Genomic DNA, 110,909 nt, shown 5'->3' on the forward strand with positions numbered 1-110,909 from the left:
CCTGCCACCCGGCGGAGGAAACTCATTTCGGCCGCTTGTACCCGTGATCTTGTCCTTTCGGTCATGACCCAAAGCTCATGACCATAGGTGAGGATGGGAATGTAGATCGACCGGTGACCCATCATATCATTTTATGTAGCCCCATACTATCTGTATGTAATTTTGTCTGGCCTTCCGTATTATTTTATGTGGCGTTCTGCCGCCGCCTCATTTAATATGGCCCGTCACTTCATTTTATGTGGCCTGTCGCTTCATTTTATTACTAAGTTTACACTGCAGGCCAAATTGACCCAAATCGGATTTTTTCTAAATCTAATTTTTTTGTAACTGACTGTTTAGACTGCAAGTAAAATGTGATCTTTATCCACCTTCAGTATAAACATGCACAGGCCCCAATGTGGCCCTAATGTGGTCTCAAACATTAATTGCATGCGCAGATCGATGATGTGAACAAAGAGGTCGCTACTACTACTACAAAATAAAAGTCGCTAGACCTTGAAAATTTGTTTTTTACTTGAAAAGAAAGTAATTTAATGTATGAAGGAATATACAGTATATAGTGTACAAACCCCGTTTCCATATGAGTTGGGAAATTCTGTTAGCTTTAAATATAAACAGAATACAATAATTTGCAAATCCTTTTTAGCCCACATTCAATTGAATGCACTACAAAGACAACATATTTGAAGTTCAAACCCATAAACTCTATTTTTTTTGCAAATAATAATTAACTTAGAATTTCATGGCTGCAACATGTGCCAAAGTAGTTGAGAAAGGGCATGTTCACCACTGTGTTACATCACCTTTTCTTTTAACAACACTCAATAAACGTTTCGGAACTGAGGAAACGAATTGTTGAAGCTTTGAAAGTGGAATTCTTTCCTTTTCTTCTTTTATGTAGAGCTTCAGTCGTTAAACAGTCCAGGATCTCCGCTGTCGTATTTTAAGCTTCATAATGTGCCGCACATTTCCCATGGAAGACAGGTCTGGACTGCAGGCGGGCCAGGAAAGTACCCGCACTCTTTTACTACGAAACCACACTGTTGTAACACGTGGCTTGGCATTTTTTTGCTGAAATAAGCAGCGGCGTCCATGATAACATTGCTTAGATGACAACATATGTTGCTCCAAAACCTGTATGGACCATTCAGCATTAATGGTGCCTTCACAGATGTGTAAGTTACCCATGACTTGCGCACTAATACACCCCCATACCATCACACATGCTGGCTTTTGAACTTGGCCTAATTCAATCCGGATGGTTATTTTCCTCTAAATTCCAGAGGACACCACGTCCACAGTTTCCAAATATAATTTCAAATGTGGACTCGTAAGACCACAGAACCCTTTTCCACTTTACATCAGTCCATCTTGGATGAGCTTGGGCCCAGCGAAGCCAGCGGCGTTTCAGGATATTGTTGATAAATGGGTTTGGCTTTGCATGGAAGAGTTTTAACTTGCACTTACAGATGTAGCGACCGACTGTAATTACTGACAGTGGTTTTATGAAGTGTTCCTGAGCCCAATGTGGTGATATCCTTTACACACTGATGTCTGTTTTTGATGCAGTACCGCCTGAGGGATCAAAGGTCCGTAATGTGATCGCTTACGTGCAGTGATTTCTCCAGATTCTCTGAACTGTTTGATGATTTTACAGACCGTAGATGGTAAAATCCCTAAATTCCTTGCAATAGCTCGTTGAGAAATGTTGTTCTAAAACTGTTCGACAATTTGCTTACAAAGTGGTGACCCTCGCCCCATCCTTGTTTGTGAATTACTTTGCATTTCATGGAAGCTGCTTTTATCATGGCACCCACCTGTTCCCAATTAGCCTGCACACCTGTGGGATGTTCCAAATAAGTGTTTGATGAGCATTCCTCAACATTTATTTCCACCTTTCCCAACTTCTTTGTCGCGTGTTGCTGGCATCAAATTTTAGAGTTAATGATTATTTGCAAAAAAAAAAAGTTGATCAGTTTGAACATCAAATATGTTGTCTTTGTAGCATATTCAACTGAATATGGGTTTAAAATGATTTGCAAATCATTGCATTCCGTTTATATTTACATCTAACACAATTTCCCAACTCATATGGAAACGGGGTTTGTACATAAAACGGCATGGCGGACTACATAAATAATGCGGCATATCAAACAGGCCCAGTTTACACTGTATACCAAATCTTTTTGCCCTCACGTAACACAGATCAGATTTTTTTTGTACTTCAAATCTGATCTTGTCGCATCAGATTCAGGCCACATTAGGATCTAATCCTAGTCCGATTGGAATAGGATCTTTAATATTATGTGATCCTGCAACAATTAAAGCAAAGTATCCATCCATCTAGAATAGTTTTCTGTGCAAATTGTGTAACAAGGCTACAATACATTTATTTCAATATATATTCACTCTTGTCTGCGGCCCTCTGACGGCAGTCATAATTGCAATGTGGCCCACAAAAAAACGAGTTTGACACACCTGAACAAAACCATTACTTTTATGTTTAATCTCCTGTTGGCATTTGTGGTACTTTTTTTTTTTTAAATACACGCTTTGGACTCCCAGTCACATAAGTCAGTTTATTTATTGCACTCTTGTTTACATTACAGTAACAATTAAAGCACATCATTATGGGTGACAGGACATTCATTGGATTATTTTGTTATATGTTTGTGCAATGAAAAAAATGTAATACATAGAGTATAAATGTGCACACTGAAAACAGTAAAAATACTTCACTAGGAAACTGGGGTATTGGAATGAATAATACACTCCATTATGGGGAAAGTATTTCAAATCTATACTTGGTTGGAAGAATTTCTGGTTGCATTCATAAAAAAGGAAGCCAAACGTGATAAAACCTTTAACACTAAATGTTCCATACTGCTCCCATAAGGCACCCAAATCTGCTCTGTGAATATTGGTGTAGAATATTTTACGAAGAAAATCTTGACTTAAAAAAAAAAAATTATACGGTTTGTGTTCTTTTCCAAAATCACTAATTCACAGAGAAAATTCAGTGTTTTTTATGATTTTTTTTTTTTTCACTTTTACCAATGACATCAAGGTGCAAGCAAAGAGCCAGGGAAGAAATATAGTTCAAATATTTACAGAAAAACACATTTCTAGAATTCAGTTGATTTCCTATGATAACATTGAATCAACCCAATAAAGCTATACCATTCGTATGTTGTTCATATTTAATGTCTTTTAACCAGCATTTATTTATTTGCGTATTGCATTTGTCTTATTCAAATATGACAACAAAACATCCATCTATCCATTTTCGGACAGTTATAAGATATTTTCGGAAGAACAAAAATCCCTTAAATGAGGCTTAAAAATCAATATTTGATAACTTACTTTGGACTGTTTGTACAGCTGTAGATGAGCACAAGACGTATGTTTGATCGTAAACCGACGTTTTTATAGATAAATACAATCTGAAAAAGCTAGCACTGTAGTGTCCCATCTACGGTAGGTAAGGTAGTATTTTTGCCCCATTCCTATGAGAATCCTGCGTGTGACCGAAGCATTAAGGCAGGGGTGTCAAACTCAAATACAGATTGGGCCAAAATTTAAAACTGAACAAAGCCACGGGCCAAGGTTGAAAAAATTAACCTTTTAATAGGGACCCAAACAAGTTTTGCATTGAATATTGAACAAGCAAGGCTTATATAACTTTGTAGTGACATGTAAAATCCAGTTTTAGATGATAATAATAATAATTAAAAAATATCAATGGCATATCAAATAAAAGTTAAATCAAATTTGAATGTCTCTTTTCTATTTGCAGCCCTCTGAGGTAAATATCAAAATAAACTTTTTCCACCGGCTAATAATAAATTTGCAAATAAAATAACAATAATGAATGAATCAAACATTCAAGCCTTTAAGTAGCAAGAGAAAGTGCATGAGTAAAATGTTAATTATTGCTTGGGGAGGGCGGGTATGTTGTAGTGTCCCGAAAGAGTTAGAGCTGCAAGGGGTTCTGGGTATTTGTTCTGTCGTGTTTATGTCGTGTCACGGTGCGGATGTTCTCCCGAAAAGTGTTTGTTATTCTTGTTTGGTGTGGGTTCAAAGTGTGGTGCATATTTGTAACAGTGTTTAATTTGTTTATACAACCACCCTCAGTGTGACCTGTATGGCTGTTGACCAAGTATGCTATGCATTCACTTGTGTGCGTATGTGTGTAAAATCCACATATATTATGTTGGCACGCTATTTGTATGTAGGAAAAGCGGATGTGACGACAGGTTGTAAAGGACGTTAAAGGCAGTGCCGTTAAGGCACGCCCCCAATATTGTCATCCGGGTGGAAATCGGGATAAATTCGGAAGAATGGTTGCCCTGGGAGATTTTCGGGAGGGGCACTGAAATTTGGCACCGCTGCTGTATAATACCGGCGGGCCAGCTCTAATGTTAATTTAAATTACACGGCGGGCCAGAGTTTGACACCCATGCTTTAAGGAGTGGGACCATCCAGAAAGGGCTGCAGTGTGCTCAAACAACATCTGTGAGCAGATAAGACCGTATCATCTATTTCTGTTTCGGACTTATCAGGTCTAATTAGGTCGGTAGTGCACGCTTTAAGTTAGGGATGAGGCAAAAAACTAAACCAGACCCACTGTAAACGTCTCTCTAATTTAAGCTTTCTTCAGCTATTTGTCTTCGGGAAAAAGTTAACTCATTTACGACACAGTTATAATCACAATATCATTGTTTTATGCCAACATTGTCATCTCATTTGGAAAATGTTGCTAGAATGATAAAAGCAATAAATGATTGAGTAAAGTGCATTGGGTAAGAAGTAGTAGTGCTGTGCGATATTACGATATATATCGTAGTACGATATAAAAATGTCTACCTTGTGATCTTGTTTATATCGTTATTTTAAAGTCTGGGCTGCAGCTAGTTGCTGCAACACTGCTACTTTGGAGCATTTTTATGTATTTTGAAAGAAATTTAAGCGAGAGCCTGCAGGAGCATGGATGTCAACATTGCAGCAGACACGGAAAACAAAATGGAAGCTAAACCAACAAAACTCAAAGAAGATTTGGTGCCAAAAAGAGGAACTTATTTGTTTGAATTTTTTTAAAAAAGTAAGACCGACCAAACATCCTTCCATCCATCCATTTTCTACCGCTTATTCCCTTTTGGGGTCGCGGGGGGCGCTGGGGATAGGTTGATCGGCAACACTAAATTGGCCGTTGTGTGTGAATGTGAGTGTGAATGTTGTCTATCTGTGTTGGCCCTGCGATGAGGTGGCGACTTGTCCAGGGTGTACCCCGCCTTCCGCCCGATTGTAGCTGAGATAGGCACCGACCAAACAACAGTAGGGTAATCTTTCTACGTTAATAGCGTCTATTATTATCTATCACTTGAAGACCAGTGCTAAGACAGTGTTAAAATGTGACAAAATACAAACATTACTACAAAACACAAAAATATGTTTTGGGGGTTTTTTCTACTGTTTTAATTTGCGTGGGTTTGCTTGATTTTAACTTATTTGTCTTGTAAAGCACTTTGTGAGTGTAAGGTGCTATACAAATAAACCTTGATTGATTGATTGATTGATTAATTGATTGATTGAAAAACACACCAAACGAGCCTGACAGAGTTGATGTTGTTGAAGGCACAGACTATGACAGTGGTTCTCAAATGGGGGTACGCGTAGTACTTGAAGGTATGCCAAGGGGTACGTGACATTTTTTAAAAATAGCAACAATTCTAAAATCATTTATAAGTATATTTATTGATTAATACTTAAACAAACTGTGAAAAGAAATGCAACAATACAATATTCAGTGTTGACAGCTAGATTTTTTGTGGACATGTTCCATAAATATTGTTTATGTTTAAAATATTATTTTTTTGTGAAGAAAATGTTTAAAATTAAGTTCATGAATCCAGATGGATCTCTATTACAATCCCCAAAGAGGGCACTTTAAGTTGATGATTACTTCTATGTGTAGAAATCTTTATTTATAATTGAGTCACTTGCTTATTTTTCATCAAGTTTTTAGTTACTTTTATACCCATCCATTTTCTCCCACTTATTTACTTTGCGGTTGCGGGGGCGGGGGCGCTAGTGCCTATCTAAGCTACAATCGGGCAGAAGGCGGACAAGTCGCCACCTCATCGCAGGGCTACTTTTATATCTTTTTTTCATAATAGTTCAAGAAAGACCACTACAAATGAGTAATATTAGGTGGTGTATATTGTAGCCCGGAAGAGTTAGTGCTGCAGAGGGTTCCGGGTATTTGTTCTGTTGTGTTATGGTGCGCATGTTCTCCCGAAATGTGTTTGTCATTCTTGTTTGGTGTGGATTCACAGTGTGGCGCATATTTGTAACAGTCTTAAAGTTGTTTATACTGCCACCTTCAGTGTGACCTGTATGGCTGTTGACCAAGTATGCATTGCATTCACTTAGGTGTGTCTGCAGAAGCTTCATACAACATGTGGCTGGGCCGGCATGCTGTTTATATGATGTTAAAGCGGGTGCGATGACATGTTGTAGAGGATGATAGAGGCAGTGCTATCATGGCACGCCCTCAATAATGTCGGCCGGGTGAAAATCAGGACAAATTCGGCAGATTGTCAGGAGGTGCACTGAAATTTGGGAGGATTTGCAATTATGTTGCTAGGGTGGGAAAGCCATTCTAAAAAGGTGAAATCATTAAAAAGTGCATGTCAGATTTTTCAAGAAATCTTTTCTTGCGGCCCAGCCTCACCCAGTTTCTGCATCCCCAAGGTAAATTGGGTTTGAGACCCCTGTTCTAGACTATTTGTTACTAGCCAATGAGAATATAATTTTATTTGTAAACAGAGGTCACGACACCAGAAGTATATTATCCGAGGAGGCGTGAATACAGGATAGAGTTACCAAATGGAAAAGGTTTTTCTGAGTTCTCGCATGTTATAGAATTTTACAGTACATTTTCAAGAATAATAATGTTAGTACATTATCTATTAAGAAAACTACAAAAAAAACTGTGGTACATGACATGAGACATGTAAGGGTAAAAAAGACAGACAAAAGAGGTTGGTAGATGAGAATAAATCCAAAGGTAAAATATAGTTTAGAAATGCAACCAATTGCAGGAAATGTAGTCCTGATTTTCAAAGTTTTCTCTCGGGGCTTGCGTGGCCATACTTTGTGCCGATAGAAATGTTCCTATCAAAGGGTACCCTCATGCCTGAAACGGGCAAATATGTTGTTATCGAGCTATACAATTGTTTATATCAGAATACATTGTTGTGCTTATATTGCACAGCACTAGCATTTATTTGTCTATATTTCATTTAAGCATGCCAACTTGTTGTAATTTTTTTGCTGCCCCCTATTGGTATGGAGGATACAGTGCTATCTTTCTCAGACTGGTATTAATGCTGCATCGGAGACTGCTGGGAAGTCAGAAATATCCCACTTGCAGCTTACAAAGTCCAATGTGCCATTCTCACGAAAACAAATAAAACATGGCTGACGCCCAAGATGATCAAGCTACTGTTTGCTTTGTCTTTGAATCAGACAATTAAATTTCCACCAACATTCTGAGGTAGTAACAGAGCCTGTGTAAATTGTGAACGCTGTAATGATGGGACTCACTGCAGACTTCCTGTTGTGTTGACGGCAATTATTGCTATTTGCGTGACACCAATAGTTTGATGTTAATCAAACCATTACTGGTACAACAATATCCCTCTTCATTGGGTTCTGTGTGAAAGGCACAGAAAAATAAATGCTCTCTCTACTGTTATGACTCTGAAGCAGGAAGTTGATGTTGGAAAGAGACTACTACTGTCTTTCAGTAACTTTCCAAATTGCTTTGCAAACATCCCAATGTTCATTTTGAAGTAAAATATCAGACTTCCCAGTTATCTGTGATGCAACATAACTGTACTTTTCAAATAACCGATGGAGCGATGGACACTTAGCGAGATCTTAGCGTCACTCTCTGAACAACTCCAAAATAAACGAGACTGGTTGAGAGTTCATATCCAATAGTCGTGAGCTTTGCAGCAGCTGGACATCATATCCGAGTCAGTTGTTATGTTTTGAAGGAAGCCTCTAAAAAGTAACAAACTCCAGGGATGTCCTCTGGGAAGTTGGCCGGAAGCTCCTGCCTGCTCCTGGGAATAAAGACAAACTCTGGACGGTCCCTCAGCAATCTGGGACAAGGAGTACAAAAATAAAGCATGAATCAAGCGCGCATGCAATGTGGCAAATGATTCCACATCCGAAGATACGCAGCACTCCTTTCAACTTTCAGCTACCCGTCCAGAACATGTTTTTGTTCACTTCCGCAGACTTGGAAACAAAGGCTCGCGGACAGAACATTGAAATGTGACGTTTTAATAATCACCTGTGCGTCGTCGGGCTGATGTTGATTTTCCGAGGTTGGCTGCAGGATTCGAACTTGTTGGCCAATGTGACGTTATTTCCGAAAAGGCAATAACGTGGCATCTTTACCCCGACTACACCGGCCAGTACCGACCCAGTGTGGAGGCCGATACGCATCTGCAAAATAATTCCAAGGTGTTTTTCTGTTACTTAACACTTTTGATGAAAAAGGTCAGTTAGGACAATAAATCACGTTGGTTATAGAGAACATTCAAACATAAACTGTAACCGGCTACCTAAGAATGTACAACAATTCTTCTCAACAACAACAAAATATAACTTTAGACATCTGTATGCCCGTACAACACTTAAAACCATTAGCATATCAGTATTTGGAATTAAAATATGGAATGGATGAGGCAAACCGCCCTGAAATCGGTAGGTTTTGAGTTCAAACCCCGGCCGAGTCATACCAAAGACTATAAAAATGGGACCCATTACCTCCCTGCTTGGCACTCAGTATCAAGGGTTGGAATTGGGGGTTGAAAAAATAAAACATCAATTCAGTATTTGTTTCCCTGTTTTTGTTGAAACCCTGTTGTCAGGCTTGCCCCTGACAATTTGTCTATGTTTTAGTTTTTTCCTCTGCATTTGTCTGTTTCTTGTGTTTAGTATTTCCTGTCTTTTAGTTCCTGTCAAGTGCTCTTAATTTGTCAGCTTCCTGTCTTGTTCCCTGAGTGCTGTGTTCCTCCTCAGTGTGTTTAGTATTTCCTGTCCTTAGTTCCTGTCTAGTGCTCTTATTTTGTCAGCCTCCTGTCTTGTTCCTTGAGTGCTGTGTTCCCCTTTAGCTGCAGCTGATTGGCATCTGGCCACACCTGTTGCCAATCAGCCGGCTCCTATTTGTACCTCTTTTGTCTTGTGTCAGTTGCTGGATCATTGTATTGTCATTTGTATTGTCTTGTCGATGTCACGTCTAGTCACTCTTGTGATGTGTTATCGCTCCTGTCGTGTCGTACCTTGTCTTTGCAGCGTAGCGGTAAGCTATATTCAGTTTGTAGCTTACTATTTTTTGTTCCCTGCTTCCGTTTTATTTTTCATTATACAAGTACGACTTTTGTTTGCCTGTTTGCTACCCGCTAACTTCCACGCTAAGCTCCTGTTCGTTATTTTCTAGCTCCCAGGCTAGCTCCTTTTGTTTGATTATCCGCCTCGTGCGCGCTTTGTGTTTGTTCCCTTTTGGTTTTGTTTTTGTCTTAGTATTTAATTAAATCATGTTTTCACATTCCATGCCTGCCTCCATCTCTGCATCTTGGGGTTCGTCTCCAAAAAACTGTGACACCTGTGCTTTTTGAGGTTGAGGTTACAAGCAAAACTTAAAACATTGATGACAAATTCATAAAATCACAAGTTGACTTCATTTTATTGAAAAAGAATAAGCAACTTTTAAAAAGCTGCCGCAAATTCAGTCATTTTTAGGTCGCATCAATCACAAAAAATGCCTGCAAAATCCTGCAGGGACTGAGTAATACACAACATAGACAACCCTGTACTATGACTGTTAATGATTGAGTATAAACCAGTGATATGGTCATTTTATGGCATTTTGAAACTGTTGTTACAAAGAAATGCAAATATGGAATACTGATAAAAATATAACCAATTAAGTGCCATTCTAGTAAATTGTTTTGTTTATATTTGCAACTATTTTGTGACTCGTCTCTGCAGGCTTTAGTGGATGTTGGAGACAAACAAGCCTCCTTTGTGGGCTCTCGCCAGTGGATCGGTTCCTTTGAGGTCCACGCAGTCCTCAACCAATTACTCGGGGTGACATCCAAGATTATGTTTGTGAGGTAAGGTTTGTAAGGTCTGCAGCATCGCGTGGACATCGGGGGCGGTACCTCTGGATTGGCAGACCGGGGTGGTGGTTCCTCTCTTTAAGAAGGGGGACCAGAGGGTGTGTTCCAATTATCGTGGGATCACACTCCTCAGCCTTCCCGGTAAGGTTTATTCAGGTGTACTGGAGAGGAGGCTACGCCGGATAGTCGAACCTCGGATTCAGGAGGAACAGTGTGGTTTTCGTCCTGGTCGTGGAACTGTGGACCAGCTCTATACTCTCGGCAGGGTTCTTGAGGGTGCATGGGAGTTTGCCCAACCAGTCTACATGTGCTTTGTGGACTTGGAGAAGGCATTCGACCGTGTCCCTCGGGAAGTCCTGTGGGGAGTGCTCAGAGAGTATGGGGTACCGGACTGTCTTATTGTGGCAGTCCACTCCCTGTACGATCAGTGCCAGAGCTTGGTCCGCATTGCCGGCAGTAAGTCGAACACATTTCCAGTGAGGGTTAGACTCCGCCAAGGCTGTCCTTTGTCACCGATTCTGTTCATAACTTTTATGGACAGAATTTCTAGGCACAGTCAAGGCGTTGAGGGGTTCCGGTTTAGTGACCGCAGGATTAGGTCTCTGCTTTTTGCAGATGATGTGGTCCTGATGGCTTCATCTGACCGGGATCTTCAGCTCTCACTGGATCGGTTTGCAGCCGAGTGTGAAGCGACCGGAATGAGAATCAGCACCTCCAAGTCCGAGTCCATGGTTCTCGCCCGGAAAAGGGTGGAGTGCCATCTCAGGGTTGGGGAGGAGACCCTGCCCCAAGTGGAGGAGTTCAAGTACCTAGGAGTCTTGTTCACGAGTGGGGGAAGAGTGGATCGTGATATTGACAGGCGGATCGGTGCGGCGTCTTCAGTAATGCGGACGTTGTACCGATCCGTTGTGGTGAAGAAGGAGCTGAGCCGGAAGGCAAACCTCTCAATTTACCGGTTGATCTACGTTCCCATCCTCACCTATGGTCATGAGCTTTGGGTCATGACCGAAAGGATAAGATCACGGGTACAAGCGGCCGAAATGAGTTTCCTCCGCCGTGTGGCGGGGCTCTCCCTTAGAGATAGGGTGAGAAGCTCCGCCATCCGGGAGGAGCTCAAAGTAAAGCCGCTGCTCCTCCACATCGAGAGGAGCCAGATGAGGTGGTTCGGGCATCTGGTCAGGATGCCACCCAAACGCCTCCCTAGGGAGGTGTTTAGGGCACGTCCAACCGGTAGGAGGCCACGGGGAAGATCCAGGACACGTTGGGAAGACTATGTCTCTCGGCTGGCCTTGGAACGCCTCGGGATCCCCCGGGAAGAGCTAAACGAAGTGGCTGGGGAAAGGGAAGTCTGGGTTTCCCTGCTTAGGCTGTTGCACCCGCGACCCAACCTCGGATAAGCGGAAGAAGATGGATGGATGGTAAGGTTTGTGTGATGGATTCATGGCGACCACACCTGGTGCAGAGCTGCCAACTCTACCCGAAATCGCCCTCGCCTACCAGCACCATCAAAAAAGTTTCTAGAATTTTGATGCTTTTGTGTGTCTATAAACCTACGCAGTGGCCTAGTGGTTAGAGTGTCCGCCCTGAGATCGGTAGGTTGTGAGTTCAAACCCCGGCCGAGTCATACCAAAGACTATAAAAATGGGACTCATTACCTCCCTGCTTGGCACTCAGCATCAAGGTTTGGAATTGGGGGTTAAATCACCAAAAATGATTCCCGGGCACGGCCGCCGCTGCTGCTCACTGCTCCCAACACCTCTCAGGGTGTTTAAGGGTGATGAGTCAAATGCAGGGAATAATTTCACCACACGTAGTGTGTGTGTGAGACAATAATTATTACTTTAACCTAAATAAGTCTAGCAATGTACTAATATGATGTAATTTAAGAAATTGTTCAAACTTGTAGTGTTTACAAAGTACAAGGAAGAAGATTTCTGATTAATATCTTGAACCCTATTGACAAATGAGACATAATATACGATCTACTACAGTGTGGCTTAACCAGAGGGCCGCTAAAAATATCTGTTCCTCAGCGGTACTCAGTTGTAATACACTTTTCCACCACTTGTGGCAGTAATAACAATTTAAAACAAAAGAAGTGTGGAGCTAAAGTCATAGAGAAGTTTAAGTGCAAAAAATATGACTAAAGTGGAGAAGCTGTATCTTCATTTGCACTTAAGTTTTATCGACAGTTTAGTTAACAAACATATTCACTATTAATTTACCAGTAGTTTATATATTTTAGCACATTGTGATCGTATGTAGATGTATTTTTCGTCTGTTGATTATAAGTTCCTTTTTATAAAGTGTATTTTGTTTACTTATTTTTCTAATCAGCCTGACCTAAGCCTAATGTTAAAGTGTTACATAAGTAATAGTATTTGTGATAAACACATGGTTTCATATCATCTGACAAAGTTGTAAACCTGTAAGTAAGTTGGATATAATTTTTGAATATGATTAAACTCAAGAGTAAGATTACTAATTCAGTGTTGATATCTGAGTGGACCCCGGACCCTTGTGTCGTGGAAAAGTTAGGCCCCGAGGTCAAAAATGTTTAGTACCCCTGGTCTATTACATATTCAGTAATATATGTGAATCACGCCATATCATCAATTCATATGAACTTCATTGATATTTATGTATTCATTTAATTGTTTGTGTTACAGATTGAAAATATGTTAAAAATTGCTCCTGAAAGGGAAAAGATCTGGGATTAGATAAGATACTTCCGTCCTATTACGACATGTTGGAATGTGGAACTGTAAATACTGTATGTGACGTACGCACCGTAACTGCATGCATCTTTGGAATAAACAAATAACAATATTTATTAGCATTAGAATGTACAGTTAACAAAGGTGAAGGATTTTTCTCCCATCTCAATATTGCAATTGTGCTTCAATTTGTAATTATTTTTTTAAGGGCTTCTTCTCATGTATTTTTCAACAAACAGAAGCTATAAATCGACTAGAATTATGGGGCGGTATAGTTCAGTTGGTAGAGTGGCCGTACCAGCAACTTGAGGGTTGCAGGTTCGATCCCCGCTTCCGCCATCCAAGTCAATGCCATTGTGTCCTAGGGCAAGACACTTTACCCACCTTCTCCCAGTGCCACCCACACTGGTTTAATTGTAACTTAGACATTGGGTTTCACTATGTAAAGCGCTTCAAGTCACTTGAGAAAAAAGCACTATACAAATATAATTCACAATTATAATACAACAGTATCATATTGTAAACAAATATATATATATATATATTTTTTTTTTCAATTAAATATATATATTTTTTTTCAATTAAATAAATATATATATGTATGTATGTGTGTGTATATATATATATGTGTATGTATGTATGTGTGTGTATGTATATATATATACATATATATATTTAATTTTTTTTTTTTTTTTTAAATAAAACAGTTGTCGCCACACTGCACTTTAAAGTTTGCGACTTCACTCTATTGCAATTTTTTTTTGGTTTTAATTTTTAGCGTTTTTTTTTTGTTTTTATTTATATATTTTTAATCATATTCTACATATTTTTGGCCGAAATTAAGCTTTTTCAAGCATAAAAAAATGACTAAATTGACTACAAATGTCAATACTACAGGAGTTATTTGCCTCTAAAAGAGACCAAAACAATAAGATTTAATTATTTCACAAACTTGTGTCAGCACTTAATGAACTGATTTCATCCGTCATACTATAGCCTATCAAAGTCATTATACATCTAGTCCAAAAATTGCTTCTGCTGAAGCCTGGAACTTGGGAAATATTTTAAAACATGACATACTTTTTCGGGAGTTGGTGGTAGCAAGACCCGCTGCCCCAGAACATGCAGCAGTTAAAGGCGAGGAATTTTTTTTAAGTTGTTGGAGTTATTTCCGCACTTAAGATTGCTTTACTGAGTGTCTACTCTTTAGCTCAGCCAAGAGCAAAATGCAAGGTCAAGGTTATGCTAAAACTGCTCAACCGATTTCTAAGAAACTTGTGCTGAGGAATAAAACCCACAACATTTTTAGTCACAAATAAGTTCAATGATGTGAATACTGCAGACTTTTTTTTTTTTGCATTAAGTGAACAATGATATACAGCAGGGGTCACCAACCATTTTGAAACCAAGAGCTACTTCTTGGGTACTGAGTGATGCGAAGGGCTACCAGTGTGATACACACTTAACAAAATTGCCAGAAATAGCCAATTTGCTCAATTTACCTTTAATAAATAAATCTATATATATATTAAGAAATGTGTATTTCTGTCTGACATTCCGTCGTACATTTTTTTCCTTTTACGGAAGATTTTTTGTCGAGAATAAATGATGAAAAAAACACTTAATTGGACGGTTTAAAAGAACAGAAAACAGGATAAAAAAGGAAAATTTAATTTTGAAACATACTTCATCTTCAATTTCGACTCTTTAAAATTCAACCGAAAAAACCAAGAGAAAAACTAGCTAATTCAAATCTTTTTTTAAAAATTAAAAAAAGAATTTATGGAACATCATTTGTAATTTTTTCTGATTAAGATTAATTTTAGAATTTTGATGACATGTTTTAAATAGGTTGAAATCCAATCTACGCTTTATTAGAATATAAAACAAATTAGACCAAGCTATATTTCTAACAAAGACAAATCATTATTTCTTCTAGATTTTACAGATTTTTTTAAAAACAAATTCAAAAGAATTTGAAATAAGATTTAAATTTGATTCTACAGATTTTCTAGATTTGCCAGAATATTTTTTTGAATTTTAATCATAAATTTGAAGAAATATTTCACAAATATTCTTCGTCGAAAAAACAGACGCTAAAATGAAGAATTAAATAAAATGTATTTATTATTCTTTACAATAAAAAATAAATAAAATACTTGAACATTGATTTAAATTGTCAGGAAAGAAGAGGAAGGAATTTAAAAGGTAAAAAGGTATATGTGTTTAAAAATCCTAAAATCCTTTTTAAGTTGTGTTTTTTTCCTAAAATTGTGTTTCGGAAAGTTTTAAGAAGCAAATTAAAAAAATAAATGAATTTATTTAAACAAGTGAAGACCAAGTCTTTAAAACATTTTCTTGGATTTTCAAATTCTATTTGAGTTTTGTCTCTCTTAGAATAAAAATGTCGAGCAAAGCGAGACCAGCTTGCTAGTAAATAAATACAATTTAAAAAATAGAGGCAGCTCACTGGTAAGTGCTGCTATTTGAGCTATTTTTAGAACAGGCCAGCGGGCGACTCATCTGGTCCTTACGGGCTACCTGGTGCCCCCGGGCACCGCGTTGGTGACCCCTGACGTACACTATGTCAGCTTTGAGGTCTGACTAGTCTAGTTAATGTTTTTCATTAGGAGCAGGATACTTCCAACCTAATTCACAATACCATTTAATAAAATAGAGGACTGTACAAAGTGTATACATCAAGTTGGAAAAAAATAAAGTTTGTTCCCCTACCTGTATCGGTTCTCCAGTTGGTGTCCTAACTTCGTCTGAAAGTTCTACCATCTTTAAGGCCAAGAGTGCAATCTGGACTGCATGAGTCTCACTCTCCTTATGTAAGCCACCAGCTACACAATATGCATCCCCAATGGTCTCCACCTGAAATAAATGAATGACATTTCTGGTAAATTTCTCAAATAAAATTCTGAGTATTGATTTTTTTTAAAAAGAAAAAATATTATAAATTATTATTACTGTTTATCAAATACTATTTTATTTTGTGAAAAGGTTAATCCTCTGAAAAGCAAAAAACAAAACATTTGATAAAATAAAGACATTTTCTTTGGGATATTCAACAAAATGTACAGGTTTAAAATGATAAATATAATACGCTATTGTAAACAAATCTAATTTGAAAAAATACATAAATAAATAAATCTCATTTTTCTTTTTATTGATAGTGCATCTGAGATAGGCTCCATCCAAAACACTGCAACCCAGAGAAGGATAAGCAGTAAAAAAAAAAAAAAAATGTATTAATGGATATATTCTTTAATATGCATTGAACTACCTGGAATTCTGCAATGCTAAAAAAACAGGGATGTCCCAATGAACATTTTTGGCCGCTGATCCCGATCCGATTTTTGTTCTCTGAGTCAAAATCTGATACTTTGACAGTTGATTAGCGCAGTGGTTCTCAACCTTTTTTATGTGATGTACCCCATGTGAACATTTTTTTTAATTCAAGTACCCCCTAATCAGAGCAAAGCATTTTTGAATGAAAAAAAGAGATAAAGAAGTAAAATACAGCACTACGTCATCATTAAATTGTATAACAGTGTAAAATATTGCTCATTTTTGTAGTGGTCTTTCTTGAACTATTTGGAAAAAAAGATATAAAAATAACTAAAAACTTTTTGAAAAATAAACAAGTGATCCAATTATAAATAAAGATTTCTACACATAGAAGTAATCATCAACTTAAAGTGCCCTCTTTGGGGATTGTAATGGAGATCCATCTGGATTCATGAACTTAATTCTAAACATTTATTCACAAAAAAATAAATCTGTAACATCCAATATTTATGGAACATGTCCACAAAAAATCTACCTGTCAACACTGAATATGGCATTATTACATTTTTTTTTCCCAGTTTATGAACTTACATTCATATTTTGTTGAAGTATTATTCAATAAATATATTTATAATGGATTTTTGAATTGTTGCTCCTTTTAGAATCCATCCATCCATCCATTTTCTACCGCTTATTCCCTTTCGGGGTCGCGGGGGGCGCTGGCGCCTATCTCAGCTACAATCGGGCAGAAGGCGGGGTACACCCTGGACAAGTCGCCACCTCATCACAGGGCCAACACAGATAGACAGACAACATTCACACTCACATTCACACACTAGGGCCAATTTAGTGTTGCCAATCAACCTATCCCCAGGTGCATGTCTTTGGAAGTGGGAGGAAGCCGGAGTACCCGGAGGGAACCCACGCATTCACGGGGAGAACATGCAAACTCCACACAGAAAGATCCCGAGCCTGGATTTGATTGATTGATTTGAACCCAGGACTGCAGGAACTTCGTATTGTGAGGCAGACGCACTAACCCCTCTGCCACCGTGAAGCCCTTTTAGAATATTTAAAAAAAATCTCATGTACCCCTTGGCATACCTTCAAGTACCCACAGGGGTACGCGTACCCCCATTTGAGAACCACTGGATTAGAGAACTGAAAATGCTTCACAGCAAGGGACGACAGAAAAGTAAACACAATAGCACAAATTCATAAATAATTATCTAATCAAATTTATACATTGCTTTTATTGTTGCAACTCAGATGATGTATTAAATTTGTGGTATTGAAAGCTACATACATACAATTTTTAAGTGGCTAGTTCACAGTGACTAAACAACAGCAAAAACTGCTATTAGCTCCCATATAAATATTTTGGGTTGTGCACTCAAAGACTCCCAGTATCCAAAGACTTACTCCCTAACTTTGTAAACAATAACAAAAGCAACCTAAAATGATTTTGTTAATACTGTAAGAACAAGGAAAAATATATAATATTCTCATTACATTATCAATCAATCAAACTTTATTTATGAAGAGCTTTTAATACATTAAAAAATGCAACACAAAGTGCCTTACACAGTTAAAAACAATACCCCTATGACCCAGACCCTCCATTATCACATATGCACCTATGAACACATACATATGCAACTATATGAACAAATGAATGCATGGCTGAGTACAGAGGAGAGATGTTAGTAAACGCTATCACAGGAGCCATCTGCACCAGGAGGTCATCAGACCATGGCCACCAGGACGCTGACACACAGCGCCCCCACAGCCCGACTGATAACCCCTGAGGCTGATGGTTCCCTCTGAGGAACGTTGGAAAGTAAAAATAATAAAACATGTAAAAAATAATAAGAACCATGAGTAGAGATAAAGGATAAAATACAAGTAAGACATACAGGGGATGCAAAACAATAACAGTGCAATACGTTTTCATAACATGGTCACTACTGCCTACTATGTCCTGTTATATTCTTATTTTACTGTTATATTTTCATTCCCATTTTTGCTTTTTATTTTTTATTCTTATTGTAATAGTTCTCTATTTTGTTTCCATTTAAACCCCCATTATTTACTTTTTTTTAAATTGATCTCAACTCTGTACACTGCTGCTGGAATTTTAATTTTCCTGAAGGAACTCTCCTGAAGGAATCAATAAAGTACTATCTATCTATCTATCTATAGAGATAAAAAAAATAAAAAAAAATAAATAAATACAAAAGATAAAAATACAATTAATTTTAAATTAATATATAAATAGGACTAAATAAAATATTGCATAACTAATAAGATAAAAGGTCAAATACAAATGACTTCAATCAAATAATAAATGTTAGGTGAAAGCCAACTGAAATACCCAATACCATAAAAACGTTTATAAACCATGAGAAGAACCTAAATATTGATCCTAAATCACACGGGGCAGTCAATGTAGAGATTTTAAAACTGGTGTAGTGTGAGCCCGCCTTCTGGTCTTCGTCAGGACACGTGCACACATTTGCATCGAGAGTAGCCAGATGAGTTGGTTCTAGTCAGAATGTCCCTGCAAGTGTTTAGGGCACGTCCAATGGGTAGGGGACCACGGGGAAGACCCAGGACACATTGGAGAGACTATGTCTTCCAGCTGGCCCATAAACGCCTTGAGATCCCCCGGGAAGAGCTTCTCTGCTTATACTGTTGATCCCGCAACCCGACTTCGGATAAGCGGAAGAAGATGGACGGATGGACATTAGCATCGTTCAGAGTGATACTATACTTAGTATCGACTGTAGTAGTTGAAGTTTTAGCGGTTAGCTTCTTGGGTTGTCCTGCTTGGTGTGTGTGTAGCATGCTTAGCCATTCCATCCATCCATCCATTTTCTACAGTTTATTCCCTTTGGGGTCGCGGGGGGCGCTGGTGCCTATCTCAGCTGCATTCGGGCAGAAGGCGGTGTACACTCTGGACAAGTCCCCACCTCATCGCAGGGCCAACACAGATAGACAGACAACATTCACACTCGCATTCACACACTAGCGCCAATTTAGTGTTGCCAATCAACCTATCCCCAGGTGCATGTCTTTGGAAGTGGGAGGAAGCCGGAGTACCCGGTGGGAACCCACCCAGTCACGGGGAGAACATGCAAACTCCAAACAGAAAGATCCCGAGCCCGGGATTGAACCCCGTATTGTGAGGCAGACGCACTAACCCCTCTGCCACCGTGAAGCCCACTTAGCCATTCTTTTTCCTTTAAACCTACACTGAGGTACTTGGGAAAACCTTAATTTTTTTTTCCGTCATAGTGGTGGACATTATTATCTTAGAAGCGGTGCGTTCATTGCGGTATCCTCTCAAATTTAATCCTTTTTACATTAATCCTGTCCACCTTTCATTCCACTGAACTGAAGTCGATCTTGGATGTTACAATACATGCTTTTCATGTGACGTCATTCATCCGGGTCACGAAGGGTCGTGCGACATTTTGAAAGGCAAACAATCGTCACTCAGGTAGCCAAAAGCACACAATATGGTAGTTTCGTGTTGGGTTAATGGGTGCACTGATCGCCGCCAAAGTTCAGTCAAACGTGGATTCTTTAGTATTCCTAAAATTCGTCGCCACGAAGGCTAACTAACCCAGAAAATAAGCGAAGATCGGCGAAGGGCATGGTTAGCCAGCATAAATAGGAAAGACGAGCCCTCCCAGTCATGGAAGATATGTTCAGATCATTTTGTTACAGGTAAGCAAACGTTTTAGGCAATTTGATTTTTCTCATATTCAAACTAATTCTACGGTATTATTTTTTTACAGGCCCAGAAAACGCAGGTTATGTCTAATATTCTGATTCAAATCCATTTGAGGACCGTTTTAAATATGTACAACAGTAGTCAGTACACGATACAGATTGAGAAAATTGCAACAGTTGCGTGTGCTTTGACAAATATGTGTGGATCTGTTGTGCCATTTAACTGAAAGTAGCAGGCCAATTCATATGTTAAAGCTTCTCAGTCAACACTCAATATAGTCTTCATCATTTGTTTACTTTTTAACAAAGTTGTGTTTAGTCTTTGTTTTAGTAAGTCCCTGTTTAATACTTTTAAATTAACATTTCTGGAAGTTAAACCATTGACTATCATGTGAATACATTTTCAAGAAACTAAATTCCAGACTTCAATTTTTTGTCGTCATGCTGTACACATCTTTCACCCAACCATTCACGAACTGGTTGTAAGTCCCGAGTGATTTGAAAGCCTTTAACTCTTCCATAGTATAAGCACTCTTGGAACAAACCAGATCATTTAGAATGTCTATGCAGTATTTAATAATACAAGTGTAACATTTGACAACCAAATAATTAAACAAGGTGACTCGGTAAAAAATCTGGGCATTATCTTCGACCCAACTCTCTCCTTTGAGTCACGCATTAAAAGCGTTACTAAAACGGCCTTCTTCCATCTCCGTAATATCGCTAAAATTCGCTCCATTTTGTCCACTAAAGACGCTGAGATCATTATCCATGCTTTTGTTACGGCTCGTCTCGATTACTGTAACGTATTATTTTCCGGTCTCCCCATGTCTAGCATTAAAAGATTACAGTTGGTACAAAATGCGGCTGCTAGACTTTTGACAAGAACAAGAAAGTTTGATCAAATTACGCCTATACTGGCTCACCTTCACTGGCTTCCTGTGCACTTAAGATGCGACTTTAAGGTTTTACTACTTACGTATAAAATACTACACGGTCTAGCTCCATCCTATCTTGCCGATTGTATTGTACCATATGTCCCGGCAAGAAATCTGCGATCAAAAGAATCCGGCTTATTAGTGATTCCTAAAGCCCCAAAAAAGTCTGCGGGCTATAGAGTGTTTTCCGTTCGGGCTCCAGTACTCTGGAATGCCCTCCCAGTAACAGTTCGAGATGCTACCTCTCACCTTAAAACTCATTTGTATACTCTAGCCTTTAAATAGACTTCCTTTTTAGACCAGTTGATCTGCCGCTTCTTTTCTTTTTCTCCTATGTCCCCCCCTCCCTTGTGGTCTGATGACCATGGATGAAGTACTGGCTGTCCAGAGTCGAGACCCAGGATAGGACCGCTCGTCGGGACCCAGGATGGACCGCTCGCCTGTGTATCGGTTGGGGACATCTCTACGATACTAATCCGCCTCCGCTTGGGATGGTTTCCTGTGGACGGGACTCTCGCTGCTGTTTTGGGTCCGCTTTGAACTGAACTCTCGCGGCTGTGTTGGAGCCACTATGGATTGATCTTTCACAGTATCATGTTAGACCCGCTCGACATCCATTGCTTTCGGGGGGGGATTTGCCCACATTTGAGGTCCTCTCCAAGGTTTCTCATAGTCATCATTGTCACTGGCGTCCCACTGGGTGTGAACTCTCCCTGCCCACTGGGTGTGAGTTTTTCTTGCCCTTATGCGGGTTCTTCCGAGGATGTCGTAGTCGTAATGGTTTGTACAGTCCTTTGAGACATTTGTGATTTAGGGCTATATAAATAAACATTGATTGATTGATTGATTGATATGTATGTTATAGCAGGAAGGCATTTGTGGTCAGCAGTCATTTTAGTTTTACAAACATCGTACGAATCGATACCGATGCATTCTGTCTTGCTGTCGTATCTTCGTCTCGTTTGTTTATCCAAACCATCTCTGTACCGCTTCTTTGGTGGTTTACTGGCCATTTGCGTTAGTTTTGTAAGATTACTGATACCGGTTTTGTGCAGTGGAATGAAGCGAAGCGAGTAAACAATGAAAGCTTACCTCTAAAAATGGCAGCGCGCAAAGCATCATATATATATATATATATATATATATATATATATATATATATATATATATATATGTTTATATGTATATGTATATACATATATATATATATACATATGCATATATACACATACATATACATATGTATATGTGTATATATATGTATATATAATCGACTGTGAGAACTATGTATACATATGGAAACATTTTACGTCATTAATAAAAGTGACAACAATTCAACAAAAGGACAAACGTGGAAAAGTGGACAGACTTGTCTTTTTTTTTCTTCCCAGCGGGCGCCAGAGAACTAAAAAGCAAGCGCCCATAAAATTTAAATTGTACTCCATCCTTTGCCATTTTTAAAGTCGTCGTCTTCTTTCATGTAACCAAAGAGCACTCTAGAACTATGTGACAGAGACAAAGTGAAACTATTTTTAGACATATACACGTGGAGTGGAACCAGGATCCTGAAGGAGCTTACGTGCAGCGTTTTTACGATGTATTTATCAAACACGCAGCTCTCTCTCTCAGTTAAGTCTTCGCTGACATGTTGTTTATGCCATCCAGCCTTTGGCAGACCTCGCTGATGCCTGATCCACACGTGGTGTCAGTCTGCAAGTATTTGATGCGAATCACTGCGGTGCGTAAATCTGACGTTATTATCTGGTGCGTTAAATTATGAATTTGCGGCTCCGCTTTTGAACGGAGCTGTTTAATTTGGAGCCTGTTAAATATAGGTGTATATTGTCGTGGCCAAGGCGGAGACACTAGGCTTTTCAAGATTTTTTCCTGTCAAAGGGTACCAAAACAATCCATACCCATTTTTCCTACCAGCCTTGAGATGTGTTATATGTATATATACATATCAGGGTTTCCACGGGTCATCAACAATTATTAAAAGTCACTGAATGGAGTTTACAAAAATTAAGGCCTTAAATAGCATTAAAAAGTATTAAATATGATGGCCAGAGGCATTAAAAAATTAATACGATGGCAACTGGTAAGAAAAAAGACAACAAAACACACCACCTAATTGGGAGGGAAAAACTGCACTTCAAGATGTTCAATTTTGCCAACAAATATCGAGAGTACATTTTACTTCTGTTTGTTTACCTAAGTTATTAACCTTCAAATTACAATGGTTATGAATACTATAGTAATGAAAAATATGTTAAGAACCTTTAAAAGCTTTACTTGCATCGTTATATCTTATGACTATGCGTGTGCTTAATTTGGCTACATGCAGTTGATGTAAACTTTTCAACTATTCAACATTACTATTGTCAAATGTTTACTGATGTGTTTATACAAGCAGACATTTGACTATACATAATAATGGTCTGCAGTAAGACTTGGGCATTAAATTTGTTTCGAGTTGCATTAAAGAAGCATTACAAAGCATTAAATTAGATTTGCTCTGCAGAATCCCTGTATATTTTTTGCTTGAACTATATATATATACATATATATATATATATATATATACATATATATATATATATATATATATATATATATATATATATATATATATATATATGTTTATATGTATATGTATGTTTATATGTATATGTGTATACATATATATACATATGTATATATACACATACATATACATATGTATATGTGTATATATGTATATATACATATATATGTATATGTATGTATATATACACATATATATATATGTATATATATATGTATATATGTAGATATATATATACATATATATGTATATACATATATATATATGTATATATGTAGATATATATATATCTACATATATATGTATATACATATATATATACATATACATATACATATATATATATATATATATATATATATATATATATATATGTATATGTGTATTTCAATCTATTTTAGCGGTTACTCCTGCTTGCTCTTTCTCAGTGTGTAACATGTTTATCCTCGTACTCTCGTCCTCCATTATAGGAAATTCAATGTATTTGCTGCAATTGAAGATTGTTGATTTAGGGCTTTGGATCCACATGGTGTATGGCGATAGACAATTAGCTGCTAGCTGTGCCTTTGTGACAGACTGAGCATTGAAAACAGGAATTGATGTTAGAATATTTGAAAAGCAAGCAAGTAAAAAAAAAAGAAAGCAAACACGCTAACCTACCTTGTAAACATCAAGCTCCCCACATTGGTGGTCAAACCTGGTGTACAGCTCGTTGAGCATGGTGATCACTTGCATGGGCGTACAGAGCGAGCAAACGGCGGTGAAGCCCACTAGGTCAGAAAACAACATGGTGACCCGTTCAAACTTCTTGGCTTGTACCGTTTGACCTTGCCACAGCTGCTGCGCCACGGTGCCAGGGAAGATGGAGAATAGAAGGTCCACCGTTTTCTTCTTCTCATCCTCAAGTGCTTGGTGAGCCTGCTCCAAGGCCGATTTGGCCTTCCCGAGACGTTTCTTCAGACCGTCCTGGGCTTTAGCCTGTTCGCCCACCAAGACCACGTCACGTAGCGCATTATGAATAGGGATATCGGACAGGTAGAGGCCACGACCCGTTAGCTCCTCCAGCTTATCCACGCATGGTGATCCCAAGAACAAGATCACGTTTGATTCGGAAACGTAGATCATTTGGCCCTTAAGGTCCATCAGCTGAAACGAGAAACAATCAGTGAGAAGAGTCAATTCTTGGAATTCAGGTTAATGGCAACCCTTCTTACAACCGCGGGAAAAAAATGAACTCACCAGACTTGGAGGATGTTCATTCAGTTGTTTAACTTTATAGAAAATAAATAGTAAACAGACATGACACAAATCTATAGTTGGTTTCAAACTTTCTGGATTAAAAAAACCCTCAAAGAAATCAATAACACAAATTGTCGTGGTCAGTTTCATTTTTAGATCAAGTAGAGCGGGGCTATTCAACTACATAATGAAGAGGGCCGCAGTTTTAAGAGCCCAAGGGTTCAGGGGCCAGACATCGAAATTTGGATGTTTCGTCAGAAAGTGCCTCAGCAGTTTATATTCCTTTGAGACTGTGTCTACTTAATTGCAAAACACAGCGACTTACACACTAAATTTATTATTCTGTGCTCACTACTCATTTCCAACATGCGCCGCGAGACATATAGTTAACAGCAGGAATAAACAGAAGCTCCATCAAAAAGTGCCTCAGCAGGTTATATTCCTTTGAAACTGTCCATCCATCCATCTATTTTCTACCGCTTATTCCCTTTGGGGTAGCGGGGGGCACTGGTGCCTATCTCAGCTACAATCGGGCGGAAGGCGGTGTACACCCTGCACAAGTCGCTCTTGAAACTGTGTCTACTTAATTGCTAAACACATCGACTTTCACACCTAATTAAGTATTTTATCCTCACTACCCTTTTCCAACATGCGCAGCTAGACATATAGTTAACAGCATGAAGAAACAGAAGCTCCAGAACAGGGGTCGGGAACCTTTTTGGCTAAGAGAGCCATACAAGCCAAATATTTTTAAAAGTATTTCTGTGAGAGCCATATATATTCTATAAATATATATTTCTAACACTGAATACAACTAAATGCGTGCATTTTTAAGTAAGACCAACATTTTTAGAGGATAATAAGTCTTTATTGTTTTTAATAACATTGTTATTCTGAAGCTAAGCAACACTACATAAAATACTTCTTACTGTTAATGCACCTTTTTGAACAGGTGCCGTAGAAACCGGAGGGATGAATTAAAATGCATGACAATGTTTTATATTTTGAATGTTATTTTTAACACTGTGATTACCATTGGAGTTACTCATTACTCATCGCGTTAAGCAATGTCAGCTAACATCTATCTGAGAGCCAGGTGCAGTCATCAAAAGAGCCACATCTGGCTCTAGAGCCATAGGTTCCCTACCCCTGCTCCAGAAGTTTTGTTAACGATTTATGTTCCTTCTTTTGGAATTATTTTCTTTCCTCAGTTGTTATTTCTTTACACTTCTTCTTTTATTTTAAACACTACAAAAGTCTAACATCCATTGTGTATTTTACATAAATAAAATAGAAGGTGTAGTATTAATACATTCACACAATAAACTACAGATGTTTACGCTTATAGAAATTAAACAACTACCACAGCAAACATTGCACACAATGAATGTGGCTCAACACAATTAAACATAAGGTGTACCGTTATCGCCCTCTACTGTTCTAATTTAACGCTAGATGTATTAAACTACCTTTGATCGTCAGAGTTACTCAGCCAGAAAAACAACACGACCACGCATACAAACATAATCACTGAGTCATCATTTTTAATGCATCCATACTTGGTTGTCCAGTCTCTGTTAAAAGTCGGATTTTCAAAATTTATTAAAAAAAATGTTTTCAGGGTCGATAGTGCCATTTTTGGTTGGAATGTGTTGTCTTCTTCTAATCACTTCATTGCTGCACTATTATGTTGGATCCACTATGGACTGGACTCTCACAATACTATGCTAGTTTGGTCAGATCTAGTCTAGCGGTTGGTGCCAAAACAAAGTAAATGCACAAGTAAGTGGACACATTTGTTATTCCATCAATCGAAAAGATGTTTGAGGATGATGACATCATTTTCAAGATGATAATGCATTTTGCCAGAGAGCAAAAAACTAAACAAACTATCCTTAATCAAAGATGCATAAGGTCAATGCCATGGCCTGAAAATAGTTCAAATCTCAATCCAAAATGTGGGGCGGAAATGTAAACCATGGTCCATGACAAGACTGTAATCTGCAAAGCTCATCCAACAACAATAAATAAGAGAAAGTTGGAGCAAGAATGATGAAGTACTGTACTGTTGGTCACTCGTTAAGTCAGGGGTAGGAAACCCATGGCTCTAGACCCAGATGTGGCTCTTTTGATGACTACACCTGGCTCTCAGATAAATCTTGGCTGACATTGCTTGACATTGCTTTTATCCTGCACTACCATGAGCTTATGCAACGGAATTTCGTTCTTATCTGTGTTGTAAAGTTCAAATTTGAACGATAATAAAAAGGAAGTCTAAGTCTACGTCTAAGTCTAAGTCCTAACACGGTAAGAAATGAATAATTCCGCTGGTAATCACAGTGTCAAAAATAACGTTCACAGAAATACTTTTTTAAAATATTTGGCTTGTATAGCTCTCTCAGCCAAAAAGGTTCCGGCCCCCTGCGTTAAGTCCATGCCTCAGAGAGACTGCAAGCCAGAGGTGGTGCAACAAAGTTCTAGTGCTGTGTTGCAGTGTTTTTTTGTTTTTGTTTTTATCCATCCATCCATTTTCTACCGCTTATTCCCTTTCGGGGTCGCGGGGGGCGCTGGCGCCTATCTCAGCTACAATCGGGCAGAAGGTGGGGTACACCCTGGACAAGTCGCCACCTCATCACAGGGCCAACACAGATAGACAGACAACATTCACACTCACATTCACACACTAGGGCCAATTTAGTGTTGCCAATCAACCTATCCCCAGGTGCATGTCTTTGGAAGTGGGAGGAAGCCGGAGTACCCGGAGGGAACCCACGCATTCACGGGGAGAACATGCAAACTCCACACAGAAAGATCCTCAGCCTGGAATTGAACCCAGGACTGCAGGACCTTCGTATTGTGAGGTAGACGCACTAACCCCTCTGCCACCGTGAAGCCCGTTTTTGTTTTTAATGATTCCATATTTTTGTCCTTCAGAATTGAGTTGATTCATAATGTTTTTCAATCTGCTTGATCTAAAAATTAAACGGTTGCTGACTACCGCAATTCATTGATTTCTTATAGTTTCTTGAAGTCAACAAGTTGCCATTTGAAATGAATAATGTTTTGTGTCATGTCTGTTATCGGCCTTTTTCTGCTGAATGAAATAATGAACATCCTCCAAAACTGCTGATTCCGTCGTGTTTGCCAGGGGTTGTACTCAGGGTGAGAGACTGTCCACCTGTTGATGGACAGTGATTGTGAATGGAACATTGCGTAGGAAATGACCTCACACCGTCACACAGGTCAGCTACGTGAATCACGACACAAACAAAGACCATAAAAAGAACTACTGTAGAAGACTTGGCCTTTTTTCAGTTAACTTACAGGAAGTAAGATTGGATTTATATGTCCTTGGACAAAACACAAACCAAGTTGCTCAGGACATGTGACTAAGAAACACAAAAGATTTGGCAGCTTTACAATGTGCAACTGCGTCAGCAATGCCACCGCCAGAATATTTATTTATATTCAAGCGGAATGCTTTTTCTAAACATGACATCTAACAAAAGCCCACTTGGATTGATGTTCTTCAGACATATTTCATATGTTTATTGTCTTGGAGTTTAATACAGTTGGTTTCTATTCATATTACTGTGTTGATACAAATATAAGACATTTTTTTCCACATCAGGGGTCAAGAGAATCATACATGCCAACCAACAAGTGGTGCTCCAAAACTTCTCCCCCAGTTCCAGCTTTTCTTCCTGCCGCCCTATCTCAAAGGCTATTAGCAAGTTGGCAAAGATCGAAGGATAAGTTATGATGCTAATTTGATGAGGTAGTCATTAAATATCCATCCATCCATCCATTTTCTACCGCTTATTCCCTTTTGGGGTCGCGGGGGGCGCTGGCGCCTATCTCAGCTACAATCGGGCGGAAGGCGGGTACACCCTGGACAAGTCGCCACCTCATCGCAGGGCCAACACAGATAGACAGAAAACATTCACACTCACATTCACACACTAGGGCCAATTTAGTGTTGCCAATCAACCTATCCCCAGGTGCATGTCTTTGGAAGAGGGGGGAAGCCGGAGTACCCGGAGGGAACCCACGCATTCACGGGGAGAACATGCAAACTCCACACAGAAAGATCCCGAGCCTGGATTAGAACCCAGGACTGCAGGAACTTCGTATTGTGAGGCAGACGCACTAACCCCTCTGCCACCGTGAAGCCAGTCATTAAATAACCGTAAGAAATAAGTAATTTCTGGACTATAAGATTATGCTTTTATCCCATTCTTTGAACCCTGCGGCCTATACAATGCTGCGGCTAATTTATGGATTTTCTGAGTTCACAAGCTTCACACGCCACCCATAAATTTAGCCTCGGTGGACCAATTGAATTGTTCACATTAAATCAAACGCACTCAAATGACACAAGCATTCGGTCAGCCATTTAGCGCGTCATAAATTCACCCTCATCGTGGAGAAGACATGACAAAATTCACACGATGCAGTCCCCCCAGCCATTGACGAAGACCAGGTTCAAGGACTGCCATTGTAATTATTACATTTGTGAATAAACACAGGAGGTTGTGTAAAAAGTTCCTGGAAATACTTTTGTTGTTGTTTGGTTATTTCAGTGATATCGAACAAATAATTTCAGGTCATCTCGTATCTTGGATTAAGGTAATTTGGTAATTCAATATTATCATGTTTAGCCAGGCAAAGTATTACAACGGTCCCCAGGTTCACATGTTTAAAATGACATCCATTTTTGGTCTTTGTCTTTCAGGTATCCATCCATCCATTTTCTACCGCTTATTCCCTTTCGGGGTGGCAGGGGGCGCTGGCGCCTATCTCAGCTACAATCGGGCGGAAGATCCTGAGCCTGGATTTGAACCCAGGACTGCAGGAACTTCGTATTGTCAGCCAGACGCACTAACCCCTCTTCCACCGTGAAGCCCTCTTTCAGGTATCTTATTTTAAAAATAATCCCCAAGAAGGACATATGTCCCACTGATTCTGCATTAGGGTGAGTCTATTTGTGTGATGCACGTAAACTTTAATAGTTTTTCCAACTTTCTACATATTACCTTATTGCAGGGGTCACCAACGTGGTGCCCGCGGGCACCAGGTAAGGACCAGATGAGTAGCCCGCTGGCCTGATCTAAAAATAGCTCAAATAGCAGCACTTACAAGTGAACTGCCTCTATATTTTACATTTTATTTATTTATTAGCAACCTGGTCTCGCTTTGCTTGACATTTTTAATTCTAAGAGGGACAAAACTCAAATAGAATTTGAAAATCCAAGAACATATTTTAAAGACTTGGTCTTCACTTGTAAATAAATGTGTTTATTTTTTTTACTTTGCTTCTTATAACTTACAGAAAGACAATTTTAGAGAAAAAATACAAGCTTAAAAATGATTTTAGGATTTTTAAACACATATATCTTTTTACCTTTTAAATTATTTCCTCTTCTTTCCTGACAATTTAAATCCATGTTCAAGTATTTTCTTTTTTTTTATTGTAAAGAATAATAAATACATTTTTATTTAATTCTTCATTTTAGCTTCTGTTTTTTCGACAAAGAATATTTGTGAAATATTTCTTCAAACTTATTATGATTAAAATAAAATAAAATATTCTGGCAAATCTAGAAAATCTTTAGAATCAAATTTACATCTTATTTCAAAGTCTTTTAAATTTCTTTTTAAATTTTTGTTCAGGAAAATCTAGAAGAAATATTGATTGGTTTTTGTTAGAAATATAGCTTGGTCCAATGTGTTATACATTCTAACAAAGTGCAGATTGGATTTTAACCGATTGAAAGCATGTCATCAAAATTCTAAAATTAATCTTAATCAGGAAAAATTACTAATGATGTTCCATAAATTCTTTTTTTAATTTTTTCAAAAAGATTCGAATTAGCTAGTTTTTCTCTTCTTTTTTTCGGTTGAATTTTAAAGTGTCGAAATTGAAGATAAACTATGTTTCAAAATTAAATTTTCTTCTTTTTTTCCTGTTTTCTCCTCTTTTAAACCGTTCAATTAAGTGTTTTTTTCATCATTTATTCTCTACAAAAAACCTTCCGTAAAAAGAAAAAAAAAATACGACGGAATGACAGACATAAATACCCATTTTATATATATATATATATATATATATATATATATATATATATATATATATATATATATATATATATATATATATATATATATATTCATCAAAGGTAAATTGAGCAAATTGGCCATTTCTGGCAATTTTTTCAAGTGTGTATCAAACTGGTAGCCCTTCGCATTAATCAGTACCCAAGAAGTAGCTCTTGGTTTCAAAAAGGTTGGTGACCCCTGCCTTATTGTGTCACCGTTATCTGACATATTCGAAGTGTGAGTAGTTGCATTTGACTTTCCTTATACAGGGGTGAATAACGGTTTGTAATGTTCATAAATGTTACTTAAAAGCTTCGGTCGTACAGTTACAGTTAGTCAAACAAACGTATTCACTTTGAGCCTTGAACTAGAGATAGTCAAACCAAAAATGTATTCACTTTGAGCCTTGAACTAATGAATTCCCACTACATAATAAATGAAAACAACAACTCGGAAGTCAATCATAGTCAGTACTTGTGCTTGCATTCACGACATTTCCACTATCAGATCGAGTACACCTGCCCTCCCCCCTTTAAGGATGTTTTCAAACATGAGTCGTCTGCTTTCGCAGACAAAGTGAACACATGGGAAAGTATTCAAGCCAAAAGACCATCCTGGCGTTCTGCCATTGCTGAAAGGAAGCCTGAGAGCTGAAAGCATGAAAAAAAGGCCTCAGCGCGGGTACAAGGTGGTAACATCAAAGGTACTGCTTTTGTACACTTGACCTTTTACAGCTGTGGAACATGCCTGCTGTAACTTTTTGTTCCTCGGGAAGGTAGAAAGGATCAAAACCTAAGAGTGTTAATAACGCACTACAGAAGAGCTGTTCAACTAAATTCTTCTGAAGGTTACAGTTAAAAAGGAAAAAAAAAAGCTAAAGACTAGCGGGCCTAATTTATTACTTTAGTATTTTATTTTGTATACGATAGAATCGCAAGGCTGTGTTGTACCTTCGCATTTTACTTCACCATATTAATAATAAATACATGATGAATAAAGTTACACAGTACTGAATCAAAACAGAAAATATACAAAATATACAAATTTAAACCTGCTTAGTGGCCTAGTCGTAGTGGTTAGAGCAGGGGTCACCAACCTTTTTGAAACCAAGAGCTACTTCTTGGGTACTGATTAATGCGAAGGGTTACCAGATTGATACACACTTTAAAAAATTGCCAGAAATAGCCAATTTGCTCAATTTACCTTTAATAAATACATGTACAGTATATATATCTATATTTTAAAAATGTGTATTTCTGTCTGTCATTCCGTCGTACATTTTTTTTCCTTTTACGGAAGGTTTTTTGTAGAGCATAAATGATGAAAAAAACACTTAATTGAACGGTTTAAAAGAAGACAAAACAGGAAAAAAATGAAAACTAAGTTTTGAAACATAGTTCATCTTCAATTTCGACTCTTTGAAATTCAAAATTCAACCGAAAAAAAAAGAGAAAAACTAACTAATCTGAATCTTTTTGAAAAAATAAAAAAAATAATTTATGGAATATCATTAGTAATGTTTTCTGATTAAGATTAATTTTAGAATTTTGATGACAAGTTTTAAATAGGTTAAAATCCAATCTGCACTTTGTTAGAATATATAACAAATTGGACCAAGCTATATTTCTAACAAAGACAAATCATTATTTCTTCTAGATTTTACAGATTTTTTTATAAAACAAATTCAAAATAATTTGAAATAAGATTTAAATTTGATTCTACAGATTTTCTAGATTTGCCAAAATATTTTTTTGAATTTTAATCATAATAAGGTTGAAGAAAGATTTCACAAATATTCTTTGTCGAAAAAACAGACGCTAAAATGAAGAATTAAATTAAAATGTATTTATTATTCTTTACAATAAAAATAAAAAAATTACTTGAACATTGATTTGAATTGTCAGGAAAGAAGAGGAAGGAATTTAAAAGGTAAAAAGGTATATGTGTTTAAAAATCCTAAAATCCTTTTGTATTTTTTTTCTAAAATTGTCTTTCGGAAAGTTATAAGAAGCATAGTGAAAAAAATAAATGAATTTATTTAAACAAGTGAAGACCAAGTCTTTAGAATATTTTCTTGGATTTTCAAATTCTATTTGAGTTTTGTCTCTCTTAGGGCCGCGGGATAAATTATTAAGCATTGACCGGTCCGCGGATACAAAAAGGTTGGGGACCACTGGTCTATATGACATACCGTATTTCCCTGAATTGCCGCCGGGGCGGTAATTCATTTAAAACCTCTTCTCACTCCTGCGCTTACCAAAGGCATGCGGCAAAAGTAAGCATGCGCTAATTATTTTAAAACCTCTTCTCACTCCGGCACTTACCAAAGGTATGCAGTAAAAATGTTAGTGTGATATAAGCTTGGACCTTAAATCCTACTGAATAACTCTTAATCTTCTTCCCTTTATGCGATTTCAAATTACTGGTATAGAAATCAGCCTCCTCCATTTTGAAAATGATGACAGGGGAAGTGTCACTCGTGACGTCACGAGTTTGACCATGCGGTAATACTAAGCATGCGCTAATTATTTTGGGAAGCGAGTTTGACCCGGCAGTAATTCAAGGCAGGCGCATACTATATGCCCTGCGGCAATTCAAGGAAATACGGTATGTGCTCTGCTGTCATGAACTGCAAAAATGTCAATCAAAGATCTATAATGTGAGAGAAACACGCTGCTGTTTTTACGGATGTACTAAAAATACAGCAGTAAAAGCTCCCGTATATTGCAGAGTATCTGCTGTTTTTAAGGTCGTAGTGCAAAAACACTAGTCAAAGATCCACCATGGCACAGTAGTGCTCCGCTGCTTTTTGAGGACCTACTGCAAAAATTCTAGTCAAAGATCCACTATGGGCCAGGAGTGCTCTGCTGCTTTTAGGTATCTACTGCAAAAATTCTGGTCAGAGATCCTCTATACAACAGGAGCACCTGCTGTTTTTTAAGGTTCAATTGCAAAAACTCTATACAAATGGTCTGCTGTTTTTTAGGGACTCCCTGCCAAATGCTAGTTAAAGATCCTCTATACCAGGGGTCACCAAAGCAGTGCCCGCAGGCACCAGGTCGCCCGTAAGGACCAGATGAGTCGCCCGCTGGCCTGTTCTAAAAATAGCTCAAATAGCAGCACTTACCAGTGAGCTGCCTCTATTTTTTTAATTGTATTTATTTACTAGCAAGCTGGTCTCGCTTTGCTGGACATTTTTATTCTAAGAGAGACAAAACTCAAATAGAATTTGAAAATCCAAGAAAATATTTTAAAGACTTGGTCTTCACATGATTAAATATATTCATTTATTTTTTTACTTTGCTTCTTATAACTTTCGGAAAAAAAATGTTTTGAGAAAAAATACAACCTAATAAGGATTTTAGGATTTTTAAACACATATACCTTTTTACCTTTTAAATTCCTTCCTCTTCTTTCCTGACAATTTAAATCAATGTTCAAGTATTTTTTTTTTTTATTATAAAGAATAATGAATACATTTTAATTTAATTCTTCATTTTAGCGTCTGTTTTTTCGACAAAGAATATTTGTGAAATCTTTCTTCACCATTATTATGATTAAAATTCAAAAAAAATATTCTGGCAAATCTAGATAATCTGTAGAATCAAATTTTAATCTTATTTCAAATTCTTTTGAATTTGTTTTTCAAAAAAATCAGGAAAATCTAGAAGAAATAATGATTTGTCTTTGTTAGAAATATAGCTTGGTCCAATTTGTTATATATTCTAACAAAGTGCAGATTGGATTTTAACCTATTTAAAACATGTCATCAAAATTCTAAAATTAATCTGAATCAGGAAAAATGACTAATGATGTTCCATAAATTATTTTTTAAATTTTTTTCAACAAGATTCGAATTAGCTAATTTTTCTCTTGTTTTTTGGGGGGGTTGAATTTTGAATTTCAAAGAGTCGAAATTAAAGATAAACTATGTTTGAAAATTTAATTTTCATTTTTTTTCCTGTTTTGTCTTCTTTTAAACCGTTCAATTAAGTGTTTTTTTCATCATTTATTCTCTACAAAAAACCTTCCGTAAAAAGAAAAAAAAATGTACAACGGAATGACAGACAGAAATACCCATTTTTTAATATATATATAGATTTAATTATTAAAGGTAAATTGAGCAAATTGGCTATTTCTGGCAATTTTTTCAAGTGTGTATCAAACTGGTAGCCCTTCGCATTAATCAGTACCCAAGAAGTAGCTCTTGGTTTCAAAAAGGTTGGTGACCACTGCTGTATACAACAGAAGCAGCTGCTGTTTTTAAAGACATATGTGAGACAGGAATACTAAGGACCTGCAAAAACGTTTGTCGAGGCACTCTGATGTTTTAGGATTGTAGACCATTTTATGGACCAAGTGTAAAAACGCTAGTCAAATATCCTCTACGTCAGGGGTGTCAAACTCATACAGAGTGTGCCAAAATTTTAAACTGAACAAAGCCGCGGGCCAAGGTTGAACAAATAAACTTTTTAATAGGGACCCGAAAAAGTTTTGCATTGAATATTGAACGAGCAAGGCTTGTATAACTTTATAGTGACATGCAAAATCGATTTTCAAATATTGTAGCATCCCGGAAGAGTTAGTGTTGCAAGGGGTTCTGGGTATTTGTTCTGTTGTGTTTATGTTGGGTTACGGTGCGGAAGTTCTCCATAAATGTGGTTGTCATTCTTGTTTGGTGTGGGTTCACAGTGTGGCGCATATTTGTAACAGTGTTAAAGTTGTTCATACAGCCACCCTCAGTGTGACCTGTATGGCAGTTGACCAAGTATGCCTTGCATTCACTTGTTTGTGTGTAAAGTCCGCAAATAGTATGTGACTGGGCCGACACAATGTTTGTATGGAGAAAAAGCGGACGGGACGACAGGTTGTAGAGGATGTTGGATGCAGTGCCTCTAAGGCACGTCTCCAATGATGTTGTTTGGGTGGAAATCGAGAGAAATTCGGGAGAATGGTTGCCCCGGGTGATTTTCGGCAAGGGCACTGAAATTCGGGAGTTTCCCGGGAAAATTGGGAGGGTTGGTAAGTATGAGTATTAGCGGTGAATGCGGCGTTATAATACCGTCGGGCCAGCTCTAATGTTAATTTGATATTGCCTCAAGGGGCAAATTAAATTACACGGTGGGCCAAATTTGGCCCGCGGGCCAGAGTTTGTCACCCATGCTCTATGTGAAAGGATATCAGGGCCAGTGTAGTATCTCCGCCCTGAAGGACACATGAGTACAGTTTGGATTGCTGTTTCTGTCAGTGTGTGGAAATCACCAACTGGAAGTTGGCTCTTTACCTTGCTCTCTTCGAACGCACTGCGATGATTACAGCCTCCCCAGACTTGTAACTATTTTGAAACTAGTTCAACACGACGCTCTTGACATTTCAGTCATGTTTGTGCTCATCAGACGAATAAGCAATCTTTTTGTTTTCCTCCATCGCCGCTTCGCTCAAGTTTTACTAGCAAACTGACAGGCTCCCAGCTGGGAGACTTTTCAAACAAATATGGATCGCCTCTGACAGAAAGTCAGCGGTCGTGTTTACTCACGGAGACGTCTCGGTTCTCACCATGGCGACCGGTCCCCCCAACCACCACCTCCCACCTTACTTTATCAGCACGAGCCCGGCTGTGCCTCTGATGGAGAAAAGGCTTTGACATTTGCTTGTGATTTCGGTCGGTGGTAGAGCGCTGATCTCTCCCGCGGGCCGAGTGGTGCCGCTCAAAAGCTCGCAAAAAGGGAGGCCGATTTCTTTCTTTCAATTGGGTGGCCTTGTTTTGACATACCTTGCTCATGCTGTCTGTTCGGTAAATCCCATGCTTGATCCACATGAGGAACTAGTTGGTGGCAGGGCGCTGATCTAGATCACGGGCCGAATGGTCCAGCTAATAAGCTTGCAAAAATCGGCCCGATTTCTTTCTTTCAGTTGGGTGGCCTTGTTTTGACATACCTTGCCCGTGCGGTCTGCTCGGGAAACCCTGTGCTTGATCTGGACGACAAACTGGTCGGTGGTAGAGCACTGATCTCTTCCACGGGCTGAGTGTTGTTACCGCTAATAGGCTTGCAAAAATCGCCTCAATTTCTTTCTTTCAATTGGGTGGCCTAGTTTTGACATACCTTGCCCGTGCTGTCTATTCAAGAAACCCTTTGCTTGATTTGAATGAAAAACTTGTTGATAGTAAAGCACTGATCTTTACCTTGGGCCAAGTGGTTCTGCTAATAAGCTCGCAAAAAGGTAGCCCGATTTCTTTCTTTCAATTTAGTGGCCTGGTTTTGACATACCTTGCCTGTGCTGTCTATTCAAGAAACCTTTTGCTTGATTTGAATGAAAAACTGGTTTATAGTAAAGCACTGATCTTTACCTTGGGCCAAGTGGTTGTGCTAATAAGCTCGCAAAAAGGTAGCCCGATTTCTTTCTTTCAATTTAGTGGCCTGGTTTTGACATACCTTGCTGGTGCTATCTGCTCGGGAAGCCCTGTGTTCTATCCGGAGGACAAACTGGTTGGTGGTAGAGCACTGATCTCTACCTTGGGCCTAGTGGTTCTGCTAAAAAGCTCACAAAAAGGTAGCCCGATTTCTTTCTTTCAGTTTAGTGGCTTAGTTTTGACATACCTTGCCCATGCGGTCTGCTCTGGAAGACCCGTGTTTGATTCGGATGACAAACTGGTTGGTGGTATAGCAATGATCTCTGCCACCACGGACGAAGGGTTACCACTAATAGGCTCGCAAAAATCGCCCCGATTTCTGTCTTTCAATTGGGTGGCCTAGTTTTGACATACCTTGCCTGTGCTGTCTATTCAAGAAACACTTTGCTTGATTTGAATGAAAAACTAGTTTATAGTAAAGCACTGATCTTTACCTTGGGCCTAGTGGTTCTGCTAATAAGCTCGCAAAAAGGTAGCCCGATTTCTTTCTTTCAATTTAGTGGCCTGGTTTTGACACACCTTGCTGGTGCTGTCTGCTCGGGAAGCCCTGTGTTTGATCCGGAGGACAAACTGGTTGGTGGTAGAGCACTGATCTCTACCTTTGGCCTAGTGGTTCTGCTAAAAAAGCTTGCAAAAAGGTAGCCCGATTTCTTTCTTTCATTTTAGTGGCTTAGTTTTGACATACCTTGCCCATGCGGTCTGCTCGGGAAGACCCGTGTTTGATTCGGATGACAAACTGGTTGGTGGTAGAGCAATGATCTCTGCCACTACGGACGAAGGGTTACCACTAACTGCCTCGCAAAAATCGTCCCGATTTCTTTCCTTTAATTGAGTAGTCCAGTTTTCACATAACTTGCATGTGCTGTCTGGTCAGAAAACCCTGTGTTTAATTCGGATGACAAACTGGTTTGTGGTGGAGCACTGAGCTCTACCTCAGGCCGAGTGGTTCTGCTAATACGCTCTCAAAAAGGTAGCCTGATTTCTTTCTTTTTATTTAGTGGCCGGGTTTTGACATACCTTGCCCGTGCGGTCTGCTCGGGAAACCCTGTGCTTGATCTGGACGACAAACTGGTCGGTGGTAGAGCACTGATCTCTTCCACGGGCTGAGTGTTGTTACCGCTAATAGGCTTGCAAAAATCGCCTCAATTTCTTTCTTTCAATTGGGTGGCCTAGTTTTGACATACCTTGCCCGTGCTGTCTATTCAAGAAACCCTTTGCTTGATTTGAATGAAAAACTTGTTGATAGTAAAGCACTGATCTTTACCTTGGGCCAAGTGGTTCTGCTAATAAGCTCGCAAAAAGGTAGCCCGATTTCTTTCTTTCAATTTAGTGGCCTGGTTTTGACATACCTTGCCTGTGCTGTCTATTCAAGAAACCTTTTGCTTGATTTGAATGAAAAACTGGTTTATAGTAAAGCACTGATCTTTACCTTGGGCCAAGTGGTTGTGCTAATAAGCTCGCAAAAAGGTAGCCCGATTTCTTTCTTTCAATTTAGTGGCCTGGTTTTGACATACCTTGCTGGTGCTATCTGCTCGGGAAGCCCTGTGTTCTATCCGGAGGACAAACTGGTTGGTGGTAGAGCACTGATCTCTACCTTGGGCCTAGTGGTTCTGCTAAAAAGCTCACAAAAAGGTAGCCCGATTTCTTTCTTTCAGTTTAGTGGCTTAGTTTTGACATACCTTGCCCATGCGGTCTGCTCTGGAAGACCCGTGTTTGATTCGGATGACAAACTGGTTGGTGGTATAGCAATGATCTCTGCCACCACGGACGAAGGGTTACCACTAATAGGCTCGCAAAAATCGCCCCGATTTCTGTCTTTCAATTGGGTGGCCTAGTTTTGACATACCTTGCCTGTGCTGTCTATTCAAGAAACACTTTGCTTGATTTGAATGAAAAACTAGTTTATAGTAAAGCACTGATCTTTACCTTGGGCCTAGTGGTTCTGCTAATAAGCTCGCAAAAAGGTAGCCCGATTTCTTTCTTTCAATTTAGTGGCCTGGTTTTGACACACCTTGCTGGTGCTGTCTGCTCGGGAAGCCCTGTGTTTGATCCGGAGGACAAACTGGTTGGTGGTAGAGCACTGATCTCTACCTTTGGCCTAGTGGTTCTGCTAAAAAAGCTTGCAAAAAGGTAGCCCGATTTCTTTCTTTCATTTTAGTGGCTTAGTTTTGACATACCTTGCCCATGCGGTCTGCTCGGGAAGACCCGTGTTTGATTCGGATGACAAACTGGTTGGTGGTAGAGCAATGATCTCTGCCACTACGGACGAAGGGTTACCACTAACTGCCTCGCAAAAATCGTCCCGATTTCTTTCCTTTAATTGAGTAGTCCAGTTTTCACATAACTTGCATGTGCTGTCTGGTCAGAAAACCCTGTGTTTAATTCGGATGACAAACTGGTTTGTGGTGGAGCACTGAGCTCTACCTCAGGCCGAGTGGTTCTGCTAATACGCTCTCAAAAAGGTAGCCTGATTTCTTTCTTTTTATTTAGTGGCCGGGTTTTGACATACTTTGCCCGTGCTATCTGCTTGGGAAGCTTGATCCGGATGTAAAACTGGTTAGAGGTCGAGCCCTGATCTCTACCTGGCGCTGATTGGTACCACTAATAAGCTTGGAGCCAGGTGAGGTAGTTCGGGCATTTGGTCAGGATGCTACCCGAACACCTCCCTAGGGAGGTGTTTCGGGCCCGTCCGACCGGTAGGAGGCCACGTGGAAGACCCAGGACACGTTGGGAAGGCTATCTCTGCCGGCTGGCCTGGGAACGCCTCAGAATCCCCCGGGAGGAGCTGGACGAAGTGGCTGGGGAGAGGGAAGTCTGGGCGTCCCTGCTTAGGCTGCTGCCCCCGCGACCCGATCTCGGATAAGCGGAAAAAGATGGATGGATGGATGGATGGAATTGTATAGCCTAGATGTGACATACCTTGCCCGTGCTGTCTGCTCCAGAAACCCCGTGCTTTATCCGGATGACAAACTGGGTGTTGAGCATAGTCAGGATACATTGAAAGGTGCATTTAATCTGAGGGCAAACGATGGAGAAGTGTTCTTGGAAGACAGAAGGACGCCGAAGGCCATCCTTCCTGGTCAGTCTCTTCCTGAGCCCGTGTCCTATTTGCACCAGAACCAAGTCCTGGTCGAGGATGAGATGGAAGGGGAAGATGGTGGAGAACAGAGAGGTAGGAAGAGTCCCAGCTGAGGTGGCCCTCAGCGGACTGGGGCTTAGGTTCTTATCCCCCTTGACGAGCACTGTGTATAGAAGACTGGGCTGCGGGTTGGACTGCAGGATACTGTCTTTGGCCGTGGGCGGATCCATCAACACTTCCACCGTGATGTGATAGAGCAGGCGGGCCGCTGCCCTGATGACCCCTGGGAAGAAGAGCTCAGTGGTGGGGCGAGGGTTGAAGAAGTAGACAGTAAGCAGACCAGGATCCTTGTCTAAGCACAGCACGGACGCCTCGCTTACGCAATCCCCCCCGCCCGCTTTGGGTGCATTGCTCTGCTTGAGGAGGACGTTGAAACTGTTGAGGAAGTCGTGGAGCGCGCCCCCCACCACTCTCAGAATGTGTCCGTCCTCCTCGTAGCACATGCGGAACAGCTCCTCGCCAAAAGACACTTTCAAGGCTTCCATCGGGATCGCTGCAGGATGAAAGCAACAAACTTAAACTCTTGCGGTTATCACAAAAACGGATGGCAATAATCTTGCATCAATGTAGATTAAAAGCCTACTGTAATGAGATTTTCTTATTTAAACGGGGATAGCAGGTCCATTCTATGTGTCATACTTGATCATTTCGCGATATTGCCATATTTTTGCTGGAAGGATTTAGTAGAGAACATCCACGATAAAGTTCGCAACTTTCGGTGCTAAGAGAAAAGCCCTGCCTCTACCGGAAGTCGCAGACAATGACGTCGCAAGTGTGGGGGCTCCTCATATATTCACATTGTTTATAATGGGAGCCTCGAACAAAAAGGGCTATTCGGACCGAGAAAACGACAATTTCCCCATTAACTTGAGCGAAGATGAAAGATTTGTGTTTGAAGATATTGATAGCGACGGACATAAAAAAGGAAAAAAAATAAATAAATAAAAAACGCGAATGGGACGGATTCCGATGTTTTTAGACACATTTACTAGGATAATTCTGGGAAATCCCTTATCTTTCTATTTTGTTGCCAGTGTTTCAGTGAGTTTAATAGTACCTGATAGTCGGAGGTGTACGTCCACGAGTGTGTTGACGCGCAGTGTCTCAGGGGAGTCGACGGCAGCTGCATGGACGACACAAGCTCAGCTTTTCTCCGGTAAGAAGCGACTTTTTAACCACAATTTTCTAACCGAAACCTGCTGGTTGACATTCCGTCTTGATTCATGTTCTCTTGACCACGCTCTGATCCATAGTAACCTTTCACCTCCAGGAATTTTAAACAAGGAATCACCGTGTGTTTGTGTGGCTAAAGGCTAAAGCTTCCCAACTCCATCTTTCTACTGTGACTTCTCCAATATCAATTGAACAAATTGCAAAAGATTCAGCAACACAGATCTCCAAAATACTGTGTAATTATGCCGTTTAAGCAGAGGACATTTAGCTGTGTGTGTGTGCAGCGCTCATATTTCCTAAGAACCCGTGACGTCTTGCGTACACGTCATCATTACACGACGTTTCCAGGACAAAACTCCCGGGAAATTTAAAATTGTAATTTAGTAAACTAAAAAGGGCGTATTGGCATGTGTTGCAATGTTAATATTTCATCATTGATATATAAACTATCAGACTGCATTGCATGGTGGGTAGTAGTGGGTTTCTGTAGGCCTTTAATGACACACATGCTTGTTACCTAAAAGGTTATTATAGGTCACTGATCGGGTCAATCAATAGGTAAGCACAAAGATGAGTGATTAGACATGGACTGGTGTACTCGCTGGTAAATTTCACTTTAAAGTACCAGTAGGCAGCTTGCTGCTCGGTTCATTCTCCCGGTATGCAAACGGACGACTCTGGACAGGACTTGCAGGTAGGAACATGATTTAATCTTGAAACAAGAATCAAAGAGGTCCAAACCATAAAACAGCCGACGGAACAATGTGCTGATAGCACTTGAAGCTAGACTTTGCATAAGCTAGAAGGCAAGCAAAACTTTCGCAACAGTAGCGTGAAGCAAACAAAGAAGCCAGGACGAGGGACCGGCAAAGGCAGGCTTAAATAATGTATCTTGATTACAAACAGGTGAGCGTCCCGAACAACAGAGGCCGGTGAAAATCATTAGTAGCCATGGTCACAAATTCAGGAGGTGCACAAAAAGGGACTAAAGGAGTCCGAAACTAATTGAAAACACAAAACCTGATCCGGACCACAGATCATGACAGAATGGATAAATAAGTTGCGGCTGTATTCAAGCTGTTATCATATATATCTGATTTATGACACCGAAAGACTTGCAAAGTTTGCGAGTAAATAGATATGATCAAAATAGAATCACTCTCACTCAGTTTTCCCGAGGCGTTTTAAGAGGCAATGAGCAAGCCAGTCCCGTGATCCGAGGTGTGCACCTCGGATCCCTTTTCCTTCAACAACTATGCTAGTCATGCAGACTTTGTGAGAGCCAATGATTACTTAGGGAAAAATTATGATCCGGAACCATATATTTTTAGCCTGCTATAAGAAGGATGAGTTTTAGGAGCTGTGTGCTAAGAAGTACTAAACAAAAAAAAAAAATTACTACAAACATAATAAAATTGTCACTTACTGTACAATGTCTGCTCTCACTGGGATAACGACTTATAGGATTTCATATATACTTGTTTATATGAATAATCAATCATGATCCACACGAAGGGTTAAGAAGTAAAAGTTTCCCTGCAGACAGTATCTTCAGTTGTGTGTGTTTTGTCTCTATCTCCGGGTATAGATTGAAAGTCACAGATGAACAACTTCTAGATGTATTGCTAAATCCTCTTAATATACAAATGGGAGGCATTGTTTATAATCCAGAATAACTTTGACGAGCCGATTCGCCATGAAGCAGCTCACATAACAGCAGCATATGCTAGTTAGCTGACTGTAACCAATGCGCCACCAAAAAATTGTTTGTCTGCATTAGCGCTTATAATGACAATATTGCTAATATTTGGTAAATATTCAGGTATATAGAGTATACTTGTCAGGTTTTGGATGGTTATTTAGAGGGTTTTTTGTTGAAGGAATAGGCCCCCCCTTGACTCACTTATTTCAATCAATCAATCAATGTTTATTTATATAGCCCTAAATCACAAGTGTCTCAAAGGGCTGCACAAACCACAACGACATCCTCGGTAGAGTCCACATAAGGGCAAGGGAAAAACTCACACCCAGTGGGACGTCGGTGACAGTGACAATGATGACTATGAGAAACCTTGGAGAGGACCGCATATGTGGGCAACCCCCCCACCAGGGGACCGAAAGCAATGAATGTCGAGCGGGTCTAACATGATATTGTGAAAGTCCAGTCCATAGTGGATCTAACATAACGGTGAGAGTCCAGTCCATATGTCCATATGTGTTCATGTCTTACATAAGGATTGTGAATAACAGACAGCCCAGCTTCTTCTAGATTTTGCATATTTTCTGTCGTTATGGTCAGAGTGCAGAAGGGTTCCTATCGTGACGTCATCCCTCCCCAAATCTACCGAAATTGCCGAAGACTTTTTTCAGAGCAAAATGTTCATAATGGTCGTCTGAGATTGTGGCATTTTGTGATGTTTAGATGGTGTTTTCAGATACTTTGCAGATTCGGAATACAATTGATATGGTTTAATAGATACAATGAAACCCAATTAAGCATATACAGTGAACATATTTTTCCATTCTATTGGTACTGTCAGGTTTGTACCCTTTTGTTTGGTTTTGCGTTAGTGTTTAAATTAAATCATGTTTACCTGCAAAATGCCTGCCGCCTTCTCTGCATCTTGGGGTTCGTCACAAACTCAACATGACAGGTACTTTACAATACACCCAGACAGTTCATTTATGCAAATATCTAAACAAAAAATCCATATCTTATCTTTTTATAATAGATAACAAAGCAAATTTGAATAATAAACAATTAGATAATAATAATGTATTCAACTTCTTGTAATGTTATGTATCTTTAACACACTTTGAATTGCCTAGTGTACAAATTGTGCTCCAAAATAATTTTGCCTTGCCTAATACGATCCGCTTGATGTAATACATTTGTTATTAAAACTGTTCTTTTATAACTAAAATGTTTTTTATGGCTTGTGCACACTTCAATACACGACATACCTTGGGAGAAATTTGTTCACATGGATGTACGGATATCTCTAAAGACAGGGAAGACTCACAGGTTGTCGGGCATTTTGGTTTCTGGGTCCCATTTTTGCGGGTAATCAGGCCAGTTACATTTTTTTTTATTGTTAAGTGTAATGTTTTTATCCGGAATATGTTGCCGTCTTGTCCAGTGTGTACACCGCCTTCCGCCAAATTGTAGCTGAGATAGGTTCCAGCACCCCGCGCAACCCTGAAAGGAATAAGCAGTAGAAAATGGATGGATGGCAGGATATTTATTTATTCTTTAAAATATGTTGCGGGGTCAATAAAAATGAAGCTGCGGGCTTCAAATCCGAGGACATCGTTGTGGTTTGTGAAGCCCTTTGAGGCATTTGTGATTAAGGGGATGGATAGATAAAATAAAATTGATTGATTGACTTTAGAGACTGCTGCTTTAGGTAATACTCTAGCTCATGGGTGTCAAACTCTGGCCCGCCGTGTAATTTCATTTGGCCCTTGAGGTAATATCAAATTAAGATTAGAGCTTGCCCGCCGGTATTATATAGGGGCGGTGCCGCTGTAACAACGCATTTGCCAACCCTCACGATTTACCCGAGAGACTCCAGAATTTCACTGCCCCTCCCGAAAATCTCCCGGAGCAACAATTCTTCCGAATTTCTCCCAATTTCCACCTGGACAACAATATTGGGGACGTGCCTCGAAGGTACTGCCTTTAGCGTCCTCTACAACCTGTCGTCACAACCGCTTTTCCGCCATACAAACAACGTGCCGGCCCAGTCACATAATATCTGCGGCTTTAACACACATAAATGAATGCAATGAATACTTGGTCAACAGCCATACAGGTCACACTGAGGGTGGCCGTATAAACGACTTTAACACTGTTACAAATATGCGCCACACTGTGAAGCCACACCAAACAAGATTGACAAACACGTTTCGGGAGAACATCTGCACCGTAACACACGTAATACCCAGAACCCCTTGCAGCACTAACTCTTCCTGGACGCCAGAATATACACCCCCGCTACCATCAAACCCGGCCCCCCCAATTTTTATTTAAATTTAATTTGATATGCCATTGATATTTTTCAATTATTATTGATAAGTTGATTAGCAACACTAAATTGGCCCTAGTGTGTGAATGTGAGTGTGAATGTTGTCTGTCTATCTGTGTTGGCCCTGCGATGAGGTGGCGACTTGTCCAGGGTGTACCCTGCCTTCCGCCCGAATGCAGCTGGGGTTGGCTCCAGCAACCCTTGAAGGGACAAGCAGTAGTAAAATGGATGGATGGATAATTTGAAACTCGACTTTCCATGTCACTATAAAGTTATATAAGCCTTGCTTGTTCAATATTCAATGCAAAACTTGTTTGGATCCCTCTTAAAATGTTAATTTGTTCAACCTTGGCTTTGTTCCGTTTAAAATTTTGGACCACTCTGTATTTGAGTTTGACACCCCTGCTCTAGCTTGACATACGATATAAATGACAAGGCTTTTAATACTAATTTCATATGGTGATAATGCATGTTGATGAAACCTTGTAGCCGTGTCCCGCAAATTGGACGGCCCGATTCCTGAACACGATGTACAGCAGCGTTCTCGCCAACGTCTTTCCACAGTGCGAAGGCACTTCTGAGTCACCAAAAATGAGTCACCAATTCTCAAGTTCAAGTATTATTATCACTGGAGGACACGCTACACTATACATTGTAGAAGGACACAAGAATCCATGCTAACTGCTGTGCTGGAATTTAATGTAAACAAAGGTGAGCGGACCGATACATATATCGACAGTAACAATACTTAGTATCACTATATGGTCGATACTACAGTGATTGGATCAATATTTTTGTTCCCACAAAATCACTTTCCTGAAATTTTTGTTATTGTTTGCAAATTTAGGAAATAAGTCATCCATCCATCCATTCATTTTCTACCGCTTGTCCCTTTTGGGGTCGCGGGAGGTCGCTGGAGCCTATCTCAGCTGCATTCGGTCATAAGAGCCAATAGATAAGTTTTTTTGTACTGTTCACTTTATTTTTGATCAAAATATCATACAATGTGTAATAAAAGGGAGGAAGGAAGTAATTTAAATATTTAATTGGGATATGTCACACAGCCTTTGTCACAATCAGAATGTAATCATTTAATCATATTGAACATTTTAAGTATCAGCATTGGTATGCGCCCTGCGATGAAGTGGCGACTTGTCCAGGGTGCCCGAATGCAGCTGAGATAGGCTCCAACACCCTCCGCGACCCCAAAAGGGACAAGCGGTAGCAAATGGATGGATGGAGCATTGGTATGACCAATACTGCCCCCTGTAACTACTTGGTATTATATCGATACCAAAATTTGTAGTATCGGCCATAAGTAATGTAAAGTTTCCAAACAACAGAAGAATAAGTGATTGTCAAATTTTTACAAACGTGTACAAAGAACCATGTAAGTAACTAGATATTAACGGTAAAATAACAAGTAGAGAAACAACAGTTTTGAGAAAATAATACAACTGGAAATGTCAGTACCCAAATTAAGAGCCTTTGTAACCCCTTTTAAAATGGTTCTATTATCACGCAAAGCCCAAATGAAATAATACATGATAAATATCATTATTGCAACAGACCGTGAAATATATCTAAATGTACATGTTATCGGCCTTCCCTATACTGTTAGCAAGTTTTGAGCAAATAAATGGCGTGCTTTCAAGTATTAACATCCTGTACAACATTCTGACAATAAAATATATGTTTCAAAATATTTGGGTCTTTTTTTTAAGTTAGTTTAAATCATGCAACTATGTAATTGACTCTGACGAAGCATTAATGAATCAAAGTTCAAAAGTTTGAATAATCAGCTTTTTAAAAAATGATGTTTGAAAAGAGGTTAGACTTTTGTTGACAACCTATAAAAAGGTTGTTTTGGTTGAATCACTACAGCAGTGGTGTCCAAAGTGCGGCCTGGGGGCCATTCGCGGCCCACGGACTGAGTTTTGCTGGCCTGCAGCATATTGTCGGAAAAAAAACAACAACAGTGAAAATGTTGTATTTGATTTACTTTTGAAGGACAATGTCAATAAAGTCTATTATTCTATTCTACAAAAGGAAAAATAGCAAAAATCAGAATGCTGAAATGTTCTAGCGAATCATGAATAATTATCTACACCAGTGGTTCTCAAATGGGGGTACGCGTACCCCTGGGGGTACTTGAAGGTATGCCAAGGGGTATGTGACATTTTTTTTAAATATTCTAAAAATAGCAACAATTCAAAAATAAATAATTTGTTGAATAATACTTCAACAAAATATTAATGTAAGTTCATAAACTGTGAAAAGAAATGCAACAATGCAATATTAATGTTGACAGCTAGATTTTTTGTGGACATGTTCCATAAATATTGATGTTAAATATTTCTTTTTTGTGAAGAAATGTTTAGAATTAAGTTCATGAATCCAGATGGATCTCTATTACAATCCCCAAAGAGGGCACTTTAAATTGATGATTACTTCTATGAGTAGAAATCTTTATTTATAATTGAATCACTTGTTTGTTTTTCAACAAGTTTTTAGTTGTTTTTATATCTTTTTTTTCCAAATAGTTCAAGAAAGACCACTACAAATGAGCAATATTTTGCACTTTTATACAATTTAATAAATCAGAAACAGTATTTTACTTCTTTATTTCTTTTTTCAACCAAAAATGCTTTGCTCTGATTACGGGGTACTTGAATTAAAAAAATGTTCACAGGGGCTACATCACTGAAAAAAAGTTGAGACCCACTGATCTACACAGTCACCGATAACACAAAGCGGATGCAAAGTTTTGTCTTTGAATATGTATAAAATCTGTTATTAGCAATGTAAAAAAATATATATATATATGTATGTCAAAATGTGCCCGTGCATACTTGGACTTTTCAGTATGTGACCCTATGTGGAAAAGTATAGACACCCTTGCATTGCAGCATTAGTGGAATCTCCCCAGAAACATATTAGCATAATGTATCTGTTCATGCTGAGCCACTGTCAACATGACACATTGTTATAATAAAAACATTCCGAACCTCACCTGTCATCATGAAAGAGAAAAAACTGACAATGGTAAGATAAAGTAAATATTACCAACAGTCACAGTTCAGCACAGTCAAATGACACAGTAGCTCACATGTGTAAAACTCAAGGCCCGGGGGCCAGATCTGACCTGCCACATCATTATCGTGGCCCGCAGAAACCTGGAAATATTACGCGTAAATAAAGTAATTCATCTTTTCTTACACTTTTTTTTTCCATTTAGACAGCAAAACAAACACATTATTATATTTTCAGACATTAAATAAATATTTGTAAATACCTGCTTGACTTTCAATTTTAAAGCAAGTAATCCAACAACTACAATGTAAAAAGGACAATAGGTTTTGCGGTAAAAAACTGGCGACTGAGCTGACAGTTTCTGCAGTAAAATTTATGGTGGTTGTTACTGTCAGGACGTGGACTATGGAGTGGTTGTTTTCCCGTGATGCAAGTGAACTTGGACCGGACATGGCGTGAAGGTAATGACATCTTTATTTTAACACTAATAAAAGGAATAAACAAAAGGCGCGCACAAGGGCGGAAGTACAAAAATTGGCTATAAAAACAAAAACTAGCACAAAGGCAGAACGATGGACAAAAAAACAAAAGACACTAACTGTGGCATTAATAAACACAACTTACTTGCGATGACGTGAACAGGGAGGCATGGACTATGAAACAAGCAGCGTGAACTAAGCATGAAACTGTAAACATGACATGAAGCAGAGTGATGTCGCCAGAAAGACAGCATAACAACTGGAAGCTTGAATAATAGTGACATGATTAGTGACAGGTGCGTGAGTGCAAAACGTGAGACAGGTGCGTGACGTGAGGACAGGTGAAAACTAATGGGTAGTCATGGAAACAAAACAAACAAGGAAGTGCAAAAACAGGAAACAATGGAGTCTTAAGCAAAACAGAACATAACTAAACAAAACATGATCACAAGACATGAGAGTTACAGCATATCACTGTAAAAGAAATCCAATCCACTTTATTTGTGTAGCACATTTAAAAAACATAAATGTTTCCAAAGTGCTGCACAACAATATTAAAACAAATATTCAAATATCCTTAGCTCCACCAATGACTGAATAAAAAATAAAACCAATATAAAAAATATTATAAAAATAAATATGATTAAAAACGATTTTAATGGTTAAAAGCAATTAAAACAATAAATAGAAATCAAAATTAAAAAAAGAATAACAAAAAAAAACACAGAAAACACAGAGGACCACACAACTCACGTAGTGTTAAAAGCCAAAGAATAAAAGTGTGTCTTAAGACAAGACTTAAAACACTCCACTGTGGGAGCAGATCTAACATGGAAAAAACAGTACCGCAGTTTGTTTGTTTTTTTACATCCAGAAACGTTAGTTTGCTGTTAGTGGTTGGCTATTGTATCCTCATGTAGTGAAGCATGTTTAGCTATTCCTTGTCCTGCACGGATGATACTTGTAAGAAACTTACTTTATTTGTCCCCCGCTGCCTTGTGGGTTAGTCTGGGAAGACAAAAGGCTAGGAGAGCACACCCTGAGAGAAAAGCAAGTGCTGGTAGGCGCACCATAGGCGGTCCTCCGACGGACCGGAGTTCCGGCAGCTGTGAGGTGGTGCCGGTCGCCCTGGGTTCCCCTTGCCACTGGATACAGCTCCCCAAAGCGAGGGAGTGACGTTGGAGTCTGCGCCTCTCCCTTGTCGAAAAATACCTCAACGGCGGAGTGGGCGGATGATGGTTGCATGGAAGCTCCACAACGGTCACAAAGGTGGAGGAAGGCTGCAGCAAAGATGGGACACCAATTGTCTTGGTCTCTATGCCATTGGACCCTGGCTTTCTCTTTGCCAAGGACAGTGTGGTGACTGTCTGTGCACCAGTCTCCATCCATCCATCTTCTTCCGCTTATCCGAGGCCGGGTCGCGGGGGCAGCAGGGAAGTCCAGACTTCCCTCTCCCCAGCCACTTTGTCTAGCTCAGGGGCGCTCACACTTTTTCTGCAGGCGAGCTACTTTTCAATTGACCAAGTTGAGGAGATCTACCTCATTCCTATCTATAATTTATATTTATTTATTTATGAAAGAGACATTTTTGTTAACAAGTTAATGGTGTTTAATGATAATACAAGCATGTTTAACACACATAGATTCCTTTCTTTCATGAAGACAAGAATATAAGTTGGTGTATTTGATTCTGATGACTTGCATTGATTGGAATTAGACAGTGGTGCTGATAACGTCCGCATTTTCAAATGGAGGAAAAAAAAAGTCCTCCTTTCTGTCCAATACCACATGAAAGTGGTTGGATTTGGCATCTCATTTGTCCAACTTGCATACTCGTTTTTAAACACTTTGTTATGAGAGTAGCATATATATGTGTGGCCCTTTAATGTCTGGCAGCAGGTGAGTGACGTCAGTGAGTGTGCGGGTGGACAAGCAAGTGAGAAAGCGGTCGCTGAGGGCGGGGCAGAAATACATTGGCATCAAACTCCGTAGCTTGCTAGCTTGTGCACGCTAGCTTTCTGAGACTCTTATTTTGTTAGCACAGGCAGGATGAAACAGGTCTTTTATGGTGAAGACAGGAACTGTGCAGTCGGTCTTTAGAGTTTTGACAGTAGGTACGGAGTCTCTAGAAATAAAATGTGTTTCTCTGCGTCCGCCCTGTTAGTGATTTTTTTCTTAAATATGAGCTTGCAGCAGCCAGCATCATCTCACAAGATCCTCGGGTGCCGAGAATGTCAAACAACTGACGAAAGTGAAGTCTTGGTATGATTGATGATTGCTCATTTTTATGTCTATTTTTTAATGCCTGGCTTGAGATCGACTGACACACCCTCCGAGATCGACCAGTCGATCGCGATCGACGTAATGGGCACCCCTGGTCTAGTTCTTCCCGGGGGATCCCGAGGCATTCCCAGGCCAGCCGGGAGACATAGTCTTCCCAACGTGTCCTGGGTCTTCCCCGTGGCCTCCTACCGGTTGGACGTTCCCTGAAGACCTCCCTAGGGAGGCGTTCGGGTGGCATCCTGACCAGATGCCCGAACCACCTCATCTGGCTCCTCTCGATGTGAAGGAGCAGCGGCTTTACTTTGAGTTCCTCCCAGATGACAGAGCTTCTCACCCTATCTCTAAGGGAGAGCCCCGCCACCCGGCGGAGGAAACTCATTTCGGCCGCTTGCACCCGTGATCTTGTCCTTTCGGTCATGACCCAAAGCTCATGAACGTAGATCGACCGGTAAATTGAGAACTTAGCCTTCCGGCTCAACTCCTTCTTCACCACAACGGATCGATACAGCGTCCGCATTACTGAAGACGCCGCACCGATCCGCCTGTCGATCTCACAATCCACTCTTACCCCACTCGTGAACAAGACTCCTAGGTACTTGAACTCCTCCGCTTGGGGCAGGGTCTCCTCTCCACCCTTTTCCGGAAGGGAACCATGGACTCGGACTTGGAGGCGCTGATTCTCATTCCGGTCACTTCACACTCGGCTGCGAACCGATCCAGTGAGAACTGAAGATCCCGGCCAGATGAAGCCATCTGGACCACATCATCTGCAAAAAGCAGAGACCTAATTCCGCAGCCACCAAACCGGAACCCCTCAACGCCTTGACTGTGTCTAGAAATTCTGTCCATAAAAGTTATGAACAGAATCGGTGACAAAGGCAGCTTTGGCGGAGTCCAACCCTCACTGGAAACGTGTCCGACTTACTGCCAGCAATGCGGACCAAGCTCTGACACTCATCGTACAGGGAGCGGACCGCACTAGTCTCCCCACTTTAAAAAAGATTCCACACACAAGTGTTGTCCTGAAGAAAATCCCATCAATAGGAGGACAATCATACTCGTTTCGATTGATCGCCGACGACGATGATTTTATTTGTCCATATGGGGGCGATGATTAGTGATTTAGAAGTAGCCAAAACAGTGCCGACTGCGGATGGACGTTAGTCGCCAGGTAGCTATCCCTGTTTAAGAAACTTCTTCCAGAGCAGTGAGGCGTTGCCCGGTTGGTAGAGTGGCGTGCCAGCAACTTGAGGGTTCCAGGTTCGATTCCCGCTTGCACCATCCTAGTCACTGCCGTTGTGTCCTTGGGCAAGACACTTTACCCACCTGCTCCCAGTGCCACCCACACTGGTTTAAATGTAACTTAGATATTGGGTTTCACTATGTAAAGCGCTTTGAGTCACTAGAGAAAAGCGCTATGTAAATGTAATTCACTTCAGTGTGAAAAGCTTCACCTTTATTTTTTGTTTTTAAGCCAAAATACATCCATTCTCCCTCTTGTGTCTTCACAGTACACCGTGTGTATGCTTTGTTGAACAGCAATGTCACAACGTCACAACGGCGCACAATTATGTCCGGGGGGAAAAAAAGATACAAGTATTTTTTTTTTAGAAGCAGTATAGTACTGTTTTTAAGTCATTAGTACCGTGATACTTTTTTAGTACATATATACTGTACTACTCTAGTTTGAACAATACGCTACTTTGTATTAGAAAGTAGGGCGGTATAGCTCGGTTGGTAGAGCAGCTGTGCCAGCAACTTGAGGGTTGCAGGTTCGATCCCCGCTTCCGCCATCCTAGTCACTGCCGTTGAGTCCTTGGGCAAGACACTTTACCCACCTGCTCCCAGTGCCACCCACACTGGTTTAAATGTAACTTATATATTGGGTTTTACTATGTAAAGCGCTTTGAGTCACTAGAGAAAAAGCGCTATATAAATATAATTCATCAAAAAATTCAAATGGGAACAGCGGAGGATGCATGTGCATGTAGGATAGAGAAAAAGAAGGAACTTATTGACTACAATGTCGGACTCGCGCAAGGCTCTTCGGGTAAAACTTTACCATATATGGAGATGACCGACATCACACTTGGGAAAAACGTCATAAAATGGGCAAATTCCAAACGGTTTGTTTGGAGGAAGGCGAGATTCCTTATCTCAACTGCATTCGGGTGGAAAGCGTTGTACACCCTGGACAAGTCGCCACCTCATCCCAGGGCCAACACAGATAGACAACATTCACACTCACATTCACACACTATTGTTGCCAATCAGCCTATCCCCAAGTATTGGGGAGGAAGCCGGAGTACCCGGAGGGAACCCACGCAGTCACGGGGAGAACATGCAAACTCCACACAGAAAAATCACGAGCCCGGGATTGAACCCAGGACTACTGAGGACCTTCAGCGGTTTAGCTCGGTTGGTAGAGTGGCCGTGCCAGCAACTTGAGGGTTGCAGGTTCAATTCCCGCTTCTGCCAACCTAGTCACTGTCGTTGTGTCCTTGGGCAAGACACTTTACCCACCTTCTCCCAGTGCCACCCACACTGGTTTGAATGTAACTTAGATATTGGGTTTCACTATGTAAAGTGCTTTGAGTCACTAGAGAAAAAGCGCTATATAAATATAATTCACTTCACTTCGTATTGTGAGGCACATGCACTAACCCCTCTACCACCGTGCTGCCCTAGAAGGCAAGATTGTGTAATAAATATTTCCGCCGAGCCTCCATGTTTTGAATTCACAATTTCTTATACAAATATACAACACAGGTACCCAGAAGTAAGAAAAGTTGGTTTCCCATTTAAAGTTTAACAGCAACAAAAAAACGCCAAAGGAGTCTGAACCTCAGCAGCTATCATGAATCGCAACCATACGCCACTGTTGTCATTAAAGGATTACTTGAATCAAAAATTAAATGTATGTTTTAAGCCACGGGTGTCAAACTCTGGCCCGCGGGCCAAATTTGGCCCGCCGTGTAATTTCATTTGGCCCTTGAGGCAGTATGAAATTAACATTAGAGCTGGCCCGCCGGTATTATACAGCGGCGGTGCCGCTGTAACACCGCAATCACCACTAATACTCATACTTGCCAACCCTCCCGATTTTCCCGGACTCCCAAATTTCAGTGCCCCTCCCGAAAATCTCCCAGGGTAAACATTCTCCTGAATTTCTCCCCATTTCTACCCGGACGACAATATTGGGGGTGTGCATTAACGGCACTGTCTTTAACGTTCCCTACAACCTGTCGTCACGCCCACTTTTCCTACATAGAAATAGTGTGCCAACCCAGTCACATAATATATGCGGCTTTTACACGCACACGCACACAAGTGAATGCAAAGCCAAATGTATTTTAAGCCAAAATACATCCATTCTCCCTCTTGTGTCTTCACAGTACACCGTTTGTATGCTTTGTTGAACAGCAATGTCACAACGTCACAACGGCGCACAATTATGTCCGGGGGTGACCCTCCTGGTTTGTCTGAAGGTCAGGTTTCGTGAAAGAATCACCCTTCTGAGAGGGAACCACGTGAGCCGACAGATCACATACGTGTACAGCTTCTATGACGAGTGCCTGATGAAATACGGAAACGTCAACGTTTGGAAGTACTTTACGGTTCAACAGCCATATAGCCATACAGCCACACTTTTAAAAGGAAAAAAAAAAAAATCAGTCCTATGCAAATTTTAACGTTAAATGAAAAAAGATAACATGTGGGTGTAAAATACCCTAGGTTATACAGATAGAAAAAAAATAACATTTAGACACAGCCATATAGGTCACACTGACGGTGGCCATATAAACAACTTTATCAATCTTACAAATATGCACCACACTGTGAACCCACACCAAAAAAGAATAACAAACACATTTCGGGAGAACATCTGCACCGTAATACAACATAAACACAACAGAACAAATACCCAGAACCCCTTGCAGCACTAACTCTTCCGGGACGCTACAATATTGCCCCCCCCAAGCAATAATTAATGTTTTACTCATGCACTTTCTCTTGCTACTTCAAGGCTTGAATGTTTGATTAATGTGTTATTGTTATTTTATTTGCAAATTAATTATTAGCCTGTGGGAAAATGTTATTTTGATATTTACCTCAGAGGGCTGCAAATAGAAAAGAGGCATTCGATTTTTATTTAAATTTTATTTGATATGCCATTGATATTTTTTTATTATTAATATCATTGTTTAAAACTCGATTTTACATATCACTATAAAGTTATATAAGCCTGGCTTGTTCAATATTCGATGCAAAACTTGTTTGGGTCCTTATTAAAAGGTTAATTTGTTCAACCTTGGCCCGTGGCTTTGTTCAGTTTTAAATTTTGGCCCACTCTGTATTTGAGTTTGACACCCCTTTTTTAAGCAGAGCCGGCCCAAGGCATAAGCGAACTAAGCGCTTGCTTAGAGCCCCGCGGCCCCCAGGAGGCCCCCAAAAGCAATTAACAAAAAATTCTTATTTTTTATTTTTTGCATGTACGAGTCCGACTGATGATTTCTAAATGATCAAAGATATATTATTGTACAAAAACACAATTTACTACAGTAGTAACTTTATATTTGTTTATAAACCGTTATGTTATCTTGTTTCTGGTAACTCTGTTCATTAATATGATTTAAGTATTTGCTTGATATTTAACTTAGATATGTTGGTTTTTGTACAATTGAATTTTTTTTTTATATATATATATAATTAAGTGATTTTAATGTTGCACTTTGTTTTTCTTGCACTTCAAATTATTTTTGCACAATGCTGTTTCAGGTTTTTGTTACCAAAACTAATAAATTGAATCAGAATCAGTTTTATTGTCCAGATATGTTTATCACACATGGAATTTAACTTCAGTAGACTGCGCTCTCTTTGTACAAAGTAAACATTAAATATGAACAATTAACTACGGATATAAACTAGTAATTAAAGACTAACATGTCCAAGACTGATGAGACAAGATGACACTTTTGCTGTAAATGCAAAGCTTTATCACTTGGACTGTTCAACCCCAGGCCACTCTTGTAGCTGAATATTTTCTACATTTTAAGATTAGGAACCATATGCGGCACTCTGGACATCATTGGTTCATTCATTGATATTATTTATGTTCTTAACTGGGCCACCCCCATATCTTTATAAATGACATGTCATTTTTAAAGACATGGATAATGTAGGATAATGTAAACAACACTGCCAGAGCCGCAATGAGTTTATAGTATGTGTGTGAATGATCAACAATCAATATTATCGGCAGAAATAGAGGGGCCCAAAATCAAATTTTGCTCAGAGCCCCATGGAGGCTTGGGCCGGCACTGGTTTTGAGTGTCCAATTACCTGTTTTGGCCGAGTGAGTATTCATCATCTCCGTGAGATGCTCGGCTTCGTCCTTACAGTCCATGCCACAAACTGCGGCGCTGCAGAACACACAAAGTTACACAACGGTTACTCAGCATTTTGACAGTTATTTTTATGGAAGATGTCTATCTTTAAGTTTTTTTAGTTTGAGATTTTTTTAACACAAAAACGGACCATAATATTTTTTCATATAAGAATGCTGTTGCATGACAAATTTTAAATTTTGAATATTTCAATTTGATGAAATTGTAATTAGCCAACTTCCCACATCAACAACACCCACTTGTGTATTGAAATGTATTTAAGATAATACAGAACATTCTGTGTGTGATATATTTCTGTAAATTGTCAATTAATGAATGACAGGGCACTTAATATGATATTTTATTTAAAAAAACCTTCCTAACACCTTCCTGATCCATCACTGATTACAATATAATGGCAAACTTCCCCTGGGATGAAATCAAATTTGTTTTAATTATGTTAATCTAATTCAAGTTAGACTTAAAACAAGTATAAAAATATTTTCACGTAAAATAAAATGTTTTTAAATAAAATTCTGATTATCTACATAGGGCCCCAATGTAGCTACTATACTATATACCAGTGGTCACCAACCTTTTTGAAACCAAGAGCTACTTCTTGGGTACTGATTAATGCGAAGGGCTACCAGTTTGATACACACTTAAATAAATTGCCAGAAATAGCCAATTTGCTCTAATTACCTTTAATAAATAAATGTATTAAATTATTAAGTATTTCTGTCTGTCATTCCGTCGTACATTTTTTTTCTTCTTACGAAAGGTTTTTTGTAGAGAATAAATGATGAAAAAAACACTTAATTGAATGGTTTAAAAGGAGAAAACACGAAAAATTTAAAATTTAATTTTAAAACAAAGTTTATCTTCAATTTCGTATTTAAAATTCAAAATTCAACCGAAAAAAATGAAGAGAAAAACTAGCTTATTCAAATCTTTTTTAAAAAAATTTAAAAAGTAATTTTTCCTGATTAAAATTACTTTTAGAATTTTGATGACATGTTTTAAATAGGTTAAAATCCACTCTGAAATAAGATTTAAATTTTATTCTACAGATTTTCTAGATTTGCCAGAATATTTTTTTTTAATTTTAATCATAATAAGTTTGAAGAAATATTTCACAAATATTTTTCGGTGAAAAAACCGAAGCTAAAATAAAGATTTAAATCAAAATGTATTTATTATTCTTTACAATAAATAAAACAAAAAAAGTACTTGAACATTGGTTTAAATTGTCAGGAAAGAAGAGGAAGGAATTTAAAAAATAAAAACGTATATGTGTTTAAAAATCCTAAAATCATTTTTAAGGTTGTATTTTTTCTCTAAAATTGTCTTTATGAAAGTTATAAGAAGCAAAGTAAAAAAATAAATGAATTTATTTAAACAATTGAAGACCACGTCTTTAAAATATTTTCTAGGATTTTCAAATTCTATTCAAGTTTTGTCCCTCTTAAAATTAAAAATGTCGAGCAAAGCGAGACCAACTTGCTAGTAAATAAATACAATTTAAAAGATAGACGCAGCTCACTGGTAAGTGCTGCTATTTGAGCTATTTTTAGAACAGGCAGCGGGCGACTCATCTGGTCCTCACAGGCTACCTGGTGCCCGCTGGCACCGCGTTGGTGACCCCTGCTATAAACTATCCTTGTAAAGTAGACATTGAATTACAACTCATGTGAAGGATGTCATTATGAACTTATTACCACATCTGTACAATATATCACAAGTATTGGCCTCTTTTCTTGCAGTGCAGTATAAGAGGGTTAAATTATTAGAAATAGCTGTCAGTATGATGAAGTAGAGTACCAGAACCACCATACTTTACTTTACTGTTAAATGAGTAAGTCTTTGACAGTGTCAGTCAAAACTGAGCATTAACTTGTAGAATATATTTTAGGGTTTCAACGCTTTAAAGCGGATTAATCATCGGATTTTAATGCAGAGCATGCGCCAATGTGGAGTTGATCCAGTAGTGATTTATGATATACTGTATATGGAAGAGAATAAAAGGAAAATTTTAGTTAAAAAAAAAAAATAAAGTATGGCACCTTTATCTTTTAATAGCACATTACAGGTCCACATTGATGTGGATAAATGTTTGTTTATAGATGTTTTGTTAGCATTAACATGATCTTAAAGGTGTTTAATAGACATATATGTATGTGTATATGTGTGTATATATATATATATATATATATATATATATATATATATATATATATATATATATATATATATATATATATATATATATATATATATATATATATATATATGTGTGCGTGTGTGTGTGTGCGTGTATATATACAGTGTGTGTGTATATATACAGTGTGTGTGTGTATATATATATACATATATATATACACACACAGTGGGACAAAAAAGTATTTAGTCAGCCACCGATTGTGCAAGTTCTCCCACTTAAAATGATGACAGAGGTCTGTAGTTCTCATCACAGGTACACTTCAAATGTGAGAGACAGAATGTGGAAAAAAAATCCAGGAATTAACATGGTAGGAATTTTAAGGAATTTATTAGTAAATTACGGTGGAAAATAAGTATTTGGTCAAGCATTTAAAGCTCTCACTGATGAAAGGAAGTTTTGGCTCAAAATCTCACGATACATGGTCCCATTTATTCTTTCCTTAACACGGATCAATCGTCCTGTCCTCTTAGCAGAAAAACAGCCCCAAAGCATGATATTTCCACCCCCATGCTTCACAGTAGGTGTGGTGTTTTTGGGATGCAACTCAGTATTCTTCTTCCTCCAAACACAACGAGTTGAGTTTATACCAAAAAGTTATATTTTGGTTTCATCTGACCACATGGCATTCTCCCAATCCTCTGCTGTATCATCCACGTATCCATTTTGGTAAAAAGTCAACTTGTCGTGTTTGGAGGAAAAAAGGGCTCTTATGATTTTAAAAAGCCTATCTAGAAGCTCGTAAACGGATTTTTATGCTCTAGTTATGAACGTCTATAATTAGGATCTATTATTAGCGTTACTGTAATCATAGGCGCCGATCCCGAGGGTGCTTCGGGGCCTGAGAACCCACGGATAATGCCGGGCACCCACGTGGGATTGATGGCGACTCTCAATTTATGAAATATATTTTGTAATCATGTTGACATTCATTTTGTAGCGAGTTTGGACAGTTTTACATAATGAAAATTCACAAGTCACATATTCTATACTAAAAAAAGTCTAACCATGACTTCATTGTGCCTGATTATAAACTAATGTCACAATCATTCTGACTTTGAACATTCTTTACAAGAGCAAATGAAGGGCATACTTAGTCAACACCCATACATGTCACACTAAGGGTGGCAGTGTGAACAACGCCAAAACGGTCACAAACATGCCATCGATATTTTTTAACATCACAAAATCTTCTTTCGTTTTTTTTTTTATGTACATTATGTTTATAAACTCAGGAAACATGTCCCTGGAGACATGAGGACTTAAATTATGACCAATGTAATGATCCTGTAACGACTTGGTATCGGATTGATACCTAAATTTGTGGTATCCTCCAAAACTAATGCAAAGTATCAAACAACGGAAGAATAAGTGATTATTACATTTTAACAGACGTGTAGATAGAACATGTTAGAAGAGAAAGTAAGCAGATATTAACAGTAAATGAACAAGCAGATTTTTTTTTTACCACTTGTCCTTAATAAGGTTGACAAAATAATAGAATGATAAATGATACAATATGTTACTGAATACGTCAGCAGACTAATTAAGAGCCTTTGTTTGCTTACTTACTACTAAAAGACAAGTTGTCTTGTAAGTTCACTATTTTATTTAAGGACTTAACTGCAATAAAGAAACATATGTTTAATGAACCCTAAGATTTATTTATTCAAAATAAAGCCAATAATGCAATTTTGTTGCGGTCTCCTTTATTTACTTGCAATAAAAAACAAATGTTTAATGTACCTTAAGATTTGTGTTAAAGTAAAGCTAATAATGACATTTTTTGCGGTCCCTTTTATTTAGAAAAGTACCGAAAAGTACCGAAATACTTTTGGTACAGGTGCCAGTACCAAAATATTGGTATCGGGACAACACTATTACACACACACCGAGCACCCACTGGCAGAAATGTAGATCGGCGCCTATGACTGTAATTATTTAATTTATTTTAATATGCAGTAGTTTCCTGGGTGGTTTTCGGCCTTAAAAATGTGTTTGGAAAACAAAAGAGAATATGACAATACCTCTCAGAATCCCCGGCTTGAACTCTCATCATTCTTTGCAGGGCGCTGTGCAGCCTCTGAAACTGCATCATAAAGATGAAAGATCGAGATACCAACATTATTATGAGGAATAATCATAAAAACGTTTTAAAAAATGATAACACTTTAGTATGGGTAACATCCATCCATCAATCTATTTTATACCGCTTGTCCATTTTGGGGTCGCTGGAGCCTAGCTCAGCTGTATTCGGGTGGAAGGTGGAGGGCACACCCTGGACAAATCGCCACCTCATCACAGGGCCAAGACAGATAGGCAGACAACATTCACACTCACATTCACACACTAGGGAACATATTCACCATTAATTAGTTGCTTATTAACATGCAAGTTAGTAACATATTGGCTCTTAATTAGTCATTTTTGGTCACTTATTAATGCCTTATTCTGCATGGCCTTATTATACAACCAGTAAGCCATTAACTAAGAGTCTTCCCTCAATAACCTCAGAATTATTGCTTATTAGTAACCCTAACCCTTATTTGTTCCTCTAGTATCCATCCATCCATTCATTTTCTACAGCTTGTCCCTTTCAGGGTCACAGGGGGTGCTGGAGCCTATCTCATCTGCATTTGGGCGGAAGGCGGGGTACACCCTAGACAAGTCGCCACCTCATCACAGGGCCAACACAGACAGACAGATAACATTCACACAGTAAGGAACATATTCACAATTAATTAGTTGCTTATTAACATGCCAGTTAGTAACATATTGGCTCTTAATTAGTCATTTTTTGGTACTTATTAATGCCTTATTTTGCATGGCCTTATTATACAACCAGTACGCCATTAACTAAGAGTCTTCCTTCAATAACCTCAGAAATATTGCTTATTAGTAACCCTAACTCTAACCGTTATATGTTCCCCTAGTGTCCATCCATCCATTTTCTACAGCTTGTCCCTTTCAAGGTCACAGGGGGTGCTGGAGCCTATCTCAGCTGCATACGGGCGGAAGGCAGAGTACACCCTGGACAAGTCGCCACCTCATCACAGGGCCAACACAGATAAACAGATAACATTCACACAGTAAGGGACATATTCACCATTAGTTGCTTATTAACATGCAACTTAGTAACATATTGGCTCTTAATTAGTAATTTTATGGTACTTGTTAATGCCTTATTCTACATGGCCTTATTATACAACCAGTAAGCCATTAACTAAAAGTCTTCCTTCAATAACTTCAGAATTATTGCTTATTAGTAACCCATTCCCTAACCCTTATATGTTCCCCTAGTATCCATCCATCCATCCATCCATTTTCTACAGGTTGTCCCTTTCGGGGTCGCGGTGGGAGCCGGAGCCTATATCAGCTGCATCCGGGCAGAAGGTGGCGTACACCCTGGACAAGTCGCCACCTCATCACAGGGCCAACACAGATAGACAGACAACATTCACACTCACATTCACACACTAGGGAACATATTCACCATTAATTAGTTGCTCATTAATATGCAACATAGTAACATATTGGCTCTTAATTAGTCATTATTAGGTACTTATTAATACCTTATTCTGCATGGCCTTATTATACAACCTGCAAGCCATTAACTAAAGAGTCTTCCCTCAGAAACCTCAGAATTATTGCTTATTAGTACTCCCAACCATAACCCTTATACGTTCCCCTAGTATCCATCCATTTTCTACAGCTTGTCCCTTTAGGGGTTGCGGGGGGTGCTGAGCCTATCTTAGCTGCATTCGGGCGGAAGGCGGAGTACACCCTGGACATGTCACCACCTCATCGCAGAGCCAACACAGATAAACAGACAACATTCACACTCACATTCACACACTAGGGAACATATTCACCATTAATTACTTGCTTATTAACATGCAAGTTAGTAACATATTGGCTCTTAGTTAATCATTTTTGGCACTTATTAATACCTTATTCTGCATGGCCTTATTATGCAACCAGTAAGCCATTAACTAAGAGTCTTCCTTCAATAACCTCAGAATTATTGCTTATTAGTAACCCTAACGCTAACCCTTCTGTGTTCCCCTTGTGTCCATCCATCCATTTTCTACAGCTTTTCCCTTTCAGGGTCACGGGGGGTGCTGGAGCCTATCTCAGCTGCATTCAGGCGGAATGCGGAGTACACCCTGGACAAGTCACCACCTCATCACAGGGCCAACACAGATAGACCGACAACATTCACACTCACATTCACACACTAGGGAACATATTCACCATTAATTAGTTGCTCATTAATATGCAACATAGTAACATATTGGCTCTCAATTAGTCATTATTAGGTACTTATTAATACCTTATTCTGCATGGCCTTATTATACAACCTGCAAGCCATTAACTAAAGAGTCTTCCCTCCGAAACCTCAGAATTATTGCTTATTAGTACCCCCAACCATAACCCTTACACGTTCCCCTAGTATCCATCCATTTTCTACAGCCTGTCCCATTCGGGGTCGCAGGGGGTGCTGGAGCCTATCTCAGCTGCATTCGGGCAGAAGGCGGTGGACACCTTGACAAGTCGCCACCTCATCGCAGGGCCAACACAGATAGACATACCACATTGACACTCACATTCACTCACTCGGGAACATATTCACCACTAATTACTTGCTTATTAACATGCAAGTTAGTAACATGTCCGCTCTTAATTAGGTATTTATTAATGCCTTATTCTGCATGGCCTTATTATACAACCAGTAAGCCATTAACTAAGAGTATTCCCTCAATAACCTCAGAAATATTGCTTATTAGTAACCCTAACCCTGATATGTTCCCCTAGTGTCTTTCCATCCATTTTCTACCGCTTGTCTCTTTCGGGGTCGCGGGGGGTGATGGAACTTATCTCAGCTGCATTCGGGCGGAAGGCGGGGTACACCCTACACAAGTCGCCAGCTCATCACAGGGCCAACACAGACAGGCAACATTCACACTCACATTCACACACTAGGGAACATAATAACCATTAATTAGTTGCTTTTTAACATTCAGCTTAGTAAAATATTGGCTCTTAATTAGTCATTATTAGGTACTTATTAATACCTTATTCTGCATGGCCTTATTATACAACCAGTAAGCCATTAACTAAGAGTCTTCCCTCAGTAACCTCAGAATTATTGCTTATTAGTAACCCTAACCCTGATGTGTTCCTCTACTATCCATCCATCCATTCATTTTCTAGAGCTTGTCCTTTTCGGGGTCACGGGGGTGCTGGAGCCTATCTCAGCTGCATTCGGGCGGAATGCGGCATACACCCTGGACAAGTCACCATCTCATCACAGGGCCAACACAGACAGGCAACATTCACACTCACATTCACACACTAGGGAACATATTCACCATTATTAGTTGCTTTTTAACATGCAACTTAGTAAAATATTGGCTCTTAATTACTGATTGTTAGGTACTTATTAATACCTTATTCTGCATGGCCTTATTATGCAACCAGTAAGCCATTAACTAAGAGTCTTCCTTCAATAACCTCAGAATTATTGCTTATTAGTAACCCTAACTCTAACCCTTCTGTGTTCCCTTAGTGTCCATCCATCCATTTTCTACAGCTTGTCCTTTTCAGGGTCACAAGGGGTGCAAGAGACTATCTCAGCTGCATTCGGGCGGAAGGCGGGGTACACCCTGGATAAGTCACCACCTCATCGCAGGGCCAACACAGATAGACAGACCACATTGACACTCACATTCACACACTAGGGAACATATTCACCATTAATTAGTTGCTTATTAACATGCAACATAGTAACATATTGGTTCTTAATTAGTCATTTTTTGGTACTTATTAATACCTTATTCTGCATGGCCTTATTATACAACCAGTAAGCCATTAACTAAGAGTCTACCCTCCGAAACCTCAGAATTATTGCTTATTAGTACCCTCAACCATAACCCTTATATGTTCCCATAGTATCCATCCATTTTCTACAGCTTGTCCCTTTCGGAGTCGCGGGGGGTGCTGGGGCCTATCTCAACTGCATTTGGGCGGAAGGCGGCGTACACCCTGGACAACTCACCACCTCATCACAGGGCCAACACAGATAGAAAGACAACATTCACACTCACATTCACACACTAGGAAACACATTCACCATTAATTACTTGCTTATTAACATGCAACTTAGTAACATGTCGGCTCTTAATTAGGTACTTATTAATGCCTTATTCTGCATGGCCTTATTATACAACCAGTAAGCCATTAACTAAGAGTCTTCCTTCAATAACCTCAGAAATATTGCTTATTAGTAACCCTAACCCTGATATGTTCCCCTAGTGTCTTTCCATTCATTTTCTACCGCTTGTCTCTTTCGGGGTCGCGGGGGGTGATGGAGCTTATCTCAGCTGCATTCGGGCAGAAGGCGGTGGACACCTTGACAAGTCGCCACCTCATCACAGGGCCAACACAGATAGACATACCACATTGACACTCACATTCACTCACTCGGGAACATATTCACCACTAATTACTTGCTTATTAACATGCAAGTTAGTAACATGTCCGCTCTTAATTAGGTATTTATTAATGCCTTATTCTGCATGGCCTCATTATACAACCAGTAAGCCATTAACTAAGAGTATTCCCTCAATAACCTCAGAAATATTGCTTATTAGTAACCCTAACCCTGATATGTTCCCCTAGTGTCTTTCCATCCATTTTCTACCGCTTGTCTCTTTCGGGGTCGCGGGGGGTGATGGAACTTATCTCAGCTGCATTCGGGCGGAAGGCGGGGTACACCCTACACAAGTCGCCAGCTCATCACAGGGCCAACACAGACAGGCAACATTCACACTCACATTCACACACTAGGGAACATAATAACCATTAATTAGTTGCTTTTTAACATTCAGCTTAGTAAAATATTGGCTCTTAATTAGTCATTATTAGGTACTTATTAATACCTTATTCTGCATGGCCTTATTATACAACCAGTAAGCCATTAACTAAGAGTCTTCCCTCAGTAACCTCAGAATTATTGCTTATTAGTAACCCTAACCCTGATGTGTTCCTCTACTATCCATCCATCCATTCATTTTCTAGAGCTTGTCCTTTTCGGGGTCACGGGGGTGCTGGAGCCTATCTCAGCTGCATTCGGGCGGAATGCGGCATACACCCTGGACAAGTCACCATCTCATCACAGGGCCAACACAGACAGGCAACATTCACACTCACATTCACACACTAGGGAACATATTCACCATTATTAGTTGCTTTTTAACATGCAACTTAGTAAAATATTGGCTCTTAATTACTGATTGTTAGGTACTTATTAATACCTTATTCTGCATGGCCTTATTATGCAACCAGTAAGCCATTAACTAAGAGTCTTCCTTCAATAACCTCAGAATTATTGCTTATTAGTAACCCTAACTCTAACCCTTCTGTGTTCCCTTAGTGTCCATCCATCCATTTTCTACAGCTTGTCCTTTTCAGGGTCACAAGGGGTGCAAGAGACTATCTCAGCTGCATTCGGGCGGAAGGCGGGGTACACCCTGGATAAGTCACCACCTCATCGCAGGGCCAACACAGATAGACAGACCACATTGACACTCACATTCACACACTAGGGAACATATTCACCATTAATTAGTTGCTTATTAACATGCAACATAGTAACATATTGGTTCTTAATTAGTCATTTTTTGGTACTTATTAATACCTTATTCTGCATGGCCTTATTATACAACCAGTAAGCCATTAACTAAGAGTCTACCCTCCGAAACCTCAGAATTATTGCTTATTAGTACCCTCAACCATAACCCTTATATGTTCCCATAGTATCCATCCATTTTCTACAGCTTGTCCCTTTCGGAGTCGCGGGGGGTGCTGGGGCCTATCTCAACTGCATTTGGGCGGAAGGCGGCGTACACCCTGGACAACTCACCACCTCATCACAGGGCCAACACAGATAGAAAGACAACATTCACACTCACATTCACACACTAGGAAACACATTCACCATTAATTACTTGCTTATTAACATGCAACTTAGTAACATGTCGGCTCTTAATTAGGTACTTATTAATGCCTTATTCTGCATGGCCTTATTATACAACCAGTAAGCCATTAACTAAGAGTCTTCCTTCAATAACCTCAGAAATATTGCTTATTAGTAACCCTAACCCTGATATGTTCCCCTAGTGTCTTTCCATTCATTTTCTACCGCTTGTCTCTTTCGGGGTCGCGGGGGGTGATGGAGCTTATCTCAGCTGCATTCGGGCAGAAGGCGGGGTACACCCTAGACAAGTCGCCACCTCATCACAGGGCCAACACAGACAGGCAACATTCACACTCACATTCACATACTAGGGAACATATTAACCATTAATTAGTTGCTTTTTAACATTCAACTTAGTAAAATATTGGTTCTTAATTACTCATTATTAGGTACTTATTAATACCTTATTCTGCATGGCCTTATTATACAACCAGTAAGCCATTAACTAAGAGTCTTTCCTCAGTAACCTCAGAATTATTGCTTATTAGTAACCCTAACCCTGATATGTTCCTCTACTATCCATCCATCCATTCATTTTCTACAGCTTGTCCTTTTCGGGGTCACGGGGGTGCTGGAGCCTATCTCAGCTGCATTCGGGCGGAATGCGGCGTACACCCTGGACAAGTCACCATCTCATCACAGGGCCAACACAGACAGGCAACATTCACACTCACATTCACACACTAGGGAACATATTCACCATTATTAGTTGCTTTTTAACATGCAACTTAGTAAAATATTGGCTCTTAATTAGTGATTGTTAGGTACTTATTAATACCTTATTCTGCATGGCCTTATAATGCAACCAGTAAGCCATTAACTAAGAGTCTTCCTTCAATAACCTCAGAATTATTGCTTATTAGTAACCCTAACTCTAACCCTTCTGTGTTCCCTTAGTGTCCATCCATCCATTTTCTACAGCTTGTCCTTTTCAGGGTCACAAGGGGTGCAAGAGACTATCTCAGCTGCATTCGGGCGGAAGGCGGGGTACACCCTGGATAAGTCACCACCTCATCGCTGGGACAACACAGATAGACAGACCATATTGACACTCACATTCACACACTAGGGAACATATTCACCACTAATTAGTTGCTTATTAACATGCAACATAGTAACATATTGGTTCTTAATTAGTAATTTTTTGGTACTTATTAATACCTTATTCTGCATGGCCTTATTATACAACCAGTAAGCCATTAACTAAGAGTCTTCCCTCCGAAACCTCAGAATTATTGCTTATTAGTACCCTCAACCATAACCCTTATATGTTCCCCTAGTATCCATCCATTTTCTACAGCTTGTCCCTTTCGGAGTCGCAGGGGGTGCTGGGGCCTATCTCAACTGCATTTGGGCGGAAGGCGGCGTACACCCTGGACAACTCACCACCTCATCACAGGGCCAACACAGATAGAAAGACACCATTCACACTCACATTCACACACTAGGAAACACATTCACCATTAATTACTTGCTTATTAACATGCAACCTAGTAACATGTCGGCTCTTAATTAGGTACTTATTAATGCCTTATTCTGCATGGCCTTATTATACAACCAGTAAGCCATTAACTAAGAGTCTTCCTTCAATAACCTCAGAAATATTGCTTATTAGTAACCCTAACCCTGATATGTTCCCCTAGTGTCTTTCCATCCATTTTCTACTGCTTGTCTCTTTCGGGGTCGCGGGGGGTGATGGAGCTTATCTCAGCTGCATTCGGGCAGAAGGCGGTGTACACCCTAGACAAGTCGCCACCTCATCACAGGGCCAACACAGACAGGCAACATTCACACTCACATTCACACACTAGGGAACATATTAACCATTAATTAGTTGCTTTTTAACATTCAACTTAGTAAAATATTGGCTCTTAATTAGTCATTATTAGGTACTTATTAATACCTTATTCTGCATGGCCTTATTATACAACCAGTAAGCCATTAACTAAGAGTCTTCCCTCAGTAACCTCAGAATTATTGCTTATTAGTAACCCTAACCCTGATATGTTCCTCTACTATCCATCCATCCATTCATTTTCTACAGCTTGTCCTTTTCAGGGTCACAAGGGGTGCAAGAGACTATCTCAGCTGCATTCGGGCGGAAGGCGGGGTACACCCTGGATAAGTCACCACCTCATCGCAGGGCCAACACAGATAGACAGACCACATTGACACTCACATTCACACACTAGGGAACATATTCACCATTAATTTGTTGCTTATTAACATGCAACATAGTAACATATTGGCTCTTAACTAGTCATTATTAGTTACTTATTAAAAACCTTATTCTGCATGGCCTTATTATACAACCTGCAAGCCATTAACTAAAGAGTCTTCCCTCCGAAACCTCAGAATTATTGCTTATTAGTACCCCCAACCATAACCCTTATACGTTCCCCTAGTATCCATCCATTTTCTACGGCTTGTCCCATTCGGGGTCGCAGGGGGTGCTGGAGCCTATCTCAGCTGCATTCGGGCAGAAGGCGGTGGACACCCTGGACAAGTCGCCACCTCATCGCAGGGCCAACACAGATAGACAGACAACATTCACACACTAGGGAACATATTCTCCATTCATTAGTTGCTTATTAACATGCAATTTAGTAACACATCGGCTCTTAATTAGGTACTTATTAATGCCTTATTCTGCATGGCCTTATTATACAACTAGTAACTAAGAGTCTTCCCTCAATAACCTCAGAATTATTGCTTATTAGTAACCCCTAATTACATGTGCCAAAGTGTCCAAATAACTGTAAATGAATTCTTTCTTATTTAGAATATGTTCCCCATGCTAAAGTGTTACCAAGATGAAATATGTTCCATGCATGTTTGCACGCACCTCGGGACATGCCAGTTTTCGGATGCTCTCCCCGAGCGTATGTAGGTTAACTTTGCCTCGGCTGCTCCTCGCTCGGAGTGGATCCTCCCCGTCCTTTTTGCCGTCAGAAACGGGCAAGACCCCCGCTGTGCAGACGTCGCCTGCCGCTGCGGAGCTTTCCCCCAATTCTGCTCCCTTCTCCTTCTCGCCCTCCTCATCATCATCCTCGTCCTCACGCCGCTGCTGGTGACGACGGTGCTGCTGCTGGCTTTTGGAGAAGGGACACTCTCCGGATATTTGAAGTTCCTTCAGCCTGGCGCAGAACATCTTCACTGCTGCGACGTCCCTGATGGGCAAGCGTGCGTGGAGACCATGGTCGTGCGCATCCTCCTCCTCATCATCATCATCATCATCAGCCTCCTCCTCCTCCAGGACGTTTATTTAGAAGGCGATGGAACAAGCTGATGATGGCTGGGCGAGATTACCACCTCCAAAAAAAAATTTAAAAAAAATAAAAAGCCAAGAAGCTGAGGGAGGAGAAGAGCCGCAGGCCAATCCAGGCGCACGCACGGCTGGTGGAGCTCGGCGTCCTATCAGCACCGAGACATTATTTCCAGCCGACTTCTCAGCGCACTTTTATTTTATTTTTTACTCCATCCATCCATCCATCCATCCATCCATCCATCCATTTCCTACCGCATGACCCTTTTGGGGTCGCGGGCGCCTATCTCAGCTGCATTCGGGCGGTAGGCGGGTTACACCCTGGACAAGTCGCCACCTCATATGTTTTCATTCCATCTTCGCGTTGTGCCTGCCACTCCGCAGACACAACATTAGGTACACCTGCACAATCTCGCATGACGAGTCCACATTTCAAATTGTATATCTTGCAAAATAGTCTTGTAAACATATATTTTTTTGGTACCGGTACTAAAAAGGAGGACAGGGGATGCAAAACAATAACAGTGCAATACGTTTTCATAACATGGTCACTACTGCCTAGTTTCTCTTGTTATATTCTTATTTTACTGTTAAATTTTTATTACCATTGTTGCATTTTATTTTTATTCTTATTGTAATATTTCTCTATTTTTTTCCCCATTTAAACCCACATTATTTACTTTTTACTTTTTAAATTGATCTCAACTCTGTACACTGCTGCTAGAATTTTTTTTCCCCCTGAAGGAATCAATAAAGTTCTATCCATCTATCTGTCTGTCTGTCTGTCTGTCTGTCTGTCTGTCTGTCTGTCTGTCTGTCTGTCTGTCTGTCTGTCTGTCTGTCCGTCTGTCCGTCTATCCGTCTATCCATCTATCCATCCATCTATCTATCTATCTATCAATCTATATCTATCCGTCTATCCATCTATCTATCTATCTATCTATCTATCTATCTATCTATCTATCTATCTATCTATCTATCTATCTATCTATCTATCTATCCATCTATATATCTATCTATCTATTTATCTATCTATCCATCCATCTATCTATCCATCTATATCTATCCATCTATCATCTATCTGTCTATCTATCTATCTATCCATTTATCCATCTACCTTTCCATCTATCTATCCATCCATGCATCTATCCATCTATCCGTCTATCCGTCTGTCCGTCTGTCTATCTATCTGTCCGTCTGTCTATCTATCTATCTATCTATCTATCTATCTATCTATCTATCTATCTATCTATCTATCTATCTATCTATCTATCTATCTATCTATCTGTCTATCCGTCCATCTATCTGTCTGTCTGTCTATCTGTCTATCTGTCTATCCGTCTATCTATTTATCTATCTATCCATCCATCCATCCATCCGTCTATCCGTCTATCTGTCTATCTGTCTATCCGTCTATCTGTCTATCTATTTATCCATCCATCCATCCATCCGTCCATCCGTCTATCCGTCTATCTATTTATCCATCCATCTATCTATCTGTCTGTCTGTCTGTCTGTCTGTCTGTCTGCCTGCCTGTCTGTCCGTCCATCCGTCCGTCCGTCCGTCGGTCCATCCATCCATCCATCCACCCATCCATCCATCCATCTATCTATCCATCTATCTGTCTATCTGTCTATCTGTCTATCCATCTATCTATCTATCCATCCATCCATCCAAACATCCATCCGTCCATCCATCCATCTATCTATCTATCTATCCATCCATCTATCTATCTGTCTTTATGTCTGTCTGTCTGTCTGTCCGTCTGTCTGTCCGACGGACTCCGTCCGTCCGTCCGTCCATCTATCTATCTGTCTGTCTATCTGTCTATCTGTCTATCTGTCTATCCGTCTATCCGTCTATCTGTCTATCTGTCTATCCGTCTATCCGTCTATCTGTCTATCTGTCTATCCGTCTATCCGTCTATCTGTCCATCTATCTAAAAATATTTTGATACTTCTCGGTACTTTTCTAAAATATAGAGGACCATAAAAAATGACATTATTGTCTTTATTTTTAAAAACATTTTTAGGGTACATTCAACATGTTTCTTATTGCAGTTGAGTCCTTAAATAAAATAGTGAACATACTAGACAACTTGTCTTTTAGTAGTAAGTAAACAAACAAAGGCTCTTAATCAGTCTGCTGACATAATCAGTAACATATTGTGTCATTTATCATTCTATTATTTTGTCAACATTGTTAAGGACAAGAACGGGACAAGCGTTAGTAAATGGATGGATAATCTTCTTGTTCATTTACTGTTTATATCGGCTTACTTTCTCTTTTAACATTTTCTAAAAACAGGACAAGTGGTAGAAATGGATAAATGGATGGATAATCTTCTTGTTCATTTACTGTTAATATCTGCTTACATTCTCTTTTAACATGTTCTGTTTACACTTCTGTTAAAATGTAATAATCACTTATTATTACAACCGGGCGGTATAGCTCGGTTGGTAGAGTGGCCGTGCCAGCAACTTGAGGGTTGCAGGTTCGATTCCCACTTCCGCCATCCTAGTCAATACCGTTGTGTCCTTGGGCAAGACACTTTACCCACGTGCTCCCAGTGCCACCCACACTGGTTTAAATGTAACTTAGATATTGGGTTTCACTATGTAAAGCGCTTTGAGTCACTAGAGAAAAGCGCTATATAAATATAATTCACTTCACAATTCACTTCACTTATTCTTCTGTTGTTTGATACTTTACATTAGTTTTGGATGATACCACAAATATGGGTAACAATCCGATACCAAGTAGTTACAGGATCGTACATCGGTCATATTCAAAGTCCTCATGTCCCCAGGGTAGTTTTGTAACGATACCAATATTTTGGTACCGGGACTAAAATTATTTTGATACTTCTCATTACTTTTCCAAATAAAGGGTACCACAAAACATTGCATTATTGGCTTTATTTTAACAAAAAAATATTCGGGTACATTAAACATATGTTTCTTATTGCAAGTTTGTCTTTGAATGAAATAGTGAACATACAAGACAACTTGTCTTTTAGTAGTAAGTAAAGGAACAAAGGCTCCTAATTAGTCTGCTGACGTATCCAGTAACATATTGTGTCATTGTCCATTATATATCCATCCATCCATTTTTCTACCGCTTATTCCCTTTTGGTGTCGCGGGGGGCGCTGGCGCCTATCTCAGCTACAGTCGGGCGGAAGGCGGGGTACGCCCTGGACAAGTCGCCACCTCATCGCAGGGCCAATATAATTTTGTCAAAATGATTAAGATGAATTATTAATCAACTTGTTCATTTAGGGATGGCGTGGCGCAGTGGGAGTGGCCGTGCGCAACCCGAGGGTCACTGGTTCAAATCCCACCTACAACCAACCTCGTCACGTCCGTTGTGTCCTGAGCAAGACACTTCACCCTTGCTCCTGATGGGTGCTGGTTGGCGCCTTGCATGGCAGCTCCCTCCATCAGTGTGTGAATGTGTGTGTGAATGGGTAAATGTGGAAGTAGTGTCAAAGCGCTTTGAGTACCTTGAAGGTAGAAAAGCGCTATACAAGTACAACCCATTTATTTACTGTTAATATCTGCTTACTTTCTCTTTTAAAATGTTCTATCTACACTTCTGTTAAAATGTAATAATCACTTATTCTTCTGTTGTTTGATACTTTACATTAGTTCTGGATGATACCACAAATCTGGGTATCAATCCGATACCAAGTCTTTACAGGATCAACCATTGGTCATATTCAAAGTCCTCATGTGTCTAGGGTAATGCTGTAACGATACCAATATTTTGGTACTGGTACTAAAACTATTTCGATATTTCTCGGTACTCTTCGGTATTTTTGTAAATAAAGGGGACCACAAAAAAATTGCATTATTGGCTTTTCTTTTTTTTTTTAAATCTTCGGGTACATTAAACATATGTTTCTTATTGCAGTTAAGTCCTTAAATAAAAAAGTGAACATACAAGATAACTTGTCTTTTAGTAGTAAGTAAACAAACAAAGGCTCCTAGTTAGTCTGCTGACATAATCAGTAACATATAGTGTCATTTATCATTATATTATTTGGTCAACATTGTTAAGGACAAGTGGTAGAAAATATATTATTAATCTACTTGTTCATTTACTGTTAATATCTGCTTACCTTCTCTTTTAACATATTCTGTCTACACTTCTGTTAAAATGTAATAATCACTTATTCTTCTGTTGTTTGATACTTTACATTAGTTTTGGATGATACCACAAATTTGGGTATTAATCCGATACCAAGTAGTTACAGGATCATAAATTGGTCGTATTCAAAGTCCTCATGTGTCCACGGTAGTGTTGTAACGATACCAATATTATGGTGCCGGTATTAAAATTATTTTGATACTTCTCGGTACATTTCTAAATAAAGGGGAACACAAATAAAATGGCATTTTTGGCTCTATTCTAAAAATAAAAATGTTAGGGTACATTAAACATATGTTTCTTATTGCAGTTAAGTCCTTAAATAAATAGTGAACATACAAGACAACTTAATTGTCTTTTAGTAGTAAGTAAACAAACTAAGGCTCCTAATTAAGTCTGCTGACGTATGCAATTACATTTTGTGTCATTTATCATTCTATTATTTTGTCAACTATATTAAGGACAAGTGGTAGAAAATGAATTATTAATCCACCTGTTCATTTACTGTTAATATCTGCTTACTTTCTCTTTTAAAATGTTCTATCTACACTTCTGTTAAAATGTAATAATCACTTATTATTCTGTTGTTTGATACTTTACATTAGTTTTGAATGATAGCACAAATTTGGGTATCAATCCGATATCAAGTAGTTACAGGATCATACATTGGTCATATTTAAAGTCCTCATGTGTCCATATAGTATTATAACGATTCCAATATTTTGGTACCTGTACAGGTACTAAAATTATTTCGATACTTCTCGGTACTTTTCTAAATAACGGGGACCACAAAAAAATGGCATTCTTGGTTTTATTTAAAAATAATAATCTTAGCGTACATTAAACATATGTTTCTTATTGCAGTTAAGTCCATAAATAAAATAGTGACCATACTAGAAAACTTGTGTTTTAGTAGTGAGTAAGCAAACAAAGGCTCCCAATTAGTCTGCTGACATATGCAGTAACATATTATATCATTCATCATTCTATTATTTTGTCAAAATTATTAAAATTAATTATTAATCTACTTGTTCATTTACTGTTAATATCTGCTCACTTTCTTTTTGAACATGTTCTGTCTACACTTCTGTTAAAATGGAATATTCACTTATTCTTCTGTTGTTTGATACTTTACATTAGTTTTGGATGATACCACAAATTTGGGTATCAATCCGATACCAAGTAGTTACAGGATCGTACATTGGTCATATTCAAAGTCCTCGTGAGTCCAGGGACATATTTCCTGACTATATAAACATAATGTGCATTTTAAAAAACGTAAGAAGATGTGATGCCAAAAAATAATGACGCAATCATAGTGCTATCGACTAGATACGTGCCTGTACTTGACATCATTAAAGTGGATGTTAGGTGTAGATCCACCAATGGCATTTGTTTACATTTTGATGCCGGTGAGCTACGGTGTGTAGTGAGGCATGTTCAGCTATTCCTGGTCCTGCAGGGATGGTACTTGTAAGAAACGTACTTTATTTGTCGCCATGGAGACCAGGATTAGTAATTTAGAAGTAGCTAAAACTCTGCCGACGGCGGATAGACATTAGCCGCTAGCTAGCTAGCCATGTCTCAAAGCACCTCTTCCTGTGGGCGTTTCACTGTTATATCTTCACCTTTATCGTTAGTTATTAACCCAAAATGCATCCATTCTCCCTTTTCTGTCTACACACTGTGTCTGCTTGTAAGTACTCCGTGATTGTGTACCGCCGAACATGCTCCTCTGCTCGTAAACCAGCAATGTCACGACGTGACGACGACGGGGCCAGGGGGGTGCGAGACTGGTACGTTTCAGAGGCGGTATAGTACCGAAAATGATTCCTTAGTATCGCAGTACTATACTTGCATTTTACAAAGTGATCGCTGCAGACACAAAATGATGAAAGTGATATTTTTAAGAGCCATTTCCTTCGACTCACTTCACTGACTTTATTACCTTTATAAAACACTTATTTCGGGACTCTATGAAAGTTCATTCCTATCGCTGTAGAAAAATACAAAAATTGACTCAATGCGCCACCTTTAAAATTCAAAAATTTTAAAGGTGGCGCATGGTCATGGTTGACCTCCCACTGGGGTGAGTTTTTCATTGCCCTTATGTGGGCCCTACCGAGGATTTCATTGTGGTTTGTGCAGCCCTTTGAGGCACTTGTGATTTAGGGCTATATTTTAACAAAGTCCTCCTAGGGACTTTGGGCAAATGAGTCATGGGAAAAATTCTAGTTACTACTCATAGAACAAATGTTTACCCTCGCCGTGAGATGTGGGCGTGGCAAGGCACTAAACTTTGCTCCAACGCTTCGCCACAAAACACGAAACGTTAATAACTCTGCGCCACAAATTCAGATCTTTATCTTATTTGGTAGAAATTATGATGATGACACCTTGAACATACATCCATAAAGGCAAAAGTGCAATAAATGTATCTGTACAGTAATCTAATTATTTATATCTGCACCTTATTGCTTTTTTACCCTGCACTACCCTGAGCTAATGCACACATATGTGTTCTTATCTGTACTGCAAAGTTCAAATTTGAATGACAATAAAAGGAAGTCTAAGTCTAAGATGTAATGCCTGTTAAGACCTACTCGTAGAGGATGAAGCCTAGCGGCTGTCACACCGCGGTGACGGAAAGTCTTGTTTGTTTTTCTGTCTTGTGATGTATGTGTTTTATTTTGAAAAGCTACCCTCTTGTTTCAGATCACGGGTCCTTCCTCTTGTGTCACCAGCCTGACGTCATCCTTGATTCCTGATTGTTTCCACCTGTTCCCCATCATTCCCACGTCCTATTTAAGCTCACTTCTCCGTTTGTCCTTTGCCAGATCGTCTCGTCTATCGTGCCTTCTAGCGTCCATGTCCATGTCCAAATCCATGTCCATGTCCATGTCCATGTCCATGTCCATGTCCATGTCCAAGTCCAAGTCCATGTCCATGTCCATGTCCATGTCCATGTCCAAGTCCATGTCCTTGATTCCCTCCTTGCATGCTCCTGTTTTTCTTGTTCTCCTTAATTTTTGATCATAGCAGTTATTTTTTGCTGAAATTTTGAGTTTACTTTTTCCTCCTTCGAGCGTCCTTAGTTTTCCTTCGTCGACCTAATTGGTGAGTTCATTGTTATTCCAAATTTCGTTTGATTTCCTCATTGTTTGAGTGATTTTTTGTTTATTCATAGATTTTGTATTTGTATATATTATTACAGTTTTTTTTCCTCCCGTTGGAGCGCTTTTTGTTAATTCTTCTTTAGATTCTATTTTTGTTAGTTTATTTTCTTAAAGTAGTATTCCTCCTTATTTTTTTGGGTGATTTTTGAGTTAAGTGTTTATCCTCGGATTTATTTTCCATACGTTGTATATATTTTTGTTAGATACTTTTTTACCGGAGGTTAAAAAGTGATTTCAAAATAAAAGCTGTCATTTTTTGGGAAACTTCCTCTCTGCATCTGGGTCCTCTCATTTCCAAATCGTAACAGCGGCAAAAACTGCGCTCCACACCGTCACCAATCTAACTGTCCTTTCTGCACTTTAGGGGATCAGAGAGGGATAGTAAACTAATGGGTGATTGGAAATAGCAAAAATGTGTTGCAAAGGACAGGATGTGGGCGTGGCATGGCGCCACACTTTGATCTAAAGGTTCACCACAAAATACGAAACGTTAATAACTCGGTTTCACAATTTCCGATTTTGATTCTAATTGCTGCAAATGATGATGACAGTCTAGAAGTGGCTTTATTTTATTTTATTATTATTATTTTTCTAATTTAAATAAATGTAATTTTATTGTATTTTAGTGTCGAGTCAGGGCATTGGATAGGACATGATCGCAAGCGTCATGCGTGCCAGCCGACCTAATGGTGCAACAAGGCTAAAGGCCCGTTCAATGCTGCTAGCATCTTTAAAGGCCTACTGAAACCCACTACTACCGACCACGCAGTCTGATAGTTTATATATCAATGATGAAATATTAACATTGCAACACATGCCAATACGGCCGCTTTAGTTTACTAAATTACAATTTTAAATTTCCCGCGGAGTTTCCTGTTGAAAACGTCGCGGAATGATGACACGTATGATGACGCGTGTTTGTGACGTTATTGGTTGGAGGGGACATTTTAGCTCAGCACCACTTACGGCTAAAAGACGTCTCTTTTCCTCGCCCAATTACAAAGTATTTTGGACATCTGTGTTGCTGAATCTTTTGCAATTTGTTCAATTAATAATGGAGACTATAAAGAACCTGTATTTCATTTTTTTTGTAAGGGGCGCTGGAAGCCGGCAGACCCGTCAGCGATCCTGTTCTGTCTCCCTGTAATGTTTGTCTGATCTTGAATGGGATTGTGCTGAAAATTGTAATTTTCCTGAAGGAACTCTCCTGACGGAATGAATAAAGTACTATCTAATCTAATCCATCTAATCTAATTAAAATGACACATACTGTTGGATATAGAAAACATACAAACCCTTTATTTATTTAATCAAAAATATTGAAATTCAAGGATTTGGTGCATTTGCAAACAGCTAAAACAGCAAGAATGTACAACGATTCTTCTCAACAAAAGACGACAAAAATACGGTAACCTTAGAGGAAAATCTAATTTAAAACATTTTTATGCTCGTACAACACTTACAACCTTCAGCACATCCGTATGTGGGATTAAATTATGTTACGGATTAACTAAAGAAATCAAACAAAGAACTAATATGGTTCAGTTTAATAGACTGTTCAAACTACAAGTGTTCACAAAGTACACAGAACAATAATTATAATGAATCTTGAACCTTTTTTTTTTTTTTAGATAAAGATCATTTATGTAGCCCTGCGATGAGGTGGCGACTTGTCCAGGGTGTACCCTGCCTTCCGCCCGATTGTAGCTGAGATAGGCGCCAGCGCCCCCCGCAACCCCGAAAGGGAATAAGCGGTAGAAAATGGATGGATGGATGGATAATTTATGTATTTAATATTTGTTTACTTACTATGATGTATAATTTATTTATTATTTATTCACTGTTTTGTTACAGAGAACAAGAAAATGGGATAAAATTGCTGTCACATTGAGTTGTTGACGAACCCCAAGTCGCAGAGATGGTGGCAGGCATTGAGTAAGAACACATGATTTATTTTAACACTAAAACAAAACCAAACAAAAGGGTACAAAAAAAAGGCGCGCACGAGGCGGAGAACAAACTTGGCTATTAACAAAAACACTCACTGTGACACGAAGAAACTATGGCATGAGCAAAGTGAACAGAAGTAGACACAGCTACAACGATAAGTAATAATGACATTGACAGGTAATGGTGACAATAATCCAGCACTGACTGGAGGACAAAGCAGGTTTAAATAAGATTAGGCTGATTGACACCAGGTGTGGCCAGGTGCCAATCAGCCGCAGCTTAGGGGAAACAGCGCTCAGGGAGAAAAGCAGGAAATGACCAAAATAAAAGCACTGACAGGAAACAAAGACACACAGAGGAAAAACTAAAACAATACCAAACTGTCAGGGACAATTTTGACAATTGCTATGGTATGAAAAGGTTTTGGATTAAATATACTCAGCTTCTTCCTACTCCTTTTCGAACATGTAATGAAAGTAGGATTAAATAAACTCAGTTTCTTCCTACTCCTTTTCTAACATATTGTGATGAAACAACTGGAAATAAGAGATGCATTACATTGTATCTTATGCATGTTCGAAATAAACTGAAACTGAACTGAACTGTTCAAACTGTGTGTAATGATACATTTTAATAATAATGATAATAATAATGATAATAATGGATTAGATTTATATCGCGCTTTTCTATTGTTGGATACTCAAAGCGCTCACAGAGAAGTGGGAACCCATCATTCATTCACAAAATATTAACTATACTTGGTAAACAGAACTGTTGCCTTATTTTTAATAAAAATATAGGCCTACTACGCTACTGTATTCTAATGTCGGTCCTTATGGCGGTACTTCGACAGCCAAGTTTTTTCTGAGGTGAAAAAAAGTTGAGACGTTAATGATTAAATTGTACAAGTGTGTCTAATTTCTATTAATTGCAGGTAAAAGTATGCGAATTGAGAAGATTTTTTTTCCCCAAATGATGAAAATGTGAACGCTTCCCACCTCAAGCTGCATTATCAAAGAACAGGACATGTCGGAAGCGGTTACAAGCTGCCTACTTTGCCTTGTTTGGGCCGAAAAGAGCATTTTTATAGTGTGACATCAGAAATCCATTGGAAAGCTTAAATAATGAACATTATTGTCATGGGAGCATTTTAGCTGTGTCTTCTCTATGTAAGGAAAAACCGCTTGCCCTTTTGGCTGGTTTTCCAACAACATCTGGTTTGTAGGTCAGAGATTGAAGACAAATACAGCGGATTATAAACCAAACTTTATGTTTTTTGGACCGTTATTATCAGAAGTCAAGTAGTTGACAACCTTTGGTTCACAACTTTGATATTTAAGTGTCATCACATGCAACCGAAAGATAGACTCTGTGCTTATGTTGGATGTGTACAGTATGTGTACAGTATGTGTACAGTATGTGTAACATGAGTATCAATATAAAGCAAGCCATATTTTTTAGGGCCTTGCGCAAACGTTCACACAGATCCTGTTTATGATACGCAGAGAAGATAGCAAAGCCTCTTCACAAATCAAGCTTGGCACGTGAATTTCCCCGAGAGATAAACAGTAAAGATTCCAGCTCCGTGCTGCAAAAATGTCTCCAGTCAGATTGCAGCATTTGAGGACTGGGTCGTTTTTAATGGATTCTTGGAAGTTGGCACTGTTTTATGCTCGGATTGTTGCTTGCATTTTGTGTTCAAAGCAAACATTTAATGAACATGGTTTTTATTAAATAAATTTGATTAAACATTTAGAGTTGTTTGCTTCAATAGATGCCATCCCATATAGTTGTGTGTTTTTCACCTAAAAAAGAAAGCTTTACCTAAAATATAAACACGTTTTACAATTCAGGAAGAAAAAAAACAACTGCCTAATATTTTGCCACCACAAGGCATTACACTAAAACTTAGACTTAGACTTAAACAAACTCTAATGATCCACAAGAGAAATCGTTCGACAAAAACTGCACTAACATTTTGAGTGGAAAAGGTTTTGCTGACTAAAAGCAATAAAAAAAATGTCATGAAAAATATTGCCGAAAAACTAATTTGATCAAATATTCCTAAATATTGCACAAATATTTAATCAGTAAGGTCATAATAAAATATTAACATTACTATTGTGATTAATAATGAATATGTATTTACAAACCCCGTTTCCATATGAGTTGGGAAATTGTGTTAGATGTAAATATAAACGGAATACAATGATTTGCAAATCTTTTTCAACCCATATTCAATTGAATGCACTACAAAGACAAGATATTTGATGTTCAAACTCATAAACTTTATTTTTTTTTGCAAATAATATGTAACTTAGAATTTCATGCCTGCAACACGTGCCAAAGTAGTTGGGAAAGGCATTTTCACCACTGTGTTACATCACCTTTTCTTTTAACAACACTCAATAAATGTTTGGGAACTGAGGAAACTAATTGTTGAAGCTTTGAAAGTGGAATTCTTTCCCTTTCTTGTTTTATGTAGAGCTTCAGTCGTTCAACAGTACGGGGTCTCCGCTGTAGTATTTTAAGCTTCATAATGCGCCACACATTTTTGATGGGAGACAGGTCTGAACTGCAGGCGGGCCAGGAAAGTACCCACACTCTTTTTTTACGAAGCCACGCTGTTGTAACATTTGTCTTGCTGAAATAAGCAGGGGCGTCCATGCTAACGTTGCTTGAATGACAACATATGTTGCTCCAAAACCTTTATGGACCTTTCAGCATTAACAAGTTACCCATGCCTTGGGCACTAATACACCCCCATACCATCACAGATGCTGGCTTTTGAACTTTGCGCCTAAAACAATCTGAATGGTTATTTTCCTCTTTGTTCTGGAGGACACCACGTCCAGAGTTTCCAAATATAATTTGAAATGTGGACTGGTCAGACCACAGATCACCTTTCCACTTTGCATCAGTCCATCTTAGGTGAGCTCGGGCCCAGCCAAGCCGGCTGCTTTTCAGGGTATTGTTGATAAATGGGTTTGCCTTTGCATAGCAGAGTTTTAACTTGCACTTACAGATGTAGCGACCAACTGTAGTTACTGACAGTGGTTTTATGAAGTGTCCCTGAGCCCATGTGGTGATATCCTTTACATATGGATGTCGGTTTTTGATGCAGGGATCAAAAGTCTGTAATATCATCGCTTACGTGCAGTGATTTCTCCCGATTCTCTGAACTTTCTGATGATTTTACGGACCGTTGATGGTAAAATCCCTAAATTCCTTGCAATAGCTCGTTGAGAAATGTTGTTCTAAAACTGTTCGACAATTTGCTCACAAAGTGGTGACCCTCGCCCCATCCTTGTTTGTGAATTACTTAGCATTTCATGGAAGCTGCTTTTATTCCCAATTATGGCAACCACCTGTTCCCATTTAGCCTGCACACCTGTGGGATGTTCCATATAAGTTTTTGATGATCATTCCTCAACTTTATCAGTATTTATTGCCACCTTTCCCAACATCTTTGTCACGTGTTAATGGCATCAAATTTTAAAGTTAATGATTATTTGCAAAGAAAAAAAAATGTTTATCAGTTAGAACATCAAATATGTTGTCTTTGTAGCATATTCAACTGAATATGGGTTGAAAATGATTTGCAAATCATTGTATTCCGTTTATATTTACATCCAACACAATTTCCTAACTCATATGGAAACGGGGTTTGTAATATAGTTTTAGATATTTGTTTAAGCAAAATTCGATACAAAAAAAAGAACAATTAATCTCCAGCAGAAAAAACTACTATTATGAACCCCATCTCTAGCAGCCACCTGTTTAATGCAGCCAGAGCTCGGTTGGTAGCGTGGCCGTGCCAGCAACTTAAAAGGTTGCAGGTTCGATTCCCGCTTCCGCCATCCTAGTCACTGCCGTTGTGTCCTTGGGCAAGACACCTTACCCACCAGCTCCCAGTGCCACCCACACTGGTTTAAATGTAACTTAGATATTGGGTTTCACTATGTAAAGCGCTTTGAGTCACTAGAGAAAAGCGCTGTATAAATATAATTCACTTCACTTCACTTATTTCGCTCCTAAATGGCACCTTCATGCGTATAGTGGCCATTTTTAGGCAAGTTATACACAAGTTGAATTGATATTTTCGATAATGTGATAAACATACAAATAAAAGCCTTACCCCTTAATAAATGCCTTACCCGATAAATACCTGTCACCCTCTGCAGTTGAGTAACTTTATAATACTAAAGAACCTTTGTCTCTACAATCTTATGATTAAATATTTGTTTCAGGGGACTATCAACAGTAAGCATGCCCACATTTTTAGCAATTCCTCAAAGGGAGAAATTATTGAGAACAATTAAAAGTTGTTTTGATTTTTAACTGCATACTCTTTCATCCAGTGGAAATGTTCTATAGTGAAGGTTTTGCTGTTTTACTTGGACATGCACATAATCCCTCTAATGCTGTGTCCGCTCAATCTGCCTGGTCTTGCATGCATGGCTGCCGCATGTAATCGCCTGCAGCAAATAGGCAATGCACAAGGACATTTTTTTTCTTCTCACTCTTCTATACTATCCGCTATACCGACTCTTGGTATTGGATGCCCTCCTTTTTAAAAAAGCAAGGAATTACAACTTAAAATGGCAAGGGAAAAAAATGATAACATAATGTTGACGCACGTGTTGCGTAACAAGGGGGACATGGGCAGTGATGCCGGAATAATTAGATATAGTATGCCTCACTCCATCCTAGTGGACCTTGACCCACCAGTAGACACATGTATACAGTACATAATATCTCATCTGTAGATATATAATATATCAGTGGTTGTCAACATTTTTTCAGTGATGTACCCCCTGTCAACATTTTTTTAATTCAAGTACCCCCTAATCAGAGCAAAGCATATTTGGTTGAAAAAAAGAGATAAAGAAGTAAAATACAGCACTATATCATCAGTTTCTGATTTTTTAAAATTGTATAACAGAGCAAAATGTTGCTCATTTGTAGTGGTCTTTCTTGAACTATTTAGAGAAAAACATACAAAAATAACTAAAAACTTCAATTATAGATAAAGATTTCTACGCATGGAAGTAATCATCAACTTAAAGTGCCCTCTTTGGGGATTGTAATAGAGATCCATCTGGATTCATGAACTTAATTCTTAACATTTTTTCACAAAAAAATAAATATTTAACATCAATATTTATGGAACATGTCCACAAAAAAATCTAGCTGTCAACACTGACTATTGCATTGTTGCATTTCTTTTCACAGTTTATGAACTTACATTCATATTTTGTTGAAGTATTATTCAATAAATATATTTATTTTTGAATTGTTGCTATTTTTAGAATATTTTTGAAAAATCTCACGTAACCCCTTGGCATACCTTCAAGTACCCCAAGGGGTACGTGTACCCTCATTTGAGAACCACTGTAATATATGAATGCTGATAAGGTCATGAAGTTACATAAGGAATAAATAGTTATATAATTATATGTTTTTACATGTCTGTGTTCTTTAATTGTAAGTATGGTTATTTCCGTGTTTCCTTTTTAGTTCGATAAAACAATGTTTTTTAAATGGACAGACATGTTTAAATTTTGCACGATTAATAGAAAATCCCCAGTTTCGGCTAAGGCACTGGTTCTCAAATGGGGGTACGCTTACCCCTAGTGTGTACTTGAAGGTATGCCAAGGGGTATGTGAGATTTTTTTTAAATATTTTAAAAAATAGCAGCAATTAAAAAATCCTATATAAATATATTTATTGAATAATACGTCAACAAAGTATAAATGTAAGTTCATAAAATGTGAAAAGAAATGCAACAATTCAAGCTAGAATTTTTGTGGACATGTTCCATAAATATTGATGTTAAAGATTTCTTTTTTTGTGAAAAAATGTTTAGAATTAAGTTCATGAATCCAGATGGAGCTCTATTACAATCCCCAAAGAGGGCACTTTAAGTTGATGATTGTTTCTATGTGTAAAAATCTTTATTTATGATCGAATCACTTTGAAGTTATTTTTATATCTTTTTTCCCAAAGGGTTCAAGAAAGACCAATACAAATGAGCAATATTTTGCACTGTTATACAATTTAATAAATCAGAAACTGATGACATAGTGCTGTATTTTACTTCTTTATCCCTTTTTTTCAACCAAAAATACTTTGCTCTGATTAGGGGTTACTTGAATTTAAAAAATGTTCACAGGGGGCTACATCAGTGATTCTCAAATGGGGGTGCGCGTACTCCTGGGGGTACTTGAAGGTATGCCAAAGGGTACGTGAATTATTTTTTTAAATATTCTAAAAATAGCAACAATTCAAACATCCTTTATAAATATATTACTTCAACAAAATATGAATGTAAGTTCATATACCGTGAAAAGAAATGCAACAATTCAAGCTAGATTTTTTGTGGACATATTCCACAAATATTGATGTTAAAGATTTTTTTTTGTGTGAAAAAATGTTTAGAATTAAGTTCATGAATCCAGATGAATCTCTTATTACAATCCCCAAAGAGGGCACATTAAGTTGATGATTATCTATATGTGTAGAAACCTTTATTTATAATTGAATCACTTTTAAGTTATTTGTATATCTTTTTTTCCAAATAGTTCAAGAAAGACCACTACACACGAGCAATATTTTGCACTGTTATACAATTTAATAAATCAGAAACTGATGACATAGTGCTGCATTTTACTACTTTATTTCTTTTTTTCAACCAAAAATGCTTTGCTCTGATTAGGGGTTACTTGAATTTAAAAAAAAAATGTTCACAGGGGGTACATCACTGAAAAAAGGTTGAGAACCACTGGGCTAAGGTACATTGAAGCTCGTAGTTACGAGTAACTGTGAATGCAACACCAGTGGGCGGAGTCATCACAGTCCAATCAGGTGTCGCGGCAATAGACACGTAGAAAACTCTAGCAAACAAACATGGCTACCTCTTGTGAATAAACAGACGTGCTTTGACGTTCAATATTTTGGGACAAAACCTGATAATGGTGGGCATTTTTTTTGTTGGTTTTCATTAACACTCACGTTGTTATTGTTACTTCAGAGTGTTAGGAGCACGTACGAAGCTGTTGAGCTGGTAGACAGTTGTCGCCAACCAGTGTTAAAGTTTGATTTGAAACTGTAATCAAGGCAGCTAAATTGTGATTTATTTTGTGTAATTTCAGGTTGTCGGTGCGAATCCCTGCCCTCTTGGAGACATTCTCCGTGTGAGAGGGCTGCTGGAGCTCAAGTGTCTCCTGGACAGCACAGATGGTGAACTGCACACAATGCAAAATGTTATGAAAATGTTAACTAAGGTTAATGAAGCAGGGCTGCATGGTTTTGAAAATGAAACCCTTTTTTTCTCTCCAGAATTGCGTTTGCGGTTTTTATTTTTCTACCGCTTATTCCCTTTGGGGTGGCGGGGGGCGCTGGTGCCTATCTCAGCTACAATCGGGCGGAAGGCGAGGTACACCCTGGACAAGACTGAGCTTTTGTTTACATCATGCTCTTAAACTGAAGAAATACCAAATACAAATATAAAGTGTATATGGTCTAATGTAATCATAACACAAATTATTAATATTAAAAGTAACCATTTAAAAGGGTATAAACTTTTGTTAACATTTGTACGTTAAATGGAAAGCAATCAACTATTCTTCTAAATAAATACACCCCAAAAAAATTCTGATTGGCAAACACGTCTGTCACTCAAATGCTGGTGACGGCAGAGAAAAAATAACTCCGCTTTTTGGGAATAATTTATCACACTAATTAAAAACTCAATGTTGATTAATTATACAGCCCTATTATGAACTCCTTGTGTATAGGCGCCAGCGCCCCCTGCCACCCCAAAATGGAAATAAGCGGTAGGAAATGGATGGAAGGGTGTATATTATTTTATGTGTAAAGGCCTGTGTCATGATCTGTGGTCTGGATTATGTTTTTGTTATTTTTTGTTACATATTGGACTCTGTTAGTTCCTGCTTGCGCTCCCATTTTTGTTTGGTTACCATGCCGACTTATGATTTTCACCTGCCTCTGGTGTTCGGACCGCGCACCTGTTTCTAATCAAGACCCTTATTTAAGCCTGTCTTTGCCAGTCAGTCGGCCTGGCATCAGTGCTTGTTGTCTTGCGATTCCACAGTTCATGTTGCTCGTTCCATGTCCGATTCCAAGTTTTGCTAGTTATTTGTTTCATGCCACAGTAAGTTTTGTTTGTTCTATGCCATAGTTTGGTTAGTTGTTTTCATGTCTATAGTTTCATGTTCTAAGTTTTTTGCCTTAGCTTCCGCGTGCGATAGGCACGCTTGCCTTTGGGTTGTTTTCTGTTTTTTTTACTTCGTTGAGTGTTAATGAATAATTAAATATGTTCCTACCTGCTACCCTTGTCTGGAATAGTCCGTTTGCATCCCGGGGGAACAAACCCCGCAGCAAGCTGCGCAAACCCCCACGACTTGACAGCCTGACTGACAAATAATGTTTGTATCACTGCCCTGTTCTTCATCCAACTGTAACGAATACCTGATGTTACACCGTATAATTACTTAATGTTTACTTATTATATGTTTACTTTCAGTGGTGCTCATACAAAAAAACATCTCCAGAACATTTGAGAACCTACGCTCACATGTGAACTCGGAATCCTGCGTTTTGAGAGTCCGGGACAGCCCAGTTATTATATGGCCCTACAAAAGTGTTCATGTGACACCAAAAGATATATCTCCAGATACACTTTGTGAAGAGCTGCATCATTGGATACAGTACGTCTCCTACTTTTTACAGGAAATATTTGCCTCAAAGCTGCTTTATTCTCATGATTTTATCTTTTTACTTTTTTTCAGGACAGATGAACAGGACGTTTATGGCAAGAAATCAAAGAAGAAAAGCAAAAAGAGCTCAGGAGCTGTATGTGAACATTTTCTATACAGTAGTACCTCAACTTATGTGCTTAATTGGTTTTGTGATGGGCCTCTTAACTCAAAACCTTTGTATCTCAAATCAACGTTTTCCATTGGAAAATGAATTGAAATCAACTTAATTGGTGATTGGCATCTCTAAAAGAGCATACTTTGAACATTTAACGTGCCTTTTTTAAAATTAAAAACTTACTTTTGGATTAAAAAATGTCTTATGAAAAACAATACAATAGACCGCTGGTCTCCAGAAGGGGTCTGCAATCCCCAGGGCGTCCACAGAGGTACTGCAATTCTTCCAAAAAGTAAATGTCCTAAAGGCCTACTGAAATGAGATTTTCTCATTTAAACTGAAATAGTAGGTCCATTCTATGTGTCATACTTTATCATTTCGCGATATTGCCATATTTTTGCTCGAAGGATTTAGTAGAGAACATCGACAAAAAAGTTTGCAACTTTTGGTCGCTAATAGAAAAGCCTTGCCTTTACCGGAAGTATGTGCGCGTGACGTCACGAGTTGCAGGGCTCCACACATATTCACATTGTTTTTAATGGGAGCCACCAGCAGTAAGAGATATTCGGACCGACACAACGACAATTTCCACATTAATTTGAGCGAGGATGAAAGATTTGTGTTTGAGGATATTGATAGCGAAGGACTAGAAAAAAAAAAGGCAATTGCATTGGGACGGGTTCAGATGTTTTTAGACACATTTACTAGGATAATTCTGGGAAATCCCTTATCTTTCTATTGTGTTGCTATTGTTTTAGTGAGTTAAATAGTACCTGATAGTCGGAGGGATGTGTCCACGGGTGTCTTGAGGCCAGTGTCTGAGGGAAGTCGACGGCAGCTGTATGGACGGCGCAAGCTCAGCTGATCTCCGGTAAGAGGCGACTTTTTACCACAATTTTCTCACCCAAAACTGCTGGTTGACATTTGGTCGGGATCCATGTTCGCTTGACCGCTCTGATCCATAGTAAAGTTTCACCTCCGGGAATTTCAAACAAGGAATCACCGTGTGTTTGTGTGGCTAAAGGCTAAAGCCTCCCAACTCCATCTTTCTACTTTGACTTCTCCATTATTAATTGAACAAATTGCAAAAGATTCAGCAACACAGATGTCCAAAATACTGTGTAATTATGCGGTTAAAGGAGACTACTTTTAGCCGCGAGTGGTGCAGCGCTAATATTTCCTTACAGCCCGTGACGTCACGCGCATGCGTCATCATTCCGCGACGTTTTCAACAGTAAACTCCGCGGGAAATTTTAAATTGCAATTTAGTAAACTCAACCGGCCGTATTGGCATGTGTTGCAATGTTAATATTTCATCATTGATATATAAACTATCAGACTACGTGGTTGGTAGTAGTGGCTTTCAGCAGGCCTTCAAAATACACATTAATATTGAGTCAACACTCTGCCATGTAGTTGAATGTGAGTAAATAATAGTGGGAATAAATAATTATATTCATGTTAGCATGTAAGATGGTTAGCGATTAGTGTTTATTATTAGCTAGCGATGAACGCCCTCGTTGTCAGCTTGCGATTGGCGCGCTAGTTGCCAGCTAGCTATTAGCGGTACAACACTGTTGTTATTTGAGTATCGTTAGTGATTGCACGATAACAAGTTACTTTTAGGACCAGTTTGATGTAACATACAATCCACATTTTCTCCAAGACACCTAAGTAAGGGTTCCCTGCTGCTTCTCCCAAGACGTTTGGCGCTCCTTGGCCTGGAAAATATTGAAGACCCCTGCAATAGACCCAAAAACTATGATAGTTTTTATGTAATAATAATGTACAGCATTTACATTCGAGAGTGGACAATCGCTCCTTTCAGCTGCTTTGCTGTCAAATACACCAACGGCAGCTTCTCCACATTTTCATAGATACATGTCTGCCATTTAGAAAGGATTTCATCGTCCTTGCTTGTAATTCAGATGTTTGCTTTTTTTTTTTTTAATCTGAAAACACTCTTAACTAGGGGAAATATTGAATTAAGGTACAACTGTATTTGACTTGTCTTTCCAGCTGTATTAGAAAAAAATATAATGTCTGCCTTTTGCCATTTAGAGACTCATCCTTCTTAACCTGATGATGGACGTGACAAAATCAGGTCCCCTTCCTGCACCAGTCCTCTGCAGAACCCTCCAAAAAGCCCACTTCCTGTCTACCACGCTTCCTTTAGACTGTGTCGTCTGCATCAGCCCCGCTGACACCATCAAAGAGTGTGTACCACCCTTCAAATATGACTTTCCCTATTCAACGTTTCTAAAGCCACTACCTCGTTACACAGTGCCTGTGAGCGCCTGTTGGAGGCGCTAACGAATCAGCTGTGTGAGATGGAGCAAGAGATGCTGCGCCACATGGAGGGAACAACGCTGGCTGTCCCCGAGCCGTTCCACTTCCTGCTTCCAGAGGCCAAAGAACTGGTGACAGTGTTATATCCTGCAGGGGTGCCGGAGAGCCAGCTGGAGACCCAGCGGAAGGTATGTTAATCACAGAGACGCAGCGCCTCACCAGATCCAGCAGATGGTGTTGTGGTTAATTTTTTATTAATTTTTTTCTTACTTTTCAAAATAAAACGTTTACTTAGTTTTTGACTGACCAAAGGGGCTCTTGCCGCCTTCCTGTTTAGCCTTGTTTATTTCCATAGCAATGATCATAATACTGTACAATAAAACTATACTTATTTGCCGCAAGTGAGCTTCAAAAATAAAATTTTGTAAGACACACTACAATAAAGGCAACAGAACTCAAGTTAACATTCACAAAAAACGGTGCCCCCTGCATTTTAACAAAACAATTTAGCAACTTATATTAATTTGTTGCTCTAAAATATTTAGATTTTGATGTAAAAGAAGTCTAATGAAAAATTACCTTTTACTATCATTTGTAGTTGCGGCATTGTTGTGATAATCTATTTCCTAAAAGTAAATATTGCTGTTTTTTTAGACAGCGATATTGTAATATTTCAATTAGGGATGTAACGATAAGAAAATGTACTACCAGGATCTTTGTGAAAAAAATGATCATGGTTATTATTATTATCGTAGCATTAGTGTTGAATATGCTTAAGAAGTACACTGGAATCTTTTGACCAAGTTACTTATAAGTATAGTGTTAAAAAAGCCTCTACTTTGCATTTTTTGTGTTTCATTTTCTTCACTGAAAGTGTTTTAGTCTTCGTATTTTATCTGTTTGAATAGCTTAGCTTTTAATGTTTTATAATTTGTTTGTACTGTAGCACTTTAAGATTTATTTAAATGAAAAGTGAATAACAAATAAAGGGTATTATTATTTCTGGTGGGCGTTGTGGCATCCTACGCTGTTCAGCAGTCCTTGAATGCACCGAAAAAACCCTTTGTCTAGTCGAATGAGTATAGAAGTATCACTCTTTTCTGCGAGAGCAGAGTTTGTAAGTTCAATGTGCACAATCAAATAGCTTGGTTACTCAGAAAGTAATGCGTTAATATAAATTTAGATAAGGGTATACCGTTTCTCAATGGGGAAATACGTTAATGTTTCTTGTTTTCATGTTAGAATTTAAGCTTAAAAGCTGGCTCTAGTCAGTCCATGAGTTTATTAAAGTGCAGTTATCAATCTATTGAGTTCTATCATTTTAATTCAAAGCGGTCAGGAATTTTACCGTGATTATCATCAATACTGTTTATTGTTACAACTCTAATACCAATATAATGCTTTTTAAATGTTGAGTAATTGGTATTATGAATACTGTACAGTTGAATACAGACTCTTGCATGTTTTCTTTTTCCTCTGCCCAAGTAGGAATTTCATCAACGCTTTGAGCTTCCAGAGGACCGGCCCTATTTTAGAAGAGCCAACGCTTATCACTTCCCCAATGAGCCCTACAAGGACGGTTACCTCCGAAACCCTCACATGGCTCTCACACATCCAAACCTGGACGACGGGAAGGTAAACCACTTTTAACATGACACGAGAAAAGCACACAGAGAATCTCTAAATAGTAAAGAATCCTTTAAAAAAATCTCCTGAATGCAGGCAGTGATCCACTGATCCAGACTACCTCAAAAAATCAAATCACTTGTTCCTTATCCTATTTCTGACATTTCCTGAAAGTCAATCAAAATCAAAATGACTGACCTGGCGAATACATAACCTCCTGGCGGATGTAATGATGGCTGCTCTCTGGAACAGCGGCCCTTACTGCATGTTTTTTTCCCCTGTGTGTTACAGGTGTACTTGGTCCAAGGAGTCTACAGTTACCATCACTACATGCAGGACCGCATGGACGACAACGGCTGGGGCTGCGCTTATCGATCCCTCCAGACCATCTGCTCCTGGTTCCAGCAGCAAGGCTACGTGGAGCGACGCGTGCCCACTCATAGGGAAATCCAGCAGGTAAGGAAAATCTGAGAAATGTGTGTTTGTATTTATTTATGTAGGATTACCTAAAAACTACCTCTCCCTGTGACTTAATTATTCCCTCCTTAAGTTCACCATGTTGGAATTGCGTCAATTCAAGCAAATTCAACCAATACTAAGTGAATTAGTGCCGACCTGTGTGACGTCCCCCCCCCTATCATTGCAAATCTACAAATTATGCTGCCATATGTTTGCGTGATTGTACTTTGTGCTGGTTTGTGATGTAAAAAATTCCGTTTGTGCTATTAGGATTGTTGTTATTCTAAAATACATTTTCTGACTAGTGACGGGGGGGTCTGGATGACGTCACTAGTCAGAAAATGTATTTTAGAATATCCATAAAACCTTAACGGCACAAATTAATTTTTTCATAGCACAAACGGATGGCAGTGTTATTTTAATGATTGCAATGATATGGGGGGCCAACTTCACACCCGCAATTTTCCTGCACATTTTGAATAATTAGCGTTATTTATGCCAATCAAATTTGTCTCTGAGTGGGACTCAAACAGCAGGAACAACGTGTACATCAACTCTTATAAGTCAAACTGCACAATTGTCATCGTCCCGTTTAGCTCAGACTTACTTCCATTCAGCCTTCTGAATAATGTTGTATAAAACATGTACCCGGTACTTCCTAGTTTACATGCAGTTATGAATTTATTTTACCTTTTTATCTGGGGTAAGGCAATTAAAAACATATTCTTATTTGCAATGCTGACCTAGCAACGAGGCAACATTTACATGTTAGAGATGTTGTGTGATGATAATCTTTCGTCGTCGCTCATTTACCAACAAAAATTTGCGCTGTAGATCCCTCAACATTTCATAAAAGCTCTTAACGTGCGGATGTAAATGTGTTGGATGATAAAGTGAAGTCACTTATATTTAAATAGCGCTTTTCTCTAGTGACTCAAAGCGCTTTATATAGTGAAACCCAATATCTAAGTTACATAGACAACAAAACAACCTGAATACATTTTTAAGATGGACAGACACTTTTCAAGCGTAAAACATACACAGAGAAGGCCTGCATTTTGTAAACAACGGAGCAGGCAGCGGACAATAAGGAAGCCGTAGGTGGTGGGGGTTTTTTCTATAATTTTAAAATATGTTTTAGTTACAATGAATTAAAACAGAAGAGTAAATTGACAATGAGCTCTGAATATGTGCTTTTACTGCCATCTACAGTCTGGGTTGATAAAAAAATAAAACATCAATTCACTATTTGTTTCCCTGTTTTTGTTGAACCCCTGTGCTTTTTGAGGTTGAGGTTACAAGCAACACTTAAAACATTGATGACAAATTCATAAAATCACAAGATGACTTCATTTTATTGAAAAAGAATAAGCAACTTTTAAAAAGCTGCCGCAAATTCAGTAATTTTTGGTCGCATCAATCACAAAAAATGCCTGCGAAATCCTGCAGGGACTAAGTAATACACAACATAGACAACCCTGTACTTTGACTGTTAATGGTTGAGTATAAAACAGTGATATGGTAATTTTATGGCATTTTGAAACTGTTGTTACAAAGAAAGGCAAATATGGAATACTGATAAAAATATAACCAATTAAGTGCCATTCTAATAATTTTTTTTGTTTATATTTCCAAGTATTTGATGACTCGTCTCTGCAGGCTTTAGTGGATGTTGGAGACAAACAAGCCTCCTTTGTGGGCTCTCGCCAGTGGATCGGTTCCTTTGAGGTCCACGCAGTCCTCAACCAATTACTCGGGGTGACATCCAAGATTATGTTTGTGAGGTAAGGTTTGTGTGATGGATTTTATGACAACCACACCTGGAGCAGAGCTGCCAACTCTACCCCAAATCTCCCTCGCCTACCGGAACCATCAAAAAGTTTCCAGAATTCTGATGCTTTTGCGTGTCTATAAAATACAGTAGCTTTCTCTTTATGGAACAAAGGTGTTACTGTCAGCTTCAAGCATGCAAAAAAAACATCCGCCAGAAAAACCTCAAGGATGTTCTTTTAATCGCCAATGCGTGTTATGAGTCGCATGCATGTGTGACTACTGCAGCACAAAATAAAACCAATCATATTATATAAGGTGTAAAAGCAAGACATCATTTCTTATGACAAACAAAAGCTCTGTTTTACCGGTCCAAAAACAAACACTGAACTCCCAAATTATAGCAGCTGTGCTGATCTGATCATATATTTATACTGTAGATTTATATGATGCATGCTTGTGTTTTCAGTCAAGGGTCTGAGATGGCGACCAAAGGAAGAGAACTGGCTAACCACTTCCTCACTGAAGGGACCCCTGTGATGATTGGTAAGGTCTTTTTGATACAGCGATTGTTAAGTACATTTGTTTGTCTAACCCTCAGGGGATAAAAGCTGCCTTTTTTTTTGTCCTTTCATGAATTTATTGGTGTATTTTGGCTGGACTTTTGTTGTTACTCCATTATACAGGATTTGAATTGATAAATGTCAATGTGAAAATCTTTTCACAGGTGATTGAAACATGGGCAGTTATTATTTGACATATCCGAAAGCAAAGCAGTTCTTTATTTTTCAAAAAGCACAAAAAAATGTGTATACCGTATACATTTTTTTCCTTTTTCACTCATATATCTTAAAATGCCAATTAAATAGAACTCTTAAAAGGGTAAAAAAAACCATACAATCGTTAATAGTTTTCTTTAGAACTGAAGTTTATTGAGAACTTTGAGGGGGGAAAAGTATTTTTTTCTTTTTGACTTTTAAGCCAAAAATATCATTAAAATTTGATGTTTCTAGAGGATTACCAGTATTGCATAATTGCAACAGTTCAGCCTGAATGCCAGGCATCATGTTTGGAGGAAACCAGGCGCCGCTCATCACCAGGCCAATACCATCCCTACAGTGAAGCATGGTGGTGGCAGCATCATGCTGTGGGGTTGATTCTCAGCAGCACAAACTGAGGGACTGGTCAGGATAGAGGGAAAGATAAATGCAGCAATGTACAGAGACACCCTGAAGGAAAACCAAAACTTCTCATCCAACCTTATGGAACTTGAAAGGTGCTGCAAAGAGGAATGGGCGAAACTTCCCAAAGAAGTGCCAAGATTGTGGCATCATATGTAAAAATACGAAAAATGTAATTGCTGCTAAAGGGGCATTAACAAAGTATTGAGCAAAGGCTGTGAATACTTATGTATGTACAATTTTTAATACATTTGCACATTTTTAAAAAACACCTTTTCTCATTGTCATTATAGGTTGTTGAATGTAGAGTTTTGAGGACAAAAAGGGATTTATTCCAATTTGAAAAAAGGCTGTAATGTAAGAAAATGTGGAAAAAGTCAAAAGTGCACGTATATCTAATACAAACCAACACAGGTAATTTACATATAAAAATGTTATTTTTTTCAATTTTTTTTCCAGGAGGGGGGGTCTTAGCCCACACAATCCTGGGTGTTGCTTGGAGTGAGACCACCGGAATGATTCGTTTTCTCATCCTGGACCCTCATTACACAGGAGCAGAGGACTTGCAGGTCATCACAGACAAGGTATGGATTGTATAATAATTCCTGTTGCTCTGCATGTTTTCATTGGAAACATTGTTGACCAATCAACTGTCTAACTTTTCACGTAGGGCTGGTGTGGCTGGAAAGGACCTGAGTTTTGGGATCAAGGCGCATATTATAACATGTGTCTTCCTCAGAGGCCAAAGGTCGTATGAGTAGGGATGCATTGGTAGTTTTTGGTACCGGTTACTAATTGGGTCAGTCCAGAAGGATCATTATGACTCTGAACCAATGAGACGGCTATGGGTACTTTTTTATTTTTTCCGTCTGACAGTCGTAATTATGACATGCTGTCACATTCACTTGAGGTGCCGCTGCTACGCATAAAAAAAGACACGTGTAGGATCTGATCCATTTGGAATAATCACAAATATGGAAGCAACGCCACACAAAAGTCTGTAACACAACAATATTTCTTCCGCAAAAGTTCCTTAAAGTCACGCACGCTAAAACTTTACTCACGACCACCGCTGCCGCACTTAATCAACCGTTTTCGTAGGGATCCAGTAATCCACAGGCCAATTTTAATCCACTGATTAAAGTGAAAAAATTATAGCTACTGTCACGCCATCACGTCGTGTTTGCAGGGCTATCAAAACACACCTTGCTAAATGCAAACCCACTGATCATGCTAATAGATTTTATTGATTTTTATATCAGATAGATGGCATGTAAAAGATCTGTGCTCTGCACACGTATATCATATATAAATATCATATCTACCTGAGTGTAATTGTAAAAAGCAGGACATCTCTGCTGTGATATATTACATGATGTTGGTGATGTACAACCTCTTGCTGATAAAAATTGGTAATAAAAAGGTATTTTTTTACATCGTTATTTACGCCGATAATTACATATAATATTGTATTCTATATCGATAAAAAAAATCGATATTGGTATTAATAGTAATAATGGATTAGATTTATATAGCGCTTTTCTAGACACTCGCTTCACAGAGAAGTGAGGACCAGTCATTCTTTCACACCTTGTGGTGGTAAGCTACTTTCATAGCCATAGCTGCCCTGGGGTAGACTGACTGAAGTGTGGCTGTCAGTTTGTGCCTACGGCCCCTTCTGACCACTACCCATCATTCATCATTCATTCACCAGTGTGAGCGGCACTGGGGGGAAGTTTCAAGTGTCCTGCCCAAGGACACAACGGCAGTGATTTGGATGGAAAGAGGCGGGGAGCGAACCTGCAACCCTCAAGTTTCTGGGATGGCTGCTTTACCCACTATGCCCCTATTAATAAAATCTTAACGAAAGACATCTCCACATATGAGTGTTTTGTTCACATGTTTTAAGAGTGAACAGAACCAATAGGCCGTAGAGAAATCAGGAGGCACCACAATGGTAATAAAAAAAAAATCCCCTTCAGTATGAATAAACTAAAACTAGTTGATGCTTAAATGTCATGCAAAGTCCAATTGATATTACTATTAAAATCTTAGTATCAAAAAAGTCCTTCTCTGCGCCATCTTCTTCCTTCTCCTTGTCCTCTTCAAGCTTGTCGATACCTGCGTGCTCTTTGAAGAGATGTAACTGCAATTGTGTACATGTCAAACTAAACTCTCCAGATGAAGAGGGGGAAAACAGTAAATACTTTAAGGACAGTAAAGATTTGTGATGTTTTTACATCTGGCTCGCTCGCCAATTACACGTTGTTAGTAATACTTCTGAACATGGCATTCCCACGGGACATATTAAACTGCAATAAGTTTTTGCATCCGCCCACCTACATTTCCCTGTAATGACAATAAAGTTGTATATTATGCATAACAACATGCAGAACAATGGTATATGGTTATACATGCAGCATAACAGACTGCAGTACAATGCTATTTGATTTATTTTGTAAACATGTACAGTAATCCCTTGATTATAACTACTAATTGGTTCTAGGCAAATGCACCTGGGGATAGGTTGATTGGCAACACTAAATTGGCCCTAGTGTGTGAATGTGAGTGTGAATTTTGTCTGTCTATCTGTGTTGGCCCTGCGATGAGGTGGCGACTTGTCCAGGGTGTACCCCGCCTTCCGCCCGATTGTAGCTGAGATAGGCGCCAGCGCCCCCTGCGACCCCAAAAGGGAATAAGCGGTAGAAAATGGATGGATGGAAGTAGTAATGATTTATATGTATTTTTATATGTATACCATAATAAAAAAACTGTTAACGGCATCTGAATATATTATACATTATGAAAATCCTCTGAACCTGAAATAACACTCACATAGTCACTATACAGTTTACACCCATTTAATCCTATAAAGTAATGCTGGCTGAGGCTGAGCCAACCAGGGGCCACTAAACTAAACAGCACGTTCTTATGCTTTAGCCCCAAAGTACATACAATATGCATATTAAATTCTACTATATGACGAGGGAAGACTGTACAATAAATTGCAGATGGACGTCATACAACATTTCACCTCGGGTGCCGCATTTGCTATACTATGCAGTTTATTCAGTAACAAATAATAAATTGGAAAAATTGATAGAAACACTACAGAAATAAGGGCATGATTTTTTTTATCAACAATACATTTAATAATATAAAGAATCTTTCTGGGTTAATGCCAAGAAGAAACTCTTAAGTAGTTGTAGTTAGTCGGATTAATTAATATGTTTGATATAGTCTCTGTTTGCATTAAATTCAATGCAAGTTGTCATCTACAACTATGTTTTATCCAATTGGTCAATCCTAAGAATAAATTCTAAAATCCTCAAAAGACATGTTTCCAGTATTGTCAATATTTTTTCGCATGAGTCCAACTTTTTTCAACTGTAAGTGTAAAAATGTCAATAACTTTTAAATTGGAACATCTGTGGGAAGTCTGCATGTTCTCCCTCCCCTTGCGGATTAAATAATATACTGTATATATTAATTTACCATGTTTTGCAGTAAGGGTTTGGCAGTTTAATGTTGTCCTTTCATCCCTATCCTTATTACATATGTATTATGTATCTTGAAAATAAGTAGCAATAACACCAGACAGTATTAGGTGCACTTGCCCAATCTGCTTGATGGTATTTTCATATTAAAGTTTTCCAGTGTTTAGACAGGAATTAGCATTATTATTAATAGTGACAACAGTTTAAGATGTTGTGCCTATTGTATACAGCACAACAAAAGTGGCTTCTTTCTTTTTTTATTAGAAATGTGACATTCATGAACGAATCGAGTCTTTTAAATGGCTCTTTCAAGTGAACAATGAGAACCGATTCCCAGTTGGAAGTCGTTTTGTGTATGCCACAAGACCGGCAACTGGACTAGAAAGTGAGTCATCTTACAAAGAAAATATATAAATATATTTAGATATAAAATATACTGTATCTGTCTGTTTTTATTGTTAAGTTATCATGCCATGATTTTATCATTCAGGCCCACTTGGGAATATATTTTCCTCCATGCGGCCCCTGAGCTAAAATTTATTTGACACCCCTGGTCCAAGCCAGCGTTTTTCGACCACTGTGCTGCAGCACTCTAGTGCAGTGGTTCTCAACCTGTTTTCTGTTAAAAATGTTTTAATTGGAGTAACCCCTAATCAGAGCATTTTTGCTAGAAAAAAAGAGATAAAGAAGTAAAATACAGCACTATGTAATCAGTTTCTGATTTATTAAATCGTATACCACTGCAAAATATTTCTTATTTGTAGTGGTCTTTCTTGAACTCTTTGCGGGTAAAAAAAGATATAAAAATAACTAAAAACTTGTGAAAAATAAAGAAGTGATTCAATTATAAATTAAGATTTCTACACATAGAAGTAATCATCAACTTAAAGTGCCCTCTTTGGGGATTGTAATAGAGATCCATCTGGATTCATGAACATAATTCCAAACATTTCTTCACAAAAAACAGATATCTTTAACATCAATATTTATGGAACATGTCCACAAAAAAATCTAGCTGTCAACACTGAATATTGTATTGTATTTTTTTTCACAGTTTATGAACTTACATCTATATTTTGTTGAAGTATTATTCAATAATTATATTTATAAAGGATTTTTGAATAGTTGCTATTTTTAGAATTTTTTTTTTAAAATCTCACGTACCCCTTGGCATACCTTCAAGTTCCCCCAGGGATACGCGTACCCCCAATTGAGAACCAGTGCTCTAGCATACCGTGAATCTGGTGTGCCGTGAAAGATGTCATTTCACCTAATTGGGTTAAAAATATTTTTTTGCAAACCAATAATTATAATCCGCTAATAATGTGCCATTGTGGAGTGTCTGTGCTGTTTAGAGATCAAACTCTTCCATATCAGTAGGTGGCAGCAGGTAGCTAATTGCTGTGTGGATGTTGGGAACATGGTTTGTCGTGATCACAATATGCAGACAACAGCAGGAGGCAGGGTGCAGGTAAAAAGGTATCTAAACCAAAAATAAAAGGTGAGTGCCGCTAAAAAAAGGCATTGAAGTTTAGGGATGGCAATGCAAAACGAAACTAAAACTGAACTGGCTGCAAAGTAAACAAAAACAGAATGCTGGACGACAGCAAAGACTTGCAGCGATGGAGCAGCAGACAGCGTCCACAAAGTACATCCGTACATGACATGACAATCAACAATAAAATATAAACGCAAGACAACTAAAACTGCACACAGGAAAACGCCAAAATAAGTCATGGCGTTATGTGACATGTACTTTGAGACAAGAGCTATAGTGATGCATGCTTGGTTTTGGTTCGAATGTATATCCAACAATTGCAGAGAACGACTTTTTATTGTCGATATCGGCTGCTGAGCTTAATTTGTTTATGTTTTCAGCTAGTGGTGTGCATTGGGATTTTTTCAATTAAAAAAATGTGTCTTGGCTCAAAAAATTAAAAAAAAAATCCGGCCTAAGCCATCCATCCATCCATTTTCTACAGCTTATTCCCTTTGGGGTGGCGGGGGGCGCTGATGTCTATCTCAGCTACAATCGGGCGGAAGGCGGAGTACACCCTGGACAAGTTGCAACCTCATCACAGGGCCAACACAGATAGACAACATAAGCCAGTGGTTCTCAAATGGGGGTACGCGTACTCCTGGGGGTACTTGAAGGTATGCTAAAGGGGTACGTGAATTTTTTTTTTTTAATATTCTAAAAATAGCAGCAATTAAAAAATTATTTATATATTTATTGAATAGTATTTCAACAAAATATGGATGTAAGTTCATAAACTGTAAAAAGAAATGCAACAATGCAATATTCAGTGTTGACAGCTAGATTTTTTGTGGACATGTTCCATAAATATTTATGTTAAATATTTATTTTTATGTGAAGAAATGTTTAGAATTAAGTTGATGAATCCAGATGGATCTCTATTACAATCCCCAAAGAGGGCACAAATGAGCAATATTTTGCACTGTTATACAATTTAATAAATCAGAAACTGATGACATAGTGCTGTATTTTACTTCTTTATCTCTTTTTTCGACCAAAAATGCTTTGCTCTGATTAGAAGGTACTTGAATTAAACAAAATGTTCACAGGGGGCACATCACTGAAAAAAGCTTGAGAACCCCTGGTCTGAGCCAGTGGTTCTCAAAGGGGGGTACGCGTACCCCTGGGGTACTTCTAGATATATTACAATCCCCAAAGAGGGCACTTTAAGTTGATGATTACTTCTATGTGTAGAAATCTTTATTTATAAGTGAATCACTTGTTTATTTTTCAACAAGTTTTTGTTAATTTTATATCCTTTTTCCAAATAGTTCAAGAAAGACCACTACAACTGAGCAATATTTTGCACTGTTATACAATTTAATAAATCAGAAACTGATGACATTGTGCTGTATTTTACTACTTTATCACTTTTTTTCAACCAAAAATGCTTTGCTCTGATTAGGGGGTACTTGAATTAAAAAAAAATGTTCACAGGGGGCACATCACTGAAAAAAGGTTGAAAACCCCTGGTCTAAGCCAGTGGTTCTCAGTGGTTCTCAAAAGGGGGTACGCGTACCCCTGGGGTATTTATAAATATATTTATTGAATAATACTTCAACAGAATATGAATGTAAGTTCATAAACTGTGAAAAAAAATGCAACAATGCAATATTCAGTGTTGACAGCGATATTTTTTGTGGACATGTTCCATAAATATTGATGTTAGATATTTCTTTTTTTGTGAAGAAATTTTTATAATTAAGTTCATGAATCCAGATGGATTTCTATTACAATCCCCAAAGAGGGCACTTTAAGTTGATGATTACTTCTATTAGTAGAAATCTTAATTTATAATTGAATCACTTGTTTATTTTTCAACAAGTTTTTAGTTATTTTTATCTTTTTTTTTTTACAAATAGTTCAAGAAAGACCACTACAAATGAGCAATATTTTGCACTTTTATACAATTTAATAAATCAGAAAACTGATGACATAGTGCTGTATTTTACTTAATCTCTTTTTTTCAACCAAAAATGCTTTGCTCTGATTAGGGGGTACTTGAATTAAAAACATGTTCACAGGGGGTACAAGGTTTCTCATAGTTACTGTCACCGACGTCCCACTGGGTGTGAGTTTTCCTTGCCCTTATGTGGACTCTACCGAGGATGTCGTTGTGGTTTGTGCAGCCCTTTGAGACACCAGTGATTTGGGGCTATATAAATAAACATTGATTGATTGATACATCCATCCATCCATCCATCCATCCATTTTTCTACCGCTTATTCCCTTTCGGGGTCGCGGGTTGATACATCACGTCAAAAAGGTTGAGAACCACTGATGCAGTACGTAATAAATACTGCTAGGAAAGTGGCGAGTGACACTTGGTGGACAAACGGTGCAATTGCACTCAGACGTGGTCTGCGTCAGCGTGTGGCATAACACTAACAATCCTTTCAATCCGCTGACATCAACGCGTAAAGGCCTTTGATTCGTAAATCTCATACAATGATGTAACTTTTAGCCGGTATTCGTGTTCAGCTTTAACTAAAGCTGCTGTCGCCTTTTCACCCGCATTCGTAAGAGCGATGGTGAGCTTTTTTACAAGAGTTGAAGCTCCCTCCGAGACACTGAAATGCGCCCTGGGAAGCCACCCGTCTGGCAACACGGCCGCATGGAAACCGTTGCCAGGAAGTGACGTCACCAGACTCGTGGGAGTGGACGCCGTCAGTGAGCTCGTGCCGTGTTTTTGAATCGTGACCGCGGTGCTCGGGCGGCCATGTTTAACCCCAGCGACCTGGAGGGGGCCGTCGACCACTCCTTCTTCGACAGCGACGACGACAGAGACAAAGCCGCCAGACCGGCCGCCGGAAGCCAGGAAAATAATGCGGCGCAAGAGTTGCCCGCTCCACCGCCCAGCGGCGCGTTTATGGAGTTCCTGGGCAGCGAGGCGGCGGACGACAGTGACAGCGGCACCGACTACACCCAAGAGCCGCGGCGATATCCGACGTCGTCGGAAGAATTCACCGAGCAGTCCTCTAGGAAAGGCAGCCGAGGAAAACGCTCGAAAAGTCTCTCTTCCTCCTTTAGCCACTACAGTTCGGCGGGGGGCTCCAGAGGCCAAGGGCCTTCAGACATGATCCCCAGCAAGTCGTCAGACTTGGGGCTATCCCTGGCGGATGACTCCGACTACACGCCGGAGGACGAGACGAGTCCCGGCTGCTCCCCTTTCTGCCAGCCGCGCTCAGATGAGCCTGACGACGGACAGAGGTCTAGGGGGAGTGTGCCCCCTAGCGGCCACGGCAGCATCCTTCACGCAGATGGGCTCCATGCGGATAATTGTGAGTACTGCACAACTGTCAACCTTGTTTTTAAAGGCCTACTGAAAGCCACTACTACCCACCACGCAGTCTGATAGTTTATATATCAATGATGAAATAATTAACATCGCAACACATCCCAATACAGCCTTTTTAGTTTGCTAAATTACAATTTTAAATTTCCCGGGAGTTTCGTCTTCGAAACGTCGTGTAATCAATCAATCAATCAATCAATCAATGTTTATTTATATAGCCCCAAATCACAAATGTCTCAAAGGACTGCACAAATCATTATGACTACAACATCCTCGGAAGAACCCACAAAAGGGCAAGGAAAACTCACACCCAGTGGGCAGGGAGAATTCACATGCAGTGGGACGCCAGTGACAATGATGACTATGAGAAACCTTGGAGAGGACCTCAGATGTGGGCAACCCTCCCCCCTCTAGGGGACCGAAAGCAATGGATGTCGAGCGGGTCTAACATGATACTGTGAAAGTTCAATCCATAGTGGCTGCAACACAGCCGCGAGAGTTCAGTTCAAGCGGATCCAAGACAGCAGCGAGAGTCCCGTCCACAGGAGACCATCTCAAGCGGAGGCGGATCAGCAGCGTAGAGATGTCCCCAACCGATACAGGCGAGCAGTCCATCCTGGGTCCTGACGAGCGGTCCATCCTGGTGACGTGTACGCAAGACGTCTCGTTTTTAAGAAGTATGAGCGCTGCGCACACACACAGCTAAAAATCGTCTGCTTAAGCGGCATAATTATACAGTTTTTTGGACATCTGTGTTGCTGAATCTTTTGCAATTTGTTCAATTGATATTGGAGAAGTCACATTAGAAAGATGGAGTTGGGAAACTTTAGCCTTTAGCCACACAAACACACGGTGATTCCTTGTTTAAAATTCCTGGAGGTGAAACTGTCCTATGGATTAGAGCGCTGTCAAGAGAACATGGATCCCGACCACATGTCAACCAGCAGGTTTTGATGAGAAAATTGTGGTTAAAAAGTCAGTTCTTACCGGAGAAAAGCTGAGCTTGTGCCATCCATGGCTGCCGTCGACTCCCCTGAGACACTGCGCGTCAAGACACCAGTGGGGACACCCTTCCGACTATCAGGGAATATTAAACTCACTAAAACACTAGCAACAAAATAGAAAGATAAGGGATTTCCCAGAATTAACCAAGTAAATGTGTCTAAAAACATCGGAATCCGTCCCAATCAAATCGCGTTTTTAAAAAAAACTTTTTTCTAGTCCGTCGCTATCAATATCCTCAAACACGCCGGAAGCCAGGAAAATAATGCGGCACAAGAGTTGCCCGCGCCCTGCGATGAGGTGGCGACTTGTCCAGGGTGTACCCTGCCTTCCGCCCGATTGTAGCTGAGATAGGCGCCAGCGCCCCCCGCGACCCCGAAAGGGAATAAGCGGTAGGAAATGGATGGATGGAAGAGTTGCCCGCTCCACCGCCCAGCGGAGCGTTTTTGGAGTTCCTGGGCAGCGAGGCGGCGGACGACAGTGACAGCGGCACCGACTACACCCAAGAGCCGCAGCGATATCCGACGTCGTCGGAGGAATTCACCGAGCAGTCCTCCAGGAAAGGCAGCCGAGGGAAACGCTCGAAAATTTTCCAAAAGTAAAAAAAAAGATGTTATTAGACACATTTTCTAGGATAATTCTGGAAAATCCCTTATCTGCCTATTCTGTTGCTAGTGTTTTAGTGAGTTTAAATAGTACCTGAAATTCAGAGGGGTGTGGCCACGGGTGTGTTGACCCAGTGTCTCTGAGGGAAGTCACGCAGCTGCAGCAGGACGGAAGCTCCGCTGATGTCTCCGGTAAGAGCCGACTTATTACCACAATTTTCTCACCGAAAACTGCCCGTTGACATGTGGTCAGGATCCATGTCTGCTTGACCGCTCTGATCCATAGTAAAGCTTCACCTTCGGGTATTTTAAACAAGGAAACACTGGCTGTGTTTGTGTGGCTAAAGGCTAAAAGCTTCCCACCTCCATCTTTCTACTTTGACTTCTCCATTATTAATTGAACAAATTGCAAAAGATTCAGCAACACAGATGTCCAGAATACTGTTTAATTATGCGATTAAAGCAGACTACTTATAGCTTGGATGGGGCTGGAAATTAATGTCCGCTACAACCCAAGATGTGAAACCCACGCGTCATTCGCGTCATCGTACCGTGACTTCAACAGGATACTTTGCGCGAAATTTTAAATTGCAATTTAGTAAACTAAAAAGGCCATATTGGCATGTGTTGCAATGTTAATATTTCATCATTGATATATAAACTATCAGACTGCGTGGTCGGTAGTAGTGGGTTTCAGTAGGCCTTTAGTTTCTATTTTTGGGGAATTTTGCGTATCATTCACAATCTTTATGTAAGACAAGAACAAATATAAACATTTTTATGCACTCTTAACTAGTAAATAAATGCAAGCAAAAAGTTTCGCTATTCTGCCTATAAGGCGTTTAAAAAACATCCAAACAACCTCCATCAACGTTTTATACATATACATCCAAACAACCTCCATCAACGTTTTATACACATGCTGTAAGTATACATTTGTGGTCAAAAGTTTACATACACTTGTAAAGAACATAATGTCATGGCTGTCTTGAGTTTCCAATAATTTCTACAACTCTTACTTTGTGATAGAGTGATTGGACAAAATTAGTGCAGTTCAGCTAAATTGGTTGGTTTTCTGACACAGACTTGTTTCTTCAGCATTTTCCACACGTTTAAGTCAGGACTTTGGGCAGGCCAATTTAAAACCTTAATTTTAGCCTGATTTAGCCATTCCTTTACTTTCGACGTGTGTTTGGGGTCATTGTCCTGTTGGATAACCCACCTGCGCCCAAGACCCAACATCCAGGCTGATGATTTTGGGTTGTCCTGAAGAATTTGGAGGTAATACTCTTTTTTCATTGCCCCATTTACTCTCTGTAAAGCACCAGTTCCATTGGCAGCAAAACAGGTCCAGAGCATAATACTACCATCACCATGCTTGACGGTAGGATGGTGTTCCTGGTATTAAAGGTCTCACCTTTTCTCCTCCAAATATATTGCTGGGTATTGTGACCAAACAGCACAATTTTTGTTTCATGTGACCACAGAACTTTCCTCCAGAAGGTCTAATCTTTGTCCATGTGATGTCTGATGAAACAAACATGTGCTCCAATCACTCTAGCACAAAAAAAAAATGTTAGATTATTCAAGTAAATTTCACTTAATAGTTTTAATGTGTAGTTTAGGGAAAATAGTTTAAATCAGCGATTTTTCTGCATGCCATAACTTTCATTCTTTTTTTAAATAAATGCACATAACATTGACATTGCACTTTTGACATGTTGCTTTAATAGAAATATAAACTCCTGATGTCTGTGTATTAAAAGTTACCGATATTTTTACACTTGTATTTCTTAGTCATTAAGCGATGAATCGAAGCAACACAACATAAATTTTATTGGCTAATTGTTGCAGCCCGACAAATCTTTCAGGTCAAAACAAAATATTTGTTTAGTGTGTGAATTGTTTTGATAGAGCAAAATAACACGATTGTGTAAGATCAATACAATAAACTAAGAAAATAAAATAAAAAATAATAATAATGTCATCTCTAAATTGAAGAAATAAGAATCCAAGGATCTAAATGGCAAAAATATTTTAAAGTATTTGTAAATAAGACTGCCTGCGCCAGAAGGTCACCGGAAAACTCTTGCATAACCCCTTTTTATACCTTTCTGCCTCTGAATCTCCTCGCATGTTCATTTGTATGAACAGGAATTCAATGATATCTCTCTTGGCATTTTTGCAGACTCTCAGACCGAGTTTGATCCTGACAGTTTTATTCAGGAGAACTTGGTTCTTCACTGGCGAGGACGGCCATGCAGGAAGAACTACACCTTCAACAACAACGAGGTTCGACGCATCGATCACGAGAATCAGCGACTGCTGAGGGTGCTGTCACGGATTTCTTTAGCGCCGGGATCCTCTGGCCAGTACGGCCGAAAGGGGAGTAGCCCGCACATCCCTCATAGTGCTGTCAATAGGCTGCGGGAGCAGAAACGCATCGATAAGGACAACCAAGTAAGTAGGGTTCGCTATTCTTTACCACACTTTCCCATGTTTAAGATTTATTTTACTGAGTAGAGTTTCTAATGTATCTTGCACCTCCTGTTAAAGTAACGAACACAGCTTTGTTGCAACACTACACAATGTTAAATGAACACTTTTTGACAATGTGGATCAAAAGTGAGCATTATTATCTTAGCTCGGCTGCCTTCTAGTTATTGGAAGTGAAAGAAGACACTGGACAGACGTGGACAGATGGCAGCAGGGGGGGGTGGCGGCCCTTTGCAGGAACATCGTGACATGGAAAGAAAGTGTAACTGCTGCAGTTTTAGACTCTTCATACATAAGACACTGTCTAGGGCTGGGGTCTGCAACCCTCTGGAGCCGCATTTGGCTCTTCTGCCTCCTTGTTGTGGCTCCCTCAGATTTTTTAACCCCCGTAATGAGAAGTTTATATTTAAAAAAAAAAAAAGAGTTCTTCAATTTCTAACTTTGAGGCTTTGAATGCGCACAGGCTGAGTCCTGTGATGCAAGAAAGGCAAGTAAAAGACTGGAAGCCTAAGTTTTCAGTTCAGCTTCTCAAGTGTGCAATCCCTATGGGTAAGCTAACCAGGAATTCTGTACTTTTCGGACTATTTTGTGCTTACCGACATCACAGCAATTTTTATTTGGTACATAATGCAATGATATGTGTGACCAGTAGATGGCAGTCACTCATAAGAGATACATGTGGACAGCAGGCTGATGCCTGTTCAATAAACGATGCTAGCAGGTACATGTGGAAAGCAAGCCCAAAACTTTGATATTAATTGAGAATATAGAACATTACACACGGCGCTCCAAAATCTGTCAATGTTTAAGTACAGTTTTGGTAAGCTCCGAAGTTGCACTGCTTGATGGAACACGGAGCATTACGCCTACAGTAGTCAGACGTACTGTGCTTCAACAATATACGTATTATGGTGTGTATAAGGACCCCAAAATGTTTTGTTTCACAATATGCAAAACCAACTTCTTACCTATTGGTACTTGCTGATGTGTATTTGGAATTCGCATAAGTCCCAAAAAATTGCGCCTCTTCACCATTGTACTCCACGTCATAGTAATCTCCTTATTCTCTATCTTGTTGTGGGAGGTTTCATCCTCCACTGTTTCCATTTCTAATATAACGTAGTGCCCAGTTCTAACCTGTATCTATCTGTAGACTCGTTATTGGAAGCGCTAAAAGCTACCAGTATAACAAAAATGACGGGGAGAAGAAACTGTCGAAGTAGAGCCAAGTAAATAAGACTGCCCACCTAACGGCTCAACTTGTGGGGCGGTATAGCTCGGTTGGTAGAGTGGCCGTGTCAGCAACTTGAGGGTTGCAGGTTCGATTCCCGCTTCCGCCATCCTAGTCACTGCCGTTGTGTCCTTGGGCAAGACACTTTACCCACCTGCTCCCAGTGCTACCCACACTGGTTTAAAAATGTAACTTAGATATTGGGTTTCACTATGTAAAGCGCTTTGAGTCACTAGAGAAAAGCGCTATATAAATATAATTCACTTCACTTCACTTCAACTTGAAGAGACGGCCAGAAAGCGGCTGGAAAGTTGTCTTAAAAACATAATCTTTGCAACATTTTGACCAAAGAACCACCGTTATATGTTATGTAGAACACAAGGAAGTGTTTTAAATGTAGAAAAAAAATCATAATATGACTCCTTTTAATACGCCTTTTGTATGAAAATACACCTGAGACTCTCTCATCACCAGCCTTTTGGTCCGAAAAATACGGTACTTGCTAAAAAGTAAAAAGTGTTTAATTTCACGTGGACGGATTGCTTTTTTTAAAGTTTCGAGCCTGTTACGTTTTATGACTTTGTTTTTTATTTTTTGTGGAAGAGGTGGCAAAATGTTTCCTTGATAGTTAATTTTGGGGGAATGTTGCCCATCATTCAGAATCATGATGAGGGACAAGAACACACATCTTTTTTTTTTTTTTTTTAAGATTTTTTTTTAAGATTCTAAAATTGATAAAAAATCTTGAAAGATGTGGCTAATGGGAGTCACCGTTGTAGCTTCCTCCCACTTCCAAAGACATGCACCTGGGGATAGGTTGATTGGCAACACTAAATTGGCCCTAGTGTGTGAATGTTGTCTGTCTATCTGTGTTTGCCCTGCGATGAGGTGGCGACTTGTCCAGGGTGTACCCCGCCTTCCGCCCAATTGTAGCTGAGATAGGCGCCAGCGCCCCCCGCGACCCCAAAATGGAATAAGTGGTAGAAAATGGATGGATCTATATATATATATATATATATATATATATATAAAATATATAAGATGGGCTTCATCACCCCCGCGACCCCGTAAGAGACAAGCGGTAGAAAACGGATAATGGGTAGTATCAGACACGTTCGTAACAATATGTAATATGTTCAATATTTACCCTATTTTGGTTATTTTATGCATTACCGGAAGTTTTTCCCTCCGCATTTATTTCCGTTTCCATAGCAGCGCATTTCCGTGATTGTGTTCTAAACAGAGACTTGTCCATGGTGTACCCCGCCTTCCGCCCAATTGTAGCTGAGATAGGCGCCAGTGCCCCCCGCGACCCAAAATGGAATAAGTGGTAGAAAATGGATGGATCTATATATATATATATTTATATTATATATAGGATAGGCTTCAGCACTCCCGCGACCCCGTAAGAGACAAGTGGTAGAAAATGGATAATGGGTAGTATCAGACACGTTCGTAACAATATGTAATATGTTCAATATTT

General features: G+C 39.1%; 3 protein-coding genes across 4 annotated transcripts in view; 2 read left to right on the forward strand and 1 right to left on the reverse strand.

Moving 5' to 3' along the window:
- Nucleotides 1–2,048: 2,048 nt before the first annotated feature.
- Nucleotides 2,049–70,324, reverse strand: gucy1a1 (guanylate cyclase 1 soluble subunit alpha 1). 2 transcript variants are annotated; one of them, XM_061911861.1, is made up of 9 exons: nucleotides 69,844–70,324; nucleotides 60,988–61,049; nucleotides 56,699–56,778; nucleotides 41,417–41,482; nucleotides 40,140–40,852; nucleotides 24,131–24,616; nucleotides 15,650–15,793; nucleotides 8,366–8,520; nucleotides 2,049–8,171 (listed from the first exon to the last, which is right to left on the reverse strand). In XM_061911861.1, exons 1-9 carry the CDS (start codon nucleotides 70,147–70,149, stop codon nucleotides 8,051–8,053), a joined length of 2,133 nt encoding a protein of 710 aa, XP_061767845.1. In that variant the 5' UTR covers nucleotides 70,150–70,324; the 3' UTR covers nucleotides 2,049–8,050. The 2 variants fall into 2 exon arrangements, with proteins under 2 accessions (XP_061767845.1, XP_061767854.1); XM_061911870.1 differs by lacking the exon at nucleotides 41,417–41,482 and having other exon boundaries at nucleotides 2,050–8,171; nucleotides 69,844–70,323.
- Nucleotides 70,325–86,401: 16,077 nt separating this feature from the next.
- Nucleotides 86,402–99,679, forward strand: ufsp2 (ufm1-specific peptidase 2). Its single transcript, XM_061911886.1, has 12 exons — nucleotides 86,402–86,517; nucleotides 86,695–86,782; nucleotides 88,089–88,272; nucleotides 88,354–88,417; nucleotides 90,500–90,654; nucleotides 90,723–90,915; nucleotides 92,216–92,362; nucleotides 92,645–92,809; nucleotides 94,472–94,596; nucleotides 95,052–95,128; nucleotides 96,223–96,347; nucleotides 96,434–99,679. Exons 1-12 carry the CDS (start codon nucleotides 86,515–86,517, stop codon nucleotides 96,518–96,520), a joined length of 1,413 nt encoding a protein of 470 aa, XP_061767870.1. The 5' UTR covers nucleotides 86,402–86,514; the 3' UTR covers nucleotides 96,521–99,679.
- A 3,693-nt stretch (nucleotides 99,680–103,372) lies between these two features.
- Nucleotides 103,373–110,909, forward strand: part of cfap97 (cilia and flagella associated protein 97) — a 9,353-nt gene continuing 1,816 nt past the window's right edge. Inside the window, exons 1-2 of the mRNA XM_061911895.1 lie at nucleotides 103,373–104,078; nucleotides 107,888–108,159. Of these exons, the coding sequence (XP_061767879.1) occupies nucleotides 103,517–104,078; nucleotides 107,888–108,159 (834 nt within the window). The 5' untranslated portion in view covers nucleotides 103,373–103,516. The remainder of the gene's footprint in view (nucleotides 104,079–107,887; nucleotides 108,160–110,909) is intronic.

Source organism: Nerophis ophidion, linkage group LG01 (assembly GCF_033978795.1).
Source record: "Nerophis ophidion isolate RoL-2023_Sa linkage group LG01, RoL_Noph_v1.0, whole genome shotgun sequence".
In the NCBI taxonomy this organism is placed as follows: Eukaryota; Metazoa; Chordata; class Actinopteri; order Syngnathiformes; family Syngnathidae; genus Nerophis; species Nerophis ophidion.

Coding starts and splice junctions, on each gene's coding strand:
- gucy1a1 (XM_061911861.1), bottom strand. CDS start 70,149: ATGTTCTGCGCCAGGCTGAAGGAACTTCAAATATCCGGAGAGTGTCCC. Junction 61,050..69,843: donor GAAAACTGGCATGTCCCGAG/GTGCGTGCAAAC, acceptor TTTATGATGCAG/TTTCAGAGGCTGCACAGCGC. Junction 15,794..24,130: donor GGGAGCTTGATGTTTACAAG/GTAGGTTAGCGT, acceptor CATTTATTTCAG/GTGGAGACCATTGGGGATGC.
- ufsp2 (XM_061911886.1), top strand. Junction 86,783..88,088: donor TCTCCTGGACAGCACAGATG/GTGAACTGCACA, acceptor GTTTACTTTCAG/TGGTGCTCATACAAAAAAAC. Junction 88,273..88,353: donor GAGCTGCATCATTGGATACA/GTACGTCTCCTA, acceptor ACTTTTTTTCAG/GACAGATGAACAGGACGTTT.